Consider the following 144,179-nt stretch of genomic DNA (forward strand, 5'->3'; position numbering starts at 1 on the left):
ACCCAGATGTCCAGGCAATGCACCATCTATGTATTCTGTGTTTGCAAGCTGCATGTTCATGTGGCCATCTACAGAGACCAGGTAGCCCTTATCTTCCATTCCCCACTTGAGTTTCACCACCACTGACCTTCCTGTTAGCCCATTGAGAAAAGGCTTGGGATTGAGGGGTAAATTCATCACGTACACTTGCAAGCGCTACACCCCACTTGCCACCGACCCGCTGCTGCAAGCCACTTGTGACTGAAATAGTCGCTGCTGACCCAAACCCAATAAAATTCTTAATAGTAGCAAATAACCCCCAGTTGTGTTAGATGGTCACTCTCTATGCTTTTAATGAAATGAAAGCAGTGACATCATCATTTGAAAGTGTGACAGTCGGTGAGAGCAGTGACGAGATGGTCACGGAGGATGTGAGCGTGAGGACCCTTTGGGTTGATTGTTCCCAATGCCAGCAGAGAGCGGAGAGCAAGAATGCAACCCGAGCAGGGCGGCAGTGGCCCGAAGAGACCGAGGTAATTGCCTTTTCTTAAATAGACTGGTTATTAGCTGCACAATTTAAAGACTTCTGCAAAGCTAATGATTAAATTACTGCTAAGATAATAGATTTGGGGTTCCTTTCTGACTAGATAACAGGCATTAGTTCTTCAATAAGTGAAAAGAGCTATAGAAATTAAAGTTTATTTAGCAAATTAATACAAGTTTATTTTTATCTTCTATGCAGGAGGGTTTTTTTTTTAAATTTATTTATTATGTATACAACTTTCTGCCTCCACACGCCAGAGGAGGGCGCCAGATCTCTTTACAGATGGTTTGGAGCCACCATGTGGTTGCTGGGAATTGAACTCAGGACCTCCGGAAGAGCAGATAGTGCTCTTAACCTCTGAGCCATCTCTCCAGCCCTGCATGAGGGTTTTGACTGCATGCATGAATGTCTGTACATATGTGCACATGATACAGTACCCATGTAATTCAGAAGAGGACATTGGATCTCTGGAACTGGGGTTACAGGCAGTCGTGAGCCACCATGTGGGTCCTTGGAACTGAACCCAGATCCTCTGCAAGAGCAGCAAGTGCTCTTAACTGCTGAGCCATCTCTCCAGCACCTTTAGTGATTTTTTTAAAGAAATAAAAGCAATAAACCAGACTTCTGCACTTTAGCAGAAGCAGTGAAAAACCCACTGCTAACTTTCCCTGCCTATCCGAAGCATCCTAATTGCTTCTCATACCGGACTCATTTCGTCCTTGCAGGAGCTCTTTGAGCAGGTATTCTTCAGGACCCAGACTTCAGAGGGGCTCCCTCAGTGCCCAAGGTCAAAGACAGTTCCAGGTCTACAACATTCTTCTTTCTTCTCCAAGACAAGAGCATTTACATTTGAGAGGCCAGACCTGTAGACTTGTGTTTCTTCCTCCACTTTCACCTCCCCCAAAGAAAGCTGGGAGAGTCCAGGGCCTGTGGAGGACCAGGACCAGAGCCCAAACTCTTGGACTCTGTGGCGCATTGTGCCTGCTTCATTTCTGTGGTGGCTCCCAGTGAATACTACAGGAATATTTACAAAAATAAGAGCACAAAATTATGCATTAGAAAGACAGATGAAGCCAGGCGGTGGTGGTTCACACCTTTAATCCCAGCACTCGAGAAACAGAGGTAGGTGTATCTAAGTGAGTTCGAGGCCAGCCTGGTCTACAGAGCAAGTTCCAGAACAGGCTCCAAAGCTATGCTGATGTTTCCTACCGCCTACTATGCACTGATGTTTCCTACCACCTACTATGCGCTGATGTTTCCTACCACCTACTATGCACTGGTGTTTCCTAACACCTACTATGCGCTGATGTATCCTAACACCTACTATGCGCTCCTTCCAACAACCCCATAGTGGGAACTACTATCCTGTTTACAAATGAGGAAATGGGAGCAGAGTGGAGGTCAGTGTCTTCCCCAAGATCAAAAGCATGAGTTGAAACCCAAGTCTGGCAGGTAAGTGGCTGGAGAGATGGCTCAGTGGCTAGGAGAAAGACTGGAGTCCGGCTCCTAGCAATCTTGTCACGGGGCTCACAACCTCCTGTGGGCCTCTTCTGACCTCTGTGGGCCCCCACATGCACCCGAGCACACAAACACATCAAGTTTTTTAAATGCTGTTAAAGAAAAGAAACCTTCAGCCACGAGTGGTGAGGCACACCTTTAATCTCAGCAGTTGGGAGGCAGAGGCAGGCAGATCTCTGTGAGTTCAAGGCCAGCCTGGGTTACAGAGTGAGTTCCAGGACAGCCAAGGCTACATAGTGAGATCCTGTCCAAAAAGCAAAATCCAAGTCTTTTTTTCAGTCCTGCATCATGTATTATTGTAAGAGCATTAAACACTAAGTATTCCAGCAGCTTTGTTGTTGGAATAATAAAGCTTCTTATTTTTTAAAACTATCGTTTCACTTAGTGTTATTATTGTACATGATGTATGTGTGGGAGTGCGTGCTGTTGTCTGTGTGTACAGGAGGGTAGTTAAAGTACAAGTCTATGGAGTCAGATCTCTCCTCCCACCTTCATATGAGTGTGTGTGTGTGTGTGTGTGTAAGACAATGTGAGCTAAGAGACATTTGATTGTACATCTTTAAATATCAGTATTATTAATTGATACTGAGCATTAGCTGTGAGAGCACACTCAATGACAATAGCACTCGGTGACATTTGAGGTGACAGATTCTGTCTTTGTAGGTGGTAGTAAAGCAGACAAACCTACCTAGAAGAACCAGTTAAGGGTTTTTAGAGTCACTAGGAACAAGAGCAAAGGGAACAGTAGATCCTGTAACTGTGACAAACTGGAAATACTAATGCTCTTCTTTCACTCGCCCACAGGGGCTGGGGTCAGCACTGCTCTGGCCCCAGAAAGTCCCTTCTGGATGGACATCGGCCTCGTCCTCAGAAGTTCTTTGGGAAGCTGAGCAATGGGGTGGGTGGCTAGTGGTTGCTCTTGTGCCCCTGTTCTCTTTCGGCAGAGTGAGACTGGAAGAAGGCCGTCCGCCCAAACTACCAGAGATGCTTCCTACAATGATTCTTTTCCTCTGCCCTTCAGTAGCCACTGGTGCTCTCTCTCACCCTCTTACAGCCAGCGAGAACAGGAGTCGTTGGGCTCCTACTGCCTGATCCTATGTGTGTGGACGGGGAGGGGGGGGGTGCATGGGTGCTCTGGCTTCCCCAGAAATGCAGCATTTGAAATCCTCAGCACTTGGGACATGTGGGCCAGTGCTGCAGAGATAGGGAGCTGGGAACTGAATGCCTGTCCTCTGGAAAAGCAGTATGTTTGTGTAAGCTCGGAACCCTGAGCCGTCTCTTCAAGGCTGAGCTCTGTGTTCAACTCCTTGGTCAGGTGCCAGCTAGCTATCATCTTCTTCTTCTTCGGCCTCAGCCTACATGTCATGGCATCTGCCTCATTTCTACCCCTAATGCCAATCAAGTTACTCATCACCCTGACTCAGGACCTCATCTGGTCTCCCTGCCCTGGGGGCTCCACCCACACCTCTCTCTATATATATTTCTTATGTTTCCACACAATTGTCTTCTGAGTTTCCCCAAAGCCTGGCTTTATTTGGAATTCCAGTTTGCCATTCTGTCATTGCGCAGACTCTGCCACGGGGGCTAAACATAGACACAGGAGGCTGAGCATGGCTTAAAGGCTCAGCTTGTGACCCCAAGGACAGAAACATCAGCCCACAGCAATAAGTCACTTCCAACTCCATCACCAGGTTAAAACTAGCTGTGACGAAAGTCAGGAGGCTTCTGTTTGAAGAGGGGAGGAGAGAGATGGAAGGGGTGCACTGGGGGGATAGGAAGGCAGGTGAAGGGAGACAATCCCTGCACCACTGCCCATTTTGCTCTCCAGTGAAAACCTTCCCAGAAATGGAAACAGAAATGGAACTTCAGTCAGGGCCGATCCCATATAGAGCAGGGTAGAAGGCTGGACTTGGAGGAACCTGTCTGTGAATATGAAAACTGTCTCTGTCTCACTCCACAGAGTAGCAAGAGCCAGGAAGAGCTGGGAGGGGGCCGGACCCCACCCTCGGGTCATAGTGATCCATCAGAGAAGCCCTATGTCCTCTCTGTACTTCGATACCATCCCATATTAACACCGTTCACACACAGAGAGAATCGGTCCATTGTGTCCTGGGGAGGAAGCTGAGCTTCCAGATGGAGCTGTGATGAGAGAGGATCGCTTGCTACATTCCAGGAACAGGCCAGATCACTGAAGATTTCAACAGTTGAGGGAAATGGGCAGAGAGGAGGCTAATGAAATTCAGTCTCCCAAAGAGAACGGTTCAGCATTAAGGTAGAATTCAAATGGTGCGTTAATAGGTAGAATTGCGGCAAATAATGAGAAAGGAGCCCTCGGGCTGGATGTTGACACCTTGGGAGTCTAGCTGCCCACAGGGACCTTCCATGTGGAACGAGGAGTGATGGCTTCCCTGTAAATGGTCACATCTCATTTAGCACCTTCGTGCATCCCCGGGGTTGCTGCCCAGAAATAGCATCCAGCTAAGGAGAAAAAGAGAGAGAAAAGGAGGGGTTGCCATGGGGCACAGAAATGCAGTGTGATCACTTGTTTACTTGTCTGTTTTTTCGAGACTAGGTCTCACTCTGTAGCCCAGACATGCCTCTAACTTCAAATCCTCTGCCTCTGCCTATCCAGCTGGGGCCAGAGGTATGTGCCCCATGGCGGTCACGGTATTTTCAGGAGGCATTTTCCGCCATCCTCCTGACTGCAGTACAGAAGACTCACTCTTTGGTCTGAGTACTGGATAGAGACCCTATACTTTTTATGTTTTCGCTTCACTCTTGCACAAATGTGTCCCTTGTTGCTGGTATGTTTTGGTATAAGGCTTTTGGATTAATCACAGGGACAGCACACAGGATTTAAGCTGAGAATAAAAGGAAATGGACAGTCTCAGACACCCTGGACTGGCTTCAACTCTGAGCTCTGATCTTCTGCCTCCGTGTCCCAACTCTCCACTTACAGGCAGGTCTCACCAAGCCTGATTTGGGCATGGAGTAATTCTGAACTAACACGGACTTGAGCCCAGCCCGATATCTGGTTACTGCAGAATCAAGGTGGGTTCTAACTTCACAGTATCTGAGGTAGCTTTTTTTTTTATTTGACAGTTGGTATTTTATTCAGATAGCAGTCTCATTACATGTGGTCCAAGAATATTGAAAGAACTCAAATAAAATCAGATGTGAAGTTCAGTCTTCACACATCATAGCCAACGATGCCACGTTTGCCTATGATCTCTCCGACATAAAACCACATCCACACCTCAGTGGCCACCAAACCATTCAGCACAGCTTCCTTAACTGTAAGATGTTTGAAGCTACCAGTTTTAGCACTTTGAATTATTTTTTTCGCACTCTGAATAGCTGCAGGGAGTTCAGCAGGGGTTGGGGGAACCAGCTCAACCTTGGCATATTGCCAAAATGTGGCCTATCGAGGCTTCAAGTAAGTCACAGCAGCGGATACTAGCCCCGGGGCTTTCTCCGTGAAGTTAAGGACAAACTTGGCCATGGTCTAGGGTGGAAGGTCTGTCTCCTCGAACCGCCGGCTGAATGTCACCCTCCCTTTTTTTTAATTGAAAAAAATTTCTGTCTCCTCCCCTCCTCCCATTCCCTCTCCCTCCTCCCACTCCCCCCCCCACTCCTTTCCCCCTCCCTCTTCAGTCCGAAGAGCAGTCAGACTTCCCTGCCCTGTGGGAAATCCAAGGTCCTTCCCCCTCCATCCAGGTCTAGGAAGGTGAGCATCCAAACTGGCTAGGCTCCCACAAAGCTTGTTCTTGCAGTAGGATCAAAACCCAGTGCCATTGTCTTTGGCTTCTCATCAACCCTCATTGTCCCTGAGGTAGCTTTAAATCACACACCGACCTTCAATAATCAAGACCAGTAAAAGCCTGGACAGAGTACTAGTAAGAAGGCCAAGACATATGAGTCAGGGGGGCACTGGAAGCTGGAATTCTGCCCCTTGCCTTGTTGTTGGACTCCGGTTGTCTTATGGTTGGTAAATACATCGTGAACCCGTGTCCTAAGATCTGACTTTTATTTCAGAGGCAACAAGAGCAGAGAAGGAGGAGGAAGAAATGCATTTGATCGTGCATTGAGATGTTAGTTCTGATCTATTGGGTTAAATTTTGTTTTAGAGCGGATCTCTCTTTCAATACAGATGCTATGAACTTGTAGCTTATGTTTTCATGGACAGCCTGGTCAAAGACTGGAATCAACTTCCAGGGAACTAGCGTGCTCTCCTCTCATGAAAGCTATGGGAGAACAACACCTGATATGCTGTGTGCTCGCCTCGATTTCATTTCTCAGGAATGTGACCCCGACTCCTCAGGCCAGCCATTTCTCAGAGCGGCAGCTTGAGCTCAGTGACTGCTTGTGCCACTTAATCAAAACTCCCTAGAAACACAGCTGGGAGGACTGGAGGTCCGGGGAACAGACTGACTCCTTGTCTGTAATGTGAGAATTGAGAGAAACGCACACAGTTCATCTAAACCTACACCACGGCTTCTGATGGCACTGTGCACGCCCAGGACAGAAGTGACATCCCGTATTCATCTTTGTGCACTGGAGGAAACTGAGGGAATGGGAGCGCAGAGAGAAAGAACACTGAGCCCTTTTGTTGCGCCTCAGACTGTTCCACGGGGACTTCTTGTCTGGGCGAGTCAGAGAACTGACTATGATCTGGATTTAAAAAAAAAAAAAAAAAAAAAAAACCTTCTGTAAATGGGTAAAGGCTTATGGATGGCTGTGGCGTTATTCACAAAATGGGAAGATTGAAGAAGACCCCAGTTTTCCCCTCTGCAAAAGCTGACACGATGCCCAATTCTGGCAATGCAGGTGGCTTCTTCCTTGGCAGCTGTCCTTTTAGAACTACTAGTAGGAGGAGAAATTATTAGACAGAGCCCCTTTCACGCTGTTTCTTAAATGAGAAAGTAGACATATGAACGTACAATTCAAACCGTGATTCTAACCACAATACAACGTGTGCCAGGCAAGCACTTTCAGACATTCTAGACAAGGGCTGAAGTTTACAAGGAAATAAGATGGCAGGCTAGCTAGGGACAGCGGAATGCTTCACACACATTTCGTGCCCTCATTGGAATCATCTGAGGCTTCCTCCTACACCTGTTGACCAGGAAAGCGACTGGAGGCGTTTCCTTTGCCACCCGGAGCGAGCGAGCGACGGCACTTCTAACCGGAGGAGTCAGCGATATCATCTTCAGTAGGATGTCAGACAGGGTCCTGGGTGTATTTGGAAAGCACAGCAGGAAGAAGGTGCTAGAAGGTCACAGCTGGTCCTCAGACACACTTGCAGCTCAGGCGAGGCGCACTGACCGGGATCCAGGTGCAAGGAGAGAACACTGTTGTCCTTTGAGCTGCACACATTGATGGAGGCACGTGCCCCACCACCATGCACACATACATGTGCACACAGATGCACAAAGAACAAAGCTTTCAAGACCCAATTGTTCTTCCTACAGGAACTCATGGGAGACTTGGCGTCTCCTTTATGTAAAAAGGATGCTGCCTACTAAGCTGACCACACTTTTTAAATCTTACTAATTGGCCAGGTGGTAGTGGCCCATGTCTTTAATCCCAGCACTCCAACTTCAAAGCTGTCTTCCTCTCTGGTCCCTGAGTCCTCCAGTTCATTTGAGGAGAGCAGTGCCATGAGCCCTGGGTGGAGGTCCTGGGCCAGGACCTGGGAGACCAACTTCAGAAACTACAGAGGAAAGCACTCTATGTGTGTGTGTGTGGGGGGGGGGGGGGTGAAGGAGGGAGAGAGAGAGAGAGAGAGAGAGAGAGAGAAAGAGATATCATGGCTCAAAGAGCAAAGGAGTGTTCTGCAACATCTCCTGGTCCCTGGGATCTTTTATTTATGTATTAAAAAGGATTACTGCTTGACACAGTTGCTCCTTTTAAAGTGACAGGCAGTCCTGCTAAATGACTTCGATTGCTTCATTAAGAGCTCACAAAGATCTTATTAAAGTGGGAGTGGTGGTGCACACTTGTTTTTCCAACAGTTGGGAAGCTGAGACAGGAGAATTGCCACAAGTTCCGACCAGCTTAGGCTACAGGGTGAGGCCCAGTCTCAGAAAATAAAAACCAAACAGAGCCTTTATCCAGCAGACCAGATCAAAAAGGACAAGCATGTAACAGCAAACCATTCGAAGCTGCCACACCATTAAAAATTACAAAATCTAACAGTTTTGAACACATCTTCTTCACCTGTAGAGATTCGACTCTTTTAGTCACAGGAATCTGAGATCCAGAAAGTCTATGGAAATATCCATTCTAGGAAGGATGAGGAGCACAGACAGTGACCCTGGCGTCCTGATTAATAGGCATAAGGTACAAGGTGAGCTATTTGTGTGGAAACCCAGCCTCTTGCATCTGTAGAATAATTATTTATAGTCTCAAAAGGCTATTAATGAAGGTGAATTAATCTAGGCTTGTGTACAGCGTCACAGCCAGTCTCTATGTGGTTTCTTTCAGTTTGGCGCCATCTAGTGAAGTTGCTAAAAATTACTTCCTTTTATTTGGGGGGTGGTGGGTTACTGTGCAAATCATTTGTTTTGTCCACTTGCTGAGCCAGGGTAGACCTCGACCAGGCTGGCCTTGAGCTTTACAACAACCTCCTGCATCTCTTTCTGGAGTTCTGGGATTACAGGAACGCTCAACTATGCCTGTCTTTGGATAGGTTTTGCTCAGGTTAAGAGTTCATTGGTTGTCAGCCCAGTTCGTGTAGCAGCTTCTCCAAAGCCTCTTTGAGAAATTGCCTAAATGGGAGTCTTGACAGGGAGGGCAGAAGTAGGATGTAGGAAGTATCTGCTTCCTGGGCACCGAGAAGCACACGCAGACGCTGCACTCGGAACGACGGGCCACTTCCAAATGGCTGAAAACAAAGTGCAAGCTGAGCGGTGAGGGCAGAGGCAGGGGAGTGATGGAGCGGGAATCATGGGCCTGTCGAGTTATATTCATTTTGTAAATAGTGGAATTTGTATTAGTTAGTTTGGGAAGCATACATATACATGTGTGCATGCAAAGAAAACCTGCATAAAAGTCTTTTAAAATCAGATGTCTGCTTTATGTTTTTCAAAGGTCAGGGAACAGGTTGTTCAGGATTTGATACAGATTTTCCTGTCGTGAAAGATCTAGGCTCCTCCACTACCCTTTCATCCCTAGGATGTGGCCTTTCTCTAGGCATTCTATCCTCAAATCCCAATGGACAGCTACACAGTTTCTACTTAATTCTTCTGGAAAATAGAGGAACCAAATTCAAAGCTTTTTTCCTTTCTGGTCCCCAAGTCCACCCGTTCATTTGAGGAGAGCGACACCATGAGCCCTGGGTGGAGGCATAGGGACCCCATGAGTATACTTTAGAAACTGAACAGAGGAAAGCACTAAATGTCACAGGGGTTAAGTCACAGAGGCAGCTTTGACAGAGCTGGCAGCCCAGCTGCTGGAGATGCTGGCAAAGGCGCACCTTCAGTTGAGAAGCCCGTGCGGGAGAACCGCAGCCTTCTTCCCTCTCACGACAGGATCAGGGCAGAATAGACTGGTCAGAAGTTAGCTGGCCCTGAACTGATGGAACGTGAACAGAGAAGGCTTTCCAGAAACTTGAAGAGAGCAGTGTCCTGTGCTTGCCCCAGCACTTCCTTGAACTGAATACATACCTCAAGGTCAGCACCCAGAATGACAGCTGTGGATAGCATCTTGGTGTTCCTGCATAGTGGCCCAGATTTGTACCCATTTACACCTCAGTTCTTCTCTGTTACCTCGGTGCTTTTGTTTACTGGGACCCTGATTGCTTGCGGTTCAGTGTCCTCTGCTTGCCTCTTCGGTCTTAACAGCAGGCTTCATTTCTCAGTGTTCTCTTTAGAACCTTGGCTTGTGTTCTCTCATCTGGATTGAACCCTTTTCATTTGCCTAGTTTAAGAGTCCTGGTCAAGCCTCCCCCACATGTATGCGAAGTGCCCCAAAACCTCTAGATGAGGTAATGAAATAAGACACAGCTGGAGCAGCTGGAAAGTATCTTACTTTTTCAGAGGAAAAAGATGTCAGAGATGGAGGAAAGATGGGGAAACTGATGTGGGAGGTCCTAGGGGAGATGGAGAAGACAAGGTGAAGGTGCAGGATGGCCCGAAGAAGCAGGGTACCTGTTTCTCTGCGGGGAGAACTAGATAAGGACTTAATGAAGGCTGCTTTGCCTCTGGGAGAGGAAGCTAAGGAAAACATATTAGAGCTATCTTAGTTCCTGACTATGTGAGTAGTTAATTTAGTTGTCATTGATAGGGTTCTTATGCTCCATGCGATGTGCCAAAGCTTACATACATTGTTCACCTTCATAGATATTCTAGTTTAATTCTCATAAATACCTAAGAATTAATTGTAGGCAGCCAAAACATAACTAATTATGTTTATATTTGTGAAAGCGTCATATTTTTTAAAAAATACTTCATGCATGTCTTGTAATTTGATCTTTTACTAGCAATCATTGATTTTCACTGATATATTTATTATCTATTAATTATCTAATGATGCATGTCTAGAACCTTAGAACTCAAGAGGTTGAGACAGAAGAAGCATAAGTTCCAAGGAATATCATAAATATATCATTTGATACATATAATATTTGGGGTAGATATGTGTATATATAAAGACTGTCAACATAAAAAGTGGCTTTATATATGCCACTACTGTCTGAAGGTGCCTGCTGCCTGCTGTTTGCACACCAGCCCACTTAGATCTCAGACACTGACTGCTGACAGCAACTCTTGAGCCGTGTGCAGACTAGGTACCAAAAATAACAGAAACTCCCGTGGTGAGTGCTGATGAGAAAGAACGAGGTTATAAATGTTCCATTTTCACAGGATCATCCCAGGCTTCGTGTGCAGGGGTGGTGGCTCTGTGGGCCACAGAAGCACTGGCAGCAAATCCTGGAGCGCACAGGTCCTTGCGTCTTGTCCAGCACAGATGCTGAACTGAAAACTTTCAGATCCCAGCTTTCAGGTGGCAAGCACGCCTGTGGAAGAGGGGAAGATGAAAACGGCACAAACATGTGACCACGTGGCAATTTAGGCCCAAGAGGGAGACCCCTCTGACAATGGTGGCTCTAATACGTCCACTTTGTGTTTTCCTTGGCTGCCAGACCATTCCTCATAGCAGTACCTCAGGGGGCACCCTCACCACCTGCTCGCTGTACCCTAACCTGCTCTCTTCCGGTGGCTCTTTGGGTTCCCTGTTTTCCTTATTCCCCTCCCAGTCTAGCTGGGCTTCTGAATTAAGTCTGCTTATGAAATAAACACTAAATAACAACAGAAGCAGCAGCAGCTGCCACCCCTGCCACTCCCAAGGGTAAGAGAAGTAAACCGATGACAGTGGGCCACTGGTCTTCTGTCTCTGTCTCCTAAAGCAGCTATTATTAAATGAGTCAAACTTGAAAATACAGTACTGTGTATGTTGGAGGGGGCTGCTTGTTTGTCCCGGCTGCCCAGAACTGAAATAATAACACAGAAACTGTATTAAGTAAAACACTGCTTACCCATTAGCTCTAACTTCTTATTGGCTAACTTTTACATCTTTTTTTAAAATATTTATTTATTTATTTATTATGTATACAATGTTCTGTCTGTATGCCTGCAGGCCAGAAGAGGGCACCAGACCCCATTACAGATGGTTGTAAGCCACCATGTGGTTGCTGGGAATTGAACTCAGGACCTTTGGAAGAGCAGGCAATGCTCTTAACCTCTGAGCCATCTCTCCAGCCCTAACTTTTACATCTTAATCTAACCCATTTCTAGTAATTTGTGTATCACCACGAGGCCGTGGCCTACAAGCAAAGTTTCAGCACTCTGTCTCCAGCGGTGGCTCCATGGCTTCTCCCTGACTCCACCTCCTTTCTCCCAGCATTCAGTTTAGTCTTCCCTGCCTACCTAAGTTCTGTGCTATCAAAGGCCCAAAGCAGCTTTTTTATTAATCAATGGTAGTCACAGCATACAGAGGGGACTCCTACATCAGTGTAAACAGTTGCTCTGCTGGTAACATCAAAGTCGTCCTAACCTGTCAGAGGCCTTCAGATTTTGGAAAAGGTGCCATACACCCCCCCACCCCCCACCCCAAGTCAGGGCGAATCTCTGTGAGTTTGAGGCCAGCCTACAGATGGAGTTCCAGGACAGGCTCCAAAGCTACAGAGAAACCCTGTCTCCAAAAACAAAACAAAAACAAACAAAAAGTTATTGTAACCTTTACTGCGACAGTTTTGGACTTTCAGCCATGTCACGAGCTAATGGTCAGATCATTCACAAGTTTATAAGCACCAAACCTCGTTTCCTTATCTACAGACTGGGATAATGTTAATACTTCATAAGATTTTCAGGATTAAATATTTTAAACTCTTCTAAGACACTTAGTCTATGTTATCATTCAATGACTTGCGTATGAAATACCAGAAGTGCTATTATAATTAACGTGGGGGTACATGGTCATTCACAGTAAGTTTTCTAGGTAAGAAGACCATGGCTTCTTCTTTAAACCCTCAGGTCCCAGCTCTAAACTCTAAGCACCGCTGTCGGGTTGAGCCCGGGGCAGGCGCGGGCCGTCGCCTAGGAGACGAGGGCGGGGCCTGTTTCCCGGTAGAAGCTGCGCTTCCGGGGGTGGGGAGGCGCGAAGGCGCGGCCCTTGACGCTCATCCAGCAGCCAATCAGGAGGCGAGGCGCGCATTCAAATCGCCGCCGCGGCGGGAGCCTGCTCTGGGAATTTGTGAGTGCTGAGGGTCTAGGAGAGAAGGAGGCTCCGGGCTGAGAGCTGTGCGGTTGCTCGCCGAGCGGGACAGTGGGCTCAGAGCGCCGCGGCTGCTCGCCCAGCGGGCGGGGGTGCGCGGTGGGCGAGGCTCGGTCCCGGGCGAGGGGCGCGGGGCGCTCCGCTGTCCGTCCGGAAGCCGAGGGCAGCGCCGCGGAACAGGCAGCGGCGGACTCGGTGTTGTCCAGGTACGCTGTCACAGCCTGGTGTGTCTGCTGCAGTCGCTGGGAGCCTCGGCCTGTGGTCGTGTCTGACTTTTCTTATCTTCCTTCCAGCCCACTTCGAATTCTGATGGCGAAACCCCGCAAACAGAAACCATGTTGATTTGTGCAAAGAGCAAATGGCTTTTAGTTGGAGTGGGATTTTCAAGACCCAGGGATCTGTTGTCCTTAATTTCCCCTCATAATGGGCGGGTTCTGTATTTTCCGTTGAAAGTTTAGCAGTGTATTCTTAATAGTCGGACTCTTTCCTTTTTTGTTGCTAACGATGTCTCTTCTGTCAAACCTTAAAAGACGTTTTAAAACGAGCTTCTGGTAATTTGTTCCTTGATTTGTAATAATGTCTGAAATAGCTTGAATCGGTGTCATTTTATAAGGTAGATTCGAGAATTCAGTTTTAAAGACTTTGTTTACATCCATTTAAGGAGCATGTTGAAGAGCCAGCTAGCAGACGGCAGTGTGCTTGCCCGCTGTTCTGTTTTAAATAGTGCCTGATAGATATTGTTGGCCTATCTTTACCTATATTGATGCACATGTCTGTCTAGTTTTTGCATAAAAAAAACAGTCCCTGTATCTAATTTGAGGGGGAGTGGCACCAATGACGTGGGTATTTACAAGGTCAAGCTGGCCTTGAAAGTTCCATTCTCCCAAGTCAGCCTCCCTGAGGCTGGAATGACAGGCCCAGGCCATCACACCTGGCTACACATGCTTTTTTTTTTTTTTTTTTTTTTTTTTGGTTTTTCGAGACAGGGTTTCTCTGTGGTTTTGGAGCCTGTCCTGGAACTAGCTCTTGTAGACCAGGCTGGCCTCGAACTCACAGAGATCCGCCTGCCTCTGCCTCCCAAGTGCTGGGATTAAAGGCGTGCGCCACCACCGCCCGGCTACATGTGCTTTTATAGTCTGTAATGCCTATGGCACTTCTTTGAGACGCCTGCCTCGTGACATCATATTTTTCTCCTTTGTTGGCATTCCTGTATTTAACATACATTAACAAGTTTTCAGAATCCTTCTTTGCTGCAGACTCTGATTTGATGCTATGATTCCAAGCTGGGGATACTCAAAGCATGCTTCCATACACGTTGGGGGTTTCTTAAACCACTTGACCCTTTTGCCTTGAGATAAGTCACCTGTGAGTACCTACTAGCTGATGGGAATAAGGCTGGAAGATCTTATCTTTGAAGTCTGCAGCATCTGTGGGTGCCTGGCAGAGAATGGAATCGTCAGTAAATATTTGTTGAGTCATGAGTGAAAGCCTTTTGAGGGCGGGTCCGACGCTGTGTGGAGGGGAAGTGGAAGGTAGAGGCTGTGATTTAGTCCTGTGCTTACCTCTTGAGAATTCACTTCTATAGTGGGAGAACCTCTCTGTTTGGAAGCTACTAGCTACTCCATCAGCTAGTAGGTGCTCACAGGTGACTTATCTCAAGGCAAAAGAGTCAAGTGGTTTAAGAAACACCCAATGTGTATGGAAGCATGCTTTGAGTATCCCCAGCTTGGAATCATAGCATTGAATCATAGCTGCATAGTAACCGTTTTTTTTTTCTTTTTTGTAGTTGATCAGATATTTTTTGAAACTGAAAACTACAAGATGCCCAGTGATCAAACAAGCGTCCAAAGAACTTAGCCTCTTCACTTCCTTTTTAGAATAACTTGCTGCCAAGATGTCAGTAAGAACTTGGAATAATGGACACAACAGCGGTGGCCTGGAAGGCTACCAGAAGACCTCATCGCCAATTGGCCTCACCCACAGCAGCCGGCTTAAAGTGCACTTGAAGTCAAAGCCGTCAGAGTGTGAAAACCATGACCCACTGTTGAGCGCTGGAAGCAAACCCAGAGACATAAATAGCACTTACGTTATCTCTGCCTGTAAAAAAGAAAGTGAGATGCCCGTTACCCCTGACTCCAGTAGACTGACCCTTCAGAGAAGGGCTACTTGGAACAAAGAATCGTCTTTACTTGGGAGTGAGTTGGGAGACACTACTAAAACAACAGCAGATACAAGTCTTAGGCTACAACGTCGCCAATCGAAAACAGGTTTTGTGGGAAAGAAGGAAACGACTTACACGGTGGGTGGTGACACAGAAAACAGCCGCGCTCCACAGGCCACTAGGACGAAAGCAGAACTTGTAAGTGACAACACGCGTGTCGTGTCGTCTGTAGTTGCCGGGGAAGGCTCAACTGACATTGGAGTGATGGTCGGTGAAAAACGCACAGATGCATTTCCTGCCCTCAGTTCCGTAAATGAAAGGGGGGCAGTTAAGGACTCAAACAGCAGAGCACCTGGGGGTCCCCAGTGTCAAGCTGGTGTGAGATCAGGTCACCTAGCGGGGAAACCGGTGGCGGTGGCGAGCAAGCTGGATGTCCAAGTGTCAGGAGCAGGAGACTCACACCATGGAAATACTGTGAAGGACATTGTAAAAAATGTCAATAAATTTGGAAGCTTAGAAACAAGGACTCCAGGGAAATGCGTTCCAGAACCCAGACTGGCGCCAAGGCGTGACCTGCCTCCACCGAAAAGCCCAGCTCTCTCAACCCTGAAAAACAGGATGGCAAGCCCTCAGGTGAAACCCAGGCCCAAAAGTTCTCTTCTGGCAAATAAAAGGGAACGGTCCCAAGAACGCACACTCCCTCCAGAAGAAAAATCCGCAGTTCAGAATACCTTAGCAGAAGCAGACTCCTTCAGAGTAGAAAACAGCCAAGTGACGGTGGCCGTGCGGGTGAGGCCTTTCAGCAAACGGTACGTAAGTCAGTCCTACGCTGTGACGTGTCCTTAATTCCGCTCTGCTGGTAAAGCCAGGGTAGTAGTCATGTCTTTAAAGTTGGCATTTTCCTGCATTGCTGGGAGTTGAACCCAAGGCCTCATGTACACTGGTGGTTGCTCTAGCACGGAGCCACATCTCTAGCCCACCAATGTTTAGGCTTAGTTGTAGTTTATCGATTATTTTTAAGGTAGACCACAAAAATTAAAGGCTATTTTGTATCCGTGCTTCTAGATGTATTGCTTTCAGAAACGGAGCCAGACGTAATTGTGTACACCTTTAATCCCAGCATTTGGAAGGTGGAGGCAGGTGGATCTTGGAATTCAAAGTCTGCCTGATTTACAGGACAAGTTCCAGGCTAGCCAAGGCTACAGAGTGAGGCCTGGTCCTAAGGGGTTGTTGCTGAGTGAGTCATTGAATTCTCTAATGCAGTCTCCTTTCAAATCCATGATTTGTGGTGCTTGGGAATGTCTGCCTTTCCTTTAAAAAGAGCCACGCCAGCTCATAGCTTCCTCAGACAGAACTTCCACAAAATGTCCAGAATGGCGATGTCAGCAGCATCACCTGCGTTTGGTATGGAGTGGTGAAAACCGCAGAGGCTTATCACACTTGATTCTAACGGCATGGAGTATTTCCCTGAAGGTGGTTGTGGTTGCCATAGTCACAGATTAATGATACGATTTTAAAAAGTCAGCTGGGTCTGGGGGCCATGCCTTTAATCCCAGCACTCACAGATGGAGCCCTAAATTCAAGGCATTTTAAATATCCTAAGGGAGGCCAGTAAACTTGTCCCAGGATCCTTCGATAGTGTGACGGGTATCTAAGTGACCGAGAAGGGGGTATAGTGATGCTGTTTCTGTAAAGGAACCCAGAGTTTGAACTGAAAGACTCAGCAGGTAGAGGTAAGGTCATAAGTTCTGCAAAGAACTTTTTAGCAAAAATGGTGTGGCCATAAGGGGAAGGGAGTGCTTGGTGAGTTGATCTGAGAAAGTCAAAGAGCCAATGAAAGCTTCAGAGTCGTGAAAGGAAGAGAGGCAACAGAAAAGGAGCTGGGACCAACCTCACGAGGGATGACTACAGCTGGAAGAACCTGGGAGTAATGGACCAAGTGCCCCGCTCCAGGCTCATCAGAGAATCTCTGAGAGCTGGGGGTGGGAGGGAGTGGCTATCGTCAGATTGATGAGACAGATGGTTTGGAGGATAAACTAGATTTTAAAGCTGATTCTTGGGGAAAAGAGTGGGAAGGGGAAGAGACTGACATTTGGACAGGTGATGGTGTTATTTTACTGAGTGGGGATTTTGTAAGTCTGGAATAGAAGGAGGGTGAATGAGGGAATCTCACGTAAGGAAGGACCATTGTATGGAAACAGTGACAGCCAGAAGACTCTTCATATTTAAATTTGTCTTACTCCAGGTTCATTGAAATTGTATTCAGATTTTATACCAGCTCTATATAGTTTTTTCTCCCATCCTTTTTTATAGTATAAAAACACATTTCTTGATTTGAATTGAAACATGTACATAGGATAGGAACTTTTTATAATTTTTCCATAGGAAGCTTTAAAAATTGGTTTGCTGATCAAGGAATTTGAAATTGCGTTTCGCCTTGAGTAGCTGCACAGCATACATTTTGGAAACCCAATGACCTTGACTTCCTGATGTTCTACGTAAAATTAAAGAATTGTCTCGCCCTGAAGGAGTCATCACCTTAAGCTTCGAGGGGCCTTTCTTGTGTTCTGTGGAGATGGCATTCATATTAATGACAGGTACTTTGCTCTGTGTGCTTCTTTTCAAAGAGAGAAGATGGAGAAAGCATCCCAGGTTGTCTTCAGGAATGGGGAAGAAATAACCGTGGAGCATCCCGATATGAAACAAGTTTATAGCTTTGTCTACGATGTTTCATTTTGGTCTTTTGATGAGGGTCACCCTGGCTATGCTGGCCAGACGGCTGTGTACAAGACGCTGGCAGCGCCGCTCCTCCAGAGGGCTTTCGAAGGCTATAACACCTGCCTCTTTGCTTATGGCCAGACTGGCTCTGGGAAGTCCTATACGTAAGTGATATCGATCATGCAACTATTGAAAAAGGCTACATTTTCTTTTGTTAGAAGCATCATGGTTGTAGAAAGAATACGGTTTTTTTAATTAAATTTTTTAGAATTTATAGTATGTATGCATATAATGTGTGTGCATGGGCCCATGTGCCATGCATATTTGTGCATGAGTGCATGTGCCGTGGCGTATTTGTGCATGGGCTCATGTGCCGTGGCATATGTATGCATGGGTGTATGTGCCATGTGTATTTGTGGAAGTCAGAGGCCAGCTTTGTGCAGTTGGTTCTTCTGCCTTTATACAGGTTCTGGGAATTGACCTCGGGTCACCGGGCTTGCCTACCAAGTGCCTTTTTGCCTTGTTGAGCCATCTTGCCTGCCAAAGATTATAGTTTTGACATTGTACAGATTTGGGCTCAAGTCTCATCCGTATTCTATATACAGACTAGATCTGTATACTTAGCCTGACACTTGACTCTCTAGGCTTTACTTTACAAGGTAAATTACCTCCGTTTTGCTATAACTTAGATGATTTTTTTTATTTTCTTTTTTATGTGTATTTGCCTGCATTCATGTCTGTATACCACATGCATACCAGGTACCTGAGGAGGCCAGAAGAAGGTGTCAGATTACCTGGAACTGAAGTTATTAATGGTTTTGAGCCACCATGTTTGTTCTGGGAATTGAACACAGGACCTTTGGAAGAACATCTAGGGCTCTTAACCACTGAGCCGTCTTTCCAGCCCTAACTTACATTTTTTTTATAAACTGAAATTCAAAGAGGAGTGTGTGTGTGTGTGTGTGTATGTATGTATGTATGTGTGAGTGTATACTATGAGAACTGATAGTAAGGCATCTTAGTCTCTTATGTTTGGCACGTCAAAAACTTCAATCTTTCTTGTATTAACCTGTATGAGCAACTGTGAAGTTACTAGATAAAAACATGACTAGAAATTTTGGCCATACACAAGTACCTGGTTTTATTAAGGATATTTTAATATAGACTTTAAGCAGGAGGATTAGAAGAAGGATGCTCAGAAGGAAGGACAAGACGTGCAGGAGCACAGGTGTGGACATAAGACATGGTGCAGTGCGGTAACTATGGTAATTGGAGTTGCTGACAATAAATTGTATATTTCAAAAAATGCTCAGAAATTTTGGTTAGTTTCAGTATAATAAAATAATCAATACTGAAGTTTTATGCTTTACCAATTACTCTGCCCTGCCCATTCTACATTTTATTTAGGTATTTAAATACCACTGTATCCCATTAATGTGTACAATTACTCTGTCAACTCAAAATCTTAAAACAGTATTAAAGGTAGAGCATCCTGTGAATGGTAGCTACAACAATATTTCCTGTCCTGAAGGGAACAGTCAGAATTTTAATTGACATCAATGACAGTCTTTGCTTGTACTGTCTTGCAGTAACCCTTTCCATTCCTGACATTCCTATTTTAAAGGCTGACTTGATGTTTAATGGGGTTAAGTATCTTATGTGAGGTCATGGGGCTAACCCAGCAGTATATAAACTGGGTCTGCGGGCTCACACCTGTAATCTGAGAACATGGGAGGTGGAGGCAGGAGAGTCAGAAGTTCAAGACCTGCCTGGGACTGTATCTTAGATAGACCCTTTGCCTAGAATACATGAGAATCTAGGTTCAATTCCCAGTCCACCCCCACTCCCCCCAACAAAAGAAATTCAAGGCTATGTAGTGATTTTGAGGCCAGCTGGGATACATGAGACTCTGACTTGAAGAGAAATAAGATTTAGATGGGGCTGATTTGGTTCCAGAGTCTAGATTCTTAGGTGTTAGCAGTGGAATTGTGTGTTCACTGTTCCCTTTCCAGACCATTTCTCCTAAAAGATTTTTTTTTTTAGGATTTCCAATACTAATCAGTGTCACTTCCTTCTTGTTCATAATGTATTTCTAGGATGATGGGACTTAATGAAGAACCAGGAATAATTCCGAGATTTTGTGAAGATCTTTTTGCTCAAGTAGCCAAAAAACAAACATCGGAGGTATGTACAAATTCAAATCACAATCGTAACCGCTGAGACCCATTACACGGTCTAAAAGATGATGTTCTTGGCTCCAGATCACCCTTGTTTGGTGTAGTATGGAGACGGAGGGGAAAGGAGGTCCCAAATGCAGAAAAATTTCTTCCTGGTGGGCAGTGGTAGAGGACTAATCTCTGGTCTCTCTCTTCTCCGCCTTTTGCTCTTGTGCTTTGTATTGTAGCTCGTGCTACCTTTGAATTCTCAGTTCTTCTGCCCTTGCCTCCTGAGTGCTAGGACTCCCGGTGTGACACCTTGCCTGGCTCCTTTCCTTGCTTCTCTCCTTTTGTGCTGCGTAGCGGCTGACAGGGTGGCAGTTAGATGCCCAAATGTGTGTCTGTATTCCGGTAGGTGCACAGACTGAGCTGAACACAGCAGGCACTGCTTGGACAACTTGAAACAAAGGGTAGTGAAGCCAGCTAGGAACCAGACTTGCTAGCCACACTACAACTAAATAGTTCGCTGGCTTCTTGTTTCACTTACTCATTTTGCCTTCAGGAAGGATCTGCTGAGCACCTGCCATTGCATGTTAATATAGTGGACTGGCTTTGTGTCAAAGTCAATTGATCGTGAGACTCATCAGGGAACTGATGGGAGCCGGCATATGTGTCTTATAAATCTCTCCTGGAGATTCCATATCAGTTGCTCTGGAGTGCAGCCTAAGAATTTCTAGTTTCTATACCTGCATAAGGGAAACTGTTATACTAGGTTTGGGGACATAAGGTCTCTATAGTCAAGAGAAACAGAAAAGGTGGACCAGTGAACAGCCAAGTATAATCAATTACATGCTAAGTCTATTCAAGCAAGCACTGTGTTGTTACATTGTATTAGTCCTTTTTCTGTTATATTATAACACAATAGCAAAGGTAAATTTGTAAAAATAAAGTTTCTCACAGTGCTGGAATCTGGAAGCCGAATATCAAGGCACTGTCACAGTGTGGACTTTCTTACATCATAACATGACAAGGTGTGTAGGCCATCAATCCTATCATTGGGTCTTACCCTGAGGACCATACCCATCCCTAATTGCCTCCAAATAGCGTGCAGATGAGAATTTGGGTTATTTGGTTGTCCCACAAAATATTAACTTTTGGGGGATACATTCAAAGCGCAGCAAGCAGGAACGTGAGGGAACTGGAGACAAGTTTTCTTAGCAGGGGGAGCAACTGTTCTCGCTTTTGAAGGACATATTCTGGTTATTGGCTTGGGGAGGAAAAGCAGGAAAGGCATCCAAGCAGAGGAAGAGCAGGCACAAAGATGAGAATGAAGAGAAAATAGGGAGCCTTTGAGAATTTGTAAATTGTTTACTCCGGTTTGAGTGGAATTTGATGGTGGAGAGTGGCAAGAGATGGATGAAACCAGAGGGGCATAAGTAGACTTCATAAACTCGTGCACCTCTAGACTGTGCTCCATATATTCCCTGAGCCTAGGAAGGGATGGTGATGTACCTGTCCCATCCTGTTCAGGGCCAAGAACACCACCGTCTCTTGTTCTCAGTGTTTTGCTTAGTTATGAGTGTCTGTATTAGTTGTTGTCCACTGCAGTAAGGATCTTCTTTGGTGAAGTCTGGGCACAGCACTAATCCGTGGGTATAAACATGAGAATTTAGAAGGTAGTTTGACAACATGACTAGGAAGCAGCAGTAGAAGGTTCACCCCAGTACCTATGACCTCCCCAGGCACACCCTTGACTAAGTTTATGGATCCAGGCACAAGTTCTCTGCTGGAGAGCAGACATCAAATCCAACCACAAAGCAGGTGATTACTCCAATACCAGTTTTGCCATTATTGTACCAGAGGGTCAGCTTGTCTGGGAGGTCATCACTTAGCTCGCCAGATTCGCGCTGAGAAAGACTTGGTGAGTTTACTCAGTCCTACCTTGGCTTCTCCGTGTAGCTAGCTGTGTCGGATCCTCAGCAGTAAGGATTTGCTGTCTAGTTCTGGTAGGAAGCTAAGAGCAATGGCCAGGGCCTGTATGCTTTGGGGGCCTTTGATACTTTCCCATCCAATAGCTTGCAGGGAGGCCTCTCACACCTGGCCTCAAGACTTTTGTTTAATAGCCCATGGCTTCTGGGAGGAACATTATTCATCCATGGAATATACCCCCATTCACTTTTTTTATTATAATATTAATAAGCTCATAAAACAGAATTTCCATATGGCCTTTTTATATCGCCTTAGTTTAATTGCCCCTCCCTCTTCTCCTTTTCCTCTCCTCTCAGGCTTAGACCTGGTCATGTTTATAATCATTTTCTCTACCCCCATTTCTCATGTCCAGTGTCCTACTGTCCTCCCTTCATTCATTATAATATTTTCCTGTAAATTTCTTATTTTATGTTTATAGCTGAATTAAATTCCATTGTGTTTATTTACCACATTTTCATTATCCATTCATGTATAGATGGACATCTAACCTGATTCTATTTCCATGTCTCGTAAGTAGAGCCACAGGGAACATGGGGTGCAGCTGTCTGTAGAGTACAGTCTTCTGGACATATGCCCAGGCGTGGTACAGCTGGGTCATGTGGCAGTTTCATGTTTAGCCTTTTGCTATCCTGGAGCTTTCTCTGTAGATCTGGCTGCCTCAAAGTTGGTGAGATCCACTTGCCTCTGCCTTCTGAGTTGTACCGCCACACCCAGCTGTCCTAAAACTTGCTTGGTGGACCAGGCTGACCTTGAACTAAAGGCACTACCACCTTCTACACTTTTAGCTTTCTGAGAAACCTCCACACTGGTTTCCATAGTGGCTCTAATCCCTTGCCAACAGTAATGGATCCTGTTCCCCACATCCTTGCCATCATTGTTTTTTGAATAGTAGCCGTTCTAACTGGAGTAAGATGGAGTCTCAGGTTAGTGTTTTTCATTTCCTTATGTCTAATGGTGTTGAGCACTTAAGAGAAAGAACATTTGTATTCTTTCTCTTGAGAGCATCTATTCAGCTCCATAACTTTTTTTTTAAATCAGATTGTTTACTTTCTTGGCTTAGTTTTTTAAATTCCATATATATTTTATACATGAATTCTCTGTCAGATTTTCTCCCGTTACTTTGACTGTTAATTTTCTATTAGAGAATATCTTGATTTCTCTGCAGTGGGACCTTTCTGGGGAAGGCCTTATCCTTAGCAACAAGCTAACACCGTACACATGATAGGTGAGTACTTAGATGCTTAGGCTTAAATTGAACTTTATCTAGACATTAACTGGAAAAAATGCAAAAACTTGTTTCAGGGAGATACAATTCACAATACATTTTAAACCATTTTTGTGTACAGTTTAGTGGTGCATTTTTTAAAAATAGTATTCATTTACTTATTTATTGTGGGAGCAGATGTGTCACAGGTGCTCGTGGAGGTCAGAAGACAGCTTGTGGGGAGTCTGTTCTCTATTGTACTGTGTGGGTCCCAAAGATCAAACTCTGATCATCAGGCTAGGCAGCAAACATCCTTTCCTAGTGCTCTGCCTCACAGCTCCCCATGCTAAATTCTTAACACAGTCTCTATGCAGTTCCCAAAGCTTCCACTGCTCCCAAAGAAGACTTTGAACATATTAAATTGTCATGTCCATTTACTATTTCCAAACTCTGGCAGTTACTAATCTGCTTATGTCTCTCTGAATTTGCCTGCTTTGAAAATTTCATATAAATGGAATGGTATGCTGTATAGCCTGTCTGTCTGGTTTCTTTCACTTAGCATTATTTGTTGGAGGTAATCTGTGTTATAGCAAGTATCAATCAGTACTTCACTCTTTTGACGGCTGAATAATAATAATAAAAAAAGGCTGTTTATATCTGTTGTGTTGCTATAAGCACTGGTATACAAATTTTTGTTTGAATCCTCTGTATTCTTTTGGATGTGTAAGAGCAGAAATGTGAGCATTGAGCTAAATTTGTGCCTAACCTTTGAGGAACTTTTTATCCACGGTGGCTTTATCATCTTATATTTCTACCAGCAATGGAAGAGGATTTCAGTCTCTTTGCATCCTCATCAATACTTGTCATTTTATATATTTATGTGTATGAGTGTTTGCCTGCATTTGCTGCTGTCCTTAGATGCCAGGGAGGGCATTGGGTCCACCATAGCTAGAGTTATGGGTGGCTGTAAGATGTGTTGGCACTGGGAACGGAATCTAGGTTCTCTGCAAGAGCAGCCAATGCTCTTCACACTGAGCCATTACCCCGGCCCCGTTTATTACTGCTGTTGTTTACGGCCACCCTTATGCAGCGCTTTCCCACTGTTGGCATTTCCCGCTAACAGTGATGCTGATCCTCTTCGTGTGTTCGTTTGCCTTTTGTGTATGGTTTTTAGAGCAATGTTTGTTCAAGTTCTTTGCCTGATTTTTAATTATATCTTTTATGTTGGTGATAAAAGTCCTTAATGTATCCCAGATCTGTAGCCATAATAGGCGTATGATTTATAAAAATGCAAGGAATTTTAGAGTAAATTGGATGCATTGTTTCTTTCCATCTAGGTCAGCTACCATCTTGAAATGAGCTTCTTTGAAGTTTATAATGAGAAGATTCACGACCTTCTGGTCTGTAAAGGTGAAAATGGGCAGCGAAAACAACCAGTAAGAGCCAAATCACTTTTACTGCATTTGTTTACTTGTTTATGGGGGAGAGTGGCATGTCTGCCACTGTGTGCATGAGGAAGTCTGGACAGCTTGCTGGAGTCCATTCTCTCCTTCTGCCATGTGGGTTCCAGCGACTGAACTCAGGTCCTTGGGCTTGGTGGCGAGTGCCCTTATCCACTGAGCCATCTCTCAAATGACTTTTTAAATGTGTGTGTGTGTGTGTTGTGTGTGTGTGTGTGTGTGTGTGAAGATAAGAGGACAATCTTACAGAGTCCATTTCTCCTTCCACTGTGGATTCTGGGGATCAGACTCTTTGTCAGGCTTGGGGACAATCACTTTATCTGCTGATCCATCTCACCTGACCTAACTAATTTATCATTTATTTTTATTTCCGTCTGTATAACTGCGTACTTTTGTGGGTTCTCTGGAGAACATGGCTTTGATTTTTTACAAAAATGCTTCCATGTGATAAATGCCTGGGATCTCCAGTTTAACTATGCTGGTATCCAGCAGTATCTGAACATTAGCACAAGTGGGAATTTAACTAGCTAAAGCTTAACTTATTTTTAAATTTTAATCAAGTACCCAGGCATGGAGGAGCAAGCATGATAGATCTCTGAGATCAAGGTTAGCCTGGTCTACAGAGTGGGTTCCAGGACAGCCAGGGCTATGCCCTAACCCATAACACCCTGTCTCAAAAAAAAGTAAATAAATCGTAATGAAATATTATCTAAAGGTTAAAAATAAAATATCTATCCCAGGATTTATTAGAGCATGGCAAACAATGAGGGCTGCTGAGAAGCCAAGGACAATGGCACAGGGTTTTGAACCTACGTAATGTGCTGGCTTTGTGGGAGCCTAGCCAGTTTGGATGTTCACCTTCCTAGAAATGGACGGAGGGGGGAGGACCTAGGACTTACCACAGGGCAGGGAACCCTGACTGCCCTTTGGGCTGGAGAGGGAGGGGGAGAGGAGTGGGGGGAGGGGGAGAAGGGTGGGAGGAGGGGAAGAAGGGTGGGAGGAGGGGGAGGGAAATGGGAGGCTGGGAGGAGGAGGAAATTTGTTTTTTTTTTCTCCTTTTCTCAATAAAAAAAAAGTTAAAAAAAAAGACTGTGTGAGTCAAATATGAAATGTCTAATAGTTTGTAAGCCAAAAGAATCTAAAAGTTTTAAAAATTGTATTCTTCTAGAACAGCTGTTCTCAACATGTGGGTCACAACCCCTTTGTGGGTCAAATAACCCTTTTACAGGGGTCACATATCAGATATCATACATATCAGATATGATTTTACAGTAAAATCAGAGTTTATGAAGTAGCAATGAAAATTATTTTATGGGTGGATATCACCACAACATGATGGATTATTTGCATTTTGAAAATGCATGTTTCGGGCGGTGGTGGCGCACGCCTTTAATCCCAGCACTCGGGAGGCAGAGGCAGGCGGATCTCTGTGAGTTCGAGACCAGCCTGGTCTACAGAGCTAGTTCCAGGACAGGCTCCAAAACCACAGAGAAACCCTGTCTCAAAAAACCAAAAAAAAAAAAAAAGAAGAAAGAAAATGCATGTGTGTGTGTGTGTGTGTGTGTGTCTATGTGTGCATGTGCATGTGTGTCTGCCTGCGTGTGGAGGCCAGAGAAAGCTTCAAATATTATCCTCAGAATATTGTACACCTTCTTTGAGACAGGCTGTTCATTGGTCTAGAGCTCACCAGTTAGGGCAGATTGGCTGCTTAGTGAGCCTCCTGCCTCCACTTCCCCAGTGCTGGGATTATAAGCATGTGTGCCATTGTGACAGACATTTTCTTTTTTTTTTAATTGATTTTTATTGAGCTCTACATTTTTCTCTGCTCCCCCCCTTGCTTCACCCCTCCCCTTCAACCCTCTCCCAAGGTCCCCAGGCTCCCAATTTATTCAGGAGATCTGTGACAGCCATTTCATCTGGGTCACCCGGATTGAATCCCGTCTTTTCCATTATGAGGCAAACACTTTATTGAGTTAGTGCCTTAGCCTCTACTTATTTGATTTTTGTTGTTTTGTTTTGTTTTTTAAGACAGGGTTTCTATGTGTAGCTTTGGTGACTTTCTTAGAACTCGCTCTATAGACCAGGTTGGCTTCCAAATCACAGAGATTCTCCTGCCTCTGCTGTGGGGACTCTATTCCTCCTACCTAACATTTCTAATCCACACTCCCCCTACCCTGAAACATATGACTTTGTGTGACTTACAACAGATGTCACCCCAACATGTGGCTTATGACAGATGGCTGCCCACAAAGTGTTGGTAGGAGGAACAGATATATGAAAGACACAGAGACATATGATAATACCAGGAGGGCAACTCAGTGAATACTGAATCCACCCCCGTTTATTTTCCATATGCTTATATATCCCAATAAAAAAAGGGGGGGAAAGACTTCTTTTTTAAAAAAAATATTTATTTATTTATTTATTATGTATACAATATTCTTTCTGCGTTATGCCTGCAGGCCAGAAGAGGGCACCAGACCCCATTACAGATGGTTGTGAGCCACCATGTGGTTGCTGGGAATTGAACTTAGGACCTTTGGAAGAGCAGGCAATGCTCTTAACCTCTGAGCCATCTCTCCAGCCTGAAAGACTTCTTTTGAAAAAATGACACAGAAGACATTCAGAACAGTTACTTCCTTTAATACTCGAGACGTCAAGCCACATTTCCTGAGTTAAGCATTCTGATGTTTTGGGCAGGATAAGCAGCAAACACACCCTAGACCAAGTATTCTATAGGCAGCCACTCCCTATGACAAACCTCCTATAGGCTTGAATTCTCTAACATTTAGTCAGGGCGGAGCCGATCCACCTCTACGGGCCATCTACTGTCCAAAACACCAAGTAACCACACCCTAGGTCAGGAAATCTTGTTTGTGGCTCTACCTGTTGTCAGCAACTTTGGTAGAGAGCTCAAACTCTCTGATCTTTAGTCAAGGTGGAGCAGGACTCATATCTGTGGGTCCCCACACTCTGCCTCCTGAGTGCTGGGACTAAAGGCATGTGCCACCACCTCCTGGCTTATTTGATGTTTTGTAGATCATCTGTGAAACAGATTTCAGCTAAAATAACAAAACAAAACTGTAGTTAGAATTGGAGTTTTAATTTTATGAAGGCCCTCTCAACACAAGAAATGAAAATCTAAAATCACTTTCTTTGCCCAATGTTATGATGTTTACCATTGATAACATTGAGAAACTTAAAATGGCATTTTTTCAATGATTTCTATGCATTTTTAAATTTCTGAATTAAGTTTAAAATATAAGTGAAAATTTTAATATCTGAAGTTTATAATGAATTTGTTTTAGAGAGACTTAAAAGCATATATAATAGCTACTGCAGAATTTAACTTAAGAATAAAAAGTAAGACATAAACAGGCTGTATATTATGCGACTTACAAATATTTCTGGTGTTGATGTTTCTTAGTGTCCTAGAGATTTTGTCAGAACCTTTGTATTTCTTTCTGAATAGAGTAGAGATAAATCTCTATCTCAAACTTGATATAAAAAAAGATTCAGCAAAAAATAGTTTCCATGAATTTGAAAAAGAACAAGGGGTATAAATAGAAGGGTTTGGAGGGAAGAAAGGGACAGGGAAATGGTTTAATTATAATCTTAAATAATAAAAGAAATATTTTTAAAAGAAGAAAACATAAATTTCAAAAATAGTTGATATCTTTCCACTGGAACAAATAGTAACCTCATAGATTAAAAATAACAACACAACAGTAGTTAATATTTGTTAATTTTTCAAAAATGTAGATTCAAATTAAAGAGTAAATAAAAAAGATTCAGAATTGTATTTCCTACTAAATATTTGTTCCACCCTTAAAGATGTAATGTTCCTTTCTCCAGCTGAGAGTGAGGGAGCATCCTGTTTCTGGACCGTACGTTGAAGCTCTGTCGATGTAAGTGTCTGCTCAGGCAGTGCGAGGGGAGGGGAAGCAGATGACTGGAGAGCATGCTTGCCCATGAGCCTTATCACACTGCGGTTGCCATCCCAGCTTTGAAACCTGCTGTCCATTTGCTTTTCTCCCCTCGAACTCCCAGTATCTTTCAAAATATCTGTAGGTGTCTGATATGGTATTGCTATAATCTGAGTATTAAATGCAGATTCCCTTCTTGTTCTCATCTTTCCCCCATCAGCTTAGGATCTTTGTGTTCCAATTTAGGCTGAGTGAAGAGTTTTACACCTGCCAACAGTAATTCCCTCTCTTTTGGCTTGTTCTTTTTGTTAAGGAAAAGAAAAGTGGTTCAATATACATTCAGCTCTGTTGAGTAACTGAATTGTGTTGGATGTGCGAACCCACATCCATGCATGTGTGTTGTGCATGCCCATATGCAGTGGAATATTATAATGTTAAGATTCCAATGTGCTTTACTGGGGAAAAAAATCATAATTCCTGGTAAAATTTAAGGCATTACCATATCTGTCTTTTTAGAAATTATTAAAGAAAAATTAGTATAATAATGTTTGTGAATTAGTTTATTATGATTGTTAAAGAGTCATTAATCAAAGATTGTTAATTTATCAGAACATGAGTAAAATCAGTAAAATTGTTTTTGTCTTTTTAAAAAAAATAGGAATGTTGTCAGTTCTTACTCTGATATTCAGGTAAGATTGATTATATTTTATCTCTTTTTAACTAGACAGAGCATGATCATAAACATTTATGAGACAATTTCTTCTAAATTGTCATGAGCGAAAGGAAAATCTTGTGAACTGAATCTGCTTGTTAAGCTTTAACCAAACTAGTTGATTTTCTCAATTAAAACACTGAACATCAGTGTCACTTTAGAAGACGAGAAAAAGCTTCCTAAGGGCATTATTTTCCGGTACAGATTTCCATGAAGGAAACAAGCAGAACAAAAATAAAAAAAATAAAAAAGAGGAGGCAAAGGCCTTGCAAATTGTTAGAAGATAAACAGTAATTTCTTTTTATAAATTAATTAAGCATTTGCGGAAGTTACAAACATACATAAGAATCAACTGTACTTTCTTTTTTTTGTTACTTAATTTTTTTTCGAATAAATCACAGTAGTCTTGCCTGGCCTGCATCTTTCTTCTCAGAGTTGGCTGGAACTGGGGAATAAGCAACGAGCAACGGCGGCTACTGGCATGAACGATAAAAGCTCCCGGTCCCACTCAGTTTTCACCCTGGTGATGACCCAGACCAAGGTACTTTTATTGTAATCTAATTGCATTTTTTCATTAAAATATAATTGCATTGTTTACCCCTTCCCTTTCCTTCCTTCAGTCCCTCCCATGTTATCCCCACCTTGCTCTTTCTCAGATTCATGACCTCTTTTCCTTTGTTATTACATGCCTACACACACACACACACACACACACACACACTCCATTTGTAAGTATATGATTTCAGAGCTGACCACTTGGTACTGGATAACCTCTTATGGGTCTTATCCCTGAAGACTAATTCTCCCCTTCTCAGCCTTCCTTAGTTGCCTAGAGTTCTTTGTCTAAGGGTAGAGTCTCATGAGGTTTCTCCTTTCCACCTTAGTGTGTCTCTTGGTATTGTCCCTGCTCAGGTCTTATTTAGGCAACTACATTATTGAGGTATAATGGGTGAAGAGTTCCTGCCATTTTTAGGAGACAAAAATCTCACAACAGGTCTCCTTGTTCTCTGACTTACAATCTTCCTGTCCCCTTTTCCACAATGTCCCCTCAGCCTTAAGTGCAGGAGTGTTGTACACGTACCTGTTGGGGCTGAACACCCTGTGACCTGTTGTTCTCTGCATTTTGACCAGTTGTAGTTTTCTGTAAGGGTCTCTCACAAAGAGAAGCTTCTCTGATGAAAAGTGGGAGCTACACTTACCGTGCAGCTCAGGCTAAGTGTTTAGAATGTCGTGAGGAACTATGCTAGCTTAGTGAAGTGGCCGTAGTAGCGTCTCCTCTAAGATCCATGACCTCATTGTCCCTGGGTCACTGGCTGGCTTTCTAGGCATGATTTCCCCCGTTGAGTGGGCCTTCTTAGATAGCTTTGGCTACCACCAAAATATGAGTGCCACTATTGATTGCACGCATTCTGGTCATAGTCATGGTTCATAGGTGTCATAGCTGGGTAGGACTCTGTTGCTTCCCTCCTTGGCATCTTTCAAGACTGTGAGAATCCTTGGGAGGAGGCTTTCAGGTCACTTTGGGTTAAGATCCAGAGTCCTGCGTCTGTCCAAAGGGCAGAGCAAAGTATTTTGCTGCAGGTGGCTGCATTTGTTCTGTGTGTTTCTTACTTACTTCTGTAAGTCTAAAAATAGAAGTATCGTATAAGTGTAAAGAGATTTTAGAGAATTTCACATAACTTTACATTTGCTGTTTTTAATCAAAAGCACATTATTAATAATTTATGATTATCAGTAATCTATATCAGTAATAGACGACTAACAATTTATGTTATCATTGATAAAAACTTAGCAATATATGACAATATATAGTAATTTTAGAACACTTGGGAAAACATTAGAAAATAAAAGGTGGTTTTAAGGCTAGGGAGGTAAGTCAGTGTGTAAAGGGCTTGAGACGCAAGCATGTTAAAACGTTGGGCACAATAGCACAGATTTACAGTCCCAGCCCTGGAGAGGCACAGACAGACAGACCCCCTAGCTCGTTGCCCAGACAGCCTGAACTGTGTGGTAGACTTCAGGGTAAGGAGGGGATGGACAGTTCTAAAGAGAAACACCTGAGGTTAATCTCCATGTGCATGAGTACACACATTCATGAACACTCACACACATGCACTCACACACATATACACACAAACACAGAAAAAGAATAATAAGAAATAACCCATAGATTCCACTCCTCAAGTCTCTGTAAGCATTTTGTTATATGATCTTTCAGTTAACTATAATCACAATCAAATTTCATAAAACTTAATTTTTTTTTGTTGTTTTTTTTTTTTGTTTTTTGAGACAGGGTTTCTCTGTGGCTTTGGAGCCTGTCCTGGAACTAGCTCTGTAGACCAGACTGGTCTCGAACTCACAGAGATCCGCCTGCCTCTGCCTCCCGAGTGCTGGGATTAAAGGCATGCGCCACCATAGCCCAGCTCACAAAACTTTTTAACACTCACATGCCATAGAAATTCTTTGTAGAGATAATTTTTAAAGTTTTACAATATTCCACTATTATAATTGTTTGATTTTTCTCTGCCGTTAAATATACCGATCATTTATATATCGATTTAAAATGTTTTGCTATTATTCTTTTGAGATAAGCAACAAATGAAATAAGCAAGATTTTTCTTTTTCTTTTTTAACCCCCAAGGCAGGGTCTCTCTGTGTAGCCCTGGCTGTTTTGGAACTTGCTCTGTAGACCAGGCTGGCCTCAAACTCTAATAGTTCCACCTGCCTCCCAAGTGCTGGAATTAAAGGTGTGTGCCACCACCACCTGACTAAACAACATTTTTCTATTCCTAGGGCAAAGTTTTTCGGCCCAACAAACTTCTTCGCCAACACAATAATCCAAATCAGACCAAATCAAACCAAACTAGAAAAAGCCCAGGCTTAATGGATGCTAGCACTCCCAGGTGTCCTTCCAGTTGGAGAGGGGAAGGAGAATCAGAAAGACCACGAGCTCAGTCTCTGAGGGGCAGTTTAAATAGCCCGTGGGAGTGGTCTTAAGACTCTCTGGGGAGGGGTCACCACCGTTTGGTGGGCTTTCTCGGAGGTGGAGTCTGGACTGAGGCAACTTGTAGCTACTACTATGTGTACTACGTACGGTCCTGTAGCGCCTATACTATGTGTACTACGGTACTATGCCTGTAGCTTATCACCTGCAATATAGGAGGTTTGCTAGTTGGGCAAGCAGCTGGAGACTAACACACACACACACACACACACACACACACACACACACACACACATAGAGACAGAGAGACAATGCTCAGAGCAGTTACAAGCACAGGAAAACAAGCTGTTTACTCCAGCAGTCAAGGGGTCACAGGAAATTCAGGGTCTGGGGGTCCATAGTCCCTAATAGCAACTCCCAGGGGAGGGACCTGGGATGGGAAGTTTCACCCCAAACATTCCAGAATGGATGCCATGGGCTACGGTAAAGCCTGAACCCAAACACCTAGTTGTTTGCTTAAGATACTTAAGTGGTTAAGGCTTTTGCTCTTTTTAAAGTAAGTTCTTTTATATATTTGTTGCAATCTAAGCTCTACTCAATGTGTTCTTTTTAGTAGACTTCATGGCTATGTATGCATTGTTACATAGTAAGAGATGGGTTTGTTTTTTGTTTTTTAATTTATTTATGTTTTATGTCTGTGTGGGCTGCTTGCATACCCACATGTCAGAAGAGGACATCAGATCCTGTTATAGATGGTTGTGAGCCACCATGTGGTTACTGGGAATTGAACTTCTGGATCTGTTCTGAATCTCTGGAAGAGCAGCCAGTGCTCTTAGCTGCTGAGCCATCTCTCCAGCCCAGAGATGGTTTTAAAAATAAATAATTTATAACTTGAGTAACTTTGCCCTTTAAAGACTTATGTTGATGGCAAGCTATTAAAAGAGTCTTGCTTTATTTTCCTTTGATGTTATTATAGACAGAATTCGTGGAAGGGGAAGAGCATGACCACAGAATCACAAGCCGCATAAACCTCATAGATTTGGCAGGCAGCGAGCGCTGCTCTGCTGCCCACACGAGTGGGGAGCGATTGAAGGTAAGAAGGGCGCTGGTCACTCATTCTCCCTGCCTCTTGTACGGTGGGGTCTGAGTTGCTGAGGCTGACCATCAACTCCTTTGCACAGTGACCCTCCTACCTCAGGCTCCATCATAGCTGGGACCACAGGTGGGCCCTACCTTTTCCCTTAGTCTTGCCATGATGGTGAAACTTATTTTGAGGGCATTATTTTTAGGAGAGTGTAACTTGAATATACTTAACAACAAAAAGCAAAGTATCTTTATCTTTACTTTTTAGATTGCAGTAGGTCGCATACTTCATTGTGATTACTTTTCACAGAAAATTAATAATTTTGAGTCATAAAAATGTTGATAGTTTATGGAAGAAAGTATTTACTCAGTAATTGTATGAGGAGTGAGGTATTTTATGGTATAGATCTGTTGCTGAAATGTTAAGAAAAATAACTATTTTTAACCGTACTACAGGAAGGTGTAAGCATTAACAAGTCCTTGCTGACTCTGGGAAAGGTCATATCTGCGCTCTCCGAGCAAGCAAATGGAAAAAGGGTTTTTATTCCATATCGTGAATCTGTTCTTACATGGCAAGTATCTTTCAAAACATAAGTAATGGGGTTTGTTTTGTTTTTGGTGTATGTCTGTGGTGTATGCATGTTTGCACACTTACGTGGCATGAGTGCTTGCCTGCGTGTGTGCATGTGGAGGCCAGAGGTCAAATTCAGAGTCTCCTCTGTCCTCTCTCTGCCTGATTCTTTAGAAAGATCTCTCACTGAATCTGGAACTCGGTGTTCTGGTTTGAATAGCTGGCTAGTCTCTGGAGTCTTCTGCTTCTCCAGGACTGGGAGTATGGGGTGTATCTTAGTCACTGTTCTACTGCTGTGATAAAACACCACGGCCAAGGCAATCTAGAAAAACACATCTAATTGCAGACCTGCTTGGAGTTTCAGAGAGTGAGTCCATGACCATGGTGAGGAGAAAGGCAGCAGAGGCAGACTTGGAGCTGGAGCAGTAGCTGAGAGCTTGCTTCTGCTTCATAACCATGAAGCGGAAGGGGTGGGAGAAGGCCACAGAGGAGAGGAGAGTGGGGGTGGGGGGAGCGCTAACTCAGTGGCTCAAGCCACCAAAGTGTGTTCAACCTTCTTTTTTTTGGCTATTTTGAGATAGGGTTTGTCTGTGTAACTAACTGCCCTAGCTGTCCTGAAACTTGCTCTGTAGAGCAGACTGGCCTCAAACTCGCAGAGATATATGCCTGCCTCTGCCTCCCTAGTGCTGGGATTAAAGATGTGTGCCACCACCTCCCATCTGTGCCCAGCTTTTCTGTGAGTTCTGGGGACCAGAGCTCAGGTCCTCATGCTTGCACAAGTACTTTACCCACTGACCCATCTCCTCAGCTCCTGAAAAATAAATAACAGTGTAAGATATAGTGGGTGGGGATGGTGGTAGAGTGCTTGCTGGTGTGCACAAAGTCTTGCAGGACTGTTGCAGGAGGTTGCTTGTTTATTTCCTGACTGCCTAGCACTAAGACCTGAAATAACCACACAGAAACTATATTAATTAAATCACTACTTGGTCCATTAGTTCTAGCTTCTTATTGGCTAACTCTTGCATCTTAATTTAGCCCATTTCTATTCATCTGTGTATCGCCACGTGGCTGTGGCTTACCTGGTAAAGTTCTGGCGTCTATCTCTGATGGGGCCACATGGCTTCTCAGTGACTCCTCCTTCTTTCTCCCAGCATTCAGTTTAGTTTTCCCCACCTACTTCTCTCTATTCTGCTCTGTGCAGGCCTAAGACAGCTTCTTTACTAACCAATGGTAGTCACAGCATACAGAGGGGAATCCCACATAACAGGAAGTTTTAGGTTCAGACCCCAGCAATGCCAAACACACACCCACCCACACCCACTCACCCACCCACACACACACAGTAGATAGACTTTTCTTTTGGGCTGCCAGCTCACAAGAAAATGACCAGAGGCTTATTATTAATTTTGAAAGCTTGGCCTTAGCTTAGGCTTGTTTCTAGCTCTTATAACTTAAATTAACCCATATTTTTTTAATCTTAATATTTTTTAATCTTCCACATATTCATTACCTCATCTTAATTTTACCCATCCTGTTTCCTCAGTGTCTGGCTGGCAACTCTGCCTTTCTTCCCTGATCTCTCTGTGCAGAAGTCCCTGCTATTCCTCCTGCCTAGCTATTGCCCATTTAGCTTTTTATTAAACCAGTTACTGTGACACATTTTCACACAGTGTAAAGAAACTTTCTACACATTTCTCCCTTTGTGTCTAAATAATAAGGTTTAACTCTAACAATAAGAGAGAGAGAGAGAGAAAGAAAAGGATGGTGGACTGATTTCATGTTTTGGCTTAGAGGAGAATTATGAATTCTAGAAACAATCTACCTGGAATGTCTTCAGAGATGATTGTAAAGCTCTCTGCTTATGCTTGTTAGTACTTCAAATGTATGACAGAACATTTGCTCTGTGTATAAAGTGAAATTGAATAATTTTGTTTGCCTAGCACTTAACAGCTAGCACATAGCTCTTCCGAGTTTTTATGAGTGTTCATTTTACTTCTGAAACATCATTGTCCCGGTATGAATTTAATGTTCAACTTCTAATAAACATTAATATAGATAAGATAGCCTGTAGCATATAATGATTTTTCTTGAAAATTTTCTACTTGATGGTGTGAAAAATGATAAATATTCAAGAAAAATGACTTCTTGTTTTGGGGGATTTTTTTTAAATCTGATTTTGTGTGTGTGCATGTTGCAGTATGCATGTGGAGGCCTTACATAGGAGGTTACTCAGTCAGGATGATTCCTCTAGCTCCACCATTTACATGAATATTTCATAATTTCATTTTTCTCACCAGCTGACTAATATTCCATTGTGTAAATGTATCACATTTTCATTGTCATCTAGGCTGCTTCCAATTTCTGACTATTAAGAACAAAGCAGCAGTGACCATGGGTGAGCAAGCACCTATGGTAGGGTGGGGCATCCTTTGGGTGCATGTCCAAGAGTGGTACAGTGGGATCTTGAGGTAGATCTGTTCCAGCTTCCTGAGGAACCACCATGTGTGGAAACTCCTTCAGCCAATAGTCTTTAAGATACCAGCCCACTTGGGTGTGGTCTCCTATACTAAAATGCAGCTGTAAAACTTGTACAAGGTGTGTGTGTGTGCTCCCTCCCTCTCCCTATCCCCCTGTCTCTGTGCTGCTGGATTCAGTTCCTGTTCCCCTCCTGTGCAGAGGACTGTGACCTGTGAGTCTAGCCCTAAATAAAGAACCCTTTATTATACTCAGTTCTGGGCTAGTGTGGGACTACTTTATAGCATCCATCTTCACCGCCACAGTAATTTTCATAGAGACTGTACAAGTTTATAGTCCCACCTGCAGGAAATAAATGTTTCTCTTTTCTTGCACCCTTGACAGTGTGTGCTGTGCTTTCATTTGTTTTGTTGGTCCTGGCCACTCCAACTGAAGTAATACGAAATCTCAAAGTAGTCTTCCTTCATTTGCATTTATTTCCCTGATGTCTAAGGATGTTGAACATTTAAGTCTTTCTCAGCCACTTGTGCTTCATCTTGTGAGAACCTTGCTTAGTTCTGTATCTCATTTTTAAATTGGGTTATTTGTTTTCTCGATACTCAGTTTTTTGAGTTCTTTACATATTTTGGATATTAGCCCTCTGTCGGGTATAGGCTGCCACTTTGTCAGAATGAGTGTCCTTTGCAGTACAGAAGCTTCTCACCTGTGTGAGATCCCGTTTATGTGTTGTTGTTCTCAGTGCCTGTGCTAATGGTGTCCTGTTCAGAAGGTCCTTTCCTGGGCCCATGAGTTCTCATGGTGTCCTGTTCAGAAGGTCCCTTCCTAGGCCCATGAGTTCTCATGGTGTCCTGTTCAGAAGGTCCTTTCCCGGGCCCATGAGTTCTCATGGTGTCCTGTTCAGAAGGTCCCTTCCTAGGCCCATGAGTTCTCATGGTGTCCTGTTCAGAAGGTCCTTTCCTGGGCCCGTGAGTTCTCATGGTGTCCTGTTCAGAAGGTCCTTTCCTGGGCCCGTGAGTTCTCATGGTGTCCTGCTCAGAAGGTCCCTTCCTAGGCCCATGAGTTCTAATGGTGTCCTGCTCAGAAGGTCCTTTCTTGGGCCCGTGAGTTCTCATGGTGTCCTGTTCAGAAGGTCCTTTCCTGGGCCCATGAGTTCTAATGGTGTCCTGTTCAGAAGGTCCTTTCCCGGGCCCGTGAGTTCTCATGGTGTCCTGTTCAGAAGGTCCTTTCCCGGGCCCATGAGTTCGAGCCTATTCCCCACTTCATCTTCTGTCACAATCAGGGTATCTGATTTTGTATTGAGGTACTTGAACCATTTGGACTTGAGTTTTGTGCAGAGTGATAGGTATGGATCTATTTGCATTCTCCTGCACACAGACATCCATGTGACCAGCATCATTTGTTGAAGGTGCTGTCTTTTCTCCAGTGTGAATATTTGTATTCTTTGTCAAAATTCAGGTGTATAGAATTATGTCTGGATCTTCAGTTCTATTCTGTTGATCAATGTGTTTATTTTATGCTAATACCATGTTGTTTTTATTACTATAGCTTGTAATACAACTTGAAATCTGGGATGACAATACTTTCAGAAATTCTTGTTTTATTCAGGATTGTTTTAGTTATTCTGTTTTTTTTTTATTTGTTCTTGTGTTTTTTGCTGTTGTTTTGGGGTTGGGTTTGTGTGTGTGTTTCCATATGAAGTAGAAGATTGTTTTCTTAATTTCTGTTAAGAAGTGTGTTGAAATTTTGATGGATGTTACATTGAATTTATAAGTTGCTGTTGGTAGGATGGCCATTTTCACAATATTAATCCTACCAATACATGCACATTAGAGATCTTTCTATCTTCTTCAATTTATTTCTTTAATGTCTTAACGTTTGTATTATACAAGTCTTTCACTTGCTTTATTAAATACATGATATTTTCAGTTTGCTAACTCAAGTGGAGGAGGCTTGGTGTTCAACTGGGCAAGAACCACATCTACAACAGCAGTAGTGTATCTTTATAATTGGTGTATTGTTGCTCTTCTATGTTTATTTAGGTTTTCTTCTCATCAGACAGCTCTCTCTTTGTTCTAGAATAGACTATGTAGCCCAGGATGGCCTTGAACCCATGGCAGTCCTTCTGCATCAGCCTTCCAAGTGGCTCACACCATGCCCAGCTTTTCATGCTAAATTATAATGTTATTTCTGTCTTGAAACTTAAAAGGGAGAATAGGGTTTTTAAAAAAAATGACTTGAGAAGCTAGGAATAGTGAAATTCATTCTGTGATAATAAAGATATATTGAGTATTATAGTCTCTTTTACACACAGTACAGTACGGGATGTTTATATGTTAAGTCATCATTTTCAGCATGTATTGGGAACTAACTCCTGCAGGTTATGATGGCACTGGGTGTACAGAGATGATAAAGACACACAGTCTCCTTGCTGTACGAAATCACATCTAAAGGGAAACATCTTACTAAAGAATGTTGGATCATGCATGAAGCCTATAAACAGTTTATTACTTTATGAAGCAATATAGAAGAAATAAGAGAAGCCAGAAGCATGGGTCAGGCATGGTAGTGGTCCATGCCTTTAATCCCAGAACTTGGTGGGCCGAGGCAGGCAGATCTCCGGCAGATCTCTGTGGATTGGAGGCCAACCTGGAATAGCAAGTTTCAGCCTAGCTGCATAGTGAGATTCTGTCTCAAAAAAAATTTAAAAAGAAATGAGAAGAAACTGTAAGAGAAAACAATGTATTTATGAGATGTAAGAGGCTTTAATGGTGTGTGAGTTGAGAGTCAGTATTGTGTTGTGTGCTCTTGTCATTGGTTTGGGTTTTCTAGACAGTTTCTGCTCTAGGTGGTTATAGAAGAAAAGTCTAATTGTGCTGTTTTCCCTTCTCCTTAAAGGCTTTTAAAAGAAAGCCTGGGTGGGAATTCCAAAACAGCAATGATTGCTACCATCAGTCCTGCTGCCAGCAACATCGAGGAAACACTAAGCACACTTAGATACGCCACCCAAGCCCGCCTGATAGTCAATATCGCCAAAGTCAACGAAGATATGAATGCAAAGTTAATCAGAGGTGAGCATTAACTGAAATACTATTCACGATTTGCACAGACATGTCTGTGCACACTGTATATGCGTCTGTGTGTGGATGCACATGTGTTGGCATGCTGTGTTATGGAAGCCCCAGGCTAATGTTGGCAGTCTCCCTAGGTTGCTCGCCAGATTTCATATTGAGATCGTGTCTCCCACTTGACCCCAAGCTCCCCAGTTTGTCTAAGCTAACTAGCCAGCTTGCTTTGGGGAGTCCCCTGTCACTGCCTTGCAAGTAGAGTGGGTTACAGACAGGCTGGTACACCCACCCAGCATGTACATGGGTGCTATCCCCATTCTCAGGAATGCACAAGAAGCATTTTACCAAGGGAGCCATCTCTGCAGTCCCATTTTCTCAATTACAAAAGATATCATTCTGCAATTTAGATTTATTAAATTTCTAATTCCAATCTTAATGTATATGGTTTTTAAGAAAACTATTTTTTCCACACCTATTTGCTCATACATTCCAGTTGTAAACCCGACAGTGATGGAGGAAGGTGGCATACAGTGAGAAAAAGAGGAGGCCGAGAGGGAAGTCATAGCAAAGGCTGAGGAAGGGGAGGGGGGTAGCAAGCAGAAGCAGCCTTTTCCAGAGGTGGTTGTTCATCACGTGTCTCTTTATGAATCTTCAGAACTGAAAGCAGAAATTGAGAAGTTAAAAGCTGCTCAGAGAAACAACCGGAATATTGACCCTGAACGGTATAGACTCTGCCGACAAGAGATAACATCCTTGCGGATGAAGCTGCATCAGCAGGAGAGAGACATGGCAGAGCTGCAAAGGTGAGTGCCCCCGGAGCCATGGAATGTGTTCCTGCAGACTGGACCGCGGGGGGGGGGGGGGGGGGGGGGGGGGGCAAAGGCAAAGACCATTGGATCTCTCTCCACCTCCTTTAGAAGGGAGCAGCTTGTTTGCAGTGGTCTTTTGTTTGTTTGTTTGTTTTCCTTTTCTGTTTTTTGAGATAGGATTTCTCTGTGTAACAACCCTAACTGTCCTGGAACTCTCTGTGTAGACCAGGCTGGCCTCGAACTCACAGAGATCTGCCTGCCTCTGCCTCCCAACTGCTGGGAGTAAGGGCATGCACCACCACTGCCTGGCCAGTTGTCCTTTTGAAATACTAGTATTCCGCAAGCTTCAAAGATGTTCTTTTGATTTTGATTTTACGTAAATGAATGTTTTAACTTCAATATTTTCTTTTTTTGGAAAGAGTATGGAAAGAAAAGTTCGAACAAGCTGAGAAAAGAAAACTTCAAGAGACAAAGGAGTTACAGGTATCATTTCAATTTCCTAAACTAATTTGAAGTAGAAAAAGTACACCTGTAAATTTCATTTTTTATCTTTATCATATAATAACTCTGTACAGAGAAATACGTAAAGATAGTTAACATAAAGAATTGTTAGAGACCAAGGGCTAAAGCTGAGAGGTTTAAAAATGCCAACCACAAGGGCACTGTTGCTTTCTCCAGTTGGGATCCGCGCCTTTTCCAGGAATCAGACCTGTGTCTGCCCCACCTAAGCAGCCTTCCCGCACAGGCTCTGTCCGGGTGGCCAGACCAGTGCTGTCTCCTGGGACACTGGCACGGCAGCCAAGTTCACGGTGCTGGGGCTGCCACAGTTGGTGTGGCTGGTGTGTCAGGAGCCCGTCCGCCAGGCAGCAGCTCTTATCCTACTCCGTTCTGGTTGTGCCCTGTCTGAGGCATAGGGCTCTTCTCTTTGACTGTTGCCTGCCTTATCCTCTCCACCACGGAGGCTCTAAGGGATCACCAGCTGTCCCTGTGGCTGGTATGTGCTGAGCTTTAGAACTAAAACAAAAGAATCAGGATGGGGGGAGCATTTAGATCTAGGTTGTGATTGCATAGAGCCTCCAAATGCAGGAACTGTAGTCATGTGCCACTACACCCAAGTGAACTTTTCCTGTTCCTGTGGGTTCTTCTAGTAAAAACATGAAAGATAGATTGGAAGAAGGAAGGGCCAGTGTTTGGAAAGACAGGCATTAGGAGCTGCTGGTGTAGTTAAGGCAAGAGATAGGGAGAACTTGGAGCGAGGGCAGTGGTGGTAATGGAGGAGGTGTTCAGGAGACAGAGTGTGGAGAAAAGGATTGTTGTCTTTATTTTCATTTCTTAAGTATGTGTATATATATCTTAAATAAGTGCATATATTACATATATATGTAATATGGCGTGCATGCCATAGCAGTCATTTGGAGGTCAGAGGGCAATTGTGTGGAGGTGATTCTCTCCCTCCATCCTTCCAATCTGGCTTGGGTTCTGGAGAGTCTGAGCTGGGGTCAGGTTTGTACAGCAGCACCTTTATGGAGCCGTGTCACCAGGCCTGGGATAACTGATTTCAGATGTTGGGATAGTAGAAGTGGAAGTCAAGAGCATTCCCACGTTTTAGAAATGTAGGTATTGTAGGCCACTAAAGTGTGGGGTGGGGGAGCAGAGGACAGTTGATTGGACAATAACTAGAAGAAGAATAGAGCCACACATAGGACTCTGAAAATGAGAATTGTCTGGGGTCAATGGAGAATTAACGAGAAAGATACCCATTGTTGATTCCTACCTACACACACACACACACACACACACACACTCAGAGTTATTTGGGAATGGCCAGGACATCTTAATAGAAGAGACAGGATTTTCCTGGTGTGGTGGTCCATGCCTCTAATTCCAACATTTTGAGACTGGGCAGGAGGATCCTGAGTTTGAAACCAGCTTGGAGTACACAGTTACAGCCTGAATTACACAAGAAAAAAAACAAAACAACAAAAGCGGGGAGATTTGAGGTTGGGTAAGATTTTTTTCAGGTGAAACCAAAGTGTTGTAGAAGGGAAAGCACAAGAGAGGAGAAGAGGCCAAGGGGTTTAGACGGCGTCATAAGTAAATATGGAAAGGAGAGACACTGGTTTACTGCGGTCTTGGTTTTCAGGCTAAGCAATTTAGTCTTTACTCTTTAGGAAGTGAAAAGCTCTTGGAAGTATTTGACAGGGAGTTGAGGAATTTCCTGGTGTAGGAATATGAAACAAGGGAAATAGCCAACAGGGCACTCTAGAAGCTGCTTCAGGGATTCTGGTGAGTTGATTTAAGGTGGAGCTGATGAAATTGAGCAGAACTGGTCCCCTCTAAGGTGGCACAGAATCAAGCTGGTAGTGATGGGTTGGTGTGACTGTGAAGAAAGAGCTACAGAGTTTAGGAGTGTGATGGTGACAGGCACAGCGAGCAGTATGTGCGTGCACACGCTCTTACACACACTTGTGTATGAGTGCGTATGTGTATGCTCGGGACTAAAAGCAGGGCACTTCACATGCATGTACTCTACCACTGGACTTCAATCTCAGTGAACCTGTTATGTGCTAAAACTCTATCAAAAGTGACTCTAATATTTAACATAGACCCTTCTTTCAGGAGAGTTTAATAATTTCATGCTGTAGTTAAGATTTTCTTTTCACTTCTACCAGAAAGCAGGAGTTACGTTTCAAATGGATAACCATCTGCCAAACCTTGTTAACCTCAATGAAGACCCACAGTTGTCAGAGATGCTACTCTACATGGTGAAAGAAGGCATCACTACAGTTGGGAAGTATAAGCCAGACTCAAGCCACGACATCCAGTTATCCGGAGTGCTGATTGCGGATGACCACTGGTATGTCAGTCTCCTGCAATGGGGTCTTGTTCACGGGGCGTTGTCTACATAAGGCATTCGCTCCTATTGATTCTTCTCAATACTTCTCCAACCTCCGCCACCCACCCCACCTTTGGTTTTCTTGAGACAGAGTTTCTCTGTGTAGCCTGGCTGTCGTGGAACTTACTCTGCTGTAGACCAGGCTGGCCTTAAGCTCAGAGATTCCCTTGCATCTGCCTTCTGAGTGCTGGGATTAAAGGCATGCACCACCATGCCTCTCACCCTCTCTTTAAGAGAGGAAAGACTTAGTGAATGTGTTTAAAGACAACAGATGAGTTGCTTTCACTGTAAGGTTCAGCGTGATGCACTGTGGTACTTGATCTGCCAATTAAAGGGTACTTTCTGTTCTTAGAATTAGAATGGGATGCGTGAAGTAAATTATCTGTCTTATATGGAAGACTTTTTGGTTGGATTGATAAATTAAATTTTTTTGTTTTATGTGAGTTTATTATATATATATAATATATATTGCTGGGATAATTCTGTTTGTGAACATTTTTGACTTTATGTTGTATTTTTAAGTTTTATCCATTTCAAGATTCTTATTTTCACTGGTGTGAAGTATTCCATTATCTGAATTTATCTTGGATCATTGCAGTTTATTTTATTTTATTTTTTATTTTTTTTTTTTAGTTTTTCGAGACAGGGTTTCACTGTGGTTTTGGAGCCTGTCCTGGAACTAGCTCTTGTAGACCAGGCTGGCCTCGAACTCACAGAGATCCGCCCGCCTCTGCCTCCCAAGTGCTGGGATTAAAGGCGTGCGCCACCACCGCCCGGCTTTGCAGTTTATTTTATTAACAGACATTTGAGCTTTTACCATTTTGCTCTCATAATATTCCCTTAAGTATTACCAGTCAAATGGGTGGGTCATTTTGCACTGCTGGAAGAGAAATTCATAGGCATGGAAAAGGTTTTCTTGTGCAGGCCTTGGTAGCAGTGAGCACAGCAGCAGGCCGTGCGGTGGTGGGGTGGCAGCAGGTGGCACCCATAGTCTTAGGGCTCCCATTTAGGATTCAGATGGTGGGACCCTGACCTCTACGAGTATTACAGATCTGTGTAGTCCTAGCCCTTGGCCACAGCTGTCATTGCAGCTTCTGGGCAGACCTAGGTATTGGGATTCCCTAGCCCTTGACAGTGGCCACTGTTAGTGACTCCCACGCCTGGGGTGTCTGAACCTCCTGATTCTTTTCCAGCCACCAGGGTCTGCAGCATCACTGGCTCTTTACAGTCTGGTTTCCTTCTCCAGCCTTAGAACTCCAGAGTCCCCTATCTCTATCCCTTTTTAGACAGTTGTGGACGGGTGTCTGGACCAATCACAATAGACCTTCATGTGAGTATTTGTGTTTGCACCAATCACAGAGAGGCTTCTGTAGCACCACTCAGCTCTGTAGGTCAGAAGGAGAAAGGCTCCCTACCTGGCTTAGAAGGAAATGATTGCTGAAGTTCACCAAGGTTTTGGCTAAGGCTGCAGTTTCAAGAGTGTCTTAGTCACAGTTCTGTTGTTGTGATGAAACACCTTGACCAAGGCAACTTATAAAAGGAAGCACTTGAGGTCTTGCCTACAGTTACAGAGCATCGGGCATCACGGCCGGGGGCATGGCGTCTGCCTGCTGTAGCTTAGAGCTTTCTTCTTGATTCACAGGCAGCAGGCTAAGAGAGGGGACCAGACTGAGTCTTGTGTGGTCTTTTAGAACCTCAAAGCCCTCTCCCAGGGACACACCTCCCCCTAATTCTTCCTAAACAGTCCACCATCAGGGAACCAAACATTCAAATACATGAGCCTATAAGGCATCATTCTCATTCAGACACCACAAGGAGCGATAGCAGTCAGCTGTAATCATCAAGTAGTTTTATCAGTGTCTGTGGCGTGTCCACAATGGCTGGTGCTAACATAGGATATGGTCTGGCTGGTTTAGACTGACGGTCCTTTTGCTTAAGGCAGCCAGGGTGACAAAGGGGATTCCAGTAGCTGCTAATTAATCATACTGCCCTGTCCCCTAGCATCTTTGCTTATTACAGGAGGATGAACATCAGGAATGCTAGGATAAGGCCTTAAAAAACTCATCATTAACACCAGTAGTGATCCTATCTGTGCTTTTATATGATTAACACTGTCCTAGGCCCCCAGGGAATGGGGCTTGCCCTTGGTGCTTTCCCAGGTATGCTTGTGACTCCTGACTCAATGGTAGTTTGTCCAGGACAGGTCCCTGAATGGTAAACCCCACTGACCCAAAGGGTCTGCGGGGAAACTGGTAGGAACTAGGGAGTTCTGAGCTATGAGAACATACATGCTATTTAAATAGGATGACATTTTCATTATGCTATGGTAAATATTTTAAAATTTAAAAAGCATGTCTAGAGATACGAGGCTCTGGGAAATGTGCATGTTCAATCCTACCAAGTGCTTTCAGATTGTTGTCCAAAATTATTATCCATTTTTATCACCATTGTTCCTGAAAATATCGTTACTACTCCACATCATCAGCACTTCATGCTGTCAGATTTTTAGTTTGTAAATTTAGTGAACACAAAGTAGCATCTCACTGATTCATTTTGCATGTTTCTGGTTAATGGTGTTGTGCCTCTTTTACTTGCCTGTCTATGTATGTCCTCTCTCGGTTTTTCTTAATAATTTTCAGGCATTCTTTACATATTCTGGGTTCTAGTATTTTGTAGTTTTATGTATTGCAAGCATCTTTTTTTCCCTAGTATGAGTCATATTTATTGTTATGTTATATTGATTAAAATTCTTTGTTTTAGTGCCTAGCATTAATTTTTTACTTTATATGATTGCCAATTTCATATTTTGTTTAAAAAAAGAATGATTCATCTAGACCCAGTGGCACAAACCACCTGTACTTTCTTTGAAGACTGAGGCAGGAGAATTACAAACGCAAGGCCAGTCTGGGCTTCAAAATGAGTTCAAGGACAACCTGGGGCCTTAGTGAGACCCTATCTCAAAAGAAAAAGTGAAAAAGAGGGAGGGCTGAAGGTATTAACTCAGTGGTAGAATTCTTGCATAAGATCCAGGGTTCTATCCCAAGTAACACACACAGTGACATCATACAGATGTTTTCCTTGCTTTTCCTATAGATTTTTGAAGTTCTGTGTGAGCTAGAGATCAAAACTAATTTCTGTATGAGTAATCATAGAGAATCCAGTTCTTGTGAACCTTATACTGAGTGTTTTATTGTTTCTCTTGTGACTATTTATAGAAACATGGGACTGTTCTAACACTGTATGGCTCTGACAACTCGAGTTTCATGATGAGCCCTTTAATTTGGTAGGGCATGTAAGTTTTTCAGGCTTTTTTGCTATACTGGTAATTATTTTATGTAACAAATAAGTACGGCATCATTTCATCAGTGGCAAAGATGCAGAACTATGCCAAAGAACGAAGAGCCCAGTGGGGCCCGGGGGGACCCAGGAAGTCTGTCACTCGCCTTGAGCTCTCTCCTGCCCATTTAGTAGACTAGTCAGCGTGTGTGTGTCTCACTCACTGGACCATGGTGCTCAGGAGGAGAACTGCGTTCATGTCTGTCTTCACCATGGGCTCAGTGAGTGAAGACTTCGGTGCTCATTCAGTCCCACATCAAGGACCAGATGAGCGCTGCGTGCTTGATGGGAGGAATTCGCTTCGAACCTCAGGGACTGGCCTGCAGGATGAGGTGTGTGGGGTGGTGTTGATAAGGAAGAGGAGGCCCTGCCCTGATGAAGGACTCAGGGAAAGGAAGATGCCAATCTGGTTGTCTACAGAAACAGGTTCATGTGGAGGATAGTGGCCTGTGAAGGAGACTGGCGTCCGGGACTCTGACGGCTGTCTGCTGACCTCTGCTGGCAGAGTAGATGGAAGTAAGAGAGGGAAGACAGACTGCTTAAAATTATCTGGTTTAAACAGTCTCCTGACGGGAGAGACACACCCCCAGCAGTGAGCTCTTTTGCTCAGATGTGTTTTGGGGGGATGTTTTAATTCAACATTATTCCCTAATTTCAAATATTGGAGCCTAATCAATGCTAAAGGTCTTGAGAGAGGACTTGGCTTTTGCTGTAGTTTTTTTAAAATAATGTATTGATTTTTATTTTATGTGCATTGCTGTTTGGCCTACATGTATGTCTGTGTGAGAGTGTCAGATCTCTGAGTTACAGACAGGTGTGAGCTGCCACGTGGGTGCCATCCCCTTGCTGTGGTTTTCTGCTTCCGTCTGTGAAATTTCCTATTTTCTGACCAAGAACGTCTCCCTAGTGTGTGTGACATTTGTAACTGCTCCCTCCCATCTCCCCGTCAAGGTCTGTTTAGTTAGATGGCTAAGGGTGTGCTTTTGTCTCCCTGCTTTCCTCCTGAGCAATACGGCACTCCTCCATTAGGAACGCCCATTTATAGCACCAGTGATGTACTCAGTTGCAAAACCAGAAGCTTAGAAAAATAAGTACACATAAAAACGCTCTCTCAGAGTAACCGTTATCAATATTTGATTGGGTTTTTTCCCTTTGAACTTTTTTTTGTGTATGTTTTTCATTTTTAGGGAAGGTTTGTTTTAGTGTTTTTTTCCCACCAGAAATTAATCAAAATATAATGAAACTTCCTCCTACACTGGCAGATACAATTGCTAAGGGTACTGGTGTTTTGTTTTGTTTTTCACCAACTTCAGAGTATATCTAGAGGAAAAATAAAATAATTAAAAATTACTATTGCTATAAATTGGTATGAATTTATTACCAAAGAGATAATCTAAGCAGATTTATCCTCTCTTATATTTTCTTTTTAGCATATCCTGTAATTATGATGATGCACTTTTTATTTTAACAGTACCATCAGAAATTTTGGAGGAACAGTGAGTATTGTCCCAGCTGGAGAAGCGAAGACATATGTAAACGGGATGCACATTTCGGAGCCCACAGTATTACATCATGTAAGTCGACAGGGGCTACAGTTGGTGTTCATGTTTTCTCCCCCTAAGTCACGACACTCATCTACACCCGTGTTTTCTCCGAGTCATTAATCTGAATTGAGAACTTTTCCATTTCAAGAGTTCTTCTGTTGATTGATTCATTGTACAAAGAGAAGTTCCAGTGGTGTGAACAGGATTCACCGTTGACACCATCATCATGTGTCCTGTGAAGACCTGGGCTTAGGAATCACGGGGGGGGGGGGGGTGGAGGCTGAAATCCTCACTCTGTCTGTCCCCAGGCTGTGACCTTTGTCAAGTTACCAAACTAGATGATTGAATAATACCACCTAGTTAGGATGCTTTTGGAGTGCTATTAACAGCTATCTCAGGAGACCTGGCTTAAACTGCTGCAGGCAAACCCACAAATATGGTTATTTTCCATGAATTCTACTTTTCAGGGATAGTGGAAAATTAAATTAAAAATAATTCATGTAAAAAAAATAATAATTCATGTATAATTTTACGCCATTGCTTGCAAAAAGTAGGTACTTAGTGTCAGCGGTTATTAGAAAAGTCTGGGTGTTTAGCTCCCTCTTTCCAATATCGGAATGATATGGCTCAGGAGTTGTTGTGGGATGTGAATGAGATGTTTATCATATATGCAATTGTAAATTATTTAACAATATTTGACATATGAAAAATATTTAACAAATGTGATGGTTGCTATGATTTTAATGTCTATCATCAATAATACTGTGTCATCTTGAATTGTGTAGCTAAACACTAAAACTATATCTCACATAGAAAACCATTGTCAATATTTTATTGTTTTCTCAATTTTTTTATTTTTAGGAAAAGTTTGTAATTTTTTCATTTAGACTCACTTTAAATCGTACATTTTTCCTGTGTTTCAGGGTGATCGGGTGATTCTTGGTGGAGATCACTATTTTAGATTTAATCACCCAGTGGAAGTCCAGAAAGGGCTAAGACCGTTAAGTAGACAAACTCTCACAAGCGAAGGTCCAAAAGATTTTGAGTTTGCCAAAAATGAGTTACTTATGGCACAGAGATCACAGTAAGTGTTATCGCTGATGCAAAGTGTGTGTGTGTGTGTGTGTGTGTGTGTACGCGAGGAAAGTGTGTGTCAGAGTTAACTGTTCATAGGACACAGCCTAGTTCAGAGACCCTGACATACTGTACAGAATAAAGTGGGAAAGCAGCCATGTCCTAAGTCAGTGGATTGTCAAGTACAGAGCATGCAGAAGGCCAGCCTGGGATCTGTCTCGGAAAGAGTCTATCATGAGTTAAAATGGAATCAGGGCATTGTTAACTTAACCTAAAATACCTTAGTTTTTTCACTGTGCTAACTACAATATTTGCTAAGATGTTTGCTATAATATTTTATATGATATATTTTCTTTACTCACTGGAAAATGTATTAATTTAAATATCAGGCATCTGCAATAATAACTAAACTGGGAATAATGATATTTTCATCTTGTTCTATTTTTTGTATGGACACAATTCAAAACCAATGGAAAAAATCTGAAAACACTGTAGAGAGAATACCAAAAATTAAGTATTCACATTTAAATGTTATTTTAATATGAAGCATTTTAATATAACTGAAGACTGCTTAGGTATATAAAATATTCGTTGTCCTAAAAAATATCTTGCTATTTTATAGGCTTGAAGCAGAAATAAAAGATGCCCAGCTGAAGGCAAAGGAAGAAATGATGCAAGGAATTCAAATTGCCAAAGAAATGGCTCAACAAGAGCTTTCTTCCCAAAAAGCTGCTTATGAAAGCAGAATCAGAGCCCTGGAAGCAGAACTGGTAAGAAGCAGCATTTGCCTTTTCTCTGATAGTTTCCTCGAGTGTTGTGGGGCTAAAATGGATTGCCTCCAGGATGGCGTTTAACAGATTAATGTAATCAGCCCTACGTTGGTAGGCAGGGGTCTCTTTTCCTCTCCCGGCAGCCAAGTTCACCCACACAGCCTTGAACCTGCGGTGTGTGTGGTGCACATCCCAGCACTGGAGTGGTGGAGGCAGGAGGATCGGGAGTTCAGGGACATCTTCAGTTACACAGCAAGTTCAAGGCTAGCCTGGGATAAGCAAAGTGAGACACTCTCCAGAGGAGTGTCTGACACTAGGGCTAGAGCCACACATTTCCAGGGAACAAGTTAACGGTAGATCGTGGCTCCTGGGGGAGGAAATAGACTGCTGCACACCAGTACAGGAGGTGTGGCTCCTCGGGCTGACCTAGTGCCAACCTTTCTGCCCCAATACCCCATTTTAGAGGGCGTGCCCCCAGAGGTTGTACTGGTGACATTCGTGTTTGGTTAGAGTACTTGACCTGAGTGAAGTAAAAGGCTCCAGGACAACTTTGATGTGCTTGAATCCTTGCTCAGTCATTACAAGGGGGACTTTTATACCCTAGGACCACTGCTTTTTTTAAATTGCTTTGCATTTTGCATGAGTTAATTCTCGTTAATGTTGTTTAAAGAGGGAAGAGTCTCAAAGGAAGAAAATGGAGGAAATAAATAACCAAAAGGCTAATGACAAAATTGAGGAGTTGGAAAAGGCAAAGCAGCATCTTGAACAGGAAGTGTATGTGAACAAAAGGCGGCTGGAGATGGAGACTTTGGCTACAAAGCAGGTGACTTCATGTCTGAGCCGACACTGCTGGTCTGAGGGGGAGCTACCTTTGATGAAAGAGCCAAAAGGTCTGGATGGGAATGGTTCCCACGACTGCAAGCCTCTGCCCTGGTTCTGCTCATACACCATCCCCAAACATTTTGGAAGGCATACAACCCTTTTTTTTTTTTAAGTTCAATTCTTGTTTTTTTTCTTTTCTTGTGTCTACCACTGCCTGTCATCAGCCATGCTAAATAATATATATAAGGAAATGGTAGAAGGGCCTAAAATGTAGTAGGAAGAAAAGGAAGGCCTTTATGTTGGATCACATCCTGATAGAGCTTTGATTCCTTGGAGAACTCAGGGATGGGGCGTTTGATACATACTTCTATCTCGAGGGGTCAAAGGCAGTCTCTCCTGGGGCCCTTGTGAAACAGCCAAGTTCACAAAACAAAGATAAAACCGGAGCATTCGTGTGTTAATGTCTTCAGCCACTTTGCTAACATTTTTTGCATTTCCTTCTCTCCAGATTGGTGGCTTTTTAAAGATTTATTTATTTTATGTATATGAATTTTTGTCTGCATGTATGTCTCTGTGTGTTTGTATTACAAGTATGCTTGGTGCCCAAAGAGGATATGAGAGGGTGTCAGATCCCCTAGAACTGGAGTTACAAATGGTTGTTCGCCACCATGTGGGTGCTGGGAACCAAGCCCAAGTTCTCTGAAAGAGCAGCCAGTGCTCTTAACTGCTGAGATGTCTCTCCAGCTCCACACTGGTTCTTGGAGCGTGTTCCCTGGATGAAAAGCATCGGCTTCTTCTAGGATCCTCTTAGAAATGCAGATTGTGGGCTGGAGCGATAGCCTGGAATTCCCGTGCAGACCGGGCTGGAGAGACAGCCTGGAATTCTCGTGCAGACCAGGCTGGAGAGATAGCCTGGAATTCCTGCGCAGACCAGGCTGCCTCTGCCTCTGCCACCCAAGTGCTAAGTTTAGAGGTGTGCACCACACTGCCCATCAGTTCCTCGTTTCTTTTTTTTTTTTTTTTTTTTTTGGTTTTTCGAGACAGGGTTTCTCTGTGGTTTTGGAGCCTGTCCTGGAACTAGCTCTTGTAGACCAGGCTGGTCTCGAACTCACAGAGATCCACCTGCCTCTGCCTCCCGAGTGCTGGGATTAAAGGCGTGCGCCACCACCGCCTGGCAGTTCCTCGTTTCTTGATCTTAAGGTTTATCTCAAGTAGTAGCCTAATTTTCTCTTTTTTCCAAGTTTGTGGGATGAGGAAGAGCAGAGCTGAGGTCTGAGGTGGAAGAAAACGCTCCTAGTCACTCGATCACTAACAGTATAATGTGCTGGGCGCACACTGCCTGTTAACTTGGGTGGAGACAGCAGAAGAGAAACAGCCATTTGCATCCTGGGAAATACTATTTAGTTCATGCCTTTTAACTTTAGCCAACAAATGCTGTTATTGTCCATTTTGAGCAGTTACCCCCACCCCACCCCTTTTTACTCCTGAAGATTCTTTACTTACTAGAAATAGGAAGAAAAAATATTAATCTATATCATCAAAAATTCCTTATAATGGGCCAATGAAATGGCTCAGCAGGTGAAGAGCTTGCCACACAAGGCTGGTGACCCGAGTGTGATCCTGGAACCCACATAAGGTAGAAGGAGAGAACTGACTTTATACAATTGTCCTCCAACCTCCACCCTTACACTTGGCATATGTACCCCCACAATCATATAGACTTGATAATGATAAATGAATTTTTAGAATCCAAGGAATTTTATGAGGAAAATCATTAAGAAAGTTTATAAATTGATTTATAAAAAATTTTGTGTTTAATAAGATATGTTAGCCATGTATTCCTAATGAAATGAGTACAGTAGGATGCCATTTCATCATAGTGTTACAGTGAACAGCACATGGCAGCCTGTGTCTGTGCTCACGTGCGCTCATGGTGTGTGCCTGTGTATGTATGTGCTCCTGTGCACTCAGTATGTGTGTGTGTGTATATGTGCTCCTGTGCACTCAGAGTATGTGTGTGTATGTCCTCCTGTGCACTCAGAGTATGTGTGTGTATGTGCTCCTGTGCACTCAGTATGTATGTGTGTGTATATGTGCTCCTGTGCACTCAGAGTATGTGTGTGTATATGTGCTCCTGTGCACTCAGTATGTATGTGTGTGTATATGTGCTCCTGTGCACTCAGAGTATGTGTGTGTATGTCCTCCTGTGCACTCAGAGTATGTGTGTGTATGTGCTCCTGTGCACTCAGTATGTATGTGTATGTCCTTCTGTGCACTCAGTATGTATCTGTGTGTATGTCCTCCTGTGCACTCAGAGTATGTGTGTGTATGTGCTCCTGTGCACTCAGTATGTATGTGTGTGTCCTTCTGTGCACTCATGCCTACCCATGTGAGCATATGTAGAGGACAAAGGTTGTCACCAGATTCTTCCTCAGGCTCTTCTCTTCCTTATTTATGGAGACAGGGTTGTTCACTGAACTTGCTGATTTTGGCAGGACTGGCTAGCCAGTGAGCTCCAGATATCAACTGACTGCTTCACACGGTGCCAGAGTTACATCTGCTATACCTCCGAATCCCAAATTTTATGTGGCTGCTTCATACTGTGCCACAAGTACTTTGCCTGCTGAGACACTTCCCCAGCCCCTATTAATCCTTTTTTAAAAACACTTATTTTATTTCTGTGTATATGTCATGGTGTATATGTGGGGACCAGAGGACAGCTTTGGGGATTGATTCTCTTTTTCCACCATGGCATCCCAGGGAAAAAACTCATCAAATGTTGGTGGCAAGTGCCATTTTACTGGCTCGATTAATCTGCTTTTTCAAAATGTTTTCTTGTATATTTGTAAGATAAATAACCCGATGTTATAAGGTGTATACAAACACAAAATGGCTAGAGTGGTGAAGCAAATGACCATATCCAATGCCTCTGATTTTCTAAATTCTCTTTTTGCGTATCCTCATCTGTGGTTCCATATGAATGCGTGTCGATTAGGCTTTAGAAGACCATAGCATCCGCCATGCAAGGATCCTAGAAGCTTTAGAGGCTGAAAAGCAGAACATCGCTAAAGAAGTACGCATTCTTCAGGAGAATCGGGGAAACAGGGGTAAGACTTTTAGAAGTGAGTGTATACTGGTATTAACATATACTTTTTAAAAGTTCTATATTATCTTCTTACAATATAATTACTAAAATGTTATCTGCCTTTACATATTTAAAACACTTGACCGCGGAGGTAATTTAGTGATACAGTATTTGTCCAGCATGTGGGGAGCCCCAGGTTTAATCCATAGTACCAAATAGATAGAGGATAGATAGATGATAGATAGATAGACGATAGATAGATAGATAGATAGATAGATAGATAGATAGGGCTTTGTTTTAGGTGCTAATTTTTTAATGTAAATATATTTGTATGAATGGTTTTTAAATGTTGTTTTTAGAATAGTTGTATCAGCCCTATAGACTGAATGTTTGTGCCCCCAACCCCAAATTAATTTATTGAAATTGTAGCCCCAAATAAGGTGTTTTCTATTTCTGTGAAAGATGCCATTGGAATTTTGATAAAGACGTCGCTGAATCTGTAGACTGATTGCTTTAGGCAGTGTAGTTCTTTCAACAATGTTTATTCTTCTAATGCATGAACACTGTCTTTCTATTTATTTATGTCCTGTTTCCTTCATCAAAGTTGCATAGTTGTTTAGTATACAGATCTTTTATTTCTTCGGTGAAATGTATTCTTTAGTATCACATTGCCTTCGGTACTGTAACGTGTGTGTGTGTGTGTGTGTGTGTGTGTGTGTGTGTGGTGTGTTTGAGTGTGTGATTAAAGCAAGGCCCCATGCTAAACAGGTGTATCTCTGTGGAGCCATACCTCTAGATACCTTTTTAATTTTTGTCTAGAAAATGTAAAAGGGGTGTAGTTCTTTATAAACTCACCTATGGTATATCTTACTTGATGATTTAGAAAAATTACATATTAAAGATATGAGGAAATGTTAGAAATATAATTTGGGGCTGGTGAGATGACTCGGCATGTGAGATCACTTGCTGCCATTTTTGACCTTAGTTGGATCCCAGGACCCACATGGCGAACAGAACTGACTCCCACAATTGTCCTCTGACCTGTACTTGGACATCATGGTGTTTTATGCTCCCCCAATAAATAAAACATAAAGAACCCATTAAATATAAGAGAAAAGGACAATAGGGTATTTTCTCTCCCAGTGTCCCTTTTCTCTGTTTATACCACTCCTCCACATACAAGACAACTCACTTCATGTAAAGACTAGCTTGACTTTTAAGAATTGAAAGAAAAGTTGCTTGTTGGTGGCACACACCTTTAATCTCAGGAGGCAGAGGCACGTGGATCTCTGAGTTTGAGGCCAGCCTGTTCTTAGAGTGCGTTCCAGGACAGCCAAGGCTGTTATACAAGAAACCCTTTCTCGAATAAAAACAAAAAGGAAACAAAAGTCTCGTGATACAGGGTTAATCATTCATTGAATATAATTTTAAATATTATTTTATATGTATGGGTGTTTGGCTTACATGTAAATCTGTACACCTGTTCATGCATATTGCTCATAGAGGCCAGAAGAGAGCGTCAGATCCCCTAGAACCAGAGTTACAGATGGTTGTGAGCAGCCATGTGGGAACTGAACCGGGTCCTCCGCAAGAGCAGTCAGTGCTCTCAACCACTGAGCCATCTCTCCAGCTCCTAATGTCAAGGTTTTTATGAAATTATTCTAACTAGTGATGTACGTTAGTGACCAGACATGCATTTTGGTTCTAACTTGTCTGCTTTGTCTTAGTTCAGCCAAACTGGAGCTCCATGAAACTCTCCATGATGATCCAGGAAGCCAACGCCATCAATGACAAACTTAAAAAATACTATGTTTTTGGCAGGTGAGTAGTTTTTACACTTGTTGACCTGTTCCTACTTGATTTTTTTGATGGAAGTTTCTCTGAAGTTTAGATAGTAACCTCTCTAGGAAAGAGCAGATGTCAGACTCCCTGAAGCACTGGCTTTAGAAATTCATCTTAAAGAGTTTACTTATTTTTCTTTTAGGTTGAGATTTCATTCCTTTGCATACCATTTTTATTTTGGTTTTGGAGTTCCAGCGGTTGAGTCCCTGGCCTCTTGTCTGCTATGCGTGTACTTTGTCGCTAAGCCACACCATCCTGTCTTTTTTAAAAGCTTTATCTATTTATAATGTGTGTGTGCGCCTGAATGAGTTTGTGTGCTCCATGCGCACACAGTAGCTGTTGGAGACCAGAAGGGGTTGTCAGGGCCCCTGGAACTGGAGTTGCATGTGGTTGTGAACCAGTCAGTGTGGATGCTCGAGACCAGTCTTGGCCTCTGGAAGAGCAGTTCGTGTTCTTTGCTGCTAAACCATGTTTCAGGCTAAGCATTTTTCCTCTGACTTTTATTTCAGACATGATACATCAGGCAGAGGTCATTCTGATACTTCTGTTCGAGTTCGTAACCTGCAGCTTGGGATCTCAACTTTCTGGAGTCTGGAAAAGTTTGAATCTAAACTTGCAGCAATGAAAGAGCTTTATGAGGTTTGTAATATTTAAATCTCTGTAAACTTAAAAAGTTTTAATTTATTTACATGTGTGTGTGTGTTGCCTGCATGAATGTCTGTGTGCATAACATGTGTGCCTAGTACCCCCAGAGGCCAGAAAAGGGTGTTGGGTCCCCTGGGATTGGAGTTACAACTTATTATGAACCACCATGTGGGTTCTGGAAATGGAATCCATGTCCTTTCAAAAAGCAGCCAGTGGTTTTTTTTCTCTCTTTTTTTTCTAAGAAAGGACTAGACAATAAAATTTTAAAATTGTAACAAATGTACCTCTTAACAGTTTTTGAAATATTTTTCTTACATTGTGGGTCATGTTGGGGCCAGTGTTTTCTAAGTACCTTTTTTTTTTTAATTAATTTATTTTTTAAGGATTTCTGCCTCCTCCCTGCCACCACCTCCCATTTCCCTCCCCCTCCCCCTATCAAGTCCCCCTCCCCCATCAGCTCCAAGAGCAATCACGGTTCCCTACCCTGTGGGAAGTCCAAGGACCGCCCACCTCCATCCAGGTCTAGTAAGGTGAGCATCCAAACTGCCTAGGCTCCCACAAAGCCAGTACGTGCAGTAGGATCAAAAACCCACTGCCATTGTTCTTGAGTTCTCAGTAGTCCTCATTGTCCGCTATGTTCAGCTAGTCCGGTTTCATCCCATGCTTTTTCAGACCCAGGCCAGCTGGTGAGTTCCCGATAGAACATCACCATTGTCTCAGTGTGTGGGTGCACCCCTCGCGGTCCTGAGTTCCTTGCTCATGCTCCCTCTCCTTCTGCTCCTGATTTGGACCTTGAGATTTCTGTCCGGTGCTCCAATGTGGGTCTCTGTCTCTGTCTCCTTTCATCGCCTGATAAAGGTTAATATTCAGGAGGATGCCTATATGTTTGTCTTTGGATTCACCTTCTTATTTAGCTTCTCTAGGATCATGAATTATAAGCTCAATGTTCTTTATTTATGGCTAGAAACCAAATATGAGTGAGTACATCCCATGTTCCTCTTTTTGGGTCTGGCTTACCTCACTCAGGATAGTGTTTTCTATTTCCATCCATTTGTATGCAAAATTCAAGAAGTCATTGTTTTTTACTGCTGAGTAGTACTCTAATATGTATATATTCCATACTTTCTTCCTCCATTCTTCCATTGAAGGGCATCTAGGTTGCTTCCAGGTTCTGGCTATTACAAACAATGCTGCTATGAACATAGTTGAGCATATACTTTTGTTGTATGATAGGGCCTCTCTTGGGTATATTCCCAAGGGTGGTATTGCTGGGTCCAGGGGTAGGTTGATCCCGAATTTCCTGAGAAACCGCCACACTGCTTTCCAGAGTGGTTGCACAAGTTTGCATTCCCACCAGCAATGGATGAGTGTACCCCTTTCTCCACAACCTCTCCAGCAAAGGCTATCATTGGTGTTTTTTATTTTAGCCATTCTGACAGGTGTAAGATGGTATCTTAAAGTTGTCTTGATTTGCATTTCCCTGATCTCTAAGGAAGTTGAGCATGACCTTAAGTGTCTTTTGGCCATTTGAACTTCTTCTGAAATTATTTTCAGGACTTCTTCCCTTACAGATTTCTGTGCTCCACCTTAATATTCCAAATCCACAAGACAGTGGAAGTGAGCCCTGCTCATCACTAGGGAGTGTGAACAGCCATAGCGCTCACACCCTTTCACCAGGTGCTTAGCTTTTACAAGTCCCGGGATTCCCATGATCATAAATATTAATTATAAAACTTAAAAAAATTGGAATTTTTAAGAAAATACTGAAAACTCTTAATGACAGTAATTTCAGTGTTTTAATAGTACAATCCTTTTTGGTTGCCTAACTGTGAATAACCCAAACAGTAAAATATAAAGAAAAATATTTAAGATTTTTGTTGATAAGGTTCCATTTGAATAACTTACTGCCATCTTTGACTAAAATTGTTAGTGCTCACATTATGGTGAGATTAAATCTTTCTCTAAAAAGTAGTCAGGGTTCTTAACTGCTGAACCATCTCTTTAGCTCCTGTATAAACTTTTTAAAATGCAGCTGGGTGTGGTCATGCATGCCTATGATCCCAGCACTTGAGATTTAGGGGCAGAAAGATCAGGAGTTCGGGGCCCACCTCAAACACATAATGAGTTCAAGGCGGGTGGGTGTCTATGAGACCCTGTCAGACTCTCTGCTCCTCCCAAAATAAAACAAAATATAAGAGTGACACATTCTTGTTAATAAGAGGAACTCCCCAGCAAGAATAGCTCTGAGCGTCTGCTCTCCTTGTGGTGCCAGTGGGGCTTTCCTGGTTTGCCTCAACACAGTTTAAGTGTGGCAGCGATTCAGTGCTGGGTCTGACTTTAAAACTCTGCCTACAAGCTCTGCATTTTGCTGCAGCAAGTCCTGTGGTCTGAAATCATCTCCCTGTGACAATGAATGCATATACAGATTTTCTCATTTTTGTCTTATGGGTGTTTCCAATTGTTGCTTTTGTTGGTCACAATTAAAAGCATCTTTTGTTATTTTTAACATCCGTTTGCCTTATGTTTTCCAAAATGGTAACAAAATATGGAATTTTTTGTTTGTTGCTGTACTTTGTTGCTGTTCATCATTGCTTGCTACAAGTGTTGCCGCAAACTAATGTTAGGAATTTGCTTTGCTTTGTAGCTTAGTAACTAGAAGTTGAGGTTTAACTTTGTTTCTTTATGGTAAAGTATCCTTTGATTTCTTTCAGTTTTCCCAGACATGGTCTCATTTGCGCAACCCCACCCGACCTGACTGGCCTGGAATTTTCTGTGTAGACTGATCTAGCTTCAGACTCCAGACTCATGGGCTTCTGCCTCTAGAGAGCTGGGGTTGAAGCCATGTGCCACCAGGCCTGACCAAATTTTTTGTTAAGTGCTATGTATTTTGTTAATTGGTGGACCTTTTTCTGTTTTTGTTTTTATTCTAATCATTTAATTTTTTTTGTCCTGATTATGTGATATTTTTCCTAATGTGTCGCACGCACGTGTGTGCATGCATGTTTGTGTGTGTGCGTGAGTATGTATGTATGCGCGTGTGTGCGCGTGTGTGTGTGTATGTATGTGTATATAATTACGCATACACAAAGGTGTGTGAGTAGAGACCAGACTTGGCTGTTGGGTGTCTTTGATTGCTTTGCACCTTATTTTTGGGAGCAGGGTCTGTCACTGAACCTGGAGCTCATCTATTCAGCTAAGGTGGCTGATTGCTCCAGGAATCTGCCTGTCTGCTTCTCCAGACCCGAGATTAGAGCATACACCAATGCACCCAATATTGAGTATGCAAATTCAGGTTCTATGTTTGGTTAGCAAGCATTTACCTGAGCCATTTCCCCACCTCTGTGTGACTTTTATTGGTTTTATTTTGTTATACGGGCTTTTTCTTCTCTGCTTATTTTATTTTGTTTTGAGACAGGACCTCATATAGCACAGATTGGACTTGAATATGCTGTGTAGCTAAAAATGATCTTAAGCTTCTGATCCTCCTGCCTCTGGGTCCACTGCCACTCTGACTCTATAAGCCATTTTAAATTTGTGCATGAATGCATTTTAATTCAGAGAGTTTACTGAGCCATTGCCAGCCTGCTACATTTTTATTTTAAGGTTTATTTCTTTGATAAAATTTGGGGCTGGAGAAATGGCTTAGGGTTAAGAGCTCATACTATTCTTGCAGAGGACCCAAGTTCTATTCCCACCCACATGGGGCAGCTTACAGCCACCTGCCACTCCAGCTCCAGAGGGATCAATGCCACCCTCCACAGGTGGCTGCACTGCCCCCCCCACAAGCACAGACATATGTAATTGAAAGTTGTTTTGTTTTTTTGAGACAAAGTCTCTCTAGGAAGCTGGCTGCCCTAAAATGCACAGAAATCCTTCTAGGATTACAGGCGTGAACCATTAGGACTTTTTTTTTTTTAAAGAAAAATTATTAGGGTGTTTTGAGGTATGAACTTGAAGTTGTTTTCTTCTACACTGTTATTTATTATCCCTAAAGTAATTATAACATATTAAATTATAGTACTAATATTTGCTAAATATCCCATGTTTAAATTATGTGACTACTGGAATTACGTTCTGTAGTGTATAGATAATGCTCAAAACATCAATGGAAATATTATATAGTAAAGTCCAGAGGGTGTTGTAATAGCTTTATTTTGTGAATTACTTAATCAAAAGCGAAGATAATTAACTCAGTCTGGAAGATAATAAGACAAAGGAAAGCAAGTAAAGGACTCATTGTGAGAAAAAAAGCGGTAACTAATGAATTAGATCTTTGGAGACTTGAAGAGACATGTCATTTTAAGAAAGATGACATTTACTATAATCTTAGCACTCAGGAACCCAAGGGGTTCAAGGTTCCCTTGGCCACATAGGAAGTACAAAGCTACATCTTCATGTATGAGACCCTGTCTCAAATAACAAAAACAAAATGGCATTTAAATTAAGATAACAAGCTCAGTTAAAAATTATATCACCAACAAAGTTTTGCTATTTTTAGATTTATTTACTTTTATTATATTTATTTGTGTGCATGTAAGAGATATGGTGGATGTAAAGGTCAGAGGGCAACTTTGGGAGAGCTGATTCTCCCTCTCCACCGTTTGGATTCTGGAGCTTAAACTTACATCAGTAGGCTTCTCAGCAAATGCCTAACGTCTGAGCCACCCCACTGTCCCTATTTATTTATTTATCCATTCATCTGTTTATATTTTTATGTTAGCTTATGAAGTGTGTTTCATTGATGTTTTCACACATGTCCATTACTGTGCCTTGTTCTCATTCATCTCTCTGCTCTTCTGTCCCGCAGGGCTCCCAGCGCTGCCCCTTCCTGTTCCCAGGGCTCCCAGGGCTGCCCCTTCCTGTCCCGCAGTGCTCCCTGGGCTGCCCCTTCCTGTCTCGCAGGGCTCCCAGGGCTGCCCCTTCCTGTCCCCAGGGCTCCCAGGGCTTCCTGTCCCGCAGTGCTCCCTGGGCTGCCCCTTCCTGTCCTGCAGGGCTCCCAGGGCTGCCCCTTCCTGTCCCCAGGGCTCCCTGGGCTGCCCCTTCCTGTCCCCAGGGCTCCCAGGGCTGCCCCTTCCTGTCCCGCAGTGCTCCCTGGGCTGCCCCTTCCTGTCCCCAGGGCTCCCAGGGCTGCCCCTTCCTGTCCCCAGGGCTCCCTGGGCTGCCCCTTCCTGTCCTGCAGGGCTCCCAGGGCTGCCCCTTCCTGTCCCCAGGGCTCCCTGGGCTGCCCCTTCCTGTCCCCAGGGCTCCCAGGGCTGCCCCTTCCTGTCCCGCAGTGCTCCCTGGGCTGCCCCTTCCTGTCCCCAGGGCTCCCAGGGCTGCCCCTTCCTGTCCCGCAGGGCTCTCAGGGCTGCCCCTTCCTGTCCCCAGGGCTCCCAGGGCTGCCCCCATCCTCTAACTCTCTCTTGCTTTTATGGCACATGTGTGCCATCACCTTTTCTCTTCCTCCTCCCTTCTCGCCATCCCCTATTACACATATGCACACACATGCACGCACATGCACATACACGTACTTATATACTTTTAAATCTAAGTTCCACATAGAAGAGGAAACAAATAAATACCATTGTCTTTCTGATCTGGTTTATTTTGCTTAGCATAATGATTTCCAGTTCCATTCATTGTTCTGCAAATGTTATGACTTCAGTGTTCTTGGCAGTAATATAAAATTCCATTGTGTATATATACTGCATTTTCCTTATACATTCATCTTTGATGGACATCTAGGCTGGTTTCCATTTTCTGGTTATTGTAATATTGTAAATATCCTAGCAATGTGCATGGATTTGAAGGATCTCTATGGTATGTTGCCTTAGAGCCCTTCCCATGTATTAAATTTGAGTCTTCTTTTTTTAAAGATTTATTTATTTATTATGTATGCAGTGTTCTGTCTGCATGTATGCCTGCATGCCAGAAGAGGGCACCAGACCTCATTGTAGGTGGTTGTGAGTCACCATGTCATTGCTGGGAATTGAACTCAGGACTTCTGGAAGAGTAGCCAGTGCTCTTAACCTCTGAGCCATCTCTCCATACCCCTAAATTTGAGTCTTCTAGAAAGGAAAAACATTCTAGGAAAAGATAAATTATGAAAGCTGGCTTAATGGAAGGACAGCCAAATAATAATTTTAAAAGTTTGTCAATCAAGTAGATTAAAAAAAACAGTGATTAAAAAAAAAAAAGAATAAGCGGGAGCCGGATATGGTAGCTCATACCTGTAATCCCAGCACTCAGGAAGCTGAGGCTATCCATCAGTGGTTCAGGGCTAGCCTGTACTAAATAGAGAACAGTCGGAAATACATGAGAGTGTGGCTCATAAAAACTAAAACAAAACTAAAGAGAAAGACCTGGGGGTGGAAGGAAGGAGAACTAGAGAGGGCTAAAAAGGTGCTGACTCCAGTCAACTTTATGAGCACACACTTTCAGGGCACCAGGGAGAGATAAGCCCTGCTCTCTGAAGGACTGCAGAACCTGTCGCAGTTCATTCTGTGATGCTTACAGTAACTAAAACAAAGCATGCGAACTGTATGTGGTGGCACATGCATCCCAGCACGGAAGGCTAATATGAACACAGCTAGAAAAATCCTGAGTGAAACCTACCAAACTAAACCTGACCTGAATGACTTTTATTTTAAAAAAACTTCTACCATGAGCAAGGAGTGTTTGTTTATTCCAGGAAAGCAAAGTGTATTCTTCTTGTTTTTTAATGTGTGTGTGTGTTTTGCCTGTATGCATATGTGTGTACCACATGCATGCCTGGTGCCCTCCAGATTCAGAAGTGGGCATCAGATATCCTGGAACTGGAACTGTAGATGGTTGTAAGCTACCATGTAGGTGCAGGGAGCCAAGCCCTGGTCCTGTGCAGGAGGAGCAAGTGCTCTTAATCGCTGAGCCAACCTTCCAGCCCCAGCGAAGCCTGCAAGGTGTTATGCCACAGTAGGGATTGCTTCTCTCTACATGGTGGGCCTGAGAGTGGTCTTACTTTCTGTCTGTGTTTCTATTTATTAATAATTTATGATTTGACAATAATGAGTGTTTTTAAAACAGCATTGAAGGCATCTGATCACTCACACTAAACCCTTGCATGTAGCTCAGTGTTGGACTGACTTCCTGCTTTCACAGATTCTTCCAAGTTCTTAACTTAGTTTTTACATATGCTGCACCCTCTGAACAAGCTCTATAGTGTGTATCTAGGTAGAATTTTAATTGACATTGCTTAGAAGTGATTTTTGTGTGTGCACATATCTGTATGTGTGTGCATGTATGCGTACAGGCATGTGTTTAGGGGGTTGGAATACAGAACTTCACACAAACTAAACAAGGAATTTATCACCGAGACCTTTCCCCAGTCCAGGATTGCACCTTTACATTGCCAGATTGTTTTATCTCTCCCTCTGGGTTTTACTGTTAACTGTCTCTTTTAAACTTTATTTTTATTTATATATCGGTGTGCTTTTATGTTATATGTGCACACATGTCTGGCATGGAGCTGGAGTTAACAGCACCATCATGGATGCTAGGAACAGAACCCAGGTCCTCTGAAAGAGCGGGGGGCTGTTTAAACCTCTGATCTAGCTCTCTAGCTCCCTAAAGTTAAATTCATTATTATTATTTCTCTTCGTGTGTGTGTGTGTGTGTGTGTGTGTGTGTGTGTGTGTGTAAGCCAGAGGACAACCTCAGGCACCATCCACTTTCCCCTTTTAGATATGATCCCTCATTGTCCTAGAGCTCACTGTTACAGACTAGGCTGGCCAGCAGTGCACCCCAGAAACCCACCAGTCCAGTTCCCTAGCACTGGGATTACATGTGCACACCCTGCACTTTTTACATGGGTTCTAGGAATCAGTTCGGGTCCTTTGTGTACTAGATAATAATTCTACTGCCTGAGCCATCTCCCCAGTCCAGGTTACTATTTTTAAGGTATTTAATAATTTTGGTTGTTTCTGTAAGACTTATTTTAATTTCCAGCATCTCATGATTGGGATTTTTGTTGTTATAGTTAGTTTTTTTTTTTAGGCTAGCCTTTCAAAATAATGGTTTTTGGGTTAACATATGAAATAATGAGTTTTATAATGACATCTGCTTACTTGTTTTTAATTTTAATTTGTTATTAATTTAATTTGATCAGTAATGATATTTTTAAGACTAATCAGGTAACCCATAATTTGTTAGTTTTATGTTTTAAAATAATAAAATGATTTAAGCCTTTTTGCTGAATTGTAAACATAACAATTAATGGAAAGAATGCATTTTATTTTTCTTAGAATGATGGTGGTAACAGGGCTGAGGATGTCTTTTGTGATCCTGAAGATGAGTGGGAACCTGACATTACGAGCACGCCAGTTTCTTCCCTTTCTAGAAGAAGGTAAAGCTGCTTTTTATTTCTTTCCTTGTTCTGTGTATATGTATGCTTATAGGTATATAAGTTAGAGATTTATATAACACATACACACACACACACACACACACACACACACACACACACATATATAATTATCTTTAGAGACTTGCTGCTATGATACATCTTTAATGGGGAACCAGAAATACAAGTGACATGTTAGAGATCAAATGACAGTGCATATAGCATCACATTGTTTATTAGTTTGCTATATGAGCAAAAGTGTTCAGTATTTTATTATACTAGTTTTAAAAGCAGCCTAGAATGGTATATGTAGTGTGGAGCGGCGGGGTGCTTCCCGCCACCCGGCTAGCTTTACCTGAAATAATTACACGGAAACTGTATTCTTTTGAACACTGCCTGGCCCATTAGTTCCAGCCTCTTATTGGCTAATTCTCACATCTCGATTAACCCATTTTTAATAATCTGTGTAGCCCCACGAGGTGGCTTACCAGGGAAGATCTTAACCTGCGTCTGTCAGGAGTGGGAGAATCATGGCGATTGCCTGACTCGGCTTCTTTCTCCCAGCATTCTGTTCTGTCTACTCCACCTACCTAATTTTCTGTCCTATTAAAGGGCCAAGGCAGTTTCTTTATTTAACCAATGAAATTAACACAAAACAGAAGTCTCTCCCCCATCAGGTATAAATCTAATTTCCTACATTAAAAAGGGATAGCATTATGGGGCTGCAGAGATGGCTCAGTGGTTAAAAGCATTGACTTATCCTCTGTTGTATCCATAGGACCTGGGTTCGACTCCTTGCACCCACATGGCAGCTCACAACTGTCTATAACTCCAGCTCCAGAGACCCAACATCCTCACACAGACATACATGCAGGAAACTCACTAACTCACATAAAGTGGAAATAAAGAAATCACTTAAAAAAGAGAAAGGAATAGCATTACTTTTAACATCTCAAGAATTTGACATATTTTGATATTTTATTGTAGGTTACATGTTTAAACACAATCGTGTTAGTATGAGCACCACAAAAGAATAGATCAGTGTGCTACAGAACATCTGTACATGACAAGTGTTGTCTAGCAAAGCAGAGCCTAAAACACCCATAGTGGTCAGAAACTTTTCATGGAAAACCTAGTTCTGCTTAGACTCAGATGCTCAGAGTGTGGGAGCAAATAGTATGGAAAGGCCTTGGCCTGGAACATTCAGCCTTTTAATTTTGTTTGTTGTCGTTGTTTATTGAAAACAAATATTTCTATGATATATTCTGTGTCCCGAGGAGTTTTGTGTAAGATCCTCCCTGTCCTCACGCACCAGGCACTGGAAAGAGGAGAGGCAGGGTAGACAGAACTGGAGAGAAGAGTGAGTTTTACACAAAGCTGGGATGCAGATTCCAGTGCATCATAGGATTGGTGACTGGTTGTGTGGTTAAGGCAATGTAAAGCTCAGGGTTGCTCCTGGTTTCAAGCTGAGGAAGCAGTGTTCGAGAAGGATGGTAACTTTCCTTTTAGCTGTGATGAGTGAGGTTTTCACAGGACAGTAAGTGTGTGTTTAGTCTGGAGTGTTGGGTGTGTTGGAGTTCCCAAGGTGTGAACATCAGTAGCACTGCCCCAACCAGAGCATTGTCAGCATCAAGAATACTTATGGAGCCTGGCGATGTGGGGCCTCCCTGGGACCTCAGTATGGGGGAAATTGAGTCAAGAGGAGCATGAGTTTGAGGCTACCCTGGGCAAAATAGCAAGATCCTGTCTCTTTTTTTGGAAGGGTAGGGGAGTGGTTATCGAGACAGGGTTTCTCTGTTTAGATCAAGCTGGCTTCAAACTCAGAGAGTCCCTTGTCTCTGCCTCCCAATTGCTGGGACTGAAGGTGTGTGCCATCACCACCCAGCAAGATCCTGTCTTTAAACACCAACCAACAAGCTCAGCATGGTAACAGCACTCATGCATGAGGCAGAGACAGGAGGATCTCTGTGAGTTAAAGGCCAGTCTCGTCTAGCAAGTTCCAGGATAGCCAGGGCTATATAAAGAGACCCTGTCTCAAAACAAACAAACAAAACCCATCAACAAACAGAACATATATTGAATACTTGATAAGATGTTCTTGTGTGGTACCCACCACAGGCCTCTGAAGTAAGTGTGTGACCACCTATTATTATGTCAGTGAAGAAACTGAGCCATCACCAGAATTGTTCTGAGTGAAAGATGCAGCACAGATTCTCCATGCAGACCTTGAGTGCAGAGAGCGTATCTGCATCCTTCAACAGCAGTGTAGTGAAGAGGTCTCGGACCCCAATATCAGAGAGCTAGGCAACAGCTCCAGGCATTAGTTCCTCAAAGAGCAGCTACCATCCCGGCTGCCTCTGAGATCTCTATGATTTCAGCTCGGGAATGATGCTGCCGAGTGTTACGAGGGTAGATGATGTGTGCTCACTCATGGTTGCCTAGACTGTTGCTGAGGTTGAACATATCTGTCAATTAAATCTTAAGTCTGTGGTGTATCTCAGAGATACAGTCCTCACCTAGCATCGTGAGAGACGCCATCCAGTCTTCAGCGCTGAGAAAAACTTTCTTACTGTTACAATATAGAGAAGATAGAGCTTCTGATAAACAGGTCATGATGGCTACAGGTGATTTGACCTAAGGATGAAAGATACTGCTGGGCCGGGCCACTAAAGTCACCTAAGGATGGCCCTTGATGGAACTGGATGTATAGAGTAGTAATGACCTCCTCCAAATTACAACCAGACCAACACACTGGAGACGTCTTATGAAACCCTTGGGCTTAGGATGACTAGCTTCTTAACCGTAAAAAGTGGTTAAGTTTTATGAAAACAGTCATTAGTCGGAGAACACTAATGTTTAGTGTACTGAATATTGGTGATTCTTATATCTGCTGAAGTTGGGGTTAACGAGAAACAAACAAGTTTTAAAATGTGACCCCCCCAAAACCAAAATTCCTTTTTCTATTTTTCAAGATTTTGAAATTAGGTGTTTTCATTTGGCAAATACTTTTGAGAACTTCTGTAATTTAATGGCATCATATTTTTAAAAACGAGTTGCTCTTAGTCTGAGACCTTGTGCATGAAGAATGTTTATGACAGAATGCAGACTCTGAGAACGCCTGCAGTAATGGAAACGCTGACAGATTGCATACAGCTGCGGTTGCCTCTGCTATACCACAGCTGCTCTAATAAAGCAGCCTACTCTGGCCACCTGTAAATCACACAGATGGCTGACAGTTAAAAGTCAATTTTTCTATCAGGTTGGATGAAAACCCTTTGAAAGGAATGTGACAAGCATTTCTTAGTTTAAACATTGTTTAACATGACAATGTCGCAAGAATGATACTTTTTCTAGCTTGACTTACTTTTTCTTTTTACCTCTAGGAAAACAAATACTTGGGAACTGCTAGATGAAATATAACCTTCAATTATATTTCTGTGTTTTCATTTATTTTTTTAAGAATTCACAGGGGGACTTATATTTGAAACATTTAAGCTTTTATGGGCAGAATACTTTGATTTAATCATCTTTTGGTGAGTCAGCAGTCTGGAAGTGTGGCGAGGAAGACAGCACAGGGTCACCTGTATTTAGATGCAGGTCACTGCTCGGGAACTTTTGCTCTCATACTGAACTAGACATGGAGTTTAGAAAGGTAAAGGGAGACCCTGTGGTTTCCAGGCTGAGGAGGCGGCTGTGCAGGAGCAGTGGAGGGCTCACTTCCTCCCGCGGGGATGCTCCCGCAGGCATGCTTTCACAGGGTCCGCTTAGATACTTTTTTCTACCTAGATCGTTTCCCTATTTAAATTCCTCCCCTGGAAAACTCAAGCTGATCCCGGCACATGGCCCAGCCATATTCCTTGCTTTCGCCCCCACACGTCCCAGACAGCAGTCATTCAGCACATCCCTGGGTCTTTGCATCCTTTACCACAAGTCTTCCTTGGTCCCATGCTGTGTCTCAGATACTACCCCTGCTTCCCAAGCCTGCCCTCTTGCTTGGCTAGCCCATGCTTATCCTTCAAGGTTCCAAGGCCCAGACTACTAAAGCACTCTTCTGCCCTCACAGCACCTACCGAACTCTGTGCCAGGCTTCCCTCTGTGGCCAGATGCCAGGTTTCATAGCCACGTTCAGAGCCCAAGTAATTGTGCACACGGAATAGCCCATTTTGTGAACTATGTTAGGGCAATGCCTGGACATAGGGAAATTCTTGCTCAGAAATGGAAATGAGTTAGTCTCTGTTGTGAAGAACACATGTCAAAATATTCCCCACCTCCCCTGAGACAGGTTCTCACATAGGCCACAATGGCCTCAAAGTCTCCTTCTTATGTCAGCCTTCTGAGTGCTGGGATCATATGTTCCCGCAAAGCTGACAGCATTCTTAATACTCCTGTGGTGTATAGAAACTAATTTTAGGATTATCTTGGTTCAGGAGCAGAAGTTTGATGAAGAACGGGAGGATTTCTGGTTGTTTCCATGACATACAGGTCCATCCGATTCAGAACCTGCGTTCTTCACACTCATCAGGTACCGCTTTCCTCAAATTGTCCTCGTGAAATCATTTCATTTCTTAGCAGCTGGGTGTCCTTTATGCAATGAAGATGTGAGTTGGATGGCCATTCTGTTTCGCAAATTCTGTTCTCTGATTTATTGTAGAGCCTTTTGGTTGAGTGGCTAATTCAGACAAGGGAACATGTTTTTAGAATGTTATTTCCTTCTGAGCAAAACACCAGAGTGCATACCATACACCGCACTGCATGTGAAGAGGGAATAAAGGGCATGTACATAGGTGCCTAAATGAGCAAGACCCAAGAGTGCTGCTTGTCTGTGAGCGTGTGTTGGATAGGGGAAGAATCAGTTTTGGTTTGTGTGTGTTTGGGGGCGGGGGAGTTGGGGTTGAACGCAGGGCCTCAAGCACGCTGGACAAACACTGCACCACTGAGCACCTTACTGCATATAAAACCTTATCACAAGTTCCAAGTGATTGGGCTGGAGAGCAGCTCAGCAGTTAAGATCACTTGCTAGCTGTGTGGTAGTGGCACATGCCTTTAATTCCAGCATTTGGGAGGCAGAGGCAGGCGAACCTGGTCTACAGAGCTAGTTCCAGGACAGGCTCCAAAGCTACAGAGAAACCCTGACTCAAAATAAAGAAAGGAAGGAAGGAAGGGAGGGAGGAAGGGATGGAGAGAGGGAGGGAAGGAAGGAAGAAAAGGAAGGAAGGAAGAAAGGAAGAAGGAAAGGAAAGAAGGAAGGAAGGAAGGAAGGAAGGAAGATCATTTGCTGCTCTAACAAAGAATTCAGATTCAATTCCCAGCACCCATGCAGTGGCTCACAACCATACTCCATTTCTGGGGATCTAATGCTGTCTTCCAGGTATGCACTTGGTACACAGGCATACATGTAGGTAAAGCACTTATATACATAAAATAATAAAATAAATAATCTAAATGTTTTTAAGTTGGAAAGTTACTATTTAATACATTAGTCTATTTGGTAAAGGCCCTAATAGAATACGAGGAAGAATAAAAGGAACTGTAACTCATCTTCTCCAAAGAAATCAGGTTTGAGTTTTGTTATTTTCTTAAAATTAGCTTGGAGGGATATAATTGTTGTCCTTAGGACTTGTTGATGTTGTTAACCACTGGCTACGTTTGTGTTGTTGTGAGCACGTGCACATGTGTGCATATGTACACACACACACACACACACACACACACACACGATAGGTACGAGCATGCGCGTGCACACATACAGTGACAACTTATTTATTCAGTAGTAAAAGTCGGGTGTTTTATAAAAGTGTTTTTAAGGGAAAGTCAGATACAAGATTCTTGCTTATTTGAAGTCTTCCAGAGATGGAGCTGGGTGTGGTGGTAGACAGTGTCATCCTGGCAAGCTCTCAGAAGACTGCAGCAGAAAGGTGACGAGCTCAGTGCCCGCCTAGGGCTATTCAGTGAAGCAGTGGGGAGCAGGAGAGGGAGGAGCCGCTCCTTGTACACTTAGTAGGAGCCTAATGGAGGGTTTGCTCTGCCTAGGGCCTGACATTCTCTAGCTTTGGGAATCTAAGGAGCGTCTAACTTCTCAGCTCAAGGACCATAATATATTTTAACTAGATTTTTACAGGTCTAAAATGTTCACATTGAATTACAGAATACATCAGTCTCAGAGAACATCTATAGTTAGCTGTCTTGGGCAACTAACTCTAGTGTCATGTCATGGACATGCATTCACTGTAGCTGTGGCTTCAGGTTGGGCTTCCGAGCCTTCCTTTCCACATCAAGCTCTCATCTTTGTTCTGGGCATTTAATATTCCCTATTCTCTGCCCCCCCTTTTTTTTAGTAATCGACCTCTAGTTCCCTGTGACTAGACCAGAAAACACTGCGTCTTAAGTGGGAATCACGATGCGCTGTCATGGGCTCCACTGAAGGTTCCTGGCTGAAGGCCCGAAGGGGCTCTCTCACCTTTCCCTGTGCTTCTGCTCTGTCACTCCTTAGAGAGCAGTGTCTTTTGCAAGCCCATCTCCCAGAAATGTGCACTGTGAGCTGCAGATGGCCCGTTAGCTTTGGCCTGATCTGACTATAGTGTACCCCGGGAAGAGCTCTTCTAAACCGCAGGTTCCAGAGGACCACAGTTCAGTTCTCAGCACCTACATGGCAGCTCACAACTGTCTGGAGCATCAGTTCTGGGGATCTTCTGTCTCCATGAACACTAGATATGAACATGGTACACAGACATACATGCAGGCAAAACACTCAGACACATCAAAATAAAAAGAGAAAGGTTTAAGTGCGTAAGTACATGGGCTATTTTGATTCTCTAATTACTTATATTAAGGGTGAAGAGCTACAAATCCTGTGGGCTCATACTAGTGAGATGGTGCAGGAGAATTGTCTGTATTCTGTCAATCATGTTATAAATAAATGCTGATTGGCTAGGCAGGAAATATAGGTGGGAAAACCAGACAGGAAACAGAAATGATACTAGGAGAACAGAAGAAATCTGTGAAGGAGGAAGTTGATTCCTCCCACTCCTGCCCAGACCACCGAAGCAGCAGGATGTGATCTGCCCCACTGAAAAAGGTACTGAGCCACATGGCTAACATAGATCAGAAAAATGGGTTAATCAAGATGTGAGAGTTAGCCAATGAGAGGCTAGAGCTAATGGGCCAATCAGCTTATAATTTATGGAGACCTATGTGTGATTTTCTTTGGGGCTAAACAGTTGTGGGGTACCGGGCAGGACAGAAACCCAAACAAGCAGGCCTGGCCCTTCATGTTATAGTAAGAGGTTAATTGGTTCCTACCTGAACCTGCGTTTTCACCTTGGTTTATAGAAATTAGAATTCACTGAAATAAGAATAGCTGCTTTGAACTACTAACCAATGATACTTCAGTAGGCCTGAATTCATGCGTTAGTCCGAAAGTATCATGCTTACACGGACTGTTTTCTGTTGATGCAGGTTTAATAGAAAAATCAAGTGCCATTTACCCAAATTCATCAGAACCCTTTCTTCCTGGAATTTGCAAAGAATTGATTGGTTCGTCAATAGACTTTCTTGGACAGAATTATGATGAAGAAAAATCTATAGCAGATAGCCTGATGAGTAATCTTCTTAAACTTTATAACGGGCTGCTTGCCATTTCCAAAGCCCATGAAGAACAGGATGAAGAAAGTCAAAATAACTGTAAGCAGTTCCACTGATTCTACCAACTCCCCTGATGGTGATTCTTTGCCCGTTACTCTTGTGTGGGGATGATTATTTGGTGTATCTGGCCGACATCTCTCGACCCTGTTTAGATGCTTTAATGGTGACTATATGTGAGTTCTTTTATCTGGAGACATTCCTTGCAGTAATTCTTCTTCTTCTTTCCAAGTGTTCTCTTCTGACCGGGCAGCTCAGGCCCTCACCATCCAGATTGCTTGTGCCTTTGAGCAGCTTGTGGTTTTGTTGAAACACTGGCTGGATGATTCTCCACCTGGTACCAGCTCAGCAAGGCTTGAAGATGAATTGAGACAAGATATTAAAAAGCTGGGAGGCTATTTACAATTGTTTTTGCAGGTACGTTGATTTTTTTATTTTTGAATAATTTCATGTGTTCTAAAAGTATTTATTGAACTTTCTACGACCTATATCTTCCCTAAAATTATACCTGAGGATTTCTGGGTGTTTCCTGTTTTGGGGTCCTAAGACTGTGGTTTCATTTGGTTTACTTGGCAAAGATTTGGTGTCCTCTGTATCCTAAGTGGTTCGCAGATGTAAAACTACACTGGTTCCGTTCTGTGCTCTACTCACTATGCGCTACGGGAACCAGGCTGAAAATTTAAAACACACACAGACAGAGACAGACAGATAAGACAGACAGGACCACGGGGACATCCTTGAGACAAGAATGCCAAGAATGCCGACTTTACTGTGCTCAGGGGCAGCTTATATAGGGTTCTGGCCACGCTCCTGCTCTTGGGATCTTTGAGCTGCAGCCCCTCCAGCCTGCCAGAGCAGAGGAAAACAAGTTTTTTACAAGAAATTCAGGGTCTGGTGGTCCACAGTCCCCAACACGCAGATCCTGGTTCATTTCGTCCTCATGACAACCCCAATTGATGCCGCAGTCACCATTTTATAGATGAGGAAGTAGAGGCTTGGGAAATGACTGGCTCAACCAGTGTTGTGTAACTACTGGGTCATGGGGGTGGATTTGAATGCACGATGTCCATGTCTTCGTGGGTTATGCTCTGCTAGCCTCCAGTTAAGGTCACTGGGTAGAGAGACAGAGTCTTGCTCTGGCTATGGGCTGGCTTTCTGAATTAGTAATGAACCTGTTGATATCTTGGTGAGAAAAGTAATTTTGTTTCTAGCTTACTTTGTATCAAGTAACATTGGGTTTGGCCACTAGGAAGAAGCAAGATAAAATCTTGCTTTTTATCTGCTAGTAGGCATGGAGGTCCTTCTGCACACAGAGGCAGGATCCCAACTCCTTTCTATCTTCTCCTCTGCTGTGTCTGAAGTGCAGACCTCGTCATGCTCCATCACAATAGAGCGCCATCTGAGTTGTGTGTGTGTGTGTGTGTGTGTGCAGCAGGGGGGCCAGTGGGGACAAGGAAACACCTTCCTTTCAAGGAAATATCTGTGAGGCATCATATGGTGCTTATATATGTCTGGCCAGAACTTCACCTGTCCAACTTTATCTATAATCAAGAAGTGGATTTTTTTTATTTTTCTAGGCACCCATGAATCAAGTTAAAAATCAAGGGTGCATTACAGTAGAAGTAGGGAACTAATGTTGAACATCTTTACAAGAATGTCTCAAATAGATGAGAGGGAAGAGGAGAAAATACCAAGAGAGGCAAGTTTTACTTTTTAAAATAAATATTTAAACTTTCTAGATTATTTGGTCAAGTTTTATGCAGTGATACCCACGATATTTTTGTAGTGATCCACACTGACATCTTTTTACATTTGGGGAGTGTGAGGGTTCTACACATCAGGGTGCAGTGTGGAAGTCCAGAGCAGCCTGCAGAAGTCAGCTTTCTTTCTGTCGTGTGGGTTCCGGAGACCCAGGTCATAGAACTGATGGCAGCCTCCTTTACCCACAAGCCCACCCAATGTTCCACATTTTGTGGAGTTTTTACTGTGACAAGTGCTTCCTAGTGGGCTGAGTTAGGGAAATACTTACTATCCCTTGTGGTTTTCCCCCAGAGAACTTTCTTGGTCTCCCCAGCTTGGTTGGGTACCTCTCTTGTTTGTTTTCTGTTAACCCTGAGTAAAGCTACTCATTACGTCTTCCAGTATGCTATTCTGTTGATAAGCATGTGCACTTCAGTGATGGTAGGCTCTCTGTAGGTGTAGGACCCGGAGTGTCTTCACAGGGCCTAATGTGATAGCTAGATGGATGGATATGGTTGTTAAATGAATCCTATACTCACATCAAACGAAGGGTCACTTTGGATGTGTACAACAGGGAAGAGAAGAAGGTAACACAGAGGTGGACTAAAGACAGATGTGGGCAAACTTCAGGTGAAGAAGATCTGACAACATAGAACCATGAACAAGGAAGCCTGGAATGGTCAGAGACCAAGGCTTTCGGTCAGGAAGAAGGAATACAGCTTAGGAGGGTCTGTGGTAGAAACGAAAGAGAGGCAGTTTAAGGTGTGTGTGTGTGTGTGTGTGTGTGTGTGTTAGGTTCAACCCTAATGAAGGAATATAACTCATGTCTGTGATAGACATGAAAGAGAGGCAACTTTAGAGTAGTTGGGCGGGGAGTGAAATATACCCACAAACCAGAAACTCACTGTTGATATTTGAAATCCTGTTTTCATCTATGCTATATTAATTTGTGTCTTTAGGCAAACTGCTTAGCTTCTTGAGTCTCTCCATTTTCTTTTTTTTAATTTTTTCTTTTTTTTCCGTTTATTTATTTATTAAAGATTTCTGTCTCTTCCCCGCCACCTCCTCCCATTTCCCTCCCCCTCCCTCAATCAAGTCCCCCTGCCTCATCAGCTCAAAGAGCAATCAGGGTTCCCTGCCCCGTAGGAAGTCCAAGGACCACCCACCTCCCTCCAGGTCTAGAAAGGTGAGCATCCAAACTGCCTAGGCTCCCACAAAGCCAGTACGTGCAGTAGGATCAAAAACCCACTGCCATTGTTCTTGAGTTCTCAGTAGTCCTCATTGTCCAGAGTCTCTCCATTTTCTTACCTGGAAAATAAGAACAATAATGTCTACCTGGCAGGTTTATTGTGATTATCAAGATTAAATCATGGTACTCTTATTAGAGAGTACCTGAGAGGCAGATCTTTGTGAGTTAGAGGCCAACCTGGTCTATAGAGTGAGTTCAGGACAGCCAGGAATACACAGAAAAACCCTGTCTCAAAACACCAAAAGAGAAAGGAAGGAAAGAAGGAAGGAAGGAAGGAAGGAAGGGACAAAGAAAAGAAAAGTTGATGAGAGAGAGAGAGAGAGAGAGAGAGAGAGAGAATGAGAATATGAGAATAAATACCTGGTAGAGTTTCTGCTGTGAAATCTCTCTTCATTTTCTGGGAAGAAGGCTTTGAACTTGACTTGAGAGTTTCAACATATAGACTTATGGGACGTATTCTATACAAGGAATGAAGGCTTGAGACCCAGTGACTGGGAAGTTAAGTTTGGCTCCGGAAGACTCGGGTGAAGCTAGTGCTAGCCAGAACACTTTTGTGCTGAAGCATGGTTTGGCAGTCCTTACTTGGAATGGTGTAATGAGCATCTTCCATGGCAGTGCCACAGTGGGGAGGACCAGAAAGAACCATTCGAGAGGAGGCTCCTGTGCCTCCAAGACTTGTGTACTGAGTGCATATGGGAAGGCTGTTGTTTAAGAGCTGGGTGTTTTTTTCTTCCTCTTCCTCTCCTTTGCTGTCTCCCCTGAGAAAAGAGTCTGTCTGTTGGGGTGCTAACAGGACAGTTAAAGTTGAGAGGCCAAAGACACACACCATTTTGTTCCTCATTTTGCTGTTTCCTTTTCAGTCCTGACTTAGGTTTAACTTCACACTTATTTATGTCTCCCTTCACTGTGTTGTCTTTGAGGGAGGAAGAAGCTGGATCTTGCTCCTGTCACAGCTGCATAGCTTCAGGGCTGCCTGCTTTCCGTCTCTCACCAGCATTTCAGTGATCTTTATATTATGAGTTTTATTTTGATGTGTATGAGTATTTTGCCTGCTTGTGTACCACATATGGGCCCAATGCCCTCAGAAGTTCCAGGTGATTGTGAGTCACCTAATGTGGGTGCTCGGAATCGAACCGTGGTCCTCTGGAAGAGCAGCCAGTGCCCTTGATCTACTGAGCAGTCTCTCCCACTGTTTTGTTATCTTTAGTGCTGGGACTGGGAGCTTACGTCCAGCCCCTCATGCTTGCTAACTCACCCACTGTCCCTTTTTTCTCCATTTTATCACGTCTTAAAAATTTCATATGTGGGGTCTAGAGGGATGGCTCAGCGGTTTAAGATCACTGGCTGCTCTTCCAGAGGTCTTGAGTTCTATTCCCAGCAACCACATGGTGGCTCACAACCATCTATAGTGGGATCAGACGCTCTCTTCTGACATAAAGTTGTACATGCAGATAGAGCACTCAAATAAATAAATACATACGTACATAAATCTTTTTTGAAAATCTCATGTGATATACTGACTGATCAATTTTTATTTCATAGGGGTGCTGTTCGGATATTTCATCAATGGTACAAGAGGCTCGAAACAAAGTCATCCAGGAGATACTGCAGGCTGTTCAGTGTGTGGCTCAGCTGGCCATTCTGAAAGGGAGCAGGCTCTGTCTTCTGGAAAACAGCAGCAAGAGTCCCAGTGCCCGGGTAATGTATACTGTTAGCTCTGAAAGGCTTCTGTGGGAACATTAGAGACTTCTGTTAGCAGGATCACTGCACAAAATAAGTTCATATCTTTTTTCAATGACTTGTACTTTTAATAGTTTGGCAATGTCTTTAAATTCTTCAGTCAAGTTTGGATGAAATAAGATTGGGATATACTCTGTTGGTGGTTTGCATGCATGCACGGGTTTGAGCCCTGGCACTGTAAAAGGTGTGGTAGTACAGTCTGTAGTCCAGCCTTAGGAGGCAGATAGGAGGATCACAAGGGCAAGATCACTTGAGACCAGCCTTGGCTACATGAGTACCTTTCTCAAACAAACAAACAAATGGTTAAACTATGATTGGATGATTATATCTCTTTCCAGTCCTTTTGGAGCTGGGCATGATGGAGCATACCTTTAGTCCCAGCACTCAGGAGGCAGAGGCAGGTGGATCTTTGTGAGTTCAAGGCTATCCTGAACTACACAGTGCGTTCCAGGACACTGAGATCTTGTCACAGAAAACAAACAGAAAATCCTTTTGGGGCTAGGAATAGGGCCTCGTCTACCACTTAGGGGTTGAGGATCATAAGAACAGGGACAACTTGGGCTACATAGTGAGACCAACCTCAAAAACTAATGAAGGAAAGATGTTACTTTTGTTCTCTGGTTTTATGACTGCTATCAACTGTGGAACATCTCATCCAGTTTACACAAGGAAAAGAAACAGTAATTAAAGAATATTTTTATTTGCCCACTTTATGCTATGAACAATACTATATTACAATGTATTGTATCCTAGCAAATAAGGTCCTACCTAAAATGAGCATTTGTTTCATAGCACATGGAATACTAATTATTGTAGCACAAATTCTAGTTGGTCTTATGATGTGGGATTTTCCTCTGTATGTTGTGACTATGTTTTATTACCATTGGTTAATAAAAAGCTGCTTTGGGTGCTGAATAGAACAAGGTTTCCAAACAGAGATAGAGGGAGAAAAGTAGGCAGAGTCAAGGAGATACCATGTAGCCACTGAATGAAAAAGATGCCTGCCAGAACCACGAGCCTCATGCTAAAATATAAAATAATAAAAATGGGTTAAGATGTAACAGTTCATTAATAAAAAAGCCCAAGCTAATAGACCAAACAGTGTTTTAATTAATGTAGTTTCTGTATGATTATTTTGTGTCTGGACGGCTAGAAATGAACTAGCAACCTCCAACTACAGTCTTACTAATAAAACCCAGAGTCAGGTATGAGTGGGTGAAAGCTGAAGGATCAGAGAGGCAGAGCAGCCAGCACTAGAGAGACCTTCTATACCTCTGCCAGTGCTCAGACCAAAGGGACGGACGATCCTGTTCTCAGACTGCACTCAACTCCCGCCTCCCCCCACCTTATAGATCTCTCTCAACCCAGCCATAGCGCTCCTGTCTCTTCCTCCCTAGCGCTGGGATCACCTTTGTGTGAGCTCTGTTTTTCTCTTAGATAGATTCAATCTTCTTCTGTTGCCCAGGGTGGCCTTGAACTCACAGAGAATCTGCCTGTCTCTTGAGTCCTGGGATTAAAGGTGTGTGCCACCACTCCCTGGCCTCTAGTGGCTTAGCTCTGCCTCTGGTCTTCAGGCAAGCTTTATTTGTTAAAACACAAACAAAATACCACTACAAATTATAATTTTGTTAATTTTATTTCCCAATAGATTGTTCTCATACTAACTTTAGCTGAATTTAATAAACTGGGAATGAATTACATTTCATTACCTTATAATTTTGGAGAGTATGTAAAACCAGGCACATGAGATGGCGCAGTGGTGATGGTGTTTGCATCAAGCCTAGTTTCCTCAGTTCCAGCCCTTAGAGCCATGTGGTGGAGAGAACCAGCTCCTACGAGTTGTCCTATGACCCCCATGTGCTCTCTCTGTCTCTGTCTCTCTCTCTTTTTCTTTCTCTGTCTCTGTCTCTCCCTCACACACACATACACACACAAATGTAATAAAATTTTAACATATAAAACCTGAGCTTTGCCGGGCGGTGGTGGCGCACGCCTTTAATCCCAGCACTTGGGAGGCAGAGGCAGGCGGATCTCTGTGAGTTCGAGGCCAGCCTGGTCTACAAAAGGAGTTCCAGGACAGGCTCCAAAGCTACAGAGAAACCCTGTCTTGAAAAACCAAAAAAAAAAAAAAAAAAAAAAAAAAAAAAAAAAAAAAAAACCAAACAAACAAACAAAAAAACAACCCTGAGCTTTCCAGCTAAATGCCTAAAACTTTTCCTAACAGGAATTCACAAGTGCTCTCCAGGAAGGCATAGCCTTGGGGATGAAGACTCTCTTAGATTCTGGGCTGGAAAAAGCACAGGAACTCGAGCGAGACCTCTCCAGGCAGCGTGCACACGAGGAGGTAAGCTGTGTGGCATGCTTGATCTTAAAAATGGTTTGATTTCTGGATATATATTGTCCAAAATACTTAAAATGTGCAAATAATAGTATAATGTGAATTCTATTTTTGCATATTATGTATTTATGAATTTTAGTTGTGCTGAATATTTTGTAATGGCAAGGCAGAGACCGTGTCCCTATGAAGCTCCTGAGCCATGTGGAGGGTGGCAGTGACAGCTACTGTTGACTCTCTGCATGTCCTTCTCCACCTTCTTGTGGGTCTTTACTCTTCCACCTAAACAAAGAAGCCAGCACTACTGAGCCAGTCATCTGGAGCTAAGGATTTTTCCTAGACCATTCGCATCAGTGACTTCATACCAAGATATAGACCTAGTAGAGCTGTCGGTGGCGCCCTCGAGTGCTTCTGCCTCCTCCCAGAGCAGTGTCAGGAGTGGAGGCTGGAGAGATGCCCCAAGTGTTCTCGCAGAGGACCAAGGTTCAGTTCCCAGCGCCCACATGGTGCCTCACAATAGTTGGCAACTCCAGTTTCAGGGATGCCCTATTGCCCAAGGGTATCTGCCACATATGTGGTACATAGGTATACGTAAGGCAAAATATTCATAAACATAAAATAAAATGTTTTAAAATTAAAAAAATTAATACTAGTAATAATGGCTGGCAAATGCTAAATTGCTCGTCTTGTTTGTACATGTTGCATTCTCTGAATATGTCTGCCTTTCTCGCAGGCATAGTTTTGTTCATTTATTTTAAAAGATGGGCAAAGCCAAAGAAGTTTTTATTGTCACTAAATCAAGATCTGTGGGTCCCGTGCAATTTCGGTAGACATGATGCAGGTTCTGCTGTGGTACTTTGAGGAGGGATATGTTGGACTTTAGGTCGTAGTCAGCCACTGCTGGCAGCTGAGATTGGCTTTGCCTCAGGAGCAGCCCAGCCCCCTTCATCACTAATGCGCTCTACACTGGAGTTCTGTCAGTAACCCTTCTGCTGGCGGGAAGTGCAGAAGTGAGACACGAGGCGTGTTAAACTGTTAAACAGGCGTGGGTATTCGCTTTGACAGTGCTGGGGGAAATGAGGCTTCTTCATGCAGAGCTCTGTTCTCCTTCCTCTTGTTCTACAGTCTGATGTGTAGTTTGTTACATGGCAGGATTTTAATTCATATATTCTTTTTTTTCTCTCTTGCTCTGTGTCTGCATGTGTGTGCAGGCACATGTATGGATATGTGTGCAGGTACACGTGTGTGTGTGTGTGTGTGTGTGTGTGCAGGTACACATTTGTGGATTTGTGTGTAGGTCAGAGGGCAACCTCAGATGTTGTTTCTCAGGAACTGTCCACCTTGCTTTTGGAGGCAGAGTCTCTCACTGGCATCTAGAGCTGACCAGTTAAGCTAGACTGGCGGTCAGTAAGCCCTAGAGATCCTCTGCCTTCATCATGCCTGGTATCACCAGCCCATGCCACCCATGCCAAGTCATTATGTGGTTGCTGGGGATTGAACTCAGGTCCTCATGATTTCATGGCAAGCACAATGGAGCCATCTCCCCCGTTCCTGATTGTATTCTTCCAACTTAAAAGTCATAAGAGCCTGTGGCAGGGGCTGGAGCGGTGGCTCAGCAAGTGGCTCTTCCAAAGGACTGGGGTGTGAATCTCTGCACCCCACGTCAGGCAGCTCACATCTGCCTGTAACTCCAGCTCCAGGAAGTCTCACACCCTCTTCTGGCCTGTGGGCACTGAAATCATGTGTGTTCATACACACACACAAATACAATAATTGGGGCTGGAGAGATGGCTCAGTGGTCAAGAGTATTGCTTGCTCTTCCAAAGGTCCTGAGTTCAATTCCCAGCAACCACATGGTGGCTCACAACCATCTGTAATGAGATCTGGTGCCCTCTTCTGGCCTGCAGATATACACACAGACAGAACATTGCATACATAATACATAAATAAATTAATTAAAAAAAACAAATACAATAATTATCAGGATTGCATTATATTTTTTAAAAATGACCCATAGCAGAAAAATAGAATCCCCAAGAAGTAGAAAAATCATAAGAAGAGAAATAGACAGTAGGCTCATAGAGGGCATTGGAATTATGATTTCAAAACTGTGTTCATGAAGTCAAGAATTTAGGTGTGCCTTTTGGGAGAGTCTTACCATGTGGCTCCGGTTGGCCTGGAACTGGCTTTGTTGTCCAGGCTGGTTTGAACCATATAGTAATCCTCCTGCCTCTCACTCCTGAGTGCTGGGATTATAGGCCACCATGGCCTACTTCTCTTCTTACTGTAAAGGCAAGTTTGCACTGACCTAGACAAGAGCTTAGTGAAAGCCAATTAAACACAGCACAGAATCCCCTTGAGCAGTGAAGTGCAACTTTTTGATTTAGTCTAAGACTCGCACTGCTCTGAGAGCTAGGAGTTACCATCTGGGACCTGACTCTCGGTCTGTAAGATAGGAAATGCTATAGCTGAGAATCAGATACAAAACTGCAGTGTTCTCAGAGCAACTCATGTTTGCTTGATAGCTCAACCCTCACTTTCTTCTGAGGGAAATTTTAGGAATTTCATCCTTATAAATATTTAAATAAGGGCTGGCGAGATGGCTCAGAGGTTAAGAGCATTGTCTGCTCTTCCAAAGGTCCTGAGTTCAATTCCCAGCAACCACATGGTGGCTCACAACCATCTGTAATGGGGTCTGGTGCCCTCTTCTGGCCTGCAGGCATATACACAAACAGAATATTGTATACATAATAAATAAATATTTAAAAAATATTTAAATAAAATGCAAGTGTCATTTTGATAGCAGACATCAGAGTATATATTCCTTTTTATGTTTATATATTATTATTGTGTGTGTGCACATGGGGACCTGTGTATCATATCACATATGTGGAAGTCAGAAGACAACTGTGGGAAGTCAGTTCGCTCTTCCCACCTTTAGTACCCAGGTCGACTATAGATCCACAGGCTTGCATAGCAAGTGACTGCGCCTGCTGAGCCCAAATGTAGGCTTTGTTGATATGGAAATCAGTGTGTCATTTATTTCTAAGGAAATTCCATTAGTATGACATATGTACTCTCAACCCGGATAGAACTTCCATCTCTTCTGCATTCTAGACTAGAACTTTTCCATCTGGTCTCACACAGGTCTAAAAATGATAGTTTGGAGATGATTATTTGTATAACAAAGTATTTTAACATTTTCTATAGGTCGCCGAGCAGATGAAGGCTAATGCCGTAGAACTGGTCAAGTCTCTTGGGAACACCTTTGCTGAATGGAGACTAGTAAGAGGGGCTTCGGTCGTTTATGTTTCTCATCGCGGTAGGCTCGGCTGTAGATCTTGATTTCCTCTGCATCTTTAGCTGGAGACGGCTATGCTGTGCGTGCTAACTAAGCATACTTGTTTTCTAGTTTTCCTTCCGGCAGCCTTAATGCACTGGTGTTGGTAGTAGGTACATGACGGCACAGGAGTTTCCTAACGCATCAGCTGTTTGGTAGTTACTGCACAGGGCTGCCAGCGTTTGCTAGAGTGTGGTCGTCATAGGCTAAGAACCACATTAATAGTTAAAGTGCTCCCATGGTGTCTGATGGGGTTGAATTCAAGTAGGCTCATGTCACGATCTCACTCTATAGACAAAGGCAGATGGAGTGTAGAATCACTGTACTGAAAAGAGAGTAATGCCCATGGCCAAAGTGTTTAAGTAAAGCGAATATTTCAAGTAAATACTGTGGAATTGGATTCTTTGAAGTTAGATATCAGCCTTTTCTGGTGCAGGATCCCATGACACTGTTGCTTCATTGTGTCCCCACGCGCCAGGATGCTAGGGCTGAAATTTAAATTGAATTAAAATTAAATTCTTATTGCTTTTGAAAGTAGTCGTTGTTCATTTTGTATTTTGATCTTGCTTGTAGAAAAGTTTATGCACTAGGGAGGAAATTAAACATTTTCAGTGTAATTTGTTATTGATGTAGTTTCATTGGACATAGCATAATCTAATGATAAATTTCTGGGCAATTAAAATCATTTTACTAAATTTACTGCCGTAAATTTAAAATTGTATCTATATTTTAAATATTGGTTTTGTTTATGCAGAAAAACTTCAGAACTCAAGTACAAGAAGGTTCTAGGCAACAAGGTTCCAGGACGGTAACTCTCGCATCAGAGTTCTTGAAGTTAAAATGTTGCTTGGAGAAAACCGTTGAGATCATTACATCTGCACTGAGAGGTATGTACCCCAAGTGGAATCTGGACTGGGACTGCGCGATCCAGGGACCGCCACATGTCTCCCCCTCTCTCGCAGCCTGAGCTATGACTAAAGCTCCCTGCATACTGCCCCAGTGAGATTAGTTACCAGTGCAGGAGCTGGGCTGTTGAGCTCCGCAGAACACAAGTCCACACTTCCGCCTGCACAGTCAGGGAAGCCTGTCCAAGGGCACTTCAGCGGGACAACCCTCAGTGGTTTGGGCTGTCATGTAGGGTCCTTTTGCTAAGAGATCCCTAGAGTCATGTGATAGCCTGCTGGCACCTGGAATGGGTAACCCACTTTTCCCTTTCTCTCTTGCACAGGGTGCCCCAGTGACCTGCACTGTCTCAGAAACTGTACTGAAACACTCTGCACCCTGGCTCCCAAGCTCCACAGTGACGTCATTGGGCCCTCTGCCTCTGCTGGCAGCTGTGGGAGACTAGAATCTCTAGCTAAATCACTTCTCTTCTGTTTTGAACGTGGAGAAAGACCTGGTTTGTTGAAACCCGAGGAATCTCGTAATCAGCAAAACAAGGGAGAGCAGTGTGAGTCAGGCGGGGCTGACTGCAGCGCAGGCGTGCCAGCATGTGCTGGTGAACCCCACAGAGACACGTCCCCAGCAGTGTCTTCACGGGCCTGCATCCCCAATAGGATTCAGTGGGTGTGAAACCACTGCACAGGCACCTGGTGACTGTCCATGACCAAAAAGGACTTGGTGATGCTTTTCCTCACACAGGAGAACATGTGTGTAAATGTTTAGAGTTCGTGTCTACGCGGAGTCTCATATTGGGTGATATTATCTGTGATCATAACAACAGATGGAGTCCTGGTTTCAAATGCCTCAGTGTGGCTCAGAATTTCCTAAGCAGACGATTTTCAGACAAGAAGTTTACCATGTTGAAACATTGACAGCCAAATGAAATTAGGGTCTCAGAGCCACGTGAGTGACTGTGTGTCCAGTTCCTCATTGCCTTGAATTCTGAATGTTTACCTTGAACGCTGCTGTATTGTCTCTCTCTACCTGGTGCATCAGCCTGTTCGTAGATGGGTACTTTCTCATGCGTGGACATCTGAGCAGGTGGTAACTTTGGGCCTGTGCGTTCTCGCTCCCAAATGCAGCAGAAAGGATTAGGGTGGTGGTGAAATTCTCAGCACAAGTTTAGCTAAGGCAGCTTGCTCCAACTCTGCTGAGTGCTTACCTGTTTGCCGTCAGTAGTAAATGTGTAATTTGTTTCTTTTCAAACTGTAATACCTAAAGGTCACCCGGATCATAATTTACTTTGTTAGCTGTGTTCTGTAATGGGAACTATATTCATAAAATTTTGAGGTAGCGTCACTTGGGGAATCAGGCTGGCCCTTTTTTATAACACTTGTTTTGCTGAAGGGCAGCTAGTTTACGTGCTGTTTGATGGAAACGGAAGATCCTTATTATATTTCATAACTTTAAAAGACCCTTCATCTACAATCAAGTAATAAAGATAATATGCTTGTAAGCTTATTTATATTTATGCTGAATAATTTGTGATACTGTATTTAAGTGGATGCTGTTAGAATCATGTGCACTGAAAGTGTTATAAAGACAGTGCCTTTAATAAATCTTGGGAGTTTCAGAATCGCCTCCTCGTCCAAGATTTCTTTTATTGAATTATTTTACTTTACTCCTGATTCAAAAATGTCACAATAGCTCTGCCTGGCTAATACCTATTCTATTTTACAAATCAAATAAGTAGGAAACAGTCAACAAATGCTAAAATTCTCATGGTTACTGTGCCTCGTTTCTCACTTCACTTCTGAAGCCCAAGACTGGACCCAGGTGCTCTGTCACTGAGCTACAACCTCTAGCCTGTTCCTGTCTTCTCCTTCAACACTGTTCTGCCCTCTCGAGTTGGTTGAGGATGGAACAGCTTTACTTCCCTGTTGAACAAGTGCTTTGAAGTTGTGCAAGCTTTTTGCACATTTGGAAGCTGTCTTGCCGGCTGCTAAGGAATTACACGACCTTTAGGAGTTAGCTGCCTCGTCCCCGGTTCCTCATCTGCAGAAGGAAAGGCCCACTGCGTCATGGACTGTGTCTATGGTCACTATGTGGGAGGACGGAAGGATGCTCTTGGCCAGTAGTGGATGAGAAGCAAATGTTAGCTGCTCTTCCTTATCTGCTGCAAAACCTTGTTACATAGACAAGGTCATGGTGGGCGTGGTAGTGCATTCCTTTAGCCCAGCACTCTGAGATCGAGGCCAGCCTGATCTAGAGAGTGAATTCCAAGACAGACAGTGAGACCCGTCTCAAACAAACAAATAAGCAAGACTACACCTGGTACAGGCAGATGCTAGTGTACGAGAATCACGGTCCTTGAAGCATGGCATGTTTAAAAGTAGATCTTCCAACACTGGGTTCCACAAAAACTGATATAAAGACATGAATTCCATAGTGTCCACAATATCTTCACATACCTTTTGGTGTGTATACTAGGGTTGCCCAGTCTGCTCGGTGTTGTAATGTGATGGTTAGTTTAATTATCAAGAGGACACATCCAGAGTCACCTGGGAAGGGAGTCTCGCTAAGGCACTGTCTGGGTGGGGTTGTTCTGACTACGTTAGTTGAGGTGGCACTAGTCCCTGACCAAGGATTCTAAACCGTGTACGATGGAGAAAATGAACTGAGCACTAAGTTGTGTGTTAACTCATTGTCCCCTGCTCTTGACTGGGAATGAGCAGCTGCTTCCCATCCCTGCTGCCTGGCTGATCCACACTGATGGACCATAGCCTAATGGTCGCCCAATAAGCCGTCTCCTTTAAGTTGCTTTGGTCAGGGAATCTCATCACAGAAAAGAAACTAGGGACAGTTATCATTTTCCAAAATGACATCCTTGTGCGATTCCCTTTAGTACTGTTATTATAACAAGTATCACATGTCCACAAAGTAAAAGCATCCATGTGCCTGCTTTGATTCAAGCTCCAAGACATAAGGGAGTCATGAACGATCATGCCTCAGGCAGGGGTGTCTGAGTGCAGCTGCCTTCTTGCCTGTAAACATGGGGCGTGGTGGGTCCTCGTGGGACTCAGGTTGCGTCTCTTTGTCTTTTCAAGTGAAACTGAACCCACTTTGAACTAGTTCTTACCCAGCTGGTGCCCTGTGGGTCATATATCACCAGCATGCTTTCCTGAGAGGACCATTGCCACGATCCGTCATCCAGGTGAGTGGGGGCCTTTCTAACGTATTGCTCTTATACATCAGTGTGGTGGGCAGCAGCTCCAGTAATCTATTAGTGGAATATCCCACTGGGTGAGGCATATTGATAGCACAAAGCTGGTCGATCTGTGAATTGTGGGTATCTAGGCGTCTGGGTCGAGAGAGCGATGCAGATCTCAGACTGGATTGATGTGGCTGTGAATGGTATTTTATGATGGAAAGTTTACCTCTGATTTAGAAAGTAATTTAACGTTGGTGACAGCTTGGGCTCTGGCTAGGAAAGGTCAGTGGGGCCGACATCTGGGAGCTCTTGGAAGATGTATTCCAGGAATAAAGTACCGTTGTTGATACTTCTATTTCATTTTGTAATATGTCATTTGGGGGCACCAGAAAATTGGCCTGAGAGTTAAGTTTTGCACATCAAGCGAAACAGGCTCATTCTGCTGCCTGCCAGGTCAATAAATATGCAGGGGTGTGGCCTCTGGAGGCCCGTGGCCATCAACTTCTGCTGCATCCTCAGGCACTCATTCTTGACCCTAATGTTACTGAAACAAAGCAACGGTCAGTGCATGACTCACGGAAGGCCGGGGAGCAACGAGAAGCGGTGCCTGGGCAGAAGAACGGGTGCTTCCTATTCAGGGGGTACAGAAGACACAAAGATTGACCCCATGAATGTCCAGTGGGGACCCAAAGGGGATCACATGGTGACTTTTTTAATATGTATGGATGATTCACTTGCATGTGTGTCTGTGGAGACCAGAAGAGGGCATCGGACCCTAGAGCTGGACTCTCATGTGGGCGCTAAGAATCAAACCCGGGTCCTCTGGAAGAGCAGCTAGTGTTTTTAACCGCTGAGCCATCTCTCCAGCCTTCTGATCTTTTTTTCCCCTCCAAGAAAGAAGAATGAAGCATGGTGAGATTACTTGGCAGCATCTGACCAGCAGAGGAAGGATGTCCTGGTGACCCTCAAGTGGCCCACAGCGTCATTACATATCAAGTCCCCTACTGCAGTTCCAGGTACAGGTAGCCCACCTCTCTCCGGCAGGGTTGGTATTTGCCTTGACTCTTGTACAGTATACTGCTAACACTGTCACATTTTACTATTAGTTACTGCTATTAATCTCTTAATGTGCCTACGTTATAAGTTACTTTAGCACAGGTATGTGTGCTAATGAAAATACATTTATTATATATGTAATGTATGTATATGTGCAGGGTTTGATATTATCCATGATTTCGGGCTTCCAGGAGGGATCTTGGGAAAAAGCCTCCATGGACTACAGTATAAAACAATGACAGCAATGTCTCATTAAACATCACTTATTCATTTGTATCACTAGTAAGTGACAGCCTAGGTTAACCCGGTTAATCCTTATGACAGTCATGTCAGTTAGGTGCTGCCTTAGTGAGAAGAGACACCATGACCAAGGCAGTCTTACAAAAGAAAGCATTTAATTGGGGTTCACTTACAGTTAGAGAGTTAGTCTACTGTTGTCATGGCAGCAAGCAGACAGGCGTGGATCGGGAGCAGTGGTTGAAAGCTCTACATCCTGATCTGCAGGCCGAGAGGGAGAGACACTGGCCTTTGAAACATCAAAGCCCACCCCTAGTGGCACACATCCTCCAACAAGGCCACACCTCATCTCCCTCAAACAGCTCCACTCCTTGGAGACTAAGCCATTCAATCGTATGAGCCTATGGGGCATTCCCATTCAAAACTTGCAGGTGCTGTTACTGTCTCTGCCTTAAAATTGAGAAAAATGGGGGGGGGGGGCTGGAGAGATGGCTCAGAAGTTAAGAGCATTGTCTGCTCTTCCAAAGGTCCTGAGTTCAATTCCCAGCAACCACATGGTGGCTCACAACCATCTGTAATGGGGTCTGATGCCCTCTTCTGGCCTGTAGGCATACACGCAGACAGAATATTGTATACATAATAAATAAATATTTTTTTAAAATTGAGAATAATGATTCATTAAGGGGTCAAGTGACCTGGTGCCTTTTTAAGACTTCCAACACCTGAATCCTGACTGACGCAGAGATTCTGAGCTTATTAGTCTAACTGGTCCCCATCACCCACATGACAGCTCACAGTTATCTCTAGCTCCAGTTCCAGGGGATCTGACCACCTCTTCTGTCTTCCAGAGGCACTGCATACATGTGGTGCACATACATGCGTTGCAGGTAAAATACTTGTGTCCATGAAGCTCAGAAAAGAAAGGAAGTATACTCAAAGCCATTCTTGGCTATATTGTGAATATAGTAAGTTGAAGGCCATTGTAGGCTACATGACACTTCATCTCAATAAAGAAGAGGGAGGAGCTGGAGAGATGGCTCAGTGGTTAAGAGCAGTGGCTGCTCTTCCAGAGGACCCAGGTTCAATTCCCAGCACCCACATGGCAGCTCACAAGTGTCTGTAACTCCAGTTCCTGGGGGTCTGACACCTTCACACCAATGCACATATAATAAAGTTAAATAAATTATTTTAGAAAAAAGAAGAGATCTGCTATTTTCTGGGACCTGAGATCACAGAGACCTGCCTGCCTTTGCCTCCTATATGTTGGAATTAAAGACGTGTGTCACTGACCTGGCTGATTGCCTTCAGTTTTGAGCCCAGTCAGATTCCACTGCATATGGAAAACAATTTCTTTATCTTCCGACTCATTGTGGTGACTCGACTAGTGCACATACTAATTCATTTCTTACAAATGTGCACTCTGTGGTGGGATTGCTGGACCCTGTGATCCCCTTCCTGCCAGTCCTGCCTAGAGTCTTCCCTGAGCAGCAGAAGCAGGGTTTGTCAAAACTTAGCCAGGTCGTCTTGTTTCTTCACTTCTTTCCAATGGTTCTTTTTGTTTGCCAGTTTTATTATTTGTTTGTTTGTTTATATTTTTGAGACACGATCTCTCTGCATAGCCCAGGCTGACCTCAAACACATGACCCCCCCGTCTCAGCCTCCCAAGTGTTGGGCTACAGGTGTTGTCTGCAAGGTTCTATAAGCAGAGTCAAAGCCAGTCATTGTAGATGTGTCTGAGACCCTACATGCCCTGCCCGCCCCCTTCCTCTCCTGCTCGTGTGACTTGACAGCCACAGGATTCCCCCTGCCTTAGGGTCCCTCTGTCTTCCATGTACTTTCCAGGAGCTGTGTGCTTGGCTTCTTCATTTCCTATAGTTCTGCTCTTATATTTTACTATGTCAGCCAAGGCTTCCTTGCCCACTGTAATAGACTAAGTGCTGTGTGTCCCATGTCAGCCAAGGCTTCCTTGCCCACTGTAATAGACTAAGTGCTATGTGTCCCGCTGGTCTGGTTCATAAGCGGAAACCTTAGGCCTGTGTGACGGTATTAAGGAGAAACTCTCTGCAGACAATTAGATCGTGAGATGAGGAAAGGGTAGCCCTTGGAAGTGAGCCTAGGCTTCTTGTTAAAGTGCTGAGAGTGGGCTCTCTCCCTGCTGGGTGCTGTTGTAGCTGCTCTGTGAAGCTGAGCATCTCTTACCTGGCACCAAGCAGCAGCACCTCGATCCTGGATGTCAGTCTCCTGAACTCTATGAAACAGACATGGGCCGGGCTGGAGAGATGGCTCAGCCGTTAAAGGCTAGGCTCACAACCAAAAATATGAAATAGACATGGGCCGTGTGGCTCAGGTGATGGTATTTTGCTAATGCAGCCTGGACTGCCTGGCACACCACTTCAACTTTCTGTCCTCTCACTATTTTTCCTGGTGCTGGGGATCAAACCCAGGGTCAGCACTCTACCACTGAGCTGATGCCCCAAGCCCTGCTAACAGGGACAACCCAAAGCTGTGAAGGTGAAATGGAGATTGTTCAGAAAGAGCTGTACTGTACTGATCACTGTTGAGGTTAGTGGTCAATTTCAAGTAATTTAATATGTTTATGTGGCATAAGAAACAATACCTGATCCTGTATAAAAGAGATTGCAATGTTAAGATACTTGTTTTGTCTTTTTGTTGTTGTTGTTTTGTTTTGTTTTTTCAAGATAGGGTTTCTCTGTAGCGTTGGCGCCTGCCTGGAACTTTCTCTGTATCTGTAGACCAGACTGGCCTTAAACTCACAGACATCTGGCTACCTCTACCTCCCAAGTGCTGGGATTAAAGGTGTACGTCATCACCACCAGACTGTTTTTGGGTTTGTTTTTATTTATTATGTATGCAGTGTTCTGCCTGCATGTATGATTGCAGGCCAGAAGAGGGCACCAGATCTCCTTACAGATGGTTGTGAGCCACCATATGTGGGAATTGAACTCAGGACCTTTAGAAGAGCAGCCAGTGCTCTTAACCACTGAGCCATCTCTCCAGCCCCTAGGATACTTGTTTTAATATGTGTTCTGTCCCTATCAAATAGAAAACCTTTGTATGTTGGTTACTTTTCTATTGCTGTGATGAAATGCCATGGTCAAAGATAACTTTAAAAATGAAGAGTTTATTTGGGCTTAATGGTTTCAGAGGGAGAGTTTATAATGGGGAGGCATGGCAGGCAACCAGGGCAGGAAGCTGAGGGATCACATCTTCAACCACAAACACAAGGCAGGGACGGTGAACTGTGAGTGAGGCAAGGCTATACTCTCAAAGTCAGCCCCCAAGGATTTACTTCCTCCAGCAAGGCCCAGGCTTCCAAAGGCTCCTTAGCCTCCCCCAACAATACTACCACCAGGGACTGGGTATTCAAATGTCTGAGCTAAAGAAGGGCATTTTCTCGTTTACACCACAAGTCTTTGAAAGGATGACCGTGTTTCCCAGTGCTTGCTATACATGCCAAAAGGATGTGTGAATGAGCTGGTTTGGGGCCATTTTCCATCCATCCTGCGGTCCAGATTTATGTGCTAAGTGGAAAAAACCAGAACAAAGGTAGCATTAAGGCTCTCTTCATAGGGCAGCTTGTGAAAAAAGGAGGCGTTCACACAGACGTACCAGCTCTGGTTCTGCTCAGCTGTAGAGGACAGGACATAGCCCTGTTTGTCCCAACCTCATGGACTACAAAAGACTTGTCTGTTGGGACAAAATACTACCTTAGTTGTCTGGGTCCAGGCATACAGGGTTTGCACATTCCAGGGTAAGGGCATAAAGATTAGAAATATTAGATAGGAGGAACAGAGATATGATAGAAAATGAACAGAGACGCAGAATAGAACTGGAAGGACAATCCAGTGAATACTGAACTCACCTGCATTTATTTTCCATGTGTTTATATACCTTGATTCAAAAGGGTCAGGGGGAGAAGGCAAAAGGCTTCTCTAACATGATACAGAGAACAAACAGAACAATTGTCTGCTCCAATACCTGAAACATCAAGCAACTGTTTAGCATTCTGATGTATAGGCAGGACATGCAGCGACCACCCCTTAGACCAAGCATCCTGTAGGCAGCCACACTCCCTGGGTCAAACCTCCTGTTATATCCTTGGAGGGGCAGGAGAATAGGCTGGAAATCTCTGACCTTTAGCCAAGGTGGAACAGACTCACTTCTGTGGGCCCCACATATTCCTCCCTTTTTAATTTATTTAATAAAGCCTGTGCTTCCGCGACAGCACAGGCTTAGGTGGTCTTCTTCCACTTTCCAGGCTTTCCCATCATCAGTACGTACATTCCGTCATGTATGTTCTGTCGCAGGCTGCCTGGAGAGGAAAAGATCTTACCCATTGACTATCAGCCTCCGTTAATAAAGGGTTAAGGGAAGGTGCACAGCTAGGTGCCATGTACCTCTGGGCCAACTTTCCATCAAGAGAGTTCACAGACAACTAGATAATCATACAAACAGATAATACTTTGCGATATACATGCTCCCATGGCCACAATATCTCCTAATAAAGGAGTGGAGGATGACCAAGATCGGATGGGCTTTTTAAATTGCTCCAGGGTGTCTTTGTGACAGTTTTTAGCTGCATCAAAATCCAAATTTGTCTTATTAAACATATCAAATCTAAGGACTCATTGGCATCAAGTCGATTTTTTTTGCAGACAAGCTCTAACCTTTTTCTAATCAGTAACATCTTCATAGTGAACTAAAGCAGCTACAAACATTATCAGGTCAATATCATAATTCTAGTATGGAAATTAACAGTAAATACATAATTTGTCAAATCACAATTGTCTTAAATCTGTTCCCAATCAAGAACAGATTTCTGTGAAGGGTGAGCTATGAGTCTTTTTCTCTCCTGCAGTCCAATTGCATTGCTGCTTCTAACTCTCAAAGACAAGTTCGAACTGCCTTGGTGTCTGAGTAGCAGCAAAACTTTTATGCCACTCGGGGGCTTCAGTCACACATTGCCTTCATAATAGTGTTCCGTTGCTTTAACAAATCTCTTTCCCCCAGAGGGGAAATTTCCAAGGCTTCAGTTCTCAGGTCCTTTATCTCAACAACAGACTGAACACCATGCTGGCAAAATTGAGTTCTGTGTCCCAAGATATAGTACAGATAAACTGCCAAATATTCAGTCAACGCTCTTGGGCCAGCTCCAAAGTAAAAAGGACTCACTAAGATCTGGAAGCTTGTGCAGTAGGTCCACCAAGAGGCCGGGAATCACCAGCCATCACCACGAGCTTCCTCCCTTCTCAGACCGCAGCATGATGACACAGGAGGGTCAGGAATGCGGGTTCACAATCTCATTCCTACTCTACAGTGTCATCGGGGCTGGCATCCTGCTGCTGCATACAGAGGATCAAATGTTCCAGAAGTCATTGAGTTTCATTCTCTTCCTGTGAAAAAACACAGACATGTTCTTGACCTTTGTAGTCGGAAGATTGTTCGTGCATTCCTGACCACTCAGACCCAAAATATTTACACAGAAACTATATTATTTAAAACACTGTTTGGCCAATGCTTAAGCATATTGCTAACTAGCTCTTATATCTTAAATTAACCCATTTCTATTATTTTATATTTTACCATGAGGCTTATTGTTTTCTGGCAAGGTTCTAGTGCATCAGTCTCCTGCAGTGGCTACATGGCGGCTCACTGACTCCGCCTTCTTTCTCCCAGCATTCAGTTTGGTTTTTCCACCTAGCTCTACTCTGCCCTATACAGGCCAAAGTAGTTTCTTTATTCATTAACAAAAGTCCTATAACACATAGCACATTGACCAATACATTTCAGTGATATCACCTTTCTAGGTCCTGTGGCAAAGACTCCTGCCAGGCAGGACTGACTAGCAAACCACAGAGATGTAAAGGCTTGAGTGTCATGCAGACCATGGAGCCATAAGGGTCGAATGGCATGCACATCACATCTCTTTTACTTACCTTGATGGTCCAACCTGACGTGGTGGAAATTTTATGTGACAGGCTACCACTGTATCTTCAAAAGCCAACATGAAAACAACACAAGAATGCCTTGGAAGCATGAACGTCATACAAGGCAATTGATCCACAGGAGGGCGGGTTCATAAATGATCGCTAGCAGCTTTCCAATGTCTTTGGGGTCCTAAGGAAGTAGATGGTAAATGTCTGTTCCAATGAGCCTGATTCTGCATAGTATTATATGTCCCCCCCTTGAGACAGGGAATGTGTGGACAGGGTGCCTGGAAGAGGAGAATCCTCCACCACAAATATTTTCTAACTCTTCTTTTTTTTTCCCTAAGGTTTGTTTGTTTGTTTATTTATTTTATGTATATAAGTATCCTATTTGCATGTATACCTTTCTGCCAGAAGAGGGCATTACATCCCACTCTAGATGGTTATGAGCCATTGTGTAGTTGCTGGGAATTGAACTCAGGACCTCTGGAAGAGCAGCCAGTGCTCTTAAACACTGAGTCATCTCTCCAGTCCCTCTAACTCTTCTTTTAAAGCTCAATTTCTATATTTAACATCTTTTCCTTTTCTGCCCCTCCCCCTTTGTCTTGGTCTGTCCACTTTCTTCCTTATCCTCAGTGATGTAAGTCTGCTGTAATGGCCCGTTCCAGATCTGCAGCCTGAACTGTAAGATGGTCATGAGATGGGGAAAGGCCAGGGGCCCAGTGGCTTTAGTTCTGTTTCTGGATCCAGCTGTGTCTGCAGTGAGGGTTTGCTGAGCTGGGCTTTTTCAGTTACATGAAGCAATGACTTCCATGACTAATAACCAAATTCACTAGCAAGCATTTGGGCTGGCGTGCGTGGGCTGCCGACGCGGTTGCCTAAGTGATGTGTGTGATGAGCAGATTGGGCCAAAGATGAGCAGTTAGGAAAGAGAGTCCACACGGCCCCAGTCCCATGTCATAAGTCACTGCTACCCACATCTGGTCCCAGAACCCCCCATTGCAGGGACCTGGCAAGTAGGGAACCTGTTCTCTGACCTTTGCCACCTACTGCCTGGGCCAGACACCTGAGGAAGCAGAAGGAAACTGCCGGGAAGGGCTGAGGGGAAAGCCTGGCCTAACTCTGCCTGCTGCTCGCCCCAGAAAAGGAGCGAGGCAGAGGGAATACAGAATCTCTCTGGGGGGAAATACAGGCTACTTATTATCTCTGCAGGTTTCTGAATTCTTTAGGGAGCCCAGGAAAATGTGTCGCCTCCTTTTCTCTAGCTTTGCTTACAGATTAGAGTTGGGGCTTGCATTAGGCTGAGATCTAAGGCCCAGGTAGACTGCCAGACCAGTCCACACATGTGTTTCCGCCAGTTTCCAGTAGATAGCCAACGGATGGGACAAACCCAGCCAGCCTTGCCAGGCTCTTGGATGGAAAAGAGAAATGTTTCCACTGTCCTGTTCACTGCAGAGTGCACAGGCTGCCAACCATTCCCTTCCAATCTTCTGCAGATGTGAGCAGGCTCTACAATGCCCCCACTCCTCTCTCTCTCTCTCTCTCTCTCTCTCTCTCTCTCTCTCTCTCACACACACACACACACACACACACACACACACACACACACCGCGCTGTCCCGCAGTGGGATTGGGTACTCTGTGACCCACCGTCAGGAGGAACGGCTTTTTCTCTTATTTGCTTGGGGTCATTGTAAGGATGATCTGACCTTTATAGAAAAGGAAATCCACCCACGTCTCGGTCTCACACTTTGCTTAGACGACTCCTGACAGTACATTGCTGCTGTGGCATTGAAAAGTTATCAAGGTTCCAAAGGCTTCACGCCTATGGTCCACGACTCAGAAAACACTGCATGGAAACTCATATGAAGTGCTACATTCAACTGAAGTTCATGCTGATGTTCCCAAGAAGCACCCTGGTAAGCGAAGCTACTATGTTTCTGGCAATTCCTAGGTAAGCACAGCCTTTGTTGGTCACCTGATGCATCTGCAGGGACAGTCATAAGTCCATAAACTTTCCCAAAAGTTCACGGCCTGCTCCATATGCTTAGGATCTTACCGTTTACCCTCATTGCCTCTGAAGTAGACATGCAATTACCAGAAAGTTCATGGGCTCCCGGCACTATGCCCTGAGGACCTTTTATTTGATTTGGAGCTTTGCGCTGAGCCTCGGCAGGACTTAGAACACATGCAACGATGTGGACAGAGTTGACTCAGCAGCGGGGAAGCTGACTCCTCCCTGACAGGTCTCCTCGCTTTATTCTGCTGAAGTTGAAGTATTGAGGGAGACACTTTGTAATCTAGCCATTCCCCAAACCTAATCCTGCCTGGAACTGTTGGAAAATGCACAGATGTGACATCATAAACTCTTTACTCCCTGGGTATTTTCTAAATCCTCAGAGCAGGACCGGGCCTCCTTTAGAGTGCATGGTGATTTATGCAAAGAGACTTGGTTCCTGCAAGTCCCTAGCGTGCATATCACAAAGCATTAAACAAGCATTCGGGGAGAAGTCTGGGGAAGCCATCATCGCAGGGGCTTTTGGCAAGGCTGAGAAGGGCTTTTCTTAAAAGAGCACATGGGGACTGGAAGGCTCCCAAAGCTTGCCTTTACCTTTTTTGTCTGTGAAGTTAACTTCAGAGTAGATTTGTAAAGAGAAAAGGCAGGGCCCTGGTCAGGAGGCACCCGTCAGAGGTACAGCATTTGTTCTCAGCCAAACCTGGGGCGCTCACTGTCTGTAGATATTCCCTGCTCCTGAAGGGGCTCTTCAAACATCGCCACCTCTGCTTCAAAACTGATGGCTTCTTGGCCAGTGTAGCCTGTGACCCCTGCATGCTTATAAAGTGAGATTTCCCATGGGAACAACCCTACTCCCCAAATATCTCTCTAAGTGACCTCCCCTAGAGTTAGGGTTCATACTCTTGATTGTGATTTGGGGTCAAAGTCTAGGGCCCTAGTAAAGATTGTGGCCAGGTGAAGTTTTATGATATTTTAATTTTATTTGTGTGTGGGGGGAACCAAAGATTTTTCTAAATTATGGGCTTTTTACATGTTAATAGGTGTATAGTAGATGCAAGGTCTAGAGAAAAGACTCCTATTCTTTCCCCATGCCCTACCCCTTCTGAGGGTTTTTGCTTCTTAGAAGCCATCCCTCTTTCCCTTGCCCCCAGAGGTCCAGCCTGACCCACACCCTGCAGTTCCCAGAAGTCCTGAATCCTCTATGTTTGCTGTCCTCCTTCGGGCGGGGGTGGGGTTAGGTCTGTGGACCCTGTAGAACAATCTGGAGCAGATAAAGAGACTGTGTGGCCCTGTTTTCTCAATCGCAGGGCTGTGATCTGGAGAGGCAGAGACATGAGGAAAGGGTCGCTGCTTCCATCCCCAAGTCCGTTTGCCCGCAGGAGCAAGGCAAGTGACTCTGGCTTCTTCCAAACCCTCCCAGCAGACAAGGGAGCTTGCCGCTGGGCATACTGGGTTACCTGAGGTCTCCATCTTACTCCTATTTACCCTCTCGCTTGTGCTTCCCTGGAAGGCAGGGGCAAAGGAAATCCAGGCCAGGACAACATTAGTCTGAACTTGCATAAGACCAGGAGGAGTCCATGACCTGAGCTTTGACTCCTTCCCCTTCTCTTTCTGAGTCACCTTAGGCTAACAGGCCTTCTTTGTTGCTCAAAACTCCATCCACAGTGTGGGGTCACTGCAAGGGTCACCAGAGAGGAGGTGGCAGCCGTACTTTGGGAGTACCACCTCAGATCCTCCACTCTACATAGGCTGTAGTATGGGTGCCGGTGACGGGAGAGAAATTAAATTTAGATTTTTATTTGTTGTCCTGTTCTGGGCCTGACTGTGATATGGGTTCATGGCTCACACAATGGCATCAAGGTTTACCGAAGCCTAGGAATAGGGTTCGGGCTCCAGGGATGGCAGCTGCCGTTAGCAATAGTCGCAATGGCTCCGCTGGGATTGCATTCAGATGAACGTCACTGCTGCCACCAATCTTGGTATTACAGTCCTGACGAAAGCTGATGGCATGTCTTTTCCCCTGAAGTAAACTCCTTCAAGACAGCCCTTGAAAGCGGGAACTTCCATGTTTCCATTCTAAAGAGGTTTTCCGTATCCCTTGCCATTATCTCTGCTCGTGGACAAAGTTAAGTCAGATGGTATCACTAGTTATAAGTTCTAAGAGCTTGGGACAAAGCTTATACCTCATCTGAGGAGGCAAGAGTTTTCAGTACTCAGCACTGTGTGTGTGCTTGCAAGAGAGTGCATGTGTGTGTTTATGTGTGTGCATGGACTTGTGTGTGTGCGTGTGTGTGAAGAACTTGAAATAGGAAAGAATGTTAATTTTCTATACCATCCTCTCCAGATTTCCACAGTGCAGCCAAGATTGTTCTAGAAGATGTGGCTTCTAGAGGCAGAGGCAGGTGAGTTCAAGGCCAGCCTGGTCAACAGAGGGAGTTCTAGGCCAGCCAGGTCAACAGAGGGAGTTCTAGGCCAGCCAGGTCAACAGAGGGAGTTCTAGGCCAGCCAGGTCAACAGAGGGAGTTCTAGGCCAGCCTGGTCAACAGAGGGAGTTCTAGGCCAGCCTGGTCAACAGAGGGAGTTCTAGGCCAGCCTGGTCAACAGAGGGAGTTCTAGGCCAGCCAGGGCAGCATAACTAGTTCCTTGCTTTAAAAAAAAAATAAAAGAAAAAAAAAGGAAAAAAATAAATGACTTTTGTTAGCACAATAGAGTAATAAATAAATCAGAGTCCCGTTCTCAAGGGAGACTCTAGCTATCTCCTTCATTTGTTTTTAACAGTTTTTGTTTGTTTTTTTTTTTTTTTAAGAAAATTCACCATTTACACTGCAGGAATTTGTTATAGATAAAGCCTAGGCCACCTCTCTCAGACAATCACTGTTCCTATTTGTCTCTTCTAATCCTTACGTAGTGCCCAGGACCCACGTGTTTGACCATTTGACTTCATTTTACCCATGAGGAACTGCTACCCATGTAAGCCTGGTGGCTCCTCACAATACTTGGTGTAGAGAAGCTGAGCAGGAAGACATGTTTGCTTTCATTTCTTTTTCCTTGTGCACTAGAAGTGAACCCGGGGCCCTGTGCATGCCCTGCTGGTCCAGAACCCTGCCAGTGAGCACCAAGGCCATCTCTGACGACACCTGTTTTACCACAAGTGCCCCAGAAGTAGCTGAGGAGTAGAGTGGGAATTCTGGTCTTTTCTAGAGGCTTCCTCCATTCACTCTTCTTAGATTAGTACTTTTTTGTCTGCATTCCTCTGCTGAGTTTGACTTTAAAGGCGACTCGGGCTGCCCTGGCCATTTAGACACCAGCCATGTAACCTCTGTCCCTGTCCCCCTCAGAGGAGGCTGCATCTCTGTGGTGGAGGATGAGTCCCCAGTGCGTAATTTACCTGCTTGTTTACAAAGCACCTACAGATCTTGGGGCAGCCGGACCTGTGTAAATGCCTTATCTGTCATTCCTCAGCCTTACCCTCTAGGGTCCCTCCAACAGGTCTCAATCAATCAGGGCCATCAGGTCATAAGGGGTAGTAGTGACCTCCTTCCCAGTGGGAGGTCCTCCCCCCATCGCAACACTCCTCCCACACCCACCCCAACATCCCCCACACCCACACCCTAACATCTCCTACACCCTACCCCAACATTCCTTACATCCACCCCCAATATTCCCCACACCCCACCCCAACATTCCCTACACCCAACTCCAACATCCCCTACACTCCAATATCCCCATATCACACACCAACGTCCCCTATACCCCCACCCCAACATCCCTCACACCCCCACCCCAATACATCCTACACCTCCACCCCAACATTCCTTACATCCACCCCCAATATCCCCCACACCCCCATCCAAACATTCCCCACCCCCCACCCCAATATCCCCCACCCCTACCCCCCACCCTAGTATTTCCCACCCCAACATTCCCCACACCCCCACCCCAACATCCCCCACACCGCCACCAGGCCCCGTGCTTGCACTGGCAGGTTGCATGCAGGTGAAGGCTGACCTAAGGTGCTGAGGAATCTCTGCTGCTGACTCTGCACATCACAGAAAAATCTCCCGGAGCAAGGAGTCCCTGGAGTCTGAGTGAGCAGGGCGGAGCAGCCAAGTGTAGCAAACTGAGTGCTTTGTTTTAATCCTGTCCAGCTTATGCAGATCTTGCTAAAATTTATTGTTTCTACTCCTTGCTTTACTGGGTGCACATAACTCTTCCGAAAATTAGAATTTGTGTTATACAAACATGAGAAAGCTTTTCCGCTGCCGTGGCTGAGTTGGTAGCATGCTTGCATAGCAGGCTCAGAACCCTGTGTGGTTTCCAGTACAGCGTAACTGAGTGTGAGGGTACCCTAGTCCCAACACTCGCCAAGTGGATGCAGGAAGCCCTTAGCCACACAGCAAGTTCAAAGGTAGCCTGGGCACATGAGTTCTTGTCTTCAAACAAACAAACAAAAAACTAAATTTTGTTTTCTAAAAAAAAAAATGTAAAACAAAAACAACAGCAAAACATAGAAAACGTACACTGAGCCGGGCGGTGGTGGCGCACGCCTTTAATCCCAGCACTCGGGAGGCAGAGGCAGGTGGATCTCTGTGAGTTCGAGACCAGCCTGGTCTACAGAGCTAGTTCCAGGACAGGCTCCAAAGCCACAGAGAAACCCTGTCTCAAAAAAAACAAAAAAAAAAAGAAAGAAAGAAAAAGAAAAAAAAGAAAAAAGAAAGCGTACACTGTTAGCCCTCCTGAGAATGGCTTTACCGATGGTTTCTGCCTGGGCTCTTGCACACTCGCCCACACAAATCCTACATTGGCGTCTGGCTGCAGCATGCTTTTCTTGTCTCACACTACTTTAACACAGGTCCTGAGGGTTTTCTTTAGGACTGAAAGGCTTTGGTGTAGATGAACACCCCGGGTGTGTCTTGGGAAGTCTGGGTTTTGCAATGCCCTAGAGTCAGTGTTCAGAATATTAATTCCCATTGACCGTGTGAAAGGGGTAGGTGACCTGCTGAAAATGAAGTCTCAGCAGAACTCAGGCTTCAGGCTAATAAACCATTTCTCATACTAATGGGGCCCTTTGTCCCCTGTCACTGAAGACAGAGAGAAAAAAATCTTAATTCACATTTTCCTTCCCTTTCCCACCAGGTCTCCCTGGCCTTATGTAGCCCAGGTTAGCCCGGAGCTCACAATCCCGCTGCGTCAGCCTGTCAAGGATTGCAGATGTGTGCTGGATGCCCAGCTCAGACTCTTCTTTGGGTTGGAAAAGAGTTAAGAATGAACTGGGCAAGAGGCACCCCCGCCACACACAGACGCTTCTGGCTGATTTCTTGGCTGGTGGTGTCTCTCTAGTAACAGGTTGTGAAGTCACAGGCTGGGGTTCTGCTGGCCACGCTCCTGTTCTCTCTGCTGAGACATGGTAGCTCTCTTCTCACGAAGTTATGCACTAAAGAAAGACAATGTGTGATGAAAGGAAAGCATTCCCAACACACAGACACCCGAGAAGCCAGAGGAACAGCAAACTGGAGCGCAGCATTCTAGGTGGTAAAGATCAAATGTTTGAAGCCGACCCTTGGGACGGGCTTTAATAGGCTTTTCCTAATTGCGATTTGGGTCTGGTCTCTCCTCTTGCTAAAATTCAGAGGAGTCTTTATATAAATTACTTCAAACAGTACCCAATTAAAACCCACTTACAAATGTTACCTAATAAGAGGTTCCATGCTGCCAGGTGGTGGTGGTGCACACCTTTACTCCCAGCTTTTGGGAAGCAGAGGCAGGCAAATCTCTGTGCATTTAAGGCTATTCTGGTCTACAGAATGGGTTCCAGGGAAGTCATAGCTACACAGAGAAACCCTGTATTGAAAAACAAAAACAAAGAAGAATATGGTCAAATCAATAGAGGATAACACCAAAAATGCCCTTCTCTGGCCTCTTTGGGTATGCCCTGCACCTGGGCACACCTGCACGTACACGTGCATATACCATACACATGCACACCTGGACACACCTGCACACAGATGTGCATATACCATACACATGTACACCTAGGCACACATGCACATACCATAACATACACACCTGGGCACACCCACACACAGTACACATGTACACCTAGGCACATCTGCATACACGTGCATGTACCATACACATGTACACCTAGGCACACCTGCACACATGTGCACAGACCATACACATATACACCTAGGCACACATGCACATACCATACACATACACACCTGGGCACACCCACACACAGTACACATGTACACCTAGGCACATCTGCATACACATGCATGTACCATACACATGCACACCTGGACACACCTGCACACATGTGCACATGTACACCTAGGCACACCATCATACAGGTGCATATACCATACACATGCACACCTGGGCATATCTGCACACGTATGTGCATATACCATACACGTGCACATCTGGGCACCCCTGCACATACATGTGCATATATCATTCGCATGCACACCTGGGCACCTCTGCACACACCTGTGCATATACTACACACATGCACACCTGGGCACACCTGCACACACACATGTGTATACTATCCATGTGCACACATCCAACCCCTTTTCCATTTATGCCATAGTTAATGAACTATCAACAGTGATTTTTCTGACGTTATTTGGACTTTTTCTTTCAATTTTTATTACATTTTATGTGCTTTTTTCCCCAAAAACAATTTATTGCATTTTAACTTACTTTGTGTGCATGGGTGTGTTTATATGTGTGTGTGTACATGGTCCAGAGTGCAGGTGAGATCAGAGGACAATCTGCTCACAACTGTCTTGTTATTCCAGGTCTCTGGGGTCTGAGGTTCTGGCTTCCACAGGTACCCTATGCATGAGAACAGAAACACGCAGGTGAAATACTCATACACATGAAATAAAAGCAAGGGTTTTTAAAAAGGAGAAAAAGAAAAAGTTGAAGATGGAGAAAAGTAAAAACAGAACAATCATTCACAATCCTGTTTTCCAAGGGTGTTAAATATATGTCTGCCTTTGCTTCAGATGTTAACGTGACACAGTCCAGAATTGTCTGGAGGAATCTCAATTGGAGGATTGCCCAGATTAGAATGGTCTGTGGTCGTGTCTGTGAGGAATTGTCTTGATTGATGTAGGAGGGCCCAGCCCACTGTGGGCAGCATCATCCCTTAGTAGGTAGGTCTGAACTGAGTAAGAAAGCTAGCCCAGTGATCCAACGAGCAAATGTTCAACCCGCATGCGCACACTTCCAGTTTTCCTCTAACTCCACACTTTTCATCCTTTTAGTTTTCTGCCTCTCTCCCTCCCTCCTCTCTCCCTCCCTCCCTCTCTCCCTTCCTCCTCTCTCCCTCCCTCCTCTCTCCCTCCCTCCTCTCTCCCTCCCTCCTCTCTCCCTCTCTCCCTCCCTCCCTCTCTCCCTCCTTCCCTCTCTCCCTCTCTCCTTCCCTCCCTCTCTCCCTCCCTCCCTTCTTTCTTTACCTCTTTCCTTTCTATGTATTTTAGGGGGAAGGAGGCAGAGCTTTTTTTTAAGACAGACTCTTATGTAGCTTAAATTGGCCTTCAAGCCCTAAAGTAGTCAAGGATGTCCTTGTTCTGATTCTCTTGCCCCCACCTTACAAGTGCTGGGATCACAGGCAGGGGCCACCACTATGCCCAGTGTCTTTTAACAAAGTCTTCTGAAATATTATTTCCACTGACAGCATAAACCACCCTCCATAAAGACACACACACCATCACTTACTCAACCGCTCTTCCAGAGCCGGAAACTCGCAGCTGCAAGCAATGCAGCGTGGAGCAATTCATTATAAAACTCCCATCTCTGGTTAGCCCCTCATTACACACTCATGGGCGTGAGTGTGCACTCTCCATGGGCGTGCAATTTATGAAGGTGTCGATAGGCACTGTTCTCCAGCGCTCGTACACGAAAACGAATACAGTCCTAACAGTTTCACCAACAAGAACTAGTACTGCTTTAAAAGAACCATGTGACTGATGGAAAATGTCTTCCTGCTTTTAGTTTAATTCCGTGTTTCAACGACTGCAGAAGTCATATCGTTCCGTGTGTTAACTTTGTAATTTATTTGTTTATTCGGATACAGTTTCACTGTGTTTCTGAGGCTGGTCTAGAACTCACTATTCAGCCCAGGCTAGCTTTGCTTCTTTTTTTTTTTTTTTTTTAAGGTATTTTCTTCCTTTATTAATTTATCATCTGACACATTCTTGATCTTTCTTGGTTTAAAAAAATACAGATTGAATACATTTTAAACCTTATCTTTCTGAACAGAAGGTTGATTATTTTCAATGTGAAAGAAATGACTTTTTTTTATTTTTATTTTTTTTTAAATTTATTTATTTATTAAGGATTTCTGCCTCGTCCCCACAACCGCTTCCCATTTCCCTCCCCCTCCCCCGATCAAGTCCCCCCCCCTCATCTGCTCGAAGAGCAATCAGGGTTCCCTGACCTGTGGGAAGCCCAAGGACTGCCCACCTCTATCCAGGTCTCGTAAGGTGAGCATTCAAACTGCCTAGGCTCCCACAAAGCCAGTACGTGCAGTAGGATCAAAAACCCACTGCAATTGTTCTTGAATTCTCAGTATTCCTCATTGTCCGCTATGTTCAGCTAGTCCGGATTTATCCCATGCTTTTTCAGACCTAGGCCAGCTGGCCTTGGTGAGATCCCAATAGAACATCCCCATTGTCTTAGTGTGTGGGTGCACCCCTCGTGGTCCTGAGTTCCTTGCTCGTGCTCCGTCTCCTTCTGCTCCTGATTTGGACCTTGAGATTTCTGTCCGGTGCTCCCGTGTGGGTCTCTGTCTCTGTGTCCTTTCATCGCCTGATGAAGGTTAATATTCCTGAGGATGCCTATGTGTTTGTCTTTGGATTCACCTTATTTAGCTTCTCTAGGAACATGAATTATAGGCTCAATGTCCTTTATTTATGGCTAGAAACCAAATATGAGTGAGTACATCCCATGTTCCTCTTTTTGGGTCTGGCTTACCTCACTCAGGATAGTGTTTTCTATTTCCATCCATTTGTATGCAAAATTCAAGAAGTCCTTGTTTTTTACTGCTGAGTAATACTCTAATATGTATATATTCCATACTTTCTTCATCCATTCTTCCGTTGAAGGGCATCTAGGTTGTTTCCAGGTTCTGGCTATTACAAACAATGCTGCCATGAACATAGTTGAGCATATACTTTTGTTGTATGATAGGGCCTCTCTTGGGTATATTCCCAAGAGTGGTATTGCTGGATCCAGGGGTAGGTTGATCCCGAATTTCCTGAGAAACCGAAACACTGCTTTCCAGAGTGGTTGCACAAGATTGCATTCCCACCAGCAATGGGTGAGTGTACCCCTTTCTCCACAACCTCTCCAGCAAAGGCTATCATTGGTGTTTTTTATTTTAGCCATTCTGACAGGTGTAAGGTGGTATCTTAAAGTTGTCTTGATTTGCATTTCCCTGATCGCTAAGGAAGTTGAGCATGACCTTAAGTGTCTTTTGGCCATTTGAAGTTCTTCTGTTGAGAATTCTCTGTTCAGATCAGTGCCCCATTTTATAATTGGGTTGATTAGCCTTTTACGGTCTAGTTTCTTGAGTTCTTTATATATTTTGGAGATCAAACCTTTGTCAGTTGCAGGGTTGGTGAAGATCTTCTCCCAGTCAGTGGGTTGTCTTTTTGTCTTAGTGACAGTGTCCTTTGCTTTACAGAAGCTTCTCAGCCTCAGGAAGTCCCATTTATTCAATGATGCCCTTAGTGTCTGTGCTGCTGGGGTTATACATAGGAAGTGGTCTCCTGTGCCCATGTGCTGTAGAGTACTTCCCACTTTCTCTTCTATCAGGTTCAGTGTGTTCGGACTGATATTGAGGTCTTTAATCCATTTGGATTTGAGTTTTGTGCATGGTGATAGATATGGATCTATTTTCATTCTTCTACAGATTGACATCCAGTTTTGCCAGCACCATTTGTTGAAGATGCTCTCTTTTTTCCATTGTATACTTTTAGCTCCTTTATCGAAGATCAGGTGTTCATAGGTTTGTGGGTTAATGTCAGGGTCTTCTATTCGATTCCATTGGTCGACTTCTCTGTTTTTATGCCAATACCAAGCTGTTTTCAATACTGTAGCTCTGTAATAGAGTTTGAAGTCAGGGATGGTAATGCCTCCAGACAAACCTTTATTGTATAAGATTGTTTTGGCTATCCTGGGTTTTTTGTTTTTCCATATAAAGTTGATTATTGTCTTCTCCAGATCTGTGAAGAATTTTGATGGGATTTTGATGGGGATTGCATTGAATCTATAGATTGCTTTTGGTAGAATTGCCATTTTTACTATGTTGGTCCTCCCAATCCAAGAGCAAGGGAGGTCTTTCCATTTTCTGGTGTCTTCTTCAATTTCTTTCTTCAAAGACTTATAGTTCTTGTCAAGTAGATCTTTCACTTCCTTGGTCAGGGTTACCCCAAGGTATTTTATGCTATTTGTGGCTATCGTGAAAGGTGATGCTTCTCTGATTTCCCTCTCTGCTTCCTTATCCTTGGTGTATAGGAAGGCAACTGATTTTTTGGAGTTGATCTTGTATCCTGCCACGTTACTAAAGCTGTTTATCAGCTGTAGGAGTTCTTTGGTAGAATTTTTGGGGTCGCTTATGTACACTATCATATCATCTGCAAATAACGAAAGCTTAACTTCTTCCTTTCCAATACGAATCCCCTTGATCTCCTTATGTTGTCTTATTGCTATTGCTAGAATTTCAAGCACTATATTGAAGAGGTATGGAGAGAGTGGACATCCTTGTCGTGTTCCTGATTTTAGTGGGATGGCTTTGAGTTTTTCTCCGTTTAATTTAATGTTAGCTGTTGGGTTGTTGTAAATAGCTTTTATTATATTTAGGTAGGACCCTTGTATCCCTATTCTCTCCAACCAGGCTAGCTTTGCATTTGCTGTAATCCTCCTGCCTCAGTTTCCTTCATGCTAAGGGTATAAGCATGAACCAACATGATCTGCTTTTTTTTTCTCTTGTAAAGAAATTGTGCACATTTTTCTACTAAGGTGTTAGTGAGGTTCTGTTTGGCTATTTAGTTTAGATTTTAATTTAGTTTGTTATATGGATTTTAATTTTTTTACATTGTGTGTGTGTGTGTGTGTGTGTGTGTGTGTGCTACAAAGTCATGTTGTCTATAAAGTCAAAAGGCAATTTTGAGAAGTAGATTCTCTTCTTCCACATGGGTCCCAGAGATCAAACTCAGGCACCAGGCTAGCATGATAAACTCTTTACCCATTGAGCCACAGCCTATGTTTTATGGATTTATGAGGATATTAAATGTTTGTTATTTGTATCTCAAATGCTCTTATTTTCTGCTTTGTATTTTGATTTTGTTTGCTCATTTTTGAAACACAGGAATTTAAATTGTTATGGAGTCAAAATTAATTGATATCTTATTTTGCTGTTTTTTTGCATCATGTTGTTGTTGTTGTTGTTTTTGTGAGCCTGTCTTTGAACTCACTCTGTAGACCAGGCTGGCCTTGAACTCACTCTGTAGACCAGGCTGGCCTTGAACTCACTCTGTAGACCAGGCTGGCCTTGAACTCACTCTGTAGTCCAGGCTGGCCTTGAACTCACTCTGTAGACCAGGCTGGCCTTGAACTCACTCTGTAGACCAGGCTGGCCTTGAACTCACTCTGTAGACCAGGCTGGCCTTGAACTCACAGAGATCTGCCAACCTCTGCCTCCTGAAATTAAAGGTGGTCACCACCACCACCACCCAGCTCTTGCATCAATTTTATGGCTAGAAAATTCTCTCCCCTCACTCAGAACTTACAACCACCATTGTGTATTATTTTCCTTTCCCTTTCTTCCTTCCTCCCTCCCTCCCTCCCTCCCTCCTTTCTTTCCTCTCTTTCTCTCTTTTCTTCGACAGGGTCTCACGTCACAGCACAGGCTGGTTTGAAGGTACTATGGAGGCGAAAATGTCTTTCAGCTCCTGCCTCTCCTGCCTCTGCCTCCCATATGCTGGGGTTGGAGGTGTGAACCATCACTCCCCTGTGCTGGGATTGGAGGTGTGAACCATCACTCCCCTGTGCTGGGATTGGAGGTGTGAACCATCACTCCCCTGTGTTGGGGTTGGAGGTGTGAATCATCACTCCCCTGTGCTGGGGTTGGAGGTGTGAACCATCACTCCCCTGTGTTGGGGTTGGAGGTGTGAACCATCACTCCCCTGTGCTGGGATTGGAGGTGTGAACCATCACTCCCCTGTGCTGGGATTGGAGGTGTGAACCATCACTCCTGACACAGATTTTTCTATTCTTTTTCATTTTTTATACCCAAGTATTCACATATGCTAGGCCAGTGCCCTACTTCTGGGCTATATTTAGCCCATTTTCTACTCTCTATGATTCTACTTTATTATTGTTGTGTATGTGTACATCAGAGACTTACCAAAGTCATTCTCCTTCCTCAGTGGGATGTGGGGGAGGGTTTGACTCAGGTGGTCAGGCCTTTACCTGCTTAGTCTACTTCAACCTCTTTATATAGCTGGGAGTAATTTTATTTTTGTTTTTTTGGTTTGGCTTGGTTTTTGATTTTTGGGTTTACTGGGATCTACATGCACTGCATCACCACTGCCCAGCAGGAGTTACTTTGTTAAATGATAGAAATAAGAAAGCTTTTCTCCAATGCAGTGAATGATCTTTAAAGTAACATTGGTCTCATACTCCATCCCTCCACTGGCTTTTGCTTTTTTTGGCTTGAGACATATAGCCCAGATTAGCCTTGCTTACTATGTAGCTGCAGCGGAGCCTCAAAATCCTGATCCTCCTGCCTCCGCCTCCCAAGTAGCTGGTGTTACAACCCTGTACCACTACACGTGGTTTTCCTAGCAGATCTCATGTAGCCCAGGCAGTCTTTGAACTCTAACTGTAGCTAAGGATGACCTTGAACTCATGACCTTCATTTCTCCACTCTGAAATACTGGGATGATAGGCGTGTGCCACCACACTCAGGGCTTTACGGATACTGGGCAAGCACTCCGCCAACTGAACTACACGTCCAGCCCTGATTTGTTTTTGTTTGTTTGTTTGTTTTGTTTTAATAAATATATGTTCTAGGCTAGACAGATGGCTTAGCTGTTAAAGGCAAAGGCTCACAGCCGAAAGAATACATATATGTCCCCAGTGTTTTAAGTATTTTAGGATCCATTTAGAGACATATTTCACATTGCATTGATATGCATATTTACTTTCAGCTATCCCTACATTATTTTAATTGCCTTTTAGTATGTCTTATTAATTTATGCAGTAAGGAAAAGCCTTTTTCACTGTTCTTTCCTACTAAAATTCCTTAATTATTCTCCACTATTATTTCAGATAAATGTTAATATAATGTTGCTGAATGTATGTGTGCCTGTATGTGTGTGGGGGGGGGCATATTTGAGACAAGACCTCATGTAACCCAAGCTAGCCACAAACTTAATATGTAGCTGGGGATGACCTTGAACTTCTGCTCCTTCTGCCTCCAAGAGCACCAATACCCAGTTTTGGCTGAATTTTTAAAAATGTTACTGTATTTAGATTTCATTGAACCAATTTCCTGTGTGCTAATGGGGCTGAGGCATCTTTCTGTGAGTTCTTCTGGCTTTCTTGGGTGTGTTCTAACCCAACATGACAAGGGCCTAAAACTCCCTACCAGAGGACAGAGGACAGAGCAGACAGATGCTCAGTCCCTTGTGACTGACCGGTACTGGGTATTCCTGTACTGGGTATTATGTATCTCTCAGTCAGAACAACTAGAAAACGAGAAAACAATAAAAGCTTTAAAACTGGAGAGTTATAAAATAGGAGTTATGTGCATTCCCGGGGGTGGGTGGGGGACTGGGGGGGGGGGCGGGCTGATGAAACAGAGTGGAAGGAAGTACTTCACACACCGCCAGGAGAATGACCAGGAAGGTTGGTTTCCTTAGTAACCTCGCCTGCTCCCTGTGTCAGTGTGGGCTCGGCTGCCCATTGTGTTCTGTGCCCCATCCTCTCTGCGCATGAGTATGCCACTGTCAGCAGTGGAGTCAACTATCACCTACTTAACTGAGTCAGGATCAGATGTGAGGGATCCTAAAAATAGATCTTGGAGACGAGCTTCAGTGTTCTTTCACGGAACATGCTCTTTAGACTTCCGTGGGAACCTAAGCAGGATCCTCCTGCTTTCTCTCCGATTTAATGAAGACTGTCCCGTAGAGGCTGGTGCAATGACTCCGCTGGCCAAGGCGCGTGCGATCGAGCCTGATGGTCTGAGTTCAAGCCCCGAGACCCATGCAGGAGAAGGAGAGCGCCAGCTTCCAAAAGTTGTCTTATGACCTCCACATGAGCGCTGTGGCATGTGCACTCCCCAATACATAATATATAAATGTAAATAAATATTGTCCGGCGCAGTATGAACCAATTGTAAAAGCGAGTCTGTCATTCTTCATTCCGCCGTGCAGGGCTTTTCTTTACAGAGAAAGTGATATTTATTATCTCAAAAGGACTATTCCAGAGGGTTATCAGACCGAGTGGGCCCACTGCTCCCACAAACAACCTCTGCATGGAGTGGCTCAATACAGTAGAACCTCTCTTCTCGTGTGCGCCAAATGTGGGTCGACGCTGCAGGGCCACTCTGCTCCACGTGGTCACGTGGGGACCCAAATTCTGTGCCCCCATGACTCCACCTTCCTTTAGGTTCTTGTAGTTCTCTCATGACAGGTGAGGAAAGGAAATTCTCTTTGCAACAGAAACATTTTTATGCAGCCCTTACAATACGGGGATATAAAATAGATAAACCAACAGTTGTTGAAAATAAATCATATCTTTATTTAAAGCAATTCTTTGGTATACATATACTTTTATCAGTTATTTCAGAAGAGTCAATTTGCATATTAATGAGATGGGTGTGCTTGTTTGTTCTTATATAAAGACTTGAGTATGATAGCGAATTTGATGCGGCAGGGCGTAGAGCATCTTCAGTGTTTTTCAGAGTTGAGTGATACTTTGATTTTATAACTGTAGTGCTGAGAACACTGCTTTGTATAAACAGCACAAAAAAAAAGGCAGAAATATGTCCTGGGACATTGAAAACATCATTGGGAATTCTGTCCTGGAGCCAAGTCACTACCATTTTACGAAACTCAAATAAAAAATTCTAACAGCCAAGTGTGGTGGTGCCACAGGCCTTTAATCTGCCCTTGGGAGACAAGGCAAGTGTGTAGTGGCGTTTCATTTGTATTTTAATAAATAAAACTTTCCTGAGGATCAGAAAGTAAAACAGCCCCATTGGCCAGCCTTACAGACCGGGCAGCGATGACGCACGCCTTTAATTCCAGCAGCCACACCAGCTTCCATAGAAACCAGGCGGTATTGGTGCAGGTCTCTAATCCCAGCCTTAGAGAGGATTATAAAACAGGAGGAGACAGCTCTCAGTCAGTCTCATTCTGAGATTCCTGGAGGCAGGATCGCCATTTCAAACTGAGGTGGAGGTAAGAGCCAGTACCTGGCTGCTTTGCTTTTCTGACCTTCAGGTTGACCTTCAATTCCTGTCTCTGAGTTTCTATTAATTGTGCTTTACAAGCGGATCTCTGAGTTCCAAGCCAGCCAAGAATATATAGTCTCAAAATACAAAACAAAAACAAACAAGAACTAAAATGAAATTTAAAAGAAGAAATTTAAGATGAAATTTCGACACTCTCCAGCGGAGCACGGCAGTAGTAAATACTTGATTTTCATCGTGGAGCTTTTGTGTAGAGTAAAACACTGCAGCGTCCCTGACATTCCAGCCTGGAGTCTGAGCCACTGTGTTTCGAGCAGTGGGAGCGGCTGCTGCAGCGTGGCACCTCACTTGTGCACACGGTGCTCAGAAGCACAACTGCAGCTGTGCATGCAGCTTGGATAAGCACCGGAAACTCCTCGGGCTCATGATGCAGTTGACCTTGGGTTCATCCTTGGTTGTTGCACCCCCCCCCCCCCCACACACACACACACGCCACATTCAGAGCTAAGTAACCTTTAGTTACAGAAGCCCAGCAGTATGTGACCTCCTGGGGGGATAACACATAGTATGTCCTCAGTATTGCTTGTTGTTGCTGTGAAACACAGTATGTGCGTTCCTCCCCCACCACAGTATCAGCTTCTACTGTTACCCAATTAAATGGCTGGATTTTTCTCTACCTACCATTCATCCTAATATTAAAATATTTTATCAGTGCAAACATTTTTGGTGGTGTTATGATCCACTTGTGTCTTTCATACCTAGGGAAGAGCAATTCTCATTTGTGGGTCTGGAATTGACGACTGGTGTAATCAGTGAGCTCACTGGCTAAAGGAAGCCCACAGGTTTGCAAAATGAAACCTGAAGGGAGCTCTAGACCTGCTGTAATGTTCGCAAGGGACACTAGATGGCACTGTCTCACAGGCAGATGGAGGCTCACTCAACCTCCCTAAAGATTTCAAGTCCGAAGTGCAGATCCAAAATAAGATGGAAGGACCAGTATAAAAATATTTTTTTCTGTTATGAATATTGTGGAGAGAAAATATCTCTAAACATTCTTGAAATTTTCTTCATTTATTTTTATCTTTATTTATTTATTTTTTGAGATAGGGCTTCTTTGTATAATAGTCCTGGCTGTCCTGGAACTCACTCTGTAGACCAGGCTGGCCTCGAACTCACAGAGATCCACCTGCCTTTGCCTCCCGAGTGCTGGGATTAAAGGCGTGCCACCACTGCCCAGCTTCTCCATTTTTGTTTAATACTCAGAAGACAACAGACTAGTTAGGTTTTCTCAGACTGATATCTCTTCTCTGCTTGCATATATAGTTCTGTTTCTGGACATGGTGAGGGCTCCTAAGAGAAGTTCTCCCTTTCTCCGTAGGTGTTGGTGGGGAGATTGAGTGCGGCATCCATTCAGAGACACTGAAGGCTAACGTTCGTCTCTGGCTGCTATCCACAGGAAGCCATCGCACTGCCCAGCCTCGAGTGGAAACCAGGCAAGATTTTGCTGATTATTTAAATTTAGCTCCCATCTGTATTTTTTTTTCCTTTTCTTTTCTTTTGTTTTTTCTAGAGAACCAAGCAATGAGTATCAGTTCAACACACGTGGTGATAATGAGTCTTCAGAGGGAAACTCGCCAGTGGTAAGATGTCAGAGCTGCTGTGGGCGCTGAGAAGCTGGTATGTACCAGGTGCGGGTCCAATGCTTTTCTGGGTCTCTTCCTCCATCCTAGTCCAGCTCGGCCTGGAGTCCTGCTGTTACTTATTGATAGTTTGTAGCTGAGGAGGTAGGGGTGAAGAGAGTTTTGGTACTTTGCACAGTCTTGGTGTAAATAGGAAATCTGGGATTTTAAGCCGGGTTTATTTGTTCATTTAGTAGTCCCCATGACCCTCCAGGTGTCAAAAGCTCTTTAACAAGGTCCCAAAAGGCCTTAAACTTGTCTCATCTGGCCTTATAGTCTAAAAAAAAAAAAAAACAAAAACAATCAAAACAAAACAAAAAAACCAAAAACTTCAGTTTGTAAACCTCCAGCTTCCTTCGTGCTGACATTACAAAGGCGTGTCCCCAAACCATATGTAAGTTGACCCCGAAGTCAAGTTTTTAAAATTGGGAACAGTCCAACAGCTGTTGGGCGTTCTGAACTTCATGGATGCAGCTGAGCGTGGACCGGCTTGCTTACGCCGTTAGCTGATGGCCACACTGCCTAGACTGAACCCCATGATTAGATCAGAGCTGATGACGTATTTTTGTCCCTCACTTCCGCCAGTATCTGACTGAGCTGGTGCTCAAGACCGTTTGTCAGATAACGAATCCGAGAGAACACGGTTTCTAAATAAAAATAAAGATAAAAATATACATGATCCGTTTTCCTCTAATTTGTTCTTGTACCTTTATGAAGTCAAGATGAAAAAACATTTTACCACATTTTTATTGCAACAAAAACAATTCAAAAAATTTACATTTGAAGTCAGGACTGCTCTGGGGACAGGGCTCCTATCCTGAAAGAACCCTTGTCCCCTGGACTCAGCACACAGTGGCATAGAGATGGCCACCCCAGGCCATCTGAAGAAGGTGAAATAAAACCCTGCTTTAAGTATACAGAGGAAGGAATGGCCTTGGGGGGTAAAGCGGGTGCCGGGAGACCGAGGGTTTTGGAGGCGGGCAGGCAGGTGTGGGCGGTGATGGATGGTATGGCCGCTCTCTGCTACCCCCAGAGGCCTGCTCTCTGGAGAAGCAAGCTTGATGCTCCCAGCGCCCCTTTTCTCCAGAAAGTGACCGTTTCTAACTTTTGCACTAAATCTCATCTTTAATGAGAAGCAGGCTTTGGTATCAGCAATAGTTCTGGAACCTTCTCTGCCTGTTGTCAGGTTTGTGGGTTTTATTTTTATGTGTGTAATTGGAAAATTCCCTGGTGGGTCTGGGGAGAACATTAATGTCACTGCAGAGATGGGCTCTCCGTCCAACCCATGGGATTGGGCAAGCTCCGGAAAGTGAATCCCATCAAAGAGGTGAGGGTCAGCTGGGCAATTTCGAGCATCATTCTGGTGGGACTTTGTTCCGTGCTGTTAGGGGAGGGTAACTACCTGGGCACGATGAGGCCTCAGCCAGCAATGGCAAAGCATAAAACACCTTTATGACCCCTGCAGTGGCAGAGCCGGTGGCTGCCGTGAGACCCAGGACCAGGACCTGGTCTGACTTTATCTACAACTGCAACTCCTAAAGTCCTGGCAGGGATGTCCCTCCTCCGCCACCTTACCTCTCTCTGTCCCTCCCATTATCTTCTCCAAAACTGAGTGGGAAGCATATTCAGATTATACTCAAAGTGCACACACACACACACACACACACACACACACACGCACACACACACACACACGTACGCACACACAGAATCTTGTTTCTGTGGTCCTCAACCACTATTTTGTTGGAAAATGTGAGGGAAGGTTATTCTCACGTAAATAGTCCTGTAATCAAGTGTGTCGGTGTGGTGGATGAGCCGGGTCACGTGTGCCGACACAAGCCCAAAGGTAGGAAAGGTTTGCACTGATGGTTTAGGGAACGTGGCCCTCCACGGTGAAGATTTCCAGTCTCGCCGGTGGAGAGAATGCCTCCTTGCCACTCAGTGGGAACTCACTCCACACCCCTCCTCGACTTTCATGTCTAAATCTCCAAACTTTTTGGGCTCATAGTTAATAGACCTGTGTTTGTGTAAATCAGCTCCTATTAAACCATTCACTTCAGAACGGGGAGCTGGTCATTTTTATGACTCAAAGGACAGTAAAAGTGGCCCCATGTAGGGCAGCCTCAAGTTTTGTGATTGGGCTATTAAGTTCCTGTTAGCTCCATCCTGTCCTGACCCTTCTGCACGTCTCTTGGAGCTTGTAATCGCTCTAGTAAGAACTGAGCTAAAAGGCAAGCCAGCTTCACCTCAAAACACAAACACACCAGCAAATAAAGACCCCTGGACTTGCAAGTATACTCACATCTTGAGAAGTCACTCCACTGTGACTTCCTGTGGTGGCAAGTGGGATATGAAGGAATCTATCATACCCCAAATTGCCTTTTGCAGCCTCAGTTTATCTAAACAGTCCTATTGGCTTCTCCTGTTTTGCTTGTTTTTTGAGACAAGGTTTCTCTGTGTAGCCCAGGCTGTCCTGGAACTCACTCTGTAGACCAGGCTGGCCTCAGACGCACAGAGATCCACCTGCCTCTGCCTCCTGAGTGCCAGGATTTTAGGGCATGCCTTTAATCCCAGCACAGGGGAGGTAAAAGTAGGCAGACAGATCTCTGTGAGTTCAAGGGCAGCCTGATCTACAGAGTGAGATTTCAGGACAGCCAGAGCTACACAGAGAAACCCTTGTCTCAAAAAATTAATTAATTAGTTAATCAAAAAACAAAAGCAATAAAAACCTTTACATTAGTCTAGTTGTGTTTTGTAATTAGTGGTAGAGTTTTAAAAACTTTCAGTGGCTAAGTCTCACCTGAAATCTACTCCATCAGGGCTTCTGGGGTGTGAGGTCCTGGCAAGGCTCATTCTCCACATTCCCAGGAGACTGTGTCATGCCATCAGGGTTGACTACCACTGTGAAATATTGGCTCCCTCTGCTGTTTAGAATTAATATTTCAATCACTGTAGCCATGTCCAGTGGCAATTCAATTTCCTTCCACAGTGTTTTTGGATGCTTATAAAATGCTAATTGTTCTGGAAGCTCTGTGTCAAGAGAAAGGAATGTGCTCTAGCCCGAGTTCAACAAGGCAGTTCACCAACCATGGACTGAGGGCCTGCCTTCTCCCAGACAGACAAGCATCTACCTCTTCATTTGGGGAGACTGTTCAAGATGTAGAATTTGTGTATAGATAGATGGAATGCCAGAGGTATTAATAAAACAGTACTAGCTTTTGAACTAACTCACACATGTTTAGGAAATCGCCGCATTTCTACAAGCTGACAATTTGTTTGGAGAGAATCTGTAAACCTATTATTAGAAGCAGCACTGGGGAAGGATAGAGCCTCAGACTCTCCCACCTACCAGCTAAGTATCCTTGAGCGAGTCCCTTCGGTACTTTTAGTCTGTTCTGCTTCCACAGAAGGAGTCATAATGTTGCACCATACATGACAAGGGTTTTGGAAAGACAATAAAAGATTCTCCACCTCCTCCCCCCTGCCCCATATATCAGTAGTAAAATGTGGGATACTTTGAGCAGATCTGATACTCCCAAGACTGACAATAACGTTTACTTTGGATCAGAGGATGGAGCTAGCTACTAGCTAATCAAAATTAGCCATAGAGGTTTTGGAGGATCAAGGACATATAGAAGATACAGGAAGTAGTAGGGAGGGGCTTAGAAAGATTCTTAGCCCTTTTAGGTCAAGGAAAGAGAGAGAAGAGGTCACTATTTGCTTCTCCGATTCTTCTCTGATCGTTCAGGTTCTTACCCCAACATCTGACTCCCGAGTTTCTATTGATAAAAGATGATTAGATAAACACTTCATCTGGTGCCACATTGGAACCAGATAAAGCACTATTTTGTCTAAATAAATAGGGAAGGTTTTAATTCTAACACAGTGAAACCATTTAATAAGAACAATTATCAGGTAAGAATTACATTCACAATGTCCAGTACATTTGCATTTGGTAAATTCAGAGAAAATACTCCATTATTTATCCTATCATGATGAATTCAAAGCTTTGTATCTAATCACTTTCTAACTTGTATTACTAACCCAAAACTATCTTTTTAGACCTCAAAACATTTTCTTAGATAAACAATTTAAGCTTTTGTCTTTCAACCTTATGTACATTATACTTCTTTTGTGAGTTTCTTTTCTGAATTTGGTAATAAGGAAAACTGTAACTATAACTATCTCATCTTCAACTCCATCAGAGACCTGAGAATGATATAATATTACCTCAGTAAACAGGAAGAGCAGAGCAAACAACTTCTAAAACTATAGAAATGACAAAAACAGCTGGATGCCTGGACAGTTACCTAAGGTTCCTCTGCAATGTTGGGACATCCATCTTTGGCCTAGAATATCTGACAGACCTTTTTGTGCAGCAGGAATTTTGAAGAACTATTCTACCTAGTCTTGGCAAAGTTTGGCAGTAGCCTTCTTTTGTGTTCTGCTCATCCAATTTGGACAGTATACTGTTAACCATTGAGGCAAGAGCAGTATTTTGCCCAAATGACTAACTTTGCAATGTAGCAAGGAAACTCCATATGGAGACTGTATTGCTGGGCAGAGAACGTGGGTGGTATACAGCCTGGCTGTGTATCTGGGGACTGAGGCTGTGTGGTAGTGACAGCAATAGTAAAAGCCCAAGCAAAGTCAAGACAGCTGACCTGGTGTAGCAGTGGCCTGAGGAGACTGTCCAGGGAAAGCCCACAACCCATAGTGAGAGGAAGCTAGCTACCTGAAAAGTTGACACAGAATTTGCAGAAGAAGCCTGCATGGGGAGAAGTGAGGGTACAGGGCCGCCTGAATGACAGAGCCTGGCTAACTTGGGAGTGGGATCCTTCTAAGCCCCTCCCTGCTACTTCCTGTGTCTCTCTATATATATGTTCTTGGTCCTCCAAAACCTCTGTTGTTAATTGTGATCAGCTAGTAGCCAGTTCCACCCTCTGATTCAAAGTAAACGTTATTGCCAGTCTCAGGAATATCGGAATGTGATCAAATTATCCCACAATCATAAATAAACTTTTTAACAAAGAAGAATAGAGGCTGGAGAAACGGTTCAGCAGTTGAGAGTACTCACTTTTCTCGCCGAGGACCCAAGTGTGGTTCACAGCACCCATGTCAGGTGGCTCACAACCACCTATAACTCCAGTTCCTGGGGACCTGATGCCCTCTTCTGGCCGCCGTGAGCACCTCTATGCATGTGATGCACATGAACTTTTTCAGGTACACATAAACAAACAAATAACCTGGAGATACAAAGGTAACCTTTTAGCTCCCAGACTAAACCTGCAGCCAGAGCAACAAGTATTGTTCCAATAACTCAGAGGAGGGAAGCAAAAGCCCTGGAATAATTCCTTTTGGCTTTTGTGTTTTGTTTTTTCATAGTGCTGGAAATAAAACCCAGGGCATCGTGCGTAATAGGCAAAGTGCTCAACTACCAAGCTCACCCCAACCCTTGGATGTCTGAAACAAGACCTTAGTACATCAACCACACTGGCATGGAAGACCTGTGTCAGCCTCTGAGCATTAGGAATACACCACCGTGCCCAGATAAACAATGCAATTTCTTTGAACAGTTGTTATGTAAAAATGAACTCCATTGATCACACTACTCCATAATGGTTTAGTAAAAACAACACACATCATAAAGTGCTTAGATTGCACAAAATTGACTCTTTGGGATAGTGTGCTCCATTCATTCCATGGTTTTGAAGACCCCCCCCTCCATTTTTGGGGACCTCCTATCTTGGTTGTGGAGGGATGACTATGGGCAAGGAAAAGGATTCAGACTAAAAGTGGAAGCCCATTGTAAATCACTCAGGTGACTGGGTCTTACCCAGAGGCACTCAAAGTGAAGGCCTGAAGCCAATAGGAAAGCTGTCTTCCTAGACGGGTGAGAAATCGGGAGACTCTGCCTTTGCAGAATTGAAAAGTCAGACAGATACATGCACTCAACAGGTAAAGAAGCTCAGAATGATGAGAAATAGTTGGGTGCATGGGTCCTGTCTTCACTCTTCAGGAAAAATGGACAGTCTTCTAAGTTGGCAGATGCAGCCTCCCCGTGGAGCCCAGGCTCTTGCATGATCGTAGGCCTGTGCCACACCCAAGTCTTTCTTGGTGATTCACAAATTCTGAGGTTTCCAGCCATGACATCTTAGATTTGATGAAGTATAGCAGACCGTAATGTTTTAAGTTACTAGTTTAAAATCCTCTCCGGCAGCCAGAAGTGATGGCATATGCATTTAGTCCCAGCACTCGGGAGGCAGAGGCAGGCAGATCACTGAGTTCCAGGACAGCCAAGGCCATAGAGAGAAGCCCTTACTTGAAAAACAAAACAAAGCAAACAAAAAGATCCACCCCAGGACCCCTGACATGGCTAAAAGCGAGGGTGCGAGATGAGGTCAGAAGGTGTCCTGAGTCCATCATTCCTATGCTTGCTTCAAAAGCAAGAGATGGTTTCCCGTGCCATCAAAGTGCAGGAGAACAGATCGAGATCCTTGGCAGATTTTTCTTTTCTTCCTGTAACCGCTCAGAACAAGGCGGGTGTGTGATCACTCCTGCCCACTTGTGCAAAATGTATATAAACCAAGTACTAGTCTTCCACCACCTTGAAGATGAGGATTTTGTCTAAATGTGTACAGGTTTTCTTTCAGCCATATCTCTACGTGTTTACTGTGATCCTTGGATGCATCATTTCCCCAACAGGGCTGCAGAGATGGTGCCGTGGGCAAGATGAAGGCCTGAGTGTGAATCCCTAGCATCCACGTGAATGCCATGTAAACGTGGCAGCAAGCCCAAAGGGGGACCAGAAGCCGGGTGGGAGTTCCATGGCCAGCTAGTCTAGCCAATCAGTGAGCTCCAGGTTTAATAAGAACTGTAGTGCTGCAAAGACGGCTCACTGGTTAAGAGTATATTCTGCTCATCTTTGGAACAAGTTCAGCTCTTAGCACCCATGCAGGGCTGCTCACAACTGCCTGCAACCTCAGCTCCAGGGGGATCTGATGCCTCTGGACTTCCTGGGCACCCACATTCATATGCGCACACACAGAGAGACATACACATAGTTAAACATAATTTTTTTAATGTAAAAAAAACCAAGACGTATGATAAATAAAGACACCCTGTGTTGACCTTTGACCTCCACGTATACATGCATGGGTGAGCCTACATATTACACACACACACACACACACACACACATAAACACATACGCAAGCCTACACGATCACGCAGAGGGAGAAAGACAGAGAGACCGTTACAGCAACACAGTCCTCATCTCGGTTTCCCAAGCAGAATGTTAAGTGGTCGGCAATACCCTACAGTTTTGGAAAGTGTCATTCTACAGGGAGACGAGTCTGTAAGTAGAGCTGGCCTCAGTGGTGCAAGTGGGCTCAAGTGCTAAGCTGGAAGGGGGCACCGGATGAGAGACACAGAGCTGACGGCTGCACCCATCCCTTCCCAATGGGGTCCCGGAGCCTGCAAGCCTTCAGTGCCTGTTTCTTCACTTGGTAAAGAGTAGAGCGTGGTGGCCGGGCAATGGTGGCACACGCCTTTAATCCCAGCACTCGGGAGACAGAGGCAGGCGGATCTCTGTGAGTTCGAGACCAGCCTGGTCTACAGAGCTAGTTCCAGGACAGGCTCCAAAGCCACAGAGCAACCCTGTCTCGAAAAAAAAAAAAAAAAAAGAGTAGAGCGTGGGTAGCTTCACTTACGTGTGAATTAGTCGGGTTTGATTACTCACCAGAGACTTTAACATTTCTAAGCCCGAGCTCAAAGAGTATAATTGTAGGCACTTGAACTTACGGTCTAAAATATACTACGAAATGTCATCTGTACATAGAAATAATCACGGTAATCAGAGTGACTTGAAATGGCAGCGTTTCATAGGGCGGTGTTAAGGGTCTACTGACTGGTTCTTTTCCTCCTCGATTTTCAGTGTGGCACACAGCTGACGCCATGAACTTGGCCACTGTCATCTTGCTGCTTGAGCTCTTGCCCAGCGAGTCTTGTATCAGACACCGTCTCTATGGCAGCCTCAGAGTTGTCTCGTTCCCTTGCCAGATGTATGATGTAAGCGTGCTCTGATGTTGTCAGCAATGAGCTTCGGAACAGATCTTATGTTTTTTCCATGAGCCATTAAGAAATGGAAAATGCACGAATTTCCCCACCTTGGTCAAGTTCGACTCCCCAAAAGTAAGTAGCAAACAGTAGCATCAGACATCATCTAAATGCCTAGTGAAAGAGCAAAGGGTTTATATGGGATGAGGGTTTAGGGGAGGTTTGCTAACATGGCATCCTTCCCTTAAATTTCCCCTCCCATTACTTAAATAGATTTAATAAAGTGAATTCTGCAAGCATTGAGACCTTACTTGCTTCTCAGGACACCGTTTCAAGGAGGAGTCTAAACTGGCAGTGGAGTGAGGCTGGCTGGACCCGGCTGGATACAACTGCTGGAAGATAAGTCGGGGTGCGGTGGGAGAGCAGATTGGTGGCAACCTCTTCTCCCAGCTGTCGCAGCTGTGCCTTTTCATTCTCAGTCCTACCAGGCTCCCAGGAGGCCTTCAAAGCAACTCCTTGCCTGTGGAATTTCAGTAAATTATTTGCTTAGAAGCTGAGACACCACAGAAGCAACTGGCTCCGCTGCCCGTTAAGTGTTGTGTTTCGGGGTATTAGCTTAGCGATCTCCTTCTTCAGGGTTGGAGCGGACTATGTAACTCTGGCTGAGGTGCAAAGCCAATGTTTTCTTTGTACGGGAATGTTGTTCATGCTTTCTATTTATAAAGCAGGTGCCCAGCGGCTAAGCCGTCCTGTGAACTGTTTAATGTGACTCTATCCGCATCCACCACCGCCACGCGTCACCATCCCCACATGAAGGCAGGCGCTCGATCTCCTTCCACACTGGCAAACATGGAGCTTCAAAGAGTTTCAGAACCTCCTTGTTGCCTCCCTAGTAGCAATATTGATTGGCTAAGGGAGAAACTGAGGCAAGGCCATGAGCAGCGCTTCAAGCTTTCCTTCACGTGAAATGTGTCGTGGTTTTGTCTTACAGGCTAAGTACATGGCTCACCCGTTTTGTAGGTAGCAAACTGAGGTTCACAGATGCAGATAAAGGACAAACCGGAAACAACCCTACCTAGTTCCCACGAAGTTTCTACTGTGTCAGTTCAACATGATGCTTTTAAATGTTTGTTCATTTGTATTTTATGCATTCTGGTGTTGTCTCCAGTTATGTCTGTACACCACATCCATGCAGTGCCCATGAAGGCCAGAGGAGAGCGTCAGATTCCCCTGGAACTGGAGACATAGACCATGTGGGTTCTGGGAATGGAACCCAGTGTTCTTAACCACTAAACTTTCTCTCCAGCCATTTAATGCGATACTTTAAAATTTCTTTGTGTGCCTGTGTATGGGGGAAGGGAGAGGTATACTCTGTGTGTGTGTGTGTGTGTATGGGGGAAGGGAGAGGTATACTGTGTGTGTGTGTGTGTGTGTGTGTGTGTGCGTGTGTGTATGTGTGTGTGTGTGTGCGTGTGTGTGTGTGTGTGTGTGCGTGTGTATGTGTGTGTGTGTGTGTGTGTGTGTGTATGTGTGTGTGTGTGTGTGTGTGTGTGCGTGTGTGTGTGTGTGTGTGTGTGTGTGTATGTGTGTGTGTGTGTGTGTGTGTGTGTGCAGGACACACTAATGCCAGAGTGTAAATGCGAGGTCAAAGCATAACTTTAGGTGTCAGCCTTCACCTTGCACCCAGCTTGAAACAAAGTCCCCTTTCTGGGGTTCGCCACTGAGTACCTCAGTCTAGCCTGCCCAAGAACATGCCTATTATTATTATTCTGTCTTGGCCTCTCCCTACGATAGGATTACACCTGGATTGATGTGGGTACTGGGGATTTGAACTCTGGTCCTCACCCTTAGACACCCAGTGCTTTACCTATGGGAGCCACCTTCCCAGACCTACAGCGCACTTTACGTAAAAAAGGGGCGTGAGTGACTATAACCTCTAAGCTTTCTTCTGGCTCCTGCACTCTGAGTGTGTGATTCCAAACATAGCAACTGGTTTGTCATTTGCAAAGAGCATTTCAGAGAGTTTTCAAGGCTGTGTCCTGAGCAGAGTCAGGAAAAACAAACAAACAAACAAAACAACAAAACAAAGCAAAAAACCCCAAAGCTATGCAATAAAAAAGAAACTGAGAGAGTTTTGAAAGACACTCTTGTCCGCTCAGCTGCCTGATGTTGACTCACCGGTCCCTCCAGCCTCCTAATTTTCCTGAGGCTGTCCCGCACAAAGCCAGCAGTTTTATTTTATTTTATATTTCTGAGTGGCATTGGGAGTCCCACAAACCCACTCCCTCATGAAAACAAGATTTCAGAAATATGGGTTGTGTGGGAGAACGTTAATTTTTAAGCCCCCCCCCCTTCCCCCAACACGGCATGGAAGCATTTCTCTTTGTTTTTAAACACAGAGTGCATATTTCTGAAAGCCACAGAAAAGCTTTGGTCTTCAGCTCCTTCTATTTATTTATTTTGCCATTATCTGACGTGTCAGCAGTGTCTCCTAATGCCTTGTGTCACACAAAAGCAAGCCTGGTCACATTACATTAATGACAGGGCTGAGATCATATAACTGACTGACTAGAAGTCTATGCCCCTATGGCTACAGAAAACATGACCCTAAATCCAGCCAGCTTTGGAAGAAAAGGCCCCACAATTACGGTGCAGCAACAAAGCTCATGTTATATACAATTTGATTGTTTCAATGCTCTCTGCCCATCCAGTCTCATTTTTTTTCTACTGTTTATATGCGGTGGGATGGAGTCCAGTGGGAAATCTACCTTTTGGTATTTTAGACAAAATTCTCATTTGCCAAATATGTTCTGCAGGGGAAAACTAAATAGAGTGGGATCCTCTTATAATCCAGCTATTTGAAGTTAGGACTAAGCCCACCTGTAACTGTAATCACAAACCTTTCCCATATGTCTCTGTGGTCCCCAAACGAGGTGAGTGTCAATGTCATTTAAACATGTGCCCAGTCACTCCAATGCCACATGATTTGATTTTGTTTTAGTTAGTTAGCAACATAGCAACCAGCACTAACTGTGGGGATGAAGCCACCCTCTCTTTGGTCTGTTACCCAGAGGTCTGGACAGAGGTTTTCAGAACACCTGCCCGTCACGTTAGTCAACAGCAGCCAGAGCAGATCTGTCTTATGTCCTCCTCACAGCTGGGGCCTCTGAGGTGCACTCCGGTCCTTCCTGAGAGGCTGCCCGGGTTGTGTTTGCACGGCTAGAGAAAGCTCCCACCGTTGCCCCGGTTCCCGCGGTGCCCGCGGGTGTTGTCGTGTATTAATCTGTTTCTCATCTTGCAAACGAACTTGTGCATGATTAGCAGTGAAACTGCGCTCTGACAGCCCCCCTCCGTGAAGGCTCCACGGCAGGATGAGATCGTTACACTGAGCAGGGCTGTTCGGACTTGTTATTCTTTGTAATTACCTTCATTAAGTGAAAGCGTGTGTCAATCAACTTTGAACTTTAAACGTATGAGCAATTTGCAAGAAAAAGGCATTTCTATTTCCTACAGGCCCATGTGTGCTTGCAGACGAGAGTATATGAAGTATGTGGGTATACGTTGTCATAGAAATATGTGTTTTACTTTCTATGGAACTTCCCCCTGGTTTGCACTTGGTACCTCTCTTTCTTCAGTGCTGGCCATCCAATTCATGACCTGTTACACACTAAGCTACACCCCGGTCTGCATCTCATAACCTCAAGTGCAGGGTGCACGATTCTGGAGAGTGATACTGGCGGGGGATGTTGAATAAATACACAAGTCATGCATAAGTATGAGCAGACTTACTTTGTAAAATTAACTCATTTTTAAATGTATGTGTATTTGTGTTTTGCCTGCATGCATTTAAGTACACCCCGGGCTTGCCTGGTGCCCACGGAGGACGAGAGAGGGTATCAGATCCCTTGAAATTGGAGTTATAGATAGTTATGATCTGCCACAAGGGGTCTTGGAATAGAATCTGGGTCCTATAGTAGAAGAGCGGCCAATGCTCTGAGCCACTAAGCCCTTTCTCTGTCTCCTGAGCATACCGTTTCAAAATAAGAGCACCCCCGAGGCTGGCAAGTTTAGGAATAGATTAACAACATGGGGTCCCACTTGATTTGGGTCATGTAACCCCCACACCGAGTCTAATAATGTACTTAGCAGACATGTTCCTTCTCCTACCTGTACTATACACCGTACTTCTTGAAACAATTCACCTAGCAGCCTTGCCCCCCCCCCATCTACAATGGACTATATCATACACCCCTCTCTAAACAGTGGCATCATTTTCTCCACCCCTAACAAGAATCAAGTTTATACAGTTTCTATCCCAGTACATTCCCAATGTGGCCAGGCACGAAGAGTAGAAAGGCTGATTTGGCCTGACCAGGTTTGGGGTTCTTAAGAAATAAGGCAAAACTGTGTCTTCAAGAGAACTTTGAGAGAGAATTCCTGTTTACCATCTTATGCTTATGCATAATTGGGCAGGCATAGGATCAAAAAAAGAGGCATTATGGGAAGGGACATGCTCCAAAAACAAGTTACTTAATCTAATCTGTCAATCAAAACAGAAAACCACCCTCACTACAGTCCTTCTCTGCACCCTACGAAAGAAAGGCACAAATAATAATTGGAACCCGTGAGCATCTGCATTCATGGTTCCGCTGCTCACTTCCGGTGTGTTCTCGTCTTCCCTGTTGCACTGCTTCCTACACATGTGTGGGCTTTAATTTCAACTTCTTGAATAAGAGGCCAGGAACCTGAAAACACCCGACTGGATTGCAACCCTGGGTGGCACTCCTTATTCTGTCATAGACATACACTCACGAAAGCCATGCATGGTTGGCACACACCTTTGATCCCAGCACTCTGGAGGCAGAGGCAGGAGGATCTCTGAGTTTGAGGCCAGCCTGGTCTACAGAGAGAGTTCCAAGACAGTCAGGGCTACACAGATAAACCCTGTCTTGGACCAACTTCTCCCACAACACCAAAAAGAAAGAAAAAAGGAAGGAAGGAAGGAAGAAAGGAAGGAAGAAGTAAGGAAGAAAGGAAGGAAATACATTCACACTAATTTCAACTGCATCTGCCTAGCAGAGATTATTCCATGTGGAATTCTGTACACACTGCATGCCAACAACAGTGGTATTGGACCAGGCTTCACCCGGGCCTGGAATCTTCGGTTGAAGTATTCCATGGAAGCATCCTGAATTTTGAGGAAGTGTTGCTTGAGATACATTTCAGTGAGCAATATAAACCAATGCCCTAGTTAGGGGTGGTGGTGAGGCTCAAGTTGGAGAGTTATAAGTTTAAAGGAAAAAAGAGAGAGAGAGAAAGAAATAAAGAAAAAAAGAAGGAAAGAAAGAGAGAGATGGGAGGAAATAGGAGAAAAATATTTTAGAAAATTATCGGTTAGATGACTTTACTTTTAAAAATGTAAGGAAAGAGGTTGGAGAGATAGAGAGTTCAGGGGTAAAGAGCACTGGATGTTCTTCCAGAGGACCCGGGTTCAAACCTCAGCACCCACAATGTTCAGCTCACAACTGTCTGTAACTCCTGTTCCAGGCGATCTGGCACCCTCACACAGACATACATGTGAGCAAAACACCAATGGACATAAAATAAAAATAAATTATTTTTATGTAATAAAAATAGGTACATAAAAGAAAATATAAGTAGTGAAATGGTGGTACCCTTCTCTCCCCTCGTGTTAGTGGATGCCCAACCCACATTTACAGCATCCCAGTGCTACGGGAGATTACAAACAGAAAACCCTAACCTGCCGCTCGAAAGGGGATGTGGGAAAGAAAGCAGAAAACTGTAGAATTAATTAGTTCGACTTCATCCTGGCTGGGTGTATACAGAATCCTTTTCTGCTTGTTCATGGCCACTTTCTTTCCACCAGAGGGTGTTCAGGGATAGAAAAATGGATGAAGTTGCTGGAGGGACCACTGCAATCTCCCCAGACCCGCCAGCCTTCCCAACTTCTGCAGGGCCCTTTCTCAGACACATCCTGCCTGCCTTCTCAGCCCCTCATCGGTCTCCAAGGCCACTCTACCCCACAGCTCACACTTCCTGCTTTGGCCCTGACCCCCTCCCCCAACACACACACCCTCAGAAGTCGCCCACGGGTCCTCCTGTGAGTCTTGTCAAATGATGCTAGCCCCATGAGACCCATGTTGTATTTTTACTTTGCAGCCTCCTCCTCCCTCACACTAGCCTGGGCTAACTCTTGTAAACACTTGTAAACAGCACTTAACGTGTTCTGACGGTGTGAGTGACTGGGAGATAGCCCATAAATGTCTCAACTCTGGACCCAGGGTATGGGACACCCTCTTCCGGCCTCTACGGGCCCTCACATACACCCACACATCATGTAAACTGAAATATTATTTTGTATACCCTAATTTCTGTACTGTTTGTCTCAAATCACAAAAGGTTGTTTCTTGGAGCATGGATTTTTGTTTTATTGCCTGATCTAGTCCCTGTTTCTAAAGCAATAGCAACGTGTAGAAACCAATAAAAATCTACTAGGTTGGTTTTTGCTTTGCTTTGTTTTGCTGTTAACACACGGGTATTTATTGAACATATCAGGAGTCCCTGTGACCATATATAATGGGGCTGCTCTTGTGGGACTATCCGTTGTTTGGACTTTGTAATCTCTCCTAGACACAGCCGTGGTGTGCGGTGTGCGGGAATAACTAGAAAGGACCCGGGGCACCCAGCGAGCAAGCAAGCGCAGAAAGGCAGCGCCTGCAGCCCTGGGAGGCCTGGCACTGGCAGGTAAGACCTGCCGCACCTTCCTGACTGTGTGGCCTCAGAAAGACCCTGAACTCAGGTGTTCTCACTCTACGTAAAGGAGACACGTGCCTGGAAGGCTGTGGTGCCTCTTCTGTTCCAGCCTCTCGGCTAGATGCTCAGAAAAGCAACTGGGGGCTTTTAGTGTTTCAGGGGCTGGGAGGGCCGTGGGGGGGTGGGACAACAGGAAGTTGTTTCAACAGCCACAGCAAAAGCCAAGTGCCTCCCCGAGGACACACAGAAGTGACTGACAGAGACATGGAGCTGCTGCTGAACAGTATGAGAAAACTCAGGGAGCTTCCCGGGAAAGGTAAGCAAGCATTTGTGGCACAGAAAGGGATGGAGTTGAGGGCCGGTCATTTAGGAGGGGCTGAAGTGGGGGTCTGTGTATAGGAGGGGAATGGGGTTATTGGCTATATGCCTCAGAGGAGGATCTTTAACCCGCAAACCCCTGGGCTGGGAAGACCGCTTGTCTAGCTTGCACGGAGCCCTCGTTCACCCCCAGCCCTGCATAAACAAAGGCCGTAGTGCTTGGCTGTCCAGGTTAAGATTAGTCCCCACCTCCCACCTGACACCAAGCTAGGGGCATCTGGGAAATGGAACTTAATGGAACGCAAGCCTGTGGGGGCATTTTGTTGATGGAGGGTCCACCCCACCTGGCAACCCAGGTCTTAGGCTGTGTAAGAAAGCTGGCTGAGCAAACCCCAGAGAGTAAGGCAGTAAGCAGCATACTTCTATGATCTCTGCTGTAGTTCCGCCTTGACTTCCCTCTGTGATACACTGTGACTTGGAGTGTGAGCCACATCAGCCCTTTTCTCCCCAGGTTGCACTTGTCCACAGTGTTTACCACAGCAGTAGAAAGCAATGCAAATGGGAAGCAATAGCAACTAGAACAATAGAGTATGCCTATAATTCTAGCTCTCTACCCAGGGAGTGGAGGCAGGAGGATCAGAAGTTCAAGAGGTCCTTGGCTACTTAGTGAGTTTGAGGCCAGCCTGGGACACATGAGACCCATCTCAAAAATAAAAACAAAAATGAAAAAAAAAAAAAACAACCAACCAACCAGCCAGCCAACAAACCCAACCAGCTAATCAACCAACCAACCAACCAACCAACCAAAAAAACTGTCAACCAAAAAACCAAACCACAAACCCTTCATTTCCTCCTTAAGAAGTCCTAGAAGTTCCTCAAACCCCTGGAAGTGGGGAGAATTATTGAGATCAGTTCAGATAACTCATTTGAATTAATGGGGAGAAGGAGAAACATTTGAGATGGTGCAGAAGGTCTCCGAGCAGTACATACAGAAGCTACTGCATACTCCGAAGAGAAGGACCTGTGGCAATGGTGGCTCACGTTCCTCTGTTTCATGCTAACTGTAATGACTGTAAATATTCCAGCCAACACACTACTGTGGGGACTGCCTGGTTCTTCCCATGAGCCTTCTGTGGTGGTTTGAACAGGAATGGCCCCCATAGACTTGTGTGTTTGAATGCTTGGACACTATTAGGAGGTGTGGCCTTGTTGGAGGAGTGTGTCACCATGAGGGTGGACTTTGAGGTCTTAGATGCTCAGACTAGGTCTAGTGTCTCAGTCACTTCTTCCTGCCTGCAGATTCAGTGTAGGGCTCTCAGCTCCTTCTCCAGCACCACATCTGCCTGCATGCTGCCATTCTTCCCACCATGACAATAATGGACTAAACCTCTGAAACTGTAAGCCAGTCCTAGTTAAACGTTTTCATTTATAAGGGTTGTCAGGCAAGGTGGTGCATGCCTTTAATCCTAGCACTCAGAAGGCAGAGGTGGGCAGATCTCTGTGATTCTGAGGTCAGCCTGATCTACAAAATGAGTTTCAGGACAGCCAGGAAACCCTGTCGCAATAAACAAAACAACAACAACAACAAAAGAGTTGCCATAGCCATGGTGTCTTTTCACAATAATCATATTGGAAGGTGTCTTAGTTAGGGTTAGGGTTTCTAACTAAAACACCTGCTAATATGATTATTTCAGAAATTGGTTTTCTGCTGTCAAAGTACATATTGGCTTTGAACAGATTTAGCATCATTGAAGTGTAAAAAATGTCATGACATCTGGAATGTTTTATTTTGATTGTCAACTTGACAAGATCTAGAGTCACCGAGGAGACAAGCTTCTGGGCATGGCTGTGAGGAGGATCTAGAGTAAGTTAATTGAAAAGGGAAAACTCACCTAAATGTACGTGGCACCATTCCACGGAAATGTGTGTGGCACCATTCCACGGAAATGTACGTCGCACCATTCCATGGGTTGGGGTCTTCAATGGAATGTGAGAAAGTGAGTTATGCATGAGCATCCTCATCACTTTCTGCCTTCTAGCCAGATGCAGTGTCACCAGCTGCCCCATCGTGATGACATCACCTTCTGCCTTCCAGCCAGATGCAGTGTCACCAGCTGCCCCATCGTGATGACATCACCTTCTGCCTTCTAGCCAGATGCAGTGTCACCAGCTGTCTCATCGTGATGACTTTCCCATCATAATGGACTTGAACTGTGAGTCAAGATAATTTTTTCCTCTTATGTTGGATCTTGCATTCTGTCAAAGCAGTGAGAAAAATAACTAATTTATATCTAGTATATTATTATTTTATTTGTTTGTTTCTTTGCTTATTTTGGTTTTTCAAGATAGGGTTTCTCTGTGTAGTCCTGACTGTTTTGGAACTAGCTCTGTAGACCATGATAGCCTCAAACTCACAGAGATCCACCAGTCTCTGCCTTCCAAGTGCTGGGCCTAAACATGTGTGCCAACACCACCCGGCTTAAATAATGCTTTTGGAGACAGGACTTTACAGTGCAGCTAGGCTAGTTCTGATCTTGTGATCCTTATTCCTGCAGCTTGACCTAGAAAATGTTCACTCTGTCACAACCATATATCAGATATCCTGCCTAGAAGATATTTACACTATGATTCATAACAGTAGCAAGATCAGAGTTATGAAGTACCAACCTGATACATTTATGGTTGGGGGTCACCACAGCATGAGGAACTGTATTAAAGGGTCACAGCATCAGGAAGGCTGAGAACCCCTTCCCTAAAAGAAACTTCTCAGTTAGTAACCACAGCCCATTGTAACTGACTCACCAGGCATGATGTTTCATTCATATTTATGAATGTGTAATATTCAGTTTGTATGGATATACCACATCTTGCTTACTCCTTCTTGTGGGTGGACATTTGGACCGCTTCTGCTTTGGACTATTATAAATGATGCTACTGTGTACCTTGGAGTCTATATCTAGATATGTATTTAAATTTCTTGGGCGTATATTTGGGAGTGGAATGGGCAAACCATACCCTTACCTCATTGTTTCACCTCAGGAGAACTGTCAAGATTTTTACTATTTAAACTTACATAATTTATGCATGTGTACGTGTGCCACTTATGTGTGCCATGTCACATATGTGCAAGTCAAAAGGCAACTTTCAGGAGTCTGTTCTTTCTTTCTACCATGTGGATCCTGGGGATCAAACTCCTGCCCTCAGGCTGGGTGGCCAGTGCCTTGCTGACTGAGCCATCTTGCTGCATATATAGAAAACTGCAAGGCAAAGCAGTCATTTTTGCACTGAAGAAAGACATTTAACTTCTTCCTCGGCGCTACCTGCGAGGTGGCTGCCATCTCCTTTGCGGCATCATGGCTGCCCTCCGGCCTCTGGTGAAGCCCAAGATCGTCAAAAAGAGGACCAAGAAGTTCATCCGGCACCAGTCAGACCGATATGTCAAGATTAAGCGAAACTGGCGGAAACCCAGGGGTATTGATAACAGGGTACGGAGAAGATTCAAGGGCCAGATCCTGATGCCCAACATTGGTTATGGGAGCAACAAGAAAACCAAGCACATGCTGCCTAGTGGCTTCCGGAAGTTTCTGGTCCACAACGTCAAGGAGCTGGAGGTGCTGCTGATGTGCAACAAGTCTTACTGTGCTGAGATTGCTCACAATGTTTCCTCCAAGAACCGAAAAGCCATCGTGGAAAGAGCAGCGCAGCTGGCCATCAGAGTCACCAATCCCAACGCCAGGCTGCGCAGCGAAGAGAATGAGTAGATGGCTTGCGTGCACGTTTTATTTGTGTTTAAATAAAACCACAAAAACTGCAAAAAAAAAAAAAGACATTTAATAAATGTCATAGCCTTTTGACAAGAGTCTCACCAGGTCTCCTGGACTCTACAAGATGGACTTACCCACTATCTCAAAAACAAATGTCAAGGGAAAACCGGGACAAGGTTGGGGGAGGGACATGTGAAGCAGAAGGAAGAAATCGGCAACTGAGGCAGGAACAGGAGAGGGCTGAACTGTCTGAAGGGACTGTCACTATTTTTTTTTTGAATAATTTACTTTATGTGCATTGGTGTTTTGCCTGCATATCTGCCTGTGTGGGGGTGTCAGATCTTGGAGTTAACAAAGTTAAACTGTTAACATAGTTTAGCACAGTTGTGGGTGCTGGGAATTGAACCAGGGTCCATCTGGAAGAGCAGTCAGTGCTCTTAACTGCTGAGCCATCTCTCCAGCCTGGGCTGTCCACTCTTCCACCCAAACATTACTAATGTGTGTGTGGAAGTTTTCTGAGTGTTTCTCTCAAGGCTGCAGCGGTGTGTGTGTGTGTGTGTGTGTGTGTGTGTGTGTGTGTGTGTGTGTGTATGAGAGTAGGGGGATGGGGGTGGAGTATGGGGGTGGAGTGCTTCCCATCCCTATGTAGAAGGTGGGGCCTTGTGTCAGCAGCTGCAGCCCATGCTGGAATTACTCATGTCCCATGTGCGAAGCAGCTAGGAAAACAATTCACTTCAGGTGCAGTGGACCGTCTGATGAAAGTGGGGCACCACCTGGGAGCTTCTGGGGATGGAGCCCACAATGCTCTGCATGCTAGGCAAGCACACTCATCCAGGAAGTTATCCCCCCCCCCCCCCCCCCCGCCATCCGGGAGCTGGAAAAATTACCTGTGAGATTCCCAGGGGTTTACTGATGTCTGACAGCAGATTCTACCTATCTACTTACCTACCTATCCACCTATTATACAGTGTTGTCTGCATGTATGCCTGCAGGCCAGAAGAGGGCACCACTACACCTCATTACAGATGGTTTGTGAACCACCAAGAGGTTGCTGGCACTTGAACTCAGGACCTCTGGAAGAGCGATTAGTGCTCTTAACCTCTGAGCCATTACAAGTGCCCCCAGAAAGCCTTGAGTATGTAGCTTGGGTGAAAACCACTTGTGGAGACTTCTGGTGACAAGGAGACGCTGTGATGCCCTTCAGTTGCTTCTTAGCGCCCTTTCAGGAGTGCCTGAGACGCTCAGAGATTGCTGCTTCTAACTAGGGCTAGTGGAATCAGTGCGCTGGCCTACACCTGTAGTTCTAACACTCAGGAGGCCGAGGCACGCGGTGGCAATGTAGAGCCATCCTAGGCCCATGTCTCAAAAACACAAACAAGGGGCTGGCCAAAAGACACAGCAGGTCAAAGCACTTACCTTGCAACCAGAGCAGAGTCTTCTCCCCACACCATGATGAGGTGGGAGCCGAGGACAGAATTACTTGGATGCTTGCTAGCTAGCCTGAAGTACACAGCACAGTAGAAAAAAAGAGAGATCTTGCCTAAAGAAGTGCAAGGAGAGACCCAGCTTCCAAAAGTCATTCTTTAACACACGGGTGCACGCGCACACAGGTACACACATGCATGCATGCGTCAGCACCAATAAATAGATAATAAAACAGAGCAAACTAAACACGAAACAAAAAGTGTTCTAGTGAAATAAGAGATTCCAGTATGTCTCAGCCAGAAGCCACACTGTTTTAGGCTGCGGATCCCAGCTGCTGGGCTCTGTGAACATTTCTAGGTTGAAGGGAGCAATCTTAGGTGGCGGTGAAGTCTTAGAGCAGTACAGCCTCTTAGCAACCCTAAAGCTTAGAGTGGTTCCCTGGCCTCAGACTTGAGGCGGCTCTAGAGGTGAATATTCTGAGTCGGGCCACGGATCATTGGGTAGCTTGTCCATCTTCTCGGTGCGGACTGATGATCAGGACCAGATCGTGGGGCTCTGGGACTTCCAGCTTCCGTGAACCTCAGTGACCTCCATGTGTCCTCCATGTGTCCTAGTGACTATGGTTAGCCTGTTAACTGCTCTCAGTGCTTCTCTGAGCCTACTTCACCAATAAGAAGAGCTACGAACAAAAAAATGATCCCAGCACTTGGGAGGCAGAGGCAGGGTCTCTGTGAGTTCAAGGCCAACCTGGTCTACAGAGAGAGTTGCAGGACAGCTAAGGCTACACAAAGAAACCCTGTCTTGAAAAACCAAAATAAACAAATTAATTAAACAAACGAAATAAAAAGAACGGTTCAAGCGTGGTGGTGCACACCTTTAAACTCAACAAAAGCAGGCGGAGCTCTGTGAGTTCAAGGCTAGCCTAGTCTACTTAGTGAGACCCTGCCACAACTAAACAAAAACAGCAGAAAGTTCCCAGATCCACTTTCCCTTGCTCAAAGAAAGATTTGAATGACTCCTCCACACACTGAGCACAAAAGTTCTTCCAGCCTCGCAGACTTCGCCCTGTCTGGCTCTCCCCACTGCTTCCCAGCTTTCTTGGTCTTGTTCTTTGCCTCCTCCAGGCCCTTGCACGCCCATTTTCTCCATTTGGAGTGTTCCTCTCCCCCCCCCCCCCCCACCACCACCAGAAGAAGTTTTCCTCTGCTGTGCCCAGCACGAGACTGTAAACCTTTCAAATGCAAAGACCCTTTACCAGCCTCCTCTGTGTCCTTGGTGGTGCCTAGTGCAGTCAAGTGCATTTAGGGACTCCTCGGTAACACACTTGATGACGTGAATGAGCAAAAATACGAGGAACAGGACTTGTGGGAAAACAATGACAGCCCGAGTCCTCCCAGCAGGTAACTCAAAAGAGCCGAATCAGCATATGGAGTCTGATGTGTTTCCCCCGACGTTGAGAGAGCCACACAGTTTACGCTTGCGCAAGCAGATCCTCCTGAAGTAATTTTCTCCTAAGAAAGGTGCCGCGCGCAGGCTCAGCAGTAAATTCACAGTATCTTTTATAAGAAAATAAAAAGTGGAAATCATATGAAAAGTGGCAACCACCCACTGGCGGCCCCAGCCTCACGCGCATTAACGGGAGGGGGCCGTGACTTCCGCCTGCCTCCGCCGCTCAGCGGCAGGTCTACCCAGCAGGAGCCGAAACTCTGGTGGTAGCAGGAGTTCTGACCTAAACAGCCTTTGTTTTGTATATTCTTCCCTTTCCATGATAGAAGGTTTTGCATTTATAGCCCACAATAGCACCGGACTGTGAAAACAGTCTTGTGTTGGGTGGGTTTCAGAGGAGGAGGAGGAGGAAGAGGAGGAGATGAGGAGGAGGAGGAGGAGGAGGAGGAGGAGGAGGAGGAGGAGGAGGAGGAGGAGGAGGAGGAGGAGGATCATCTCCACGTCCCTTTCCCATCCCTCTCTTCAGGCTTTCCTTCTGCTTGGGGCTTTGAAACCGCTCCTCATCATTCAAAACCCGTTTTTCCATGGTTTGGTTTGGTTTTCTTTAAACATAACTCCTCACACTAGATTACTTGAACATACATAAGATCAGGATGAAACAGTCACTCCTAGCTCTGTCTCCATTAAAAAAAAAAAAAAGTCATAATGATTTCTATTTTCCTAAGCTGGAAAACTTTGACATTTTTACCACTTTTTCCCTTATGATTTTGAAAACAGTGTTTCTTTATTGGAGAAGTTTTGGACAATGGAAACTTCCCAAAAGCAGCCCATAATGGAGAATGATTTTTCTGCTTTGTGTGTGTGTGTGTGTGTGTGTGTGTGTGTGTGTGTGTGTGTTTGCTGAGGACATGAGAGAAGCACGGGGCGATTGTGCAGAGATAGAGAAGGTGTGAGGATGGGTGTGTGTGTGTGTGAGAGAGAGAGAGAGAGAGAGAGAGAGAGAGAGAGACAGACAGAGAGACAGAGAGACAGAGACAGAGAGAGAGAGAGGAGTTGGCTATGTGCAAGGTGCCCAGCTGTGGAGAGGCTGTCTTGCAAGCAACCTGCCCCTAGATGCTAAGGTCCTAAGCTAGACCTAAGGTCCTAGTTCCATCTCAAGGACCCTCTAGGAGAGTACCTTTTTCCCTGTTTCACAAGACTATCTTGGCTGTCAGTCAGTTCCTTTGCACCAGCTAGGACTCTGCCTGTCCAAGCAGACGAAGATGGACCAGGTCTCTACTGGGGAGGGTGGGATGGGATGAGCAGGTCCCGGCCACTGCGCTGAGAGGCAGCACCTGCTGCCAGGTGCTAAGGAGAATGGCTGCTTTTGTGAAAGCCGGCTCCAGGCTCCACTGGAGTCAACACGAGATCCGGCTCTACCCCAGCTGGAATGCTGGCCGTACTTAATCCAGCTACTGTCATGCATCTCATAAGGACACTTTTGGTCAACAGAGACCACATACAGGAAGGCAGTCCCTCAAGATTGTATTCTGAGTGATTTTGCAGCTGTATTAGTTTCCATAGACTTTGTAACATTTGCACAATGGTGAAATCACTTAATTCTTAGTGTTTATCCCCACTGTTAAGTTGCAAGACACTTGTTTAGCCTGTTTACAGCCACATAGTGAGACCATGTCTGGGGAACCCAAACCACCCCCCACCCCCCTCCGTGTGCGCAAAAGAGAAAAGTTATAGGAATTGAACCTAGAACCTCTGTAAAAGCAGCAAGTGCTCTTAACCACTAAGCCATCTTGCTAGCTCTTAATTTTATAATTTTAATGAAGAATATGTTAGCTGGGCAGTGGTGGCACACGCCTTTAATCCTAGCAATCTCCAGAGACAGAGGCTGGTGGATCTCTGTGAGTTCAAGGCCAGCCTGGTCTACAAGAGCTAGTTCCAGACAGCGAGGGCTGTTACACAGAGAAGTCTTGTCTTGAAAAACAAAAACAAAACAAAGTAGAGAATATGTTTTGAAGTTAAAAATTGCGAAATGATAACAGAGGTCAATTGATTGTATTTTGCAGTGAAAATTATATTGTGTATTAAGAAAAGTTCAGAAGTAGCTAGTGAGAGGGTACCCGTGAACACACACACACACACACACACACACACGTGCGCGCGCACTTTCCTTGAGTCATTCATTTATTATGATGATGTTGCAAATGAATTACTGATCCAGCCTTTGGTTTAGCCCTGTGCACACATACTTAGTGTGCACACTTGAATGTGCACAAATTGTGTCATTTTACGTTTTCAGTTTAATGTATTCGTTCTTGTCGGGCATCGTGACAAAAAGGTTATTTAGTACCCAAGCTGAGCCACCTCCAAGCCTGTGCTGCTGGCTCCCCGTGTTTTCATCCTGCAAGTCAATAGACTCAAAGGGTACCAGAGGCACCACCTCCCTACCCAGATGAGTCCCTAGTGCTGCAGTTCTGCGCTGGAAGCTGATTAAGTCCATGATGGAAACAAGCCTGGAGCAGCTGACGTCTTCTGAGATTTACTTCTGCTCTGTGTCTCTCAATTTCTGGTCTTGTAATATAAGAATTAAAGCAGCACCCACAGCATTATCTCCTGCAATGGTTCAGCAACATCTAATCACTGACCTCTCTAGATATACCAACCTGACTAACCGGGTTAGCCAGGCCACTGGTTTAGCTGGGCCATCAGTCAGCCCCAGCTACCTGCTTAGTTGAGAAGTAAATCCACCCATCAACCCGCCTTCCAGAGATGGCTCACAGTGGGGATATCTAACCCAGGCTGTGAGCTCCTGAGGGCCTGCTACACTGACTGACCTGCAGATCTGCAGGGTGCGTGGAGCCAGCCACACTATCTAATCACTAACTTCACTTTTCCTTTCCTTTTTTGGTTTTTTTGAGTCAGGGTCTCTCTATGTAGCTCTGGTTGTCCTGGAACTTACTATGTAGACCAGGCTGGCCTCAAACTTACATAGATGCACCACCTGCCTCTGCCTCCTGTGGGCATGGATTAAAAGCAGGCATATGCTATTATACTGGATTTGGGCTTGATTCCTAATACCCATGTGATAGCTCACAATCTTTGTCTTTAGTTCCAGAAGATTCTGTACCCTTTTCTGTCCTTCACAGGCACCAGGTACACATGTGGCACACAGACAAAACATCCATATACATAAAATAAATATTGTTAGGTTTAAAACACTCAATATATAAAGTAAAAGAAAAAACACAAAACTTAAAAACATTTTTTTAAAATTGTAAAAGTATCCCTAACCACATTACACTAGGTTGTAGCCAAGCTCTGGGCCTGATATTAGTTTCAGTGGATCAGCGGAGGCAAGCAAGAGAGATGGCTTAGGGTTTAAAAGCATTTGCTGCTCTGCCAAAGGACCTGAGTTTGATTCCCTGCTCCCAAGTGGACAGGTTCACAACTGCCTGTATCTTTATCTCCAGAGGACCTGATGCTCTCTTCTGGCCTCTGTGGGTCCCTGCATACATGTCACATCATGAACACACACAAATGAAAATTAAAGAATAAACCTTTTGAAAAGTTAAGTGAGAGGCAGAGGCAGGGGGATCTCTGAGGCCAGCCTGGTCTACAAAGTGAGTTCCAGGACAGCCAGAACTGTTATGCAAAGAAACCTTGTCTCGAGAAAACCCAACCAAACTACCAAACAAAAAGTTAGCTGAATCTGAGAAGCACCCAGTACATTTAGCAATTATATAGGTGCTGTGTTAATATGTTAATATGATAAAATGCTTAGCATTATTTATATAAAAGCTCATGGTGGAAAATATTCCCAACCACAGCATGGCAAACTCCCTATTCTAAAATGGCTGATGTGATTACTGAGTTAATACATGAATTATGTTTCTAGAAAAGAAGGTTATTTACTATTCAGAGAGGTGGAAAGGGCTTTGTTTTGTGTTTTGAAGAGCTTGGGTGGTATATAATGTTTTTGCTCTTACTCTTTTGGCTTTTGGGGGAGCCCAAATAAATCACAAACAGAGGCTTAATTTTTAGTTAGGAACGCCTGACCTTAGCTTGATGTGTTGTTATGCTAGCCAGTTTTTTTTTTTTTTTTTTGATTTTTCGAGTCAGGGTTTCTCCGTAGCTTTTGGTTCCTGTCCTGGAACTAGCTCTTGTAGACCAGGCTGGCCTCGAACTCACAGAGATCCGCCTGCCTCTGCCTCCCGAGTGCTGGGATTAAAGGCGTGCGCCACCACCGCCCGGCTAGCCAGTTTTTCTTAACTTAATTATCCTGACTATCTTTTGCCTCTGGACTTTTCCTTTTATTACTACTTCTTCCTTTTCCTCTTCTTCTTTTTCTTTTCCTCCTCCTCCTTCTTTCTCTTCCCCTTCCCCTCCTCCTCCTCCTCCTTCTTTTGATGCTTAACATCTTTTTATTTAGACATATAAGCAAATTTGCATGCCAGACTTTAGTCCTTATTTTACTTGACAAATCTGGAGTGAAAACACAGAAACAGAAATGAGGGAACAGGCATCTTCACCTGACCTCATTGAGAAACGTCATGGAATTGGTGAAAGGAAAATCCGTCAATTGAGTTCGTCTTATTTCTATTGATCTAATTTTCAAATACAGAGAAAAATCTCTCTGCCATTAAGTTTTATATTAGGGTTTTTTTTTTGAAAGTTGGTAAATATAATGAGAAACTTTTATACAATTTTAACTCACCATCCTTGATCAAAAGGGGCTGTCTTCTTAATTGCCCTTAATTTTGGATATGAATAGTTTTTAGTAGTTTTGAAACAGTCTTACTTATTCTCATTTTCAAGTTGTAGTTAAGGCAGCTTTCTATCAAGGTAATTAAAACATCCCCTTATAACTTTTTTAATGGATGGATAACATACTACTACCTTTTATTACTTCTTTGTGTATTACTTTCCTTCTTATTCCGTGTTTGGATGAGTGGTTGCGTGGCTGGCTGCCTGCGTGGCTGCCTGCGTGGCTGCCTGCGTGGCTGCCTGCGTGGCTGCCTGCGTGTCTGGCTGTGTGTCTGCGTGGCTGTCTGCGTGGCTGTCTGCGTGCCTGCCTGCGTGCCTGCCTGCGTGTCTGGCTGCGTGTCTGGCTGCGTGGCTGCCTGCGTGGCTGCCTGCGTGGCTGCCTGCGTGTCTGGCTGCGTGGCTGCCTGCGTGGCTGCCTGCGTGTCTGGCTGCGTGGCTGCCTACGTGGCTGCCTGCGTGGCTGCCTGCGTGCCTGCCTGCGTGGCTGCCTGCGTGCCTGCCTGCGTGCCTGCCTGCGTGGCTGCCTGCGTGGCTGGCTGCGTGGCTGGCTGCGTGGCTGCGTGGCTGGCTGCGTGGCTGGCTGCGTGGCTGGGTGGTGGTGTGGCTGTCCCCTGAGGTCCTCCTCCTGTGGTTCTTTTGCTGCTGCTCCTCTTCCTGGATTCTTTTTCTCCTGCCAGCCCTGCCTATCCTTGCTCCTGCCTTGCTATTGGCTGTTCGGTTCTTTATTAGACCATCGGGAGTTTTAGACAGGCCAAGAATCAGTTTCACGGAGTTAAACAAATGCAGCATAGACAAAAGCAACACACCTTAAAATAAAATAACATAAACCCAGAGCTCTGTCTGTATTAGACAAATGGTTTCTCACTGGAAACCATTATTGCTTTTTGTTTCTTTGTTTGTTGTTTTGTTTTATGCTTTTGAGACAGATTCTCACTATGTAGTCCAGGCTAGCCTCAAACTCAAGATCCTTCTGCCTGTGTTCCAGAGGGACAAAATAGTTTTATTTTCTTTTCTGGAATATTTTGCATGACTGTTTAGATGTAGTTACCATAAAATAAACTTGTCAGCTATTCTTTTTTTTTTTAATTACCCTAGCTTTTTTTTTATATTTATTTATTTATTTAGTATACAATATTCTGTCTGTGTGTATACCTGCAGGCCAGAAGAGGGCACCAGACCCCATTACAGATGGTTGTGAGCCACCATGTGGTTGCTGGGAATTGAACTCAGGACCTTTGGAAGAGCAGGCAATGCTCTTAACTTCTGAGTCATCTCTCCAGCCCTACCCTAGCTTTTGAATGATTTATTATTACTTTCTTTTTCGGCATGTGTGTGGCGTAGGCACACGTGTGTATGTGCAGAGGCCAGAGGCTACTGGGTGTCCTGTTCTATCACTACCCATCCAATCCCTTAAGAGAGGGTCCCTACCTGAACCTGGAGCTGGGCTGGCAGCCAGCAAGCCCCAATGATCCTTTTTCTTCCAGTCCTACCCCAGAGCTGCGGGTACAGGTATGTGTGAACACATCTAGCTTTTTACATGAGTGCGGGGATTTGAACTCAAGTCCTTATGCCTGCACAGCAGGGATTCTTATCACGGAGTCCCCTGCCCCAAGACCAGTTACTTTTGCTCCTGTTCTTATTGTATTTCTCCCCGCTTAGTCTCTGAGCAGCCACCTTAACTGGTTGGAGGTGTTTCAGATCAATGCATTGGTTATTTAAGGATCAAAAAGATGGGTGTGGCTTTCCCATCTGTGCATCTCTTAAAGGTCAGCGTGTATTTGGAACTTAGTATGGCCAACATGTGTAAGCTCCACCACTATCCCTCAAACTTCTGAAGAATAGAAGCTTCAAGTCGAGAAAGAAAGGTGTTGCCTGCTAATCTCATTGCAGCAGCAAAGCAAACACAAGCCCATTCCTTTAGAACAATGTTTAAAATTTGCAGAGAAGTAAGCCCTGCCCTTTGTCTGTGAGAACAATAGCACAAAACTGTTGGGGAAGATTTATGACTTGTCTCTCGCCAATCCTCCCTTTACAACAGCAGGAAGACAGGTACCATTAGCCCGTGGTTGGTGACAGTGTGGAATTCCGGGTGCAGTTAGAAAGCGGTCTCGCCCCCACACACCCACACCCCAGTTTATGGCAAGTATTCAGCTCCAATGAGCCATCACTCCCTTGCTTGCCTCACCGGGAAAGAGTCCCTTCCAGGGTTCAGAGGGATTTCGGTTTATGTTTCTTCTGCCTGCAGCTGGAGTAGAAATTTGTTTTTGAGGAAAAAATGGATCTATATTCCAATCAAAGTGCTTTCCAAGGTCCTAGAATCCCGTTTATTTGTAAATCCATAATTTACTGAACCGTTTTACCTTGCTTGTAAGGGATTCGTGTGCAAATTAACAATACATCTTCAGGTTAATTTATTTTTGCTGCTGTTCTTGGATTTTAAAAGCGAACATCCCTCAAGATCGCCCTGCTCATAAATACCTCCAGGATGTCTCGGTAGCGCAGAACACGGGCTCGTTCCTCTACTTTCTTCTTGCGGAATGACGGATTCAGATATCCAAAAGCAGATAAAACTCGGTGACCCCAGAAAGGCTCTGATTAAACCTGCCGAATCCAACCTGCCAATAAAAACAAAGTGCAGGCACAGCATGAGCACACAGTTCAGTGCGAGGTGCACACGGTGGTGCAGGCACAGAGAGTCACCTGCACCCGCGGAGCCTGTGTTAATATTACACTCTTCCTCCCTTGTTCATTGTCTCATAAGCACACTGCTGTTCTAGATAAGACCTCCTTAGAGTCCACTGAGTGTGTGAGTTTCTCTTCCATGAATAAGTGAGCCAGCAGGCCTCTTTCATAGCCGGCTAGAGAGCAGTGGAACCCTGCCCCAGAGGCTTGTTCCTAATGAGAGGGACAGACAGATTGCTGAGGTTCCGCGATCTGTCCATCCACATCCATAGTAACGGACTTGTGAAGCTGGTTTGGGAATCTCTGATCTACCAGCCTACCCTCCCTGCTTTTAGTGACAAGAAGTAACCAAAAAGAACTGACACAAATGTAACTCCTTACGATATTTCAACCAAGTGGTGACCAGGTACAGAATGGCTACACTAGCTGTTTGAACTTCCGCTGGCCTTTTTTTTTTTTTTAAGATACATCTTCAATTACTATGAAACTGTAGCATAAGAGTATGTGACTTTACTGAAATGTTTTAGTAAAATCCAGTAGATAAATCAGGTATCTGGAATTTTTTTAATAGCTGTTATTACCAGTTTGACATCTTCTTTTAAAGAAACTGCTAAAATTTTGACAAAATAAATGTGATGGTTATAATTGAACTTGACAGTCTCTCCACGGGGGAAGAGGTGATGCTGCTGTATCGAGAGCGAACGCTCTTGGCTTTATTTCTCCAGCCACACGTTCAGGTTAAATGTGTGCACATCCTGGTGGCCGGAACATCTGTTTCTGGCTCGTTGTTCCTCTTGGCTGCTTTTCAATTGGATTTCCTCGAGCAGGTCCCAGGCTTGTCACCGCAGCCAGGGTCTGTTAAGCCTCACCACTGGTCTTCCATTAAGTGGGAAGTTCAGGGCTAAGCTAATAACTCGCCTGCCTCTCTGACTGATCGCAGGGATGTTCTCTGCGGCCACTTATCATGCGGGCTCCTTGGGGAGGGTCTTCTTTGTCTGCACCTCAGGGTGGAATTGGTTTTGTTTTCTTCCTTCTCAGAGTTGGCGTGGAAAAACAGGGCTCACAGTGTGGCCGTGTGAGGCTTTACCAACGAACGCCTCGCCTGACAGGGGTCAAAAGAGCTGTCTATCAAACACAGAGCCCGTTGTGTCCTTTCTACATGAACTCGATGATACGCAATGATCCTCTCTCCCTCTTCTTCATACACTCTGAAAAGCAAACAAAAAGGAAGTATCGCTCGGTGCAGTTTACAGGAACTCAGTGACTTTTAAAATAAAATTGTAACCTAATAGTGTGAATCTTGGTTATGATTAAAAAGGAGCTGTCTGCTGCAAACCTCTGCTGCTCGTGACACGACAGTGTGTCATCCATACCCAGGGGATGGGACTAGAGGCAGCTAGGTGTTTGTAAAGATGCTTAGAAATTTCTTTATGGGACTGGAAATGTGGCTCAGAGGTTAAGAGCACTGACTGTTCTTCCAAAGGTCCTGAGTTCAATTCCCAGCAACCACATGGTGGCTCACAACCATCTGTAATGAGATCTGTTGCTTTCTTCTGGCCTGCAGGCAAACATGTAGGTAGAACACTGTATACAGAAATAAATTTTGAAAAGAAAGAAGAAATTCCTTTCTGTAATTCAGCGGCTTCAACTTCTCAAGGGTTCTGGCTGTCTCGTAGAAGGAAGATGTCCAAGTTTCCAGAATAGACAAAAAGGGACTTGGAACGTTTGCCCATTGGCAGGGGGAGAGATGACCAGATGACCAGTTCCTTGACCATTTCTGCTTTTTTTATTTTTTTGGTAGTTCCTTAGGTAACAAGAAAGTTGGGTTCAGTCCAGGCCCTTATAACCTGGGGTTGACACTTCTGAGTGACTTAGAACCCCGACATTCTCTGAAAGAAGTGGGTTCCCGGTGCCAAACTTGAAA

The 144,179-nt window shown here is 44.3% G+C and overlaps 2 protein-coding genes and 1 pseudogene across 2 annotated transcripts; 2 read left to right on the plus strand and 1 right to left on the minus strand.

Moving 5' to 3' along the window:
- Positions 1–5,197: 5,197 nt before the first annotated feature.
- LOC121446540 lies at positions 5,198–5,543 on the minus strand (annotated as a pseudogene).
- A 7,249-nt stretch (positions 5,544–12,792) lies between these two features.
- On the plus strand, positions 12,793–85,013 carry Kif14 (kinesin family member 14). Its single transcript, XM_041648535.1, has 30 exons — positions 12,793–13,020; positions 14,601–15,784; positions 17,603–17,857; positions 19,790–19,877; positions 24,380–24,478; positions 28,358–28,410; positions 29,087–29,117; positions 29,574–29,681; positions 33,061–33,177; positions 33,624–33,739; positions 39,109–39,281; positions 39,934–40,081; positions 40,507–40,570; positions 42,760–42,944; positions 47,791–47,893; positions 48,787–48,947; positions 49,560–49,707; positions 50,378–50,530; positions 53,525–53,651; positions 55,342–55,435; positions 55,966–56,095; positions 64,360–64,460; positions 68,885–68,979; positions 71,913–72,137; positions 72,328–72,512; positions 76,627–76,782; positions 79,049–79,168; positions 82,370–82,444; positions 83,254–83,386; positions 83,728–85,013. Exons 2-30 carry the CDS (start codon positions 14,709–14,711, stop codon positions 84,069–84,071), a joined length of 4,863 nt encoding a protein of 1,620 aa, XP_041504469.1. The 5' UTR covers positions 12,793–13,020; positions 14,601–14,708; the 3' UTR covers positions 84,072–85,013.
- Positions 85,014–131,483: 46,470 nt separating this feature from the next.
- On the plus strand, positions 131,484–132,002 carry LOC121446304 (60S ribosomal protein L32). The gene has a single exon (XM_041648840.1). It carries the CDS (start codon positions 131,531–131,533, stop codon positions 131,936–131,938), a length of 408 nt encoding a protein of 135 aa, XP_041504774.1. The 5' UTR covers positions 131,484–131,530; the 3' UTR covers positions 131,939–132,002.
- Positions 132,003–144,179: the final 12,177 nt, after the last annotated feature.

This window comes from Microtus oregoni, unplaced genomic scaffold, assembly GCF_018167655.1.
Source record: "Microtus oregoni isolate MIOR12 unplaced genomic scaffold, Mior012 000003F_ref0000135, whole genome shotgun sequence".
NCBI classification, from domain to species: domain Eukaryota; kingdom Metazoa; phylum Chordata; class Mammalia; order Rodentia; family Cricetidae; genus Microtus; species Microtus oregoni.

Bases quoted from the DNA above. Each gene is read 5' to 3' on its own strand.
- Kif14 (XM_041648535.1), top strand. From the start codon at position 14,709: ATGTCAGTAAGAACTTGGAATAATGGACACAACAGCGGTGGCCTGGAA. The intron at 24,479-28,357 runs GTAAGAGCCAAA...TCCTTTCTCCAG, and splicing joins ATGGGCAGCGAAAACAACCA to CTGAGAGTGAGGGAGCATCC. The intron at 76,783-79,048 runs GTAATGTATACT...TTTTCCTAACAG, and splicing joins GCAAGAGTCCCAGTGCCCGG to GAATTCACAAGTGCTCTCCA.
- LOC121446304 (XM_041648840.1), top strand. From the start codon at position 131,531: ATGGCTGCCCTCCGGCCTCTGGTGAAGCCCAAGATCGTCAAAAAGAGG.